The sequence below is a fragment of the Acyrthosiphon pisum genome, chromosome A3, assembly GCF_005508785.2.
Source record: "Acyrthosiphon pisum isolate AL4f chromosome A3, pea_aphid_22Mar2018_4r6ur, whole genome shotgun sequence".
NCBI lineage: Eukaryota > Metazoa > Arthropoda > Insecta > Hemiptera > Aphididae > Acyrthosiphon > Acyrthosiphon pisum.
Window position 1 is genome coordinate 26,835,506 of NC_042496.1, and position 144,179 is coordinate 26,979,684.

The 144,179-nt window shown below is 26.9% G+C and overlaps 2 protein-coding genes across 3 annotated transcripts in view; both read right to left on the bottom strand.

Moving 5' to 3' along the window:
* LOC100159731 overlaps positions 1–12,431 on the bottom strand; it is a 20,702-nt gene extending 8,271 nt beyond the window's left edge. The window contains exons 1-4 of the mRNA XM_001944692.5: positions 12,275–12,431; positions 292–359; positions 150–213; positions 1–61 (exon numbers count right to left, since the gene is read on the bottom strand). The exon at positions 1–61 is cut by the window's left edge and continues 50 nt beyond it. Of these exons, the coding sequence (XP_001944727.1) occupies positions 1–61; positions 150–213; positions 292–345 (179 nt within the window). The 5' untranslated portion in view covers positions 346–359; positions 12,275–12,431. The remainder of the gene's footprint in view (positions 62–149; positions 214–291; positions 360–12,274) is intronic.
* Positions 12,432–32,042: 19,611 nt separating this feature from the next.
* LOC100166470 (diuretic hormone receptor) lies at positions 32,043–86,260 on the bottom strand. Of its 2 annotated transcripts, XM_016804918.2 has the most exons (13): positions 86,062–86,260; positions 64,331–64,462; positions 53,253–53,358; positions 52,908–53,070; positions 49,114–49,312; positions 48,943–49,030; positions 47,595–47,688; positions 47,289–47,369; positions 36,705–36,769; positions 36,491–36,625; positions 36,158–36,346; positions 34,942–35,099; positions 32,043–33,456 (listed from the first exon to the last, which is right to left on the bottom strand). In XM_016804918.2, the coding sequence occupies exons 3-13, from the start codon at positions 53,289–53,291 to the stop codon at positions 33,264–33,266; spliced, it is 1,404 nt and encodes a 467-aa protein (XP_016660407.1). In that variant the 5' UTR covers positions 53,292–53,358; positions 64,331–64,462; positions 86,062–86,260; the 3' UTR covers positions 32,043–33,263. The 2 variants fall into 2 exon arrangements, with proteins under 2 accessions (XP_016660407.1, XP_001944842.2); XM_001944807.5 differs by lacking the exon at positions 64,331–64,462.
* Between the last annotated feature and the right edge of the window lie 57,919 nt (positions 86,261–144,179).

A 144,179-nucleotide genomic window follows, 5' to 3' on the forward strand; every position in this document is an offset into this window, starting at 1 on the left:
ATATGGTCTACCGTCTGATCCATAGAATTTGGAGCTATTTGGGCTACTTTCGTGTGTATCTCTGAAATGTGAACAAGTTAAATAAAATATATTAATAATGAACAGCACGTCGATCGCCGAAGGCTTCCTGCACTTTCCACTTTGTTTACCTCTTGCTTTTCTTATGTCATCGGATTTGACGAATAGAGCTCGATCGTATTCCCCGCCCCATGCCTGCAAGACAATTACGTTATATTATGGTAATCATGTTAGCTATTATTATTTTAAGTGGTGTCATTCGGTTTCTCTTACTGCGTTGAATATCTGTGCGATGATTAACAAGCTCGTCGCCCAATGACGGGTCATCGTGAGAGATCGATCTATAAGGATACATATATGTATGAATTAATGGTCCTTATGCATATTGCGTATAATACATTATAGAAATAGTTTCCAATAATATATAGATCGAAATTTTAGGCGGGTAGAGCGGGAACTCGAGTAACCGACGTTTTTATTCGAATTTGATGGATTATCTGTACTCCTTTCACCTGTTTTTTTTTTTTAAAAAAGAATTCGTTTTTCAAAGATTAATAGCCCACAAATTACGTGGTTCACTACTTTTTTTTAATGAAAAATATTTAAAACCAGTCTAACACCAATAATATCCCATTATAATATTGTAACAGTTGTAACAAGATTATTGTTAGAAAACAAATTGGAATTTGGAGGAAAGAGAATGGGATAAGAGCCCGTGAGAGCCGATGTATTGTAGACACCCAAGGAATAATAATTTCATGAATATTTACCATAAATACCACCGTACGAGATTTTACGTCGTTAATTATAGATAAGTATGAAAGTTTCTGAAGTATTTGATTTTTTTCACATCGAACAAAGAAAGTGAGGTATTTACAATACATTTTTAGTACATCCACATAGGAAAACTTGTACCGATTTAAACTCGACTATTGTTTATCAACTAACCAGTCAAATATTACAATTGAAACCACATTTATCGGGTATAAAATATAATTTGCATAACTACCATTTTTTTCACAATTTATATAAGCTGTTAATGTGGTATTAAAAAACTAAACTCTAAATACCTAAACAAACATGCATTTTTAAGAATATTGTATAAGTATACATCTTTAATTTTGTTTAGCATGTCGTTTTCAATGACACAATTAAAATATTATAGTGTTATACTTTTATAAGTTATACTATTAATTTTGTGAGAGATTCTAGCAGTATAGTTTGATATTGATTTGTTGGTAATAATATTTTTAGATACTTACAGATTTTTCTGGTTACTAAATCATGTTTAAATATATTTTTTATTCAATCTTATAAGTTTTGATTCAAGTTACAAGTAATTTTTTTTTTTAATACGAAAAAAACCAAACCGAATTTATAGTTAAAAGTAATTTAATTTTTATTGGATATTACGTAACTAATACAATATAATTTAATTTATATTTTGTCATTTTGTCATTTTATTTGATGAAACTCTCTATTATTATTCGCTAGAATCGATGTTAGAGCATTGTCATTCGTTATGAAATATTTTCATATTTATTAAGGCTGGAGGATAAATGCGAAAGCTTAGCAAACAAGTCAATATGTATACTACCTTCTATAAAGTTTTATTTTTATTTTTTCTAAAAGTCTGGTGCATGAAAAAGTATTTGAAAACTAGTGATGAAATTTAAAATCTGGTATTTTTTTTCCTTTAAGAGATTCGTGATACCTTTAGGCTATAAATCACTTATATAATATTAGTCTTATTTTTAAATATTCAATAAGAAGTTTAAAATGTATTCGAAATACACAATTTTCTTTGAATATAAAAGAATTATTTTCTAGATCAACTAATTATTATTAATTTTAATTTTATTAATATTTTCTACTATGTGATAAATTATTATCTTGCAATTAAGACAACTAAATAAATATTGATTTATATAATTTTATGTAATTTTGTAAATTATTCAAAATAATAAATTGAACACATTTTATATTAAATTATGAAATGTTTAGGAAAAAATATTATATTTATGCTTATATATAAAATACTAAATATATTATTGTTTAATATGGCGAAAATGCGAAATACTGAGTTGTTTTGGTAAAATATTTGATTTAATTTGATTACATCAATTATTAAACGTAGTTTCATAATATACTACCACAATAACCTCTAAAATTAAAAACTCAGACATCCCGAGGAGATTATTACTATTTGATTATTTGATGACGGATTTCGGTACAAAAATGAAACGAACATAGAAAGGAATGATAAAAAAATCCTTGCACGTGATTACAGATCATTATCAGAAGGAGACTTATTACATACATCGTTTATTTTTTTCCTAAGATGAGGATTATTCTTTTGCGTTTGGGATGATCACTGTAGTACGAATAACCACCGTTGTTGATGGCGCTCGTTCTCCGTCGTGAGGTCATTCATTAGCATTTCAACTTAATTTTATTACTACTAGGTTTATATTACTACATATTATGTATACCTACATAATATATATACATCTACATTTCGGCTTGTTATTTCTCTCGGGAGATATCAATGCAAATTTTACCAACGCAGTTATGCCGATAAAAAAAAAACGCACCTTACTTGACCTCTGCATGCCGCCAGCCCCGAAAAATAACCCTAAAAGCCCATTCCATTCTCACAGTATTTTTTTTTAATTTGATGAACGTTATATAGTAGCCCACGTGTGATGTGTGTAAAATGAGTCCATTTTACCTGTGTGGCTGTATAAATGGTATTCGTTTTAAAATGTATTTCCAATAATATTATATAATTATATATATAGCTAGGTATAATACATAACTTTTCAACTTTGTTTATTTTAAACATATATAATATATGTTTAGTTAACCAATACAAGACAGTACACACGAACTCTATTTATCGAAATTTGTACGTCAAGAAATAAATACTTATTTATGCATAAATATGCATAATGATATAATGATGTGCACTTATATTATTATGTAATTTTTTTTTTCTAATATTTATAAACATTTGTTTTTACCATTTCTTTATAATTGTTTCTTTAATATTATTTAGTTATTTATTAATTTACCTTAGGTCCTATAGTCCTATTACACCTTTGTATACCTTAACGAATAACGATGTTAGGTACTAATAGTAGGAACACAATGAATAATAATCAGAAAAATATACCTACATTCAATATATTTTATATTTTTAAAAATAATTGGACATTATACAATAAAAGGAAATTTATACATGAATGTAAATTATTTAAATTAGTGTATTATAACACTATATAGTATTGTAGTTATTAGGTACTTATATATTCGGTATATTCTCTAATGTGTAATAACCTACCGATTCAAGGTTTATAAACTTTATTTCTAGACGCATATAATGACATTAATATATATCATTATTATATTATAATTGTTGAAGAATATTAAAATTTCAAAAGACAATATTTTGTTCATAAATCATCATAAAAGAATCCACAAGAGGAGTACAGAATAAATAAAACATTAGCGAATCTAAATAAATGATTAATGTCATAAAATAATATTTTTGGCATCATTGTAAAAAATCATAAAATGCATTATTATAATTTAAAGTTTTAAAATTTTTATTATATTATCTTCATAGCTATAAGTGTATGACTTTATAGTTTAAATTTTTTCGTATCTGTATAAAAATAAAAGGAAGTCACATAAATATTATAAGTTATTTCGTCGGCTCACAATGTTACATTTATCATGTTTGACGAACTTATAATGATACTTATACATTTTACGTGGTAGATATTTACCATTCACACGTACATTGTGTATAATAATAGTAATAATAATAATAATAATAATAATAATAATAACGTAGGTACTGTGTACCTACTACAGTTGAAATAATTTATGTGGGTGTAAATGTGTAATCATAATGTATATAGATGTGATATAATTTACTCATTATATCACTTGCATTTTCGTAGGATCACTATAATTTATAATTAAACAAGACACTGCAGTATACATATATTATACTACAATAGTACCTACCTATTTTTCATTCAACTATAATGCCACCGCGTAACGTAATGTATAACAAACATAGTAAGAAAAGAGCGGGGAAAAACCGTGAGACTTATATTTTGCGTACGGTGTAAATCCATTTAATTATACTGGATACTCTGGTTTATTGTTATTTAATAAACCTATTTTTTTTTAAACCTATTCTTGCATTTTTGTCTTGCGTTTTTCTTATTTGAAATATTTTCCGAACAACAATGGCAATCAGACGTGTAACACGTTATTTAACTGCTTCCACGCTGCACGCACCCACACATCCATTACAGTTGCACAACGCGGAATACTTACACATTTTAATATGCCGAATATGCATCGCGACGTGACGAAATGTAAACTACCATTCGAGCTTAGAGTACCTACCTACGTTATATTGTATTTACCGAACAAATAAACGCGGGGCTGATCTTGACCGGATAAATTAGTTTTCATCACGTGCATGCTTTTTGCGATTTTTGTTGTGAGAAATAAGCTGAGTGGTCAGAAAACCCAAATGCGTTTCCTAATGGTTTTTTTTTTATTGTTATTTCGATCGTAATATACGTCCTTATACCGTGATAAAAAATGCCGATGAATTAGAGTAATATTTTTTCATTTTTCCAAATAGCACGTGCAACTGTGCAAGACAGTCAGGGATTATAAATAATAATAATTCCTACCTACGTGGGTACGTGGCTACGTATAATAAAAACCGTATGTATAGTAGTTGGTAATTTTACAAATATCCTCGTAACACCCGTAGATATCAAGAAAAACAAGTGTCACATTCTCACTGAACAATAAACGTTATAATAAAGTTTAAGCAGATTTTTTCATCGTCATAAGAACCTAGAAGCCCAAATACATATTATGTTTACTTTCATTTTTCTCATTCGAACATTTCTATCTCCAAATTCTCGGTAAGTATCTATGTCAAAAATAACCACCATGGAACCATCAAATTATCGGTGCGCAAATATGTTTTGTTTATCCAGACGAATTCTCAATAATTGCATTTCTCTCAAAGTTCGGAGTTACCTTGAATCGTTTTTATTGATGTGGATTTTTTTGAGAGCCTTGAGTTTTGATATATACAGATTTTATTTTTTTTAAATAAGGATTAAAGATAATTTGAAAGTTCTATAAAATGAAAAAAAAACGATTCCAGACAAAAATACCTAGGTGCATGTAAAAAAATAAACGCATTCAAGAGAGCATTTATTTAGTAGTGCACGTTCAAAATATTCAATATTGACATAGGTAGGTGCGTTCTCATTTAATATAACTTTAAAAAACATTTTAATTGATTTACAGTAGAAAATTATTTATATATTATAAGTTAGGCGCGGATTTAAAAGAAAATCGTAATTTTTTCCGAATGTCCTAAGACATTGCTTTCCAAGTACAAGATTCGTTTCATACATCAAAGAGCTTCAAAATGAACCTCTATTTTGCATTTTTTTCGCATATTTTATTAAAATGAAAACGGTTTGATGGAAAATTAGCATATTTAAGCTATCCCACTAAAAACATTTAATAGCTATTATTTATTTTGGTTTATGTGATTATTTTTATTACGTATATTTTTAACTATATACCAGACATAAACGGCGGTGGTTACACGATGGTCTAACACTCTGACAAACGACATTTTGGTCATTTGTAGGCCAGGCAGATAGTTTAACTGAATAGGCATAATATATAGATAGGTAGTTTTATTAACTACTTGCTTCAATCGCGATATCGCTAAATTACGTCATTTAAATAATACAAATAGATTTTTGTTTTATCGATTTGTATAAAACATTATTTTTAAAAAAATTTAAGTGATTTTTTTTAGTTTTGCAATACTATTAGTGCATTATAAATCGTATTTTTTTAAGGCATTTGTCTTGTTTCCAGTACATTTAAATCCACGCCCTAATTATTAGCTATTAGATTATTTTTTTATATTAATAAATTATAGCGTTAAAATATTCTTTTAAGATTATCTCGTACATAAATTAATGATATTAAAGTGATTATTATTTAAAATACTTTCAAAAAGATTAAACATTATTTAGATGTTACATTATATAAAAATATGTAAATCATTTTTAAACAGATTTTTAATAATTTTATGTGAAAAAATTGAATTTGTTTGTTATACCTAGTAATGTTGTTTCTATATCATCGTGCATAAATAAACAGTATATAGGTAGGATTTTATGCAACTTTATATTATATTTATTTTTTGTAAATTCTAATAAGTGCAAAATTACGTTTGCAATAATATTATAGTTTATTTTTAAATGCGTTTATGAAATGTTTAAAACCATTCGACTTACTCATCATGTTTACTATAATCTCAAAATTATATTTTTGTTTGTAGGTCATCTAAATAATAAAATGCAACACGTTTCATAATTTTCTTTTCATTATTCGTCTGTGAGAATTATACCGACATTTCCCCCGTAAGAATATATTTACACCGCCATACTAATAAGAAATACTCCAATTACGAGATGCTATATTATTATATACTTAATAAATATTATGTAAATTAATGAGATGTTTTGGAAATATGTGCGTGCATAACTATACTACACTGCAAGAACAGTATATAAATAAATAATAGCTCTGCCTATATACCTACTTATATAGAACACTAATGGATAATGTACCCGATCGTAAATTTGATTCGTTTACCCCAGTCAGCAAAAATGCTAAACCGCAAAATCACTTTAAAAATAAGAAATGTTCGCAAAAATAAAAAATAAATTCTTACAATAATGATTATACATCGTGGGGTATACGACTACGTGTGAATAATTTGTATAATATTATTATTTTATCGGTTTGTTCTAATGATTGGTTACTTTGAAAAAAAAGATGTGCTAGGTATTTAGTAAAAAAATTAGATAAGTGTATGGAAGCATATACTACAGCCTATGCGATCGTATTGTATAAATGTTTAATATTATTTAACTTTGATTTTATTATTTAAAAAAAAAAACGTGTCAATAACGAACACTGCGTCAGTAATCAAATAACCGTATGGAATCTGCACTTTTACATTGACAGTATCGATTTGAATAATAATAATTGTTCACACACACACACACACACACACACACACACACATACACATACAGTAATACGTTGAATATTATAATGTACAATCGCGTTTAATCGAAAACTGTAACTAAACGATAGTGCATCAACAATTTTTACGTTTCAGACGAATTTTGCATATTATTTAAATAATACACCGACGAAATTATCCGTTTCTATTATTATGCAAATATTATTAAATCGTAATCTCGCGTAGAAACAATACAACTGTATATGCGTGTGTATAATACATTATAATGTACATACGTACATATATACATAATAAATTATAAAAATAAACTTCACATTACTATTCTGCCGTATATGTACAATGTACATGGTATCATGTGCAGCGGCGGCGCGTTTGTTTTGATGCACGCGAGGAGGTATGGGCCAAAGGAAAAAGTGAAAATGCATAAGTCACTTGACCCGCTCCCATCCCCCCCCCCGGGCAAAGGTCATTCGTCGTCGTCGTTCCGTGAAAGCGTCTTCGGATATTATTATCACGATCCGCCGGGACCAATTATTACGCCGCATTGATGGTATTTCGTAACGTTTTGATTTCCGGCCGGCTGACGACGGTAAAGAACTTCACACTCAAGTAGCTTTATATTATATGAGGTAAGTGTGTGTAGGTATGCGTTATAATATTATTATATTATACATAATATTATTATTCATGTGGCGGCTGCGCAGTGTGCGGGCACGCGGTGTGCGAATGTTATAGTCATATTTCTCCTTTTTGATTTGTCATCAGCTCGGAGTGTTTAATTGTCGAGTGATCGTGATCCGGCCATTTTTGTCCGATTTGCATACGAATAGATGAGCGATGAGCGACGCGTTTTTCGGAAAATTCGCCGACAATGTTTGCTCGGGGCAAACACGCGAAACCATTCGGGCCAATAATAACTATTGTAATGCGCTCTATAAAACCGCCTTACACATTGAGTCATATTGTAAATTATTAATATTATTATATAAAGACCGTACGAGATCGATGAGTCTGTGTTTTCAACGGTTAGGCCGCGCGCACATCAAGGTCTACGACCACGACTCGTAATAAGACTTGTGGATATAGAATATGCGGGACGATATATATATAATATTAGTACTCGACGAAATATGATTTACCGGCGTATCCACCTGTGTGTATTGCTACAGTAGTTGTAGTACTCGAGTATAATAATACCTAATATAGGAAAACCGATCAATCGATGATTCGGCTATTAAATGCAACGCGGAATTAAATAATCCGATGGCACGGCTGCAGCAGGTGGTCGTGCGCGGGCGTGGACGGTCCCGCGGCGATTTCGACGGGCTAATTTTTCTGATGTCGTCGCTTCGTTCCTTTGAAACGCACGTCGAACTTTTACGCCGACCTCTCGTCTGGGGGAAAGTCTACTACCGCACTTCTACTACCAATGCTGCGCACGACCCGATGATAAGTGAGCGGCGATGTTCTTCGCGTGCTGTGGGGCGCAGCTGCATTATTGCCACGGAAGTTGTCAAAAACTCTGCGATTTTCTCCCATCGATCGGCGTTAAATCGTCAGCCGCGCTCGTTGTAAGCGATATTAATATTAAATAATAATAATATCACGCACCGACGCACCGTACATATTTTATTATGATATCTTACTCGATATCGTGGTCTCAGCTGCAGTCTCCTCCTCACCCAGAAAACAATGGGGGGAAAAAAAAAATATTAAAACCGATAATCGAGAACGGTTCTGTTCACGGCGGTAAAAGTAAGTGTCTGACGTTATCAAAGTCAAATACACAAGCGCCAAACTGCGCATACATATTATATAATATTATTTTGGCGTTTTAGAAGGCGTGTGATTTCTTATCGCAAACCGTAACGAGCTTCTAGGCATCAAACGTATAGTTATTTTACTAATATTATGATAAAATAATATTCATATTTTTACGTAACGAGCTGTTTTATTTTAAATACAATATTATGGTTAATCGTTTTTGTACGATGTCTTAAAATTAGTAGGTAACCTATTCCAGTCGGAGATTGGAATCATATTATATAGGTACTATATAGGTAGGTATAATTTATAATTCGCGACGAAAATATTTTACGATCTTGTTATTTCTGCATTAATTATTTGTGTATTATTTTTATTAGTATATAATGATCGTATATTATTTCTTTGAGAAATAATAAAAACAACAGAATTGTATACTGATTATCAACAATTGGTCAGTTTATCAGAATATTAATTATATGGGAATATAGTTTTTGAGTGAATCGATATGAAGCTAAATCGAACCCTCCAGGTAAAGATACAAAGCAAACCATTAAAAGGAATTTTCATTTACAATAGACGTAGACCGTAAGAAAAACCATTATATTCGTTCTGAAAAGATAATAATTATAGATATGAAAACAAATAAAAATCCTATATAGAACATTTTTCCCACATTTTTCCCACACATTCTGTAGGTCTATATTGAGAGGAAGTATTATAACTAACTATATTGTATTAAATTATGGTGAAGCTTTTATTTAGTTTCTAGTTAACACACTATGTGCTGTTAAATACTATTATGTATATTCCTACTAAAGTATTATTATTTATACTGATGGTATTGTATGGATATTTAGAAAAATTGTTTTTAATAAATACCAGAATTTTAGAACATTTAATTGTTTTTGAATTATGCCTTGTTGTATAATCAAACATTTAATGGATCAATACTGAACACTTTTATATGATTTAGTGGCTCATGATTGGTCCATTAAATTTTAATGAACTATTAAATTAATCATTTTTTCATGAGACTTGGCATTACTTTATCCTAATACACAATTTAACAAAATGAATACCTAACGACATTTCAAAATTATTTATTATTAAATAATAATATTACTTTTATACAAAGCTGAATTCGTCTTATTTTATTATTATTATTTTCATTCATTAGTTATCCAACGAGTCTTCGTAATTTAAAAATACAATCAAGGTTGAATAAAAAATAATGTCTATGGATTTAGAAAATTATGATTATAGTTTTTTATCTCTAAAATACTAAAACCTAATTTTATTATATAAAAAAATAGATAAGAACATTAAATTGCCTAGTTTTATGAAATAAAAGTATACAAGAAAAACATGATAATAACTTTAATTGAATATAATTATTTTTGATTCAAAAGCAAGACAATATAATATATTATAACTTGCTAAATTATGTGTTTTATAATAAAAATTATGAACTGAATAAGCCACAGAATGATTGTTACTATACTTACTATACATACATAATATGATATTATGTATACATACATAATATGATATTATGCAATTATTAATGGTTAAATATGTTAATTTATTCATAATTCATAATAACTGAAATAATAGATATTAATAAATATATCCAGATTTGTTGGTACAGTTATTTGTATGTGTGCAGTGTGTTTAATATGTTTCAATTAAATAGGTTTTTGAACACTAAAACTTTAATTAATAACAAATAAAAACACTTTTTGAAAAAATGCTTGAATATATTATAATATAGATACATTTATAAAATTGGGTCAATCAAAATTCAAATTAGTTCAAATAATATGAATATTTTTAGTTTTGATTAATTAGAAAGATTTTAAATGAATGTTGCCGAGAAATGTTGGGTTAAAAATTATAATCACCATATTAAAAAAGTATTTGTGTAAAACCTAACCTTCGTTCTTAAACTCATGAACTAAACATCGGTTAATAATAATCCTGTGCATTTGAAATATGTTAATTACAATGTTAATATTTAGCACTATTTTGTTAAAATTATTATTGGTACCTATATTTTTTACTTAAATTAGCTTAAATTATTAATAGATTTTATGACATTTAATTATTGGACTCTATTACAATTGTATGCCAAAAATTTATCTTAAGTGTAATTATTTGTTTTAACAAAGTTTAAAGTGTTTAAGCTGCTTAAAGTTTAATAGTATAACATGATATAACTTTATATTTTTCAATTTTAATGTGACAATAATTATTGTATTTGAAATCTAATTTTCTAGTTTATCCAAAAATAGTTAAGTTAATACTGTTTTATTTTTATTTTGTTTATATATTTCGTTAATTTTTCAAATAATTTCGGGTATATGTTAAAAAATAATATTATAAGAGTACAATATTCACGTTCAATTAGGTATATTACGCTGGAACAATACGGAACTTTTTTTAGTTTTTGATGACCACAAAATAAAAACACTTAGGGATTGTAGAACTAAAGGCTCTCTCAGAATTTAAACGAATCTACCAAGTTCAAAGGAGAAGTTAATTTTAAAATAATATATTGCTTAAACATAAAAAATTTGACGATGACAAAGAAAAATTTTTTAAACTAATTACAATATAAAATTATTATACGTATAACATGGAACTCTAGAAACTGCTCGCAGAATACTAATGAAATCAAAATTAAAATTAGCTTTATTGAAAGTAATTTAAAATGTACGTGTCTAATAATTAATACAAACGTGTGTTATAATTTATATTTTCAGAAATATTCAACGTTAGAAGAAGAGACTATTTCAAACAATTGCAAAGTTTTTTTTTGCTAAGCAAAGGAAATACTTTCCAAGTTATATATTCTATGATAGTACGACGTAAGTCTAAGCTGTAGTGAAATATATAGGTGTTATTATAATAGATTATGTTTCGTTCTGCACGAACTTAATATAATATAAAATATCGGATTTCTATCGACTATCTTAAATATCTACCTACATAGTTGTGTAAAAAATGCTTTGAATGGCTAGAAACTTGTAGCACGTTATAGCCAAGTAATAATTTGTTTACTTTTAAGCTGGTTGTTATTAAATTGTGCAAGACGAATCATCCCTTTAATATGATTATTTTTTATCTAATATTCAGGGTGTTTTTTTCTAAGTCAATATTACGTATATTCTATATGTATTCACCTCGAAATTATTATTTGAGAGTGTGGTATTCAAAGTCTGAGCTCGAAGCGACAATAATAATTATATGATGATGATTTGTGTAAAATATTCAGTTAACAAATGATTTTTATTAATTTATCGCTACGCGAGAGATACGTTTTAGTAAAATATTGATTAAGTTTTTGTTTAATTTCTTACTTACCTTTTTTTCAGAAACTGTTAGAAGCAAGTGATTCTGACGAGCACAAACACTATTTCAAAAAGTAAATTTAAATATAACTCACAAAATATTATATTATTGTTGAAAACAATGTTCTCCTTTGCATTCACCTTCACAATTGGTAGGATCCAATTCGCAGGCATCTGTTTTTATATAGCCATCTCTTAAGAGAGGTTTTTAGTGGAGTGGTAAGGACTTTCATTTTTCAAGTATTTCTCTATAATATAATATATGAAAAGCAAACAGTTGTTAAACCTTTTATCCACTGTCATTGGTAGGTACAGTAGGTATAATCGCGTGGGTTTTACAACCAGTTAAACAAATAACAATACATAACAATAATTAACATTTTTTTGAAATTTAACTTTAATGTTAATAGTTTATTATGAACAGTAGATTCTTATGCAGGGACAAGCAACTCAAGTACAATTTATCGCGGTTTGTCGTCAGCTATAGAGTAGAATAATATAAACAGGCCCCATCGAGTTCCAGGGCTGATTTTTGTCCCAAAGAACTATCGATTTTCGTAAAAAAAAAATAAACTATATACCTACGGGCTATGAGTGTTTGTATATTATTCTCATAAAAATGTAGGTAGGTACTTATTAAATACTGTAGATTTTGATATGTAGTATTAAGTAGGTATAATACGTATTACGAGAGCAAAATATAATAAAAGATCTGAACCATAATGCTCAAATTGAAATTAGGAATAATGTAAGTGAAAAAAGCGATTTATTAAAAAATCATACTAGGAACTATTCAAATATCATTCAGTAATTACGTTTTACTGAGTAGGTACCTAATACCTATAATATATATATTATATACGTTCAAAACATGAATAAATTGACATCGACTAGATGAATAGTCGGTGTCTTTTTCACATATTAATATATATTATATACCTATTACTGTTAACATAATTATTTTGGTATTTTTTTTTGTTTTAATTATATTTAGTTGACGTTTTTGAATAAGTGTATTTAAAAGTATTGCTTTGAATTCAAAATAATTATAATATGTACCTATGAGGCTATATAAATGAAGCGAAGATATAAATATCTGACAATGACAATATTATGAAAACGATTATACGAATATCAAAAGTGCAGACGAAATATTATATGCTTCGTTTATGATAATGGATTTTGGAGAAATACGACTGACAGCGTATATTGATTAAATTGAAACAATCACTGTCTTTAAAGTACCATTATTTTACGGAGTTTAGTTATACCAAATAATTATTATCGGATAATTGTCTTTTTTCACTATTTTGTTCTTTGCTTTATTCACCAAGGTAGCTACCCTTTAATAATTTATGTAAGATACTTATTTTAGTCGTAAGTTTTCATGACAAATTAAATCAGAATATATTATATTATAAACTATTATTATCTATTGAAATATTTTTTTCTGTTTATTGAAATCATATTGTATATTGAAAAATGTTATTATCAGTGTTATTATCCCTGATTTTATATTATATTAGGTATTTATATCGAGTTTTGAAGACAATTTTTGATTATAAATTATAATCATTTATTATATGATGTCCTAAATTAATTTTCGCACGTAAAAATATATAGATATGCACATTTCCATTTTTCCCCCTAAATGTTTAAACATATGTGTAATATTACAAAAATCTAGTTAAAACACGCATATACCTAACAAATACTTTATACTTCTGAAAACAAAATTATGAAATTCCATGTTGCAATGAAACTTCATAAATAAAATGAGACAACTGTGAGAAACTAGAGTTCGTAAAGATTATCCAATAGGAATAAACATTATAGTAATGAAATGAAAGTTATACTGAATGGACCCATTTTGACTTACAAAATTAATTATTATACAATTATAATAATATTACATATTATTTTTATAAAATAGTTTTTATTTCAAAACATATTTCAATCCAAACGTCAAAGTGACAGTATTTTTATAATACGATGGGTACACATCATAATATTATATAGATTACAGGATGTATAAGTCTTCTTATAATGTACGATGCATCTTATTCTTATATATCTAAATTGAATATTCTACAGGCTGAATTAGTTAAAAGCTCCAGTAATAATATAAGAAAAAAAAACTGCAAGGGAACTCACTTTTACTATAATGAACTAATTTTCACCAAAACCATTGCAGACCTATAACTTATAAAATTAATTAAAATATAAAACAATATATACATAACGTATAGAATGGCGTATGCTATTGAATAGATTCGTTGTATACAAATTAGTCCAAATATTTTAGGAATATCATTGTGTATATAAAAATATAATAAACATTATACATAAATACAATATGAAACCTAATTTTTTTTTTCCAAAAATAGGTAGGTATTGAGAATTTTCAATTCTTACCTCTTAAAAGTACCAACTATAGATTCAATTTACTATTAGAAACCACTTTCAATTTTGAAAATCAAATATTGTTTTCTACTACTTTTCATATACACAGAAATAAAACAATAAAAAAATAAATAAAAATCACATATAATTGTGAAATCAATATATTCATCGCTCTGCTCAGAATTTAGGACACGTATAATTGTATATCCAATGCATTCATCGATGCGATCAGTCTAAAATGTTTGTACGTTTTGTAACAATTTTTATCACTTATTATTTTTAACACCTTTTTGAATCCTAAAAAAATTTTTGTCAAATATTTTATCTCTGGTTAATCGATACAACTAGGAAATAATATTAAAGACTGTTTGGTTGGAAATATTTGAGTAGGTAGTAAATTCGTAGTTCTTCAAGTCGAAGTAAACCAACTAAAACTACAGTTTTACAATGTGAATATGGAATATCGAAGGGGAGTCATTCGAGTTTCGCGTTCAAACTTCTTCGAGTATGCACTGCGCTCGTATTGTATAATATCTACTTACAATTTTATAAACTATATATATTTATATTTTAACAGTTTTATTCCACTAAGTTCTAGAACAGCCAGTTGTTTTGCATATTTTTATTTCTGCCTCTAAAATTGCTATTTTATGGAAAAATGAGAAGAGAAAACTTAATTGGCTTAGTTGCAGGATACAATTGTGTTGTATTTGCCTGATTTTTTTTACAAAAGTTCAACAAAACTATGATTAATTATTCTATATAAATATATATATATATGGGTGTCAATATCGAATGTTTTAACAACAATCAGTATGACATAATAACTTAAATCCGGAACCTTTAAAAACTAGATTGAAATGTATTATACTATTTTTGGTGTATCACACGGTGTATTATTTTGTAAATATTTGATATACATAAATAAATTGCAGTAGGTACCTACGACTTATCTATACTAGCATGTTGAATTTTTTTTGAACAAAACATGTAATTAAAAATGTATTAAGTGCTTTTTAATAACTGCTTGGTATTAAGCTTGTTTCAGATTACGAGTGCACTAGTATTAATGATACTTTCTAGCTTCTAATTGTTTTTACAATTTAGTTATTGAATGTTCTCACCTAGAATATTCGTGCATTTCGTAATAAATTTTATACATCGTATTATATGGTTAAAATTAGTCAGCGTATTTTTAAAAATATTAATGAATTTGAATTTTATTTGATTATCTGAACGTCTTTTGAAATTTCTTCCAAGAATATTTTATTTTTCAAAGCTGATTTATATGAGACCATTCAAAAACAATTAAACTTAAAACAAATTTGAATTGTCTTTTATTTAACTAAGATTTCGTGTATTTAGATTTCATATGTCTAACTATTATAATTTATACTGTATTGTATTCAGATACTAAATAGTGAAAAATTCTCATGAAAAATGTATTGAATTATTTTAAATTAAAAGTATTAAATAAAACATATTTATGTTAATGTAGAACCGAATTATGGTAACAATACAAATTGTACGAATATTTTGCATCATGTTGACAATCTGTATGGGCGTATTGACTATTACCAATATTTACATATTAAATAGAAAGCGATTGTTATCGCGTTCGAAATATGTTTTAAACGGACAACTGAAGATCGTTTTAGCAGCCTTTTGAAGAATATTTAAATGTTGTCACTTCAAAATCAAATGCAAATTTAGGTACTTGAATTGTGTAATAAATGTACAGGACGTATTTTATTAGTATTAATGTATTACATCGAAGAAGTTTTTATACCTTAAACGGATTAAACAGTGTATCCTTAAACGCTTATTTTTAAATCGTTTAATATTTGCGTCTTTATTGATATGTACTTAATTTAAATGAAATTGCAGTTCATAAAAGTTGCTTAAGTCTATAAAATATAGTAACAAATATCTTTTTTTATTCTATGAAAAAAAAATGTACTTACTTAATACACATTTAAAGTAAGTATACATATTAAAAAGTTTTAAACAAACAGACATTTTTTCAGTTTAGGTAATACGTAAAAAATTGTTATGATGAATAGCAATCAATTACAATTATTAAGTTTTCGTTTTTATCAAATCTACCCAATACAAGTGGAAACAGAATAGTTTTCTAACTTTATCTAAACCGCTTAAAGTTGAGATCTTTTAATTAACTTAACGTACACTTGGAAACATAAGTATTTAGGGACTAAAATATAGAGAGCCCAGGTCTCTCATTGTTTAGCAAACAACCAAACACAGTTAATTCAATACAGTTTTATAAACAAAATTGAATCATTTCGGCTTTATTTAGACACACAATAACTTAATGGATGTAATTCTCTATCGTATTAACTTATACATTGTTAGACTCTAAAGACAGATCAGTTGTATAATAAATCTATGTTTTTTAAATTATGAGCGGAGTGATGATTATATTGATTTCTAAATAAAGTATGTTTTTTTGTGACAAAATACAAGATATTATACAGAAGAAAAAATAAATCAATCTTCAACTTTGAGAATGGTTTTTGAAAAGAAATTGAATTTAATTGGTTGGTGTTAATATTTTTTATTAATTATGAATCATAACTTATGATCATACCCAAATTCTGCAATAATTTGCAATAAGGAAATTTGTTCATACTCAAGTAATACTATTGATTACTAATGTAATAATGTGTTCATTACCTTTGATAATTTAACATTAAATAAATTAATATCTACAGTAGTTTCGATATTTAATGCATAATTTGCACTGATTAAAAATGATATATATCATTAATTATAATGTATTAAAATAACTATAAATGGAATTTTGGGTAGGCCGTGGGCAGAAACCATTGGCTTTATGTATAGGGGGGGATTTAGGGCTACCCCTATGGTATTGATAAGATTGTAATCATTTTACCATGATTCTTATATTAAAAAAAAAGGTGGGTAAGTGGATGTCGCTCTGCTGTACAGTAGGTTACAAGTGGGTCACTGTATAATGGATAGTATTAAATTTGAATTCAATGATATAATATCACTGTATAAGAAAAACGATTCTGAGCGGAGACAGTTTGTCAGTCTGGATATTAGACATACCTATTATAGGTATACTTATCTATAGTATAAATTCCAAATTAATCATATCACAATATCCATTAGGTACTTATAACGCGTTATACAATATGTAATTTTGTCTAAATTTGAACTTAAAATTACTATAAAAATAAACTGTGCTTATGTATTTCTTAGAATTTTTGATAACAGAATTAAATATTTACGTGGAATCTTGTTTTAAATTTTCAATCCTTAGATATAAAAGTTGAACATTTTATACATTTTTAACTACAAAATAATTATTCAAATTAAAATTTGATACATTTTGTAAAAATTTCAACTTCAAATGCTTATAAAAAATAATTTTGCCTATGTATTTTTAATATTTTTCAACTGCTATTGTAACAATGTATCAGGAGCCTTGTATTAATTTTTTACACTTTTTGGCCCAACAGATAAAACTTTATTGATATTTATAGAAAAAAAAACTAAAAAAAATTAAAACTTACAATGTCCGTAAACAGCTCAAAAAGAGTCAAATTATTTTCAAAATTTTATCGTATATAGAAAATTCTAATATAAACATTCAGTGAAATTTTCAAGTTTCTACAGTCTCTTGTTTTTTAATTACAACAAAATAAGAAAATCGTTACGTAAGAATCGAGTGAATATCAAATGTTGTAAAAATATGAATTTCAAACGCCCATAAAAATTTAATTTGAGTTTCTTATAGACATTTTTTTTTTTTTTGGTAAAGGTAGATTATCCTATAAGGAATCTTGTATTACATTTTAAAATCTTAGATTTAAAAAGAAAAATTTTTACGAATTATTAACTCAAAATAATTTGCTAATTTTCGTGATTTTTACATATTGTGTCAATTTTTGAACTTTAAATGCTAATAAAAAAAAACTGTGACTAAGGATTTTTAATATTTTTTAAATCTCATTGTAACAATATAGTAGGAGCCTTGTATTACATTTTCAAGTATTTTTACTCAACAAATAAAGTTTTATTGACATTCATAGAAAAAAAACTAATACAATTGGAAACTGTAAATGTCTCTAAACAGTTCAAGACAAATAAAAATATTTTGAAAATGTTATCGTGTATAGAAAATGGAAATATAAACAACCATTGAAAATTTCATGTATCTACGGTCATTTTTTTTAAAGTTACACCAAAAACTAAATTCAATTTTGTGAAAAATCGATTTTGTGTAAAAATTCCCGTTTTTCCTTAATTTTTCTTTTGTTTTTCACGGTGCTTTTGAAAATTACTGGGAATTTTAAATTTTGACCTCCCCAATGCACCAACGATATTCACTTTCCAATCGAACAAGATACTGAAGTTGATAATCGAAGCATTATTTCGACTACTTATCGTGTACACAGACACAAAAATAAAAAGTAAAAAAATTAAAAAATTAAAAAAACAACACACATCATTGTAAAATCAATACATTCATCGTTCCACTCAGAATCTAAAATACATACAAAATTGTGAGCCCTCATAACATTTTTAAGCCTGATGCATACCCGGGGTAATACTACTGAGTGCTTTCCTAAATTGTATTTCGTTATTTATTTATATAATCGAAGGAACTTACCAATTATAATTTTTTTTAATATAGGTTAGGTACCTACCTATTATTTTTAAAAATAAAAAATAAAAAAAATTAGATGACTATAAATGAAGAAGGTATCTTAAAACTATAAAACTATAAGAAAATATGAATGTGTGATTGTGTGAATATACTTTTAACTACTTTTAGAATTATTTTGATCATGGTAGGAATTAACCTATGAGTTATGACCCATGTGCCATTGAGTGATAAGAGCAAGTTTCTAAGTTTCCAAAAAAATATTTTATAAACTCAAATTTTGCTTATATGTATACATACACTTTGTGAGTAAATAACAATAACAAGTCATTAAATTAGATTACACTCAGCTGCAGAAAGGTTTGCCATCCTTGACTTGTGGTGTTTTTGATAAATAAATACTGTTATAAGATTAAAGCTATAATTAAAAATGTATATTGTATAGTTGTTTAACTTATTTATTATAATACAACCTATATAACATATTGTGGTCTACAGTCTCAATTACTTGTTTTTCTAACAATGAAATAATGCAAATTTCCAAATCCACCCATGAAGTATTGCACAGAGATTCTTTTCTTTTAAGTTTTTAAAAGTGGTAAAAAGAGCGCCTGTAGGACTAAAAGCCCGCATTTCTTTTTTTACAGTAGTATAATACATACATACGTATAATATACTATATAAATAATATCAACTGTTTACAATTTCATTATTAATTATTACAATCATAATCCAATACTTAGTTAAACACCCCCTATCACCCCCGTAGTTAGGCCACTATTGTATACAACTATTTATAATTTTCACTTTTTCTCAAACAAAATTTAATAAAAATTAATAATAATAAATAATTAACATAGTAATAACTGTGTACATTTATGAAATATTTGTTGAATCATACTTACGTGTTAAATGTCCTGACTTTACATTTAAGTCGAAATCTTTTACAGCATATAAAGAAATTTATGAATTATGAAATAGTAATGACTAAATTCTTAATGTGCCTACTATTATCCAAAATTTAGTTGTATTTAAATAATTTAAATGGTTGTAGTTAATATTGTAAATAGAACTTAAATTTGTTTTGTAAGATTTATATAATGCTTGATTTTGATGTTAACAGCATAACACGTCACCTGCAGGTAATGCTAGAGAGTAGGGAGTATACTAGAGAATACTGTTAAATATTAGTTTAAAAAACCATTTTCAATAATACCTTTTGGTTTAGAACTTGTGAACTACCAACATCATTTACATAAAAGGTACACTTTTATTTTGATTGACGCAGTTGAACTTCTTAAAGGAATCGTTTAAAACACATACCTAGCTATAGCCGGTTAGGTATCAAATATCAATATTTATAAAGTAGATTTTAAAAAGTTAATCACAAAAAAAGAAACAACAGAACGTCGAACTAATTTTAGAAATTAATTTGATTAATAAATTGTAATTACATATTTAAAATAGAAGTTGGCGTTTGTGACGAGTTATATTATAATTTTATAATTAACAAAATATTAAAATACTTTAAGGTATGGTAAATGTAAAATAATTATAGTGCGTTTCAAATTTTCACAACAAATTCCACTTTATCCTAACGCGCCGGGTGGCAGATTTTGTTAATGTTTTAGTAAAGTTGGTGTTGATATCGTATATAGGGTGAGAAACTCAAAAATAAAATACGCTTCTTATCGTACATCTGTAGGTACAAATTTGTTATACTGAACATTTAAAAATATTGATAAGAACAAAAGTTATTTCATCTATTAGGTCTTGTTACATTCTGTATAAAATATTTATTTTTATATAGATTTCGATGAAAAATTGTTCACTGTAAAAAAGCATGACAATTTAATACTCATAAGTTAATATTATAATATCAACCTAAAAATATTAAAGATACAAAGACACAATTTTTTTTGTAAACATTTGAAATGCAAATTTTGAAAAATTTTGTTAAAATTAAGAAATGGTGAGAATTAATTCGTTGTAAAAAATCTTTAAAATGTTCAATTTTCATATGTTAGACTTGATTATTTAACTCATAAATAGTTCACACTAAAAACAAAAAAATTAAAAATATATAGGTGAGCACTTTTTTGTATTGAAATTTGAAACTTTTAACGGTTATTATTATATTTTATACCTACACACAATGAGATTTGAAAATGCAATGATTTATGAAAAATTTAATTCAACCTACCGTATGACTATAAGTAAAATAATGTACATAGCAATATACATATATCATAAAATATATTTAGTAATATATAGGTTGACAGACCACAAACCGCTTTCGTTCAGTAGTTTTTCATATGGAATATTGCAATAATTTATCATTGAATTCAAATTTAACACAGCGGCTTACTGAATGCGAGGTACCTACACTCGACGCCTACAGCTACTGTACAGCAGAGTGATTACTTACTTCCTCATTCGTTTGTCTTGTGTCCAATAACAATATAATGTCCTATATAAATAAATCCACCTGCAAGGCATCTGCAGGTTATATTATTTATAAATCAAAATCAATATTTTGTAATTTGTAGATAGCTAAATATTGTTAATTAGTTTTGACATGCAGGCCAATTTAACAGTTGTACGTTATTCATTTTTGTGATAAAACGAGAATCCACATTCGCTTGTACATAACAATTTGAGTATTTAAGTTCAAATTTAAGTCTTGCTAATTATGCAGCTATCACCTATCTGGTAGGTACCTAATAATCAACTATAACCAAAAATACTAAACGAGTGTTAAAAAAACGGTGAGATTGTTATATTAAATTGTAAATTATAATACCTAATATTATATATTATATCTATCTTCACTAAGGAAAGTTTTTAATGTATACACCACTGTCATCACTGCCCTACACCCTGCATGTGGACGAAGCGAGACGAGTACCTACGCGGGCGTTATAACTTTACATTTTCAGGTTTGACTTACGTTATTTTTATTAAAAATGTCATGTTCTCGTTTTGTTATACATAACTAAAGTTTTATACAACTATTATCTATTGTTACAACCACAAAATAATAATTGCCGGTCGTAATTCTGTCACCCGGACGTTCGGATGAAAGTACTTTCAAACAGAAAATACATAGTTACTCCATATTATGCTAAAATAATTGTAACTGTGAATGTTAATTTGACTAAAATTGCTACTTGTGTACTTTTTATCCGTGGTCTGAAAAGGAATATTGCGTTTTCCCCTATTCAGCTTCCTGAATAATGTCCGTTTAATAGTATTCGATTGATCAGTATAAGTTTATGTCCTTTCAAAATTCAAATTTATACTCATCCATCATACTTCTTCAGAAATGCCAATGTTAATGTAAAATACTGTTGTTACGATTTGTCATAATGTAATGGTTTCAAATACATTATGAACGAATATAATGATCTATAGGTATTTAGCAGTTTTTTTTGTACCCAATCATGTATTCCGGTTTGTTTCATACCAATATTTTAGTGTAAAGGTATGTATAGTACAGAACACCTACCTACTTAATTGTATACAATAATAATACCAATATAAAATATTTTAAAAAAACCGCTGAAGCCACTCTGCTTTATTGTAGATTTAAAGAGTAACTACCTACCTCGGCATTGAATAGGTCGACTCGTCACTGCAATGTATTAAATAATAATGAATAAATAATAAACCATCACATATGAAAAATAATTCAGAGTGGAAATGGTTTGTCAATTTCTATAATTTCTAAGGATATTTTGATTTATTTATATTATTATTAGTAATTTAACTATTTTCTATTAGCAATACGTGTGTTGAGCTATTTTTGTCAAAAGCATCGAATAGGTAGATATTATATAATAATATAATAATATAATAATATAACATTATATAATAATAATTATTATAATATTATACCATCATAATAATATACTACTGTTATAATATTATTATATCATATACCTATTATAATGTCGCTAACTTATAATTTATACGTAAATACCGTACCAAGGCTTGATGTGAAAAGGTCAAGAAGGTGATTATCAAATATCTTAAAGTTAGTCAACATATTTTGGAAATTTAATCAGTGAGTATAGAGAATAATAATTCAAGTAATGGTGAAAAGTTTCAAGTCCCTAAGAGGCTAAGAATAATGTATTTTAAATTACAACAAAGTAACTAAAATCTTTAGAGAAATAGTTTTTATTTTTCGTTTAAATAGGTATCAAAAATAGGTCTTCAAAACAGACCTTCAAATGCATATAATACAAATTCTTACTTAAAGTATATCAACTAAATCAAAACATTTGTTAGCAGGAATTATCCTCTAAGTGGTTATAAGCAAAAACATTTTTTTTTTTTTTATATACATATTGTTTTATAGCTAATATATTTCTCCCTCAACTGTAAACACAGTGTTCTGTGTATTATAAAATTTGTGCAAATTGTATACGACATTGCCAATATTTATTTGCATAACATAGGAATATTAGCAAAAATAAAATAATATAATTGTATTGGCCAGAGAAACAGCTTATACATTTTAAAATAATAATCATTTGGCAGTACTCACTACTGATGTACCTAAGTATTTCGTATAGGTAAACTGGATAGTCAAATATTTTTTTTTTAAATTAAAATATAAATATCTTACAGGTTAAATTTTAGAAAGTGGAACTTGAAAATGTATAAATAATTAAAATTTAAAAAAGTATATTATACGTTTTGAGAATATATAATGCTTATTATATAAAACTCTTAATGTCACTATTTTTGTTTTTCAATTTTTAAGACTATAAAACTAAAAACTGTAACTTTAAATTTAATTAGGTAGGTGCTTTATATATTTTATATCATTATTTTTGATGAAAACAAATAATAATTATGCGAGTATTATTCAACTTTACACAAGTATCTATTTGTATATCTTTCTCAAATCAATATGCTAACCTCCTTGCAATTATTTTCAATTTCCGTACGAAAGGTACTATAATGTATTATCATTTAGAGAGAGAAATACATTTAATTATTAACTATCTACTATTAAATTTGTGATTACATATTTTATAATTATGTAGGTATCTGGTACCTATACTATAAACACATCATTTTCTTTTATTATCGAGTTAAATTTTTAATTATAGACTAAAACTATAAAAGCCAAAAGGTAATCAGAGAAGAAATTGGAAAAAATTATGATCAGTTAAAAAAATATTATAATGAATATAATTTTTTATTTTTAAGAGCTTTCTGCTAATAATCAATTATACCCTGACACTTCTATCTAAATGTAATAAAGAATATTTTCATACTAGTTATTATTTTAAATACTACGAATAAGGCAACATTATAATAAGGCGTTTGGGTAACGAGGACCCCACTTAATTATTTTACTGAATTTTAATATTATATCGTAGTAATTTGTTTTTGTACCATTATGTTATTTTGTATTTTATATGTAGTTTATTTTATATTGTAATCTCTATTGTAATTATCATATTTTCTATGTCCTATTGTTAATTATTATTTATTATATCGTGCGAGAGTTATTGTATTATTGGCCTCCACCCGTTATATACATATCAAATAAATAAATAAGTCAAATATATTTTTAAAATTACATATTCACGATTTTTACTTGTAGGTTTACAGATTAATCAAGTGATACGTTTTGAAATCAGATAATACATTTGAATTCTTCACTTTCCTAATTTGCTTAGTATTTCACGACTTAAGAAAAAAAATAAAAATCACAAGTAAACTTAATTTCTGAAGAATTCATTTCTGAAGTCTTCTCTTTGAAGTACTACATTTCAAAAGAAAAAATTTTAAGAAAAAATACATGCCTAAGAATTTAAATAAAATCTTTATTAAATAATACGTTTTATTTTCTAAAATATTATTATTATTTTATTATTATATTATATACACAATCTGTACCAATAGGCACAAAAAGAGTATTAGGTATATAAAAAAGAAAACATGAATAATTTGACTGAAGAAGCCATCTAACCCGTTGATGACATTTTCGTCTTTTATTTATTTATTTTTTAATTAATTAATGTTTTTTTGTTAAGGATTGTTATCTAGCGGGTCTCTGCACCATTTGCGCTTAAGGCGACGAGGAGGGTTTCCTGGTATGGTTAATATAGCTAAGTTTTTAATAAGTGGATTTACATGAGTGTTAAGGAGTAGGTGGAACCGTTTATAGTAACTCTTGGCTTCTTTATGTAGGGTGTGATTAGATACATGCGGCGGGGAATTGGTAATATTTCTCAGTGTAATATTTTGGAACCTCTGTATTTTATTTTGATTGGAGATTTTTGCATTGCCCCATAACTGTCTCGGCCGTAGGTCCAAATTGGCTTTAGGAGAGATTTATAGAGGAGTAATTTAATATTTAATTTTGAGTGTTTGTCGTTGACGATCAGGTTTTTAGCATTCCGTAAACGGGAGTTTAATTGTAGTCTTTAATTTGTCTTTGATATGGTGATCCCAGGTAAGATGGCGGTCGAGAGTCAACCCAAGATATTTTATAGTAGGGAATGGAGGGATTTAAGTATCATAAAGGGTCACTACTGGACAAGATGCTAGTTCAACTGATTTAGTTTGATTTATTTTAAAATGTCATATTTTGTACCAGTCTTCCATTAAGGAAAGATGGGTTATCTGTATATATATGTTCTTTTAATAATATTTATATGGGTAAGTATTTAACTTTGAAGTTACTTGGATTAATAATCATTACACTTTTATATATATATTTTTTTAATATTAATTCTACATTCAAAAGTTGAAGAATTCTCATAAAGAATTTTAAAACTATATTATGAAATAAGTCTTAGCACATTCTGAGAATATCATTTTGGACTATTACAATGTTATTGTTCAAAAGTGGATGTAATGATAATTTGATATGCAACATTATGATTTGGATAAAGTATAAGACAAGTATATACTATATACTATAGTATATCTTTAAGAACGATATAAAACAATATAGACAATAAAATACAATTATATACGAATCTATTTAATTGTTTTTGAGCTTGACCACAAATTTTAAGAATAGGTCAGTCGATAAATTAATTTTGAACGTTTAAATATAAATAAAGGTTGGATCTTGATAAAGTATTTACATTTATGTGGGTACACAATGCATAGGGTTCATTGCAGTGTAAATACTACAAATAAACACTAAATAAATAATACGAAACGAAATAATTCAGGTCCAAACTTGCTGAAAGCAGTGGTGTTTGGGGGTGGGGGGGGGGAATGAAAGGATCTTCAACTCCCCAAGGGGAGTTGAGAATTTGGTTTTTTTTATGATTTATATTACCTATATATTAAGTAATAAAATAAATTGTCATAATATATTGACGTAGAATAAAATAATAAATGAAAATGACTGTTAAAAAAAAAACGATGAAATCGTTGGGCGTCAAGGGGAGCCCTTCGTATCAAGAGCTGCATTAAAACATTTTTATCGCTTCCCTCCAACCTGGTTGAGCTTCCAATGCACCACTGGCCGATAGGGTACTTACAAATTAGAGACTCGAATATAGTATTATAGGCGAGTGTCATATTCATCATTTTTACCAGCCCTCTTTCTTCTGGATACTCGACAAAGTAGTGAATAATGCCATATGCCTATATACACTTGTTATTACAATTTAATGTATACGAACAATATTATCACAACAATAACAATAGCAATGTATCAAATCGTATAGTTAAAGTACCTATACCTTATATTATTATATTATATTCAAAATATTCTTTGATCTTGCCAGTATCAATATATTGATTGATGATGGTTGTTTATTTTGTTTCAGTTAAATTAATTAATTCGTCCTATTAGTATCGTTTGACGAAACTGAGAATTTCAATTTTAAATACCTATTCTTCGCAAAACTCATTACGGACTTTATGATGAACAGAATGAATATATTACGCTGTAATGCTGTATGATCACTATGATCACTATTATAATAGACTGCAGGATGACAAACAAACATTATTGATACACAAAACGTATAATATTATTATTATAACTATTATTTATGGAGAGGTATAAACATAAAACCATATTTACAGGCGAGTATTATACGGATATAATATTAGCATTGTTTGCGCTCTCTTAGTACCTACCTATGTTTTTCTCTTTTATAATAAATATTGTAAATTATCAGTTGTACATTAATTTATTATTATGAAAACATTGTGCTTTTGTTGGCTATAGGGAATAAATTATAATGTAATTACAGTACTTGTTATAAAAATATAGTTCTGTTGTTACATTAAAGCGTTTCTTTCCGTTAGTAATACTAAGACTGATAATAATAATTATTTGAAATGTTGGATGAACTAGATTTTTTTTTTTAATTATTTAAGTTAAGTTTGTCGAATTAGATTCGATAAAGAGAAAACTAAGATACTCAGCCCTTTTTGAAGAAAAAATGACGTTAGCTAAAGGTTTTAATTATGTACAATAAAGCAATAGTATTAAAACTCAGAAAATAATTTAAATAATATTATATTTATGTTATTTAATATAACATAGTATAAGAATTGAAACCTACGGTAAAAAAAATATTATTTACAATCAATCAAGTCAAATGATGAAAAAAAACCCCTTGAATTAGTTAACTGTTAAATGACATGTTTCTTGTAAGGCATAAAAAAGACAATATCGTGAATTCTAGTATCAAGGAATGTTTTCTTAATAACATAAAAACTTATTTGTGCAACTTAAATATTACATAACAAGCACATGACCTAATATAGTTACTTATAAAGTTATATTAGGTATCTACATTATTATCTAGTATTCAGGTTTTTAAAAAGTCACATATAAACGAAAACAAAAACAAAAACCAACATTGTAAAATGTTAATATATCATAGTATACGTCATATAATTGTGAGCTGTAGACATTTGAAATATGAATCCTTATTATTATAGTCCTTAAAATATTAATAACAATACGAATGCATACCGAACCCAGCTCGAACACGGAAAAATAACGATTTTCGGCTACCCGGGCGACTCGCTATTTTGCTATGCATTATATTCTTATAATATTATTATAAGTACTCGAATAGTTAGTCAACGGCGGTCAAAAAATCTATTAATTTTTTTAAACACTTAAATTTATTAATTATTTGTACACGACTATTTGCCTTAGACGCGATCACAGCAGTTTGGGAATAATAATAACAATAATAATATTATGTATATTATACGTACACAGACGGCGCCGTGTGTACATTATAATAATAATAATAATATAATAATATGATAATGAACGACCGCAACAAACCCGTGCGGTCGCCGTGCACGTAATGGAGCGTACTGCGCGAAATACAAGGCGCTCAAACTGTGTACAAAATAATAATAATAATATATTATTATTGCGATAATATCATTTTAATCCTGTCGTGGAAACGGACACCACCGCGAATTTTATAGTCTGCTGAACAACAATAAAGCTCCGGTGGCGATTATTATTATGTACGCAAGCACGCCGGACAAACGATATAATAATAATAATAATAATAATAATAATAATTATATAAATGCGTTGTACGAGACCCGTCGCGGACGACGACACGCTGTCGTGTTATTATTACGACCATAGTATAATATATTTTTATAATAATAATGTAAAATTGTGTCGTTCAAAGTTTATCGGTTGGTTTTTTTTCTCCTATATTTACCAAACTCCACTCGCGACCCTTTACGTGATAATATAATTAACGTAATCATTTAACAACGTACACACACCGCGCGCGCTAGAAATCGATTTCCACCGTTCAGAACGATTTAAATCAATAACACACATAATATCTATTTTGTTAATACTGTTATCATCCGTGTAATATATTAATGCGAAAAATGAACTTTATTAATATATTGTTTACGATGCCGTTTTATTATGCGTGCGGTTGATAGGTTAAGCCCGAAACACCACGCATAATTATATTTACCACTCTTGTTTTTGAGCCGTTTGATATTGATATTATGTTATATTTAATAATGGATGAAAAAAAAAAAAATGATTCTCTTTCTAAACGCTCACGCTGGAGCTCGCGTTGTAATTACAATATGAATATAAATGCTGCAGCCAAGTGTTTTCGGTTTCAGTGTTCGTTAATAATTTACTTAATGCATGTTTTCTTAGTAATCGTGAGAAATTTAACAAGATATACAAATTAATTCATAAAAGATCATATGCCCTTTATAATATCAAAATATAATGTGTTTAAAAGTTTAAACATATAGTTAAGAGAATATAACTCATTGATATTATGAATTTTATATAATAAAATAAAGTATTAGTAGGTATGTTTGTATAACTTTTGAGTTGAAAACAATTTTAAAAATCTTATAAAAAGATTTATTTTAGCATTTTAATAAAAATATTTAGATATTGAAAAGAATCAAACGGCATCAATAGGTAGTACCTACCTATAAAAAAAAATCACAAATAGGTATACTATAGGAGGTATATTATTACCATTCCATCAGATTGATGAGTAGTGACTGTAGTTTCACTTGACAATGAATAGGATGGCGTTCTGCTGAGGGTTACTATTGTATTCTCAGAAACTTTTTCTGAGCCAATATTATTGTTTCTCAAATTTTTACGATTGTTTGATTAAAAAATATAATTAGATATAATAAAAAAATATTTGACTTGTTAATCTTATTCATAGAACTGCCAAGTAGATGAGAGTTGATTTAACCATAATTCTCTACTAATGTTTGGAATACCATAGAAAAAATTAGGGTAGGTACCTACTAACTCTTATTTTCATGCAATTCTCCAGTTAATTAAAACGAACAATATTACGTTTAGAAAATTTTATTTTTTAAATTGTCTATAAACTAAAATTATATTAATACAGCATTATTGTAATTCAAGCTCGTGAGAAATCAAACATATGTTAAACAAATTACAGTTTATAACACAGCTTAAAACGATGTATTAAAATCACCGATGTCAATTCAATATTATTATTTGTACCTAAATCGATTCCTAAAATATATGAGATAATCAACCATCAATTTCCTACTATTTCGCCCAAGATTGCGTATTCGAAAAGGAGCTCCTAATATAATATTCAGTTATATTATAAATTAATAACTTTATAGTTTAATATTGAAAATGTTAGCCACTATAGCTATTATACTGACTATATTATTTTACAAAAGATAATAGCCATAGGCGTTTTCAAACTTTGGTGGCTGAAGGGGCACAACAAATTTTTAAATTAGTGACCTATTTTTTTTTTTGAAACATGAAGAAACATTCATTTTTTATGTTACAAAATTCACAATGGTAGGAATATTTTTTAATTATGATCAAAAAGTACAACCATTGTCAAAACAATAAAAATACTTCTTTTCCATCCATTATACCAGGTAAACAACATACAAATTGTAAAACTGTTAACTAATCAGTAATAAATAATTTGAGTTTCTGACAAAATTTAAATAATTTTAACAAGTCGTAAAATATCTGAACACATTTTTGAAATGATAATCGGTAATATTGGATATTTTCAGCTGATAAAACAATATTATCACTGGTTACATAAAATTGTATTTAATCTGTGATATCACAGCGCAAGACGTGGCAAATGGGCACAACAGTACCATTGCATGTTATGTACTCGTAGTTATAAAGAATTGATGAACATAATATTATAATGATCATATAATCAGTATAAATCACTAATTAATAAATGCGAAACTAAAAAAATTACAATTAATCAAAATATATAGGTACTGCAGGGTACACACAACTTTTTTTTTATCCTGGCATGATTTTGTTGGAGGCACAGTCTGCCGGGGGGGGGGGGCAGTGCCCACCCAGCCCCTCCCGTAAACACGCCTATGAGAATAGCTATGTTGAAGTATTTCAATTTGCCTGTTTCATTTAAAGTAAACATTTTTACATCATTAGTTTAACCACACACTTAAAATAAAACATTTAAATAAAAAAACTTAAAAAGTAGGTAACAACTCTGCTGTACAGTAGGAGCCGAGTATATATCGTCATTGAGTATGGCATACGAAAAATAATCAATTGTAATTGGAGACGATCTAGCAGCCCATATTGTAAAAATATATTTCTATTAATTATTATTATTGTAGTAATTAATTTTATTATTTATAGCAATACGTTATAATAACTATAAATAGGCAATGGCATGCAATTAATCTAAATGTTTTGAAAATTTCGTTATGTACTTGTGAGTATAAAATACACTACCTCTAAGCTCTAAGAAACGTTTTAAGTTTCAATTACTCACGATTTTTTAAATTTCAACAAAATAACTAAAATCAATATTCTTCATTTAAATACCTAATTTTATCCTAATTTTAATTTAAAATATCAATAAAAAAAACTATTTTCGTATATTTTATAGATTTTTTCGTTCCATATAACCTATTTATGAGAAACCTTGAATTAAATTATCAAGCATTAGCAATTTAACAGTACTATAGATTTATAACTATAAAATAGCTTGCAAATTTTTGTGAATTTGACTAAGTTTGTCATAAATTTAACTTCAAATGCTTATAAAAAAAATTGAGCTTATGTATCTTTAATATATTTAAATGGATATATCTACGTGTAAGTCTAACGTCTATCTAAAGTTTAGATTCTAAACAGTATCAAGTCGAAAACTGGTTTTGCGTAAAAATTCTCGTTATCCTATTTTGTTTGGATGTATTGATTGTTTAGAAAAACACTGGGAGTTTTCAATTTGAATTGCTCAAAATTAAAAATAAACTGGTCTAGAGACCTCTTAATATAGAAAAAAAAAATTTTCTGAGGTTCTGATAATGAATGGCCTCCTCTTCACATGATTCATGTTTGTATATACTTGTCTATGTAATCCTTATTACTTCTTGTTTTTATTTTGCAAACAGATTGAATACATTTAAATAATAATAAAATGCCAACAAGATCCAAATTTCTATCAGAATTCATCATGCAAGTTGATGATCGAAAAATGTTTCTACTATATATTATATTATGTGTATACAGACAAAAAACAAAGCATACACAATTGTAAAATCAATACATCAATACATTTATCGCTGCATTCCGTTACTTTGTCACAAAATAAATAATAATATAAATGTATAATGAAATACAAATACATAATACTATATAGTGTTAAGATGATTCAATATGTTACATTAGGTACAGTTTTTATTGTTGTTGGTGGACACTCTTACATAAGACCATTGGCACACATCGTCATCGACAGTTGTGAGCGTTATTACTTATTAAATATTAGGTACTTAAAGTACAAAAAAATATAACATTATATAGGCGTTTTCAATAAATATTGTTATACTCGTATATACTCGTACATTCCATTGATAAGTTAACGCGATATATGTTTTTATACAAAAATGATTATGCAACTATAGAATTTTTTAATTAATTAAAAATTACTATGAAAATATGTACGTAAGTACTTATCAAGAACAGAGGACCATATGGAAATGCATGGTGTATTAATAAATTATTATCGTTACAAAAATAATAAAAATGTTTCAAAAACACAGTATTAACATGATAGTAATAAAATTAGTATTTTACGTTTCACAGAAATAGGATATCGACATTTTATTGAAACAAAATAGCAGTCAAAATCAAAAAATATCGAATAAAATACCGTGTTGAATATTATAATTTTTCTGGCGGGTAAAAAAAAAATACATTATTGATATATATTATATTTCACTATATAGCAATAATAATAATAATAATAATAATAATAATAATAATAATAAAAGCTCACTACAACAATATATTTTACGTATTATAATCACATATCATATTATGTTGTGAATATTATACGTATAATATTGATGTATTCTATGCGTTTATTATGTTATATAATTAAACCCTATATAACGACTATAATATTATTATGGTTCACGGTTTGGCTCCGACATATTTTGAATCCTCAAGTGGTTGTTGTTCTGGTGGTATTTCTATAGTCGTGTCCGGGGGCAGTCTCATGTTTGACAACGCAGAGGTAGTCGTTCCGTTGCTGACGCAAGAAGACGATCTAACGTTGTTTGCTGGTATCCATGGCATAAGTTCTTTTGGGTCCAGCTGATGATCACTGTGTATTAAATTCAATTTGATTACTACACAAATTATTATTTAGGTAATTAGGTTTGGTTTTCAATAGATATTCTGCTCGAAACCAGAAGTTTCATCACATACGCCGTAGCTTTATTACATAACATTGTATAATTTATCATTTTATAGGATAGGTTAACTTTTCGATTTTTTTTATTTAAAGTTCATACTACTATTAAGTATATAGGTACAATGAGTAAATTTGGTAAAAAAAATATATAAGGTTCACTTGCTTGGAGAAAATATTATCCATCGATATCATTAGGTAGGTAGCCTTGTAAATATTTTTTGCATAAATTGAACTTTTTTAAAAACGACATTTTTGAAAATAATATTATTTTTAAGTTTTTGAAACATAGCAAACATTTTATTCCAAAGAAGCAGAATATTTGTCTAAAAATGTTCATATATAAACTTCAAATTTTGAATTTTGAACGTATTTATCAAATATATTTAAAATAAAAATGATCGAAGCAAGTACCTAATATATTGAAATTTTTCTGTACACCTCTATGTCACTCTACACCCTTATTAAAATATTAAATATCTACTTAGGTACCTACTTACAAGTTATGACTTATAACTATAACTACTAATCGTTTAAAATTTGATTTTATTTATATTTGAATTTTCATGAAAATATTCTTCTTTAGAATATGAAAATAAAAATATAGGTACGTAATTCAAAAAGTAAAAAAAAACCATTAATATAGATCTTAATAGCTTATACATATCGTTTTTTTTTTTTTTAAGTCAGTATTTGAATAAATCTTGGTCCTTAGTGGATCAGTAGATCTATCAGATCAACTTACTCTAAATTTAGATTATTGTACACTATCATACCTACATGTTAGTTTACGGTTTTGTTGTTTAATAGTATTACGTTGGTAATTTGGTATCATAGCACAAAAATTGTGGCACAAGGAGTGAAATTTTGGTAAATATAAAAACAACTTTTCAACCATAAAATATATAACCATATGTGACTACCGCTATAATATATTATTCTAATTAAATATTATTTTTTTCATATGTTTAAAACTTTTTACTGTAGAATCTTTATGCATTTAGAATTATTACTGGAACATTGTTTTAATTAAAATAACATCTCCCTTCTACTCGTAGGTAATATGATTTGTTGCCTCTTGTTATGTTAAAGGTAATTCGTTGACTAGTAAAGATTAATAGCAATGAAAATGGTACTTATATATTACTATGATGTAGTATAAGGTTTTAAATTTAAATAAGTACTAAAAAAAAATATTCTTATAGTTTTCAGTTAATGCTAGAAATATTGTTATGGTATTACAAATAATATATATTTAATTAAGCTGTCTAGTGTAAGACTAGTAAGGTATCTACATGTGATTATATCGACAATACATAAAAATCTTGTTATTATATAGCTATAAAAAAGGTATATGACAGATATTTATTTAGTTAAATAATGTATTAATGTCCGTACCATATTATATTGTTTTGTTTTACCGACAACCAGGACCGGCCATATTTTTTTCTCGAAGCAAGGAATTTCCGCTTTGTCTGCCATCTAGTAATGTGGTATTTCAATGTGTTTTGAACTTCATTGTTAAAAAAACAATACAGTAACGAGACGGTGAACCCCTAACAGATAAATTGATAATACACAATAATAAATAAGTTGTACAGTGATATTCAAATATGATTATTATAATTGTGTAAGTATAGTAACAGATTCAAACATGATGTTTGTATTAGGGTAAAATGCGATCACGTACGGTATAAGCGGGCATTCAATTGAATTCTTGAAGGGGCTATCATTATACAAAGTAAAGTGGCTATTACCTACTATTTACATGGATATGCACACAATTTGAGGTGTTATTGAAGTTTCTGGGTCATTAACCTCTAGAAGCCAATGTCCGTAGTTATTAAAGAATGGACAGGTCATGGCTATATTAATAAAGTTGAAGAAAATGTTCTTGAATGGGGAAGAGAGAAACACTGATTTGTATCATTGGCACTCAGAATTCTGGTAGAGATCTTATCATAAATTATATGTACCTAATAATCGTATAATATTATAGAAATATTAACAAATAAATTGTTATTAATATGTCTATGTATAATATACAGTGTTAAGACCTCTATGACCTCAAAATATTTTCATGTTCGTTCCCGTATGATAAGCACAAGTGGCCCATTCATTATTTAATATCTATGACGGTGAATGTGCTTACCTATGGGTGAAACTTATTGCATAACACATATCCGTACGTTAAGTTAATTATATTTTAGTTCAATGTGCCCAAATTTTGAAGGGATTACTTTGATATTCGACCTATAGAGTATTGGCATCCATCCTTCCCCCCCCCCCCAAAAAAAAAATCATTCTCATCTGACTCTTGATCAAAATATCTTTTATTATTACTATTTAGACATATCATTGCATACAAAAATCCGAAAATATTGTGTCCGAATCACATTTTAGCCGAAAAACCCCTTGCCATATTATGCGTGATAATATAAAGTAGGTAAGCGCAAAATACTATGAGTAAAAAAAAGTCCAGGGGACTCGTGTCTTCATTTTCCATCCCTCTCCCGTGCGTTTTCTTGTCCAATATTGTATTATATAAAATATATTATACGTAGGTATTGCAGATGTATGATTATAATTTATAATAGTAGTGACTTGTGCTTACTTGCGTACTGATAATTACAACTTTGCTGAATTTGTAAATATTAACCAGTAGTCCCGTGGAACTCGGATTGATCATATCCAAACAAAAAGTAATGCCCAGTAGTGGTATCAACACTAAAAGAGCTTTGGTGGCTTTTTTGTAGTTGTGCGTTTCTGCGGATTTGGTAGACCTTATCTTTGTTATCAGCACCTTACGAAAATAGGTGATAAAAATGAACGTCATAATAATTAATATTTGACTATTGCATATAGACTATACTATTATAACTTATAAGTATAAGGTCTATATACTACTCTATAGACTAAAACTGTTGTTTTCAGCGAAATTACTTACCCGCATAATTTTTACAAGGAATATGGAGTTGATCAGCAAAACGATAACTATCGGTGACTGGTATATCCAATCGTCTACGTATGAGGCCATTAAGGGACAGTATCTTTCGTATGTGATCTGGTTGTACAAATCTAACTAGATAAAAAATTAGCATAAATTATTATTTTTATTATTATTATCTGTTCTACGTGCGAGGAATCCAATGATTACTTACGTCGTTTTTAGTCGGCACCAAAAGTCTTGTGACGCACCAAGTGGGAATAATGATTAACGGTATTCCTAAAATGTAAATTCATTAATATTAGGTATATATTAAGATATCAAGACTATACACAGTGATAAATGTCTATCGACAGTATCATCTTCTGAAGCTGCGTAGCTGATTGAGGATTTAGCTCAATAATTATTAATTTCAAATTCGACATACTTATTAGTTATTATTAGGTATTCATTATTAAAACGGACAAATTTCAATGTATTTATGTATATATATATGCATGTATGTATGTATGTATGTATGTATGTATGTATGTATGTAATGTAAAAAGGTAGGTACCACTGTACCGTACTGTAGGTGTTGTGTGGCCGTGTGGGTCACTATAATAGATGTGTTAAATAATTTGTATCAATTATATAAAATCATTGTATATAAAAAACGATTCTTACCAAAAATGGTCTGTCCATCCTATATTATTATAATATTTTTAAATTACAAAAAAAAATCATTATTCTCCTTTTAAATATCTAATTGCGTTCAAATTTTAAGTTAAAATATGTAGCCACCCCCCAGCAAAAAATAATAACCCTCTAGTTACCTCTATTGCTACGATATATATTTTAGTAGCTTAACTCAATTCTCACTATAGTGTCTGCGTACAGTCATGGCTTAAATATACAAAGTTATTCCAATGGTACCCCAATTATATCATTTTATCACGGTAAAGAATTAAAATGGCAGCGTAAGGTGACGTCCTATACTGGCTATACTATTATATTATATAACAGGGGTGGCCAGCGAGAAGAAACTCGCTAGCCACCAAATATATTAATAAAAATTGAAGAGCCAAGATGTAAAAAAAAAAAAAGTTCATATTATTATAAAGGTATTATATGACCTTTTTTTTTTACATCTTGGCTCTTACATTAATTTACGTCTAATATTACGTTAAAATGCGAGCCGCAAAAGTCTATGACGCGAACCGTGGTTTGGCCACCCCTGTTATATAACTATGATATCATATCATTGATATGGACCGTACCCTTACGCTGCCATTTTATTTTTGTTTGATAACATGCGTACAGTAATGCGTTGCGTGTCATAAGCCACCGTAATTCAGGTAGCGATAAATCGACTGCAGAGAGTAAATTTCTACGCAAGCAGATGTCATGCACCGACAACGGTCCGCGCTTCGGGACCCATTAATGAGTGTTCAAACAATATTACAATATATCAGGAGAAGCCAAACGGTTGTTCGTTGATGATTTAAAAGTTGAATATCCCTTTTGAATACCCCTTTCAAAAATGTATTATTATAAATTTAGTTTACGAGTCACAATTATATTAGGTAAGTACCTACCAACGTATAAATATTTTTATGTAAGTCGATTCCGAATGGAAAAATATATTCTCTGTAAGTATTTCGATCTATATTAAAAAAAAATTGACCACTCCTAACTTATTTACAACAAGGTAAATAAATATCTTCGGAAACCCGGAAGTAGACACGCACGGACATTTGCAAAAGGTTTTCGCGTTTTATCATTTTTTTTTTTTTTTTAAACATTTTATTTGCATCGTATATTACATCCTCTGTAGGTTATTATATTAAAAGGTGAAATAACCGATCGAGTACGCTATCGCTATTTCGCTGAATATAACATTACGCATGTTACTCTGTTAAGACAGTGTCCTATACACCGTCATGGGCACTGTTAGCGAATGTTTTGTCGACGGAAATTTTATTCTATTTTTTATAAGTATAGGACCATATACGAGTTAACGAAATCATCGCAAATAGATGTATTGTGAAATCTGATAAGGACAATAACATTATATTATATTATGTATAAATGTATAATACATCGACGAAAATAGCGAGTCAGTACGTGTTGTTATTACAGCTTGAAAATTTGATGGCTCAAGTATGATAACCATTTAATATTGCATATGGGCACTGGAAACGGAGAAAAATTTATAAACCAAAGTATTATACAATATAGAACGACAAATATTATTTATTACATATTAGTTACATGGACGCGTTTAACTTTACAATACGTTTTTATCATATCATATTATAATAATATATGCATGTTCGTGATCTGTATTATAAAAAAGAAAAATGTTTGAGTATTGTGTGTGTTAGCGATTCAAAGTCAATAGTCAATCGCACTATTATAGTTTTGAAATTTGGTATATAGGTCATTAAATACCCGCGAGGGTGTGCACATTGAAGCCAATTTTAAAATTTAGCATTTTGAAGAGAGTAATTTGATGGCTCACAAAAAAACGAATATTTGTTTAATTGTATAGTATAATGGTTGCCATTGGTTAAACAAAATAAAATAGATATTATGAATATTTATGATTGTATATAATTATAGATCTGTATTTTATATTTGGTCAAAACCGTCCAAATTACTTGGTTAAAAACATGTGTAGTTTATATTTAATATTTTAACGGAGTTATGACAGGATAAATCCACTGGTATTATTGTATTATTTAATTTGTCACGGGCAACGCCATCCTGCAGGATCAGCTAGCATTTTATAAAAATAAATTGCACCAAATTGTTTCTATAAGATATTAATATTTAATTAAACACTTAAAAATATCCTGCGAGCTACAATAACACGATGACTCACCCAAACCACTACAAGTGATTTTTATATAAAAAACAATATTGTTATTTATTGTTATTAATTTACCATCGTGTCTTACTCTTACAAGTCACAGGTGTATAACAATAAATTAATTATACTTATACAAGTTGTTTTACATTTTATGATTGGATCACTAATTAAATTTTGGTTTTACAATATAAAAAGTATCTAATAAAATATGCAAGCTTTATACGAACCAACAAATATTTATTTTACTAATAGGTAGGTAATTTGTTGTCATTAATTACATACAAATTGAATATTAATTTTAAAGTCTAATGGATTTAATAATCCTACGACAAATATCAATATTCATTATACAACCATCACCCACGCACAGAAAATAAGTTCTTTTTTTAAATAATATTAAATGTAGGTACTTATTTATATAATATTAATTTCATTGTTCTCACAAAACCAGCTGTAAAACATTTTAAACCCCAATGGTCTTTGACGCCACGGGTCACAATAAAAAATAAAATAATAAGAAGTCTCTCGAGAGAAATAAAATACAATATGGTTTTTTTTAATAACCCCTTTATATTTTCGAATATTAATTAAGTAGAAAGAAATTGTTTATTCTTAGGACTACAATTAAATTAAAATATATATTATAATATATAAAAAAATATAATATGAATTAATTAAGTGGATTAGTTTTACCATGTATATTAGGACAATTTCAAATAATGTTATTAAATTCTTATTATACATTATATATTAAATATTGTACTATGGACAAACTACTATAAATAGAAAATGTTAAAGTTTTTCTTCATTTTACATACACATAATCTATCTGTATATATATACATGTATAAAGTGTAACCGCTGGATTACTTATTTTTTCGTGTAACTCATGTCATGTTTATCTTAGTACATAATATTCGTATTGTAAATAAAGTTTTACAGATTGTATAATAGATTACAAAAAAAAAAAAAAATAATAGTAGGTACCATTTATAATGTTTATCAGTTGCTTACCAAAACTTAAATGCTGGTGTAGATTTTAAATCTAAAATAGGGTGATAAAACTGACCAAATGAAATTCCACGATCGAAAATAGGGGAAAAATTCAAGAGGGGGATAACCGAAAACGTTAGAATGCCCAAGGGATTAAGTGGGGGTCAGTGATGAACATGCGGAGGGGTGAATGGGGCATTAACAAAGTACCACAAAATCAATTTTTATTCAAAAATCCTTTATTTTTGCCTGTGAATCAAAAGCTAAAATATGTAAAGAACGATTTAGCCCAGAGATAATATAATATCTTATAGATATAGTTTGAAAAAATCTTGGAATAATAAAATTAGGTATTAATAAAAATATATCAGATTGATTATTGAAATTTAATTGTTATTTATATATTCTGAAAAATATTGTTTTTCAAATACAGTTGCTTTCATATTAACAAATTGTAACCATGCTTATAAACATAAAAATATGTTATAACCTAAAATTTTTTTAAATTTTCTCAACTACGTTGATTTTTATCAGATCTATACTAGGTAGAATTGGTACATGTATTGTTTTTATATGAGTAAAAAAAATAGCTAACGAATATGTAACAATCTCTGAAGGCTGCAAAATACAAATGCCACATTAAAAATAAGACAAAAATATTATACTTTTATAAGTTTTAAAAGTATATAAAATAGTGAAATATTAAGAAAACACACCTTAACTATTGCCTTTAGAAGCGATTCTCAAACTTTTTAGTTCCCGAAGCACTTAAGTTTTTTTAAAAAAATATGGAGCCCCAAAAACTAGGAATATCAATTTAAAGCCAAAAATTATAAATTATGATTTAATTCGGATGTTTTTGTGTATCTCTAGGGTTTTGAAAATCATTGGTCAATAGTATAATAATACATACATTTTTAAATCAATATTTTCGATAATAACTATATTTTAAAACTATTAACTATGATTTTCGTCCATATTTAAAACACTTAATAGGTAGCGTATTTAGTTTGTTTAGTACAATTTAAATATCTTAAGTTAAACACGATTAATTCACTGTTCCACAAAGATCTATTAGTGTGTAAATACTATAACTGTATTCTATTACTTAATTATTTAGAAAAATCCAATTTTCCAAGAAAAAACAAAATCTACTGCTACCTTTTAGTTTTTACTATTCAAATACAAATAAAGATTTTAGCCTTAGAAGAAAGAGCAATTTCAATTATAATATCGTTTTGTCATTGTATGAAATAATGATATATAAATGGTTTTAAAGAGATTTTTGTGGAAAATTTGCGATAGTGAAAGACATTGCAGAATGATGAACATTTGTCTACCTTTATATAACTGACAATAAACAACGGGACAAATGGACAATGCATTTAGAGGGTCATGAGAATATTTGGCATAAAATATTGAGTAGCATATTATTGGTGCAAAATCAAACTACCTTTAGCTTTATGTTTTGTTCAATCTCTTAAATCCACAGAGCCTATAAGTAATAGTTATGTAGCATTATAATTGATAAAACGTGATATTTTAGTCTTCAGATTGCTTTAAAATAAAAAATTAATTATTTACCTATACCTACTATATACTAATAATGTTGTTGTTTCAATTCAATATTAAGCACATCGTATAAATGCAATCAAATAAGTATTTTATTTTAAATTGTGGACCGCACAACGATTAACCTTTTCATATTATGAAATGGTAAAATAAATACATTGAAAACATATTAAAATTAAATTATTAAATAATATATTAAGTTTTACTTCGATCATTTAATGTAGTTATAAATAACTAAATTAAAATGTCACTGACGATCACTTAGAGTATAAGCGATTTTTCATAAAAGGTTAGGTAATATTAACACATTATATTTATATTTTATATAAGAAGTGATTGTGGCTAATTGTATTCAGCTTAAAGTATTAATAGAGTATTTATTGTTAACTAAAAATAAACACAATTATTATTCATTAATATTGAATAATTAATTAAATTCAGATTCCAGGGGTATAAGCCAGACAAGGTATAATATTAGTTAAATTAACCATTTCAGGCAGTTTTTTTTATAAAATACTTACCTTAGGTAATTTTTAAAGTTATAAATAATAATCCAGTATCAGCATATTATTTAATAATTTTACCAATAATTTCTGTAGTATGTACAAAATATTTTTGAGTGAAATGAATACAATTTATTATTATAGCTGATAAGCTTAATTCTTAAGGCTTATATGTTTACTTTAATTATATCGATAGGTAGTAAATAAAATAATGTTTTGATTATTCAATTATGTAAATTCGGTATACATCCGCTTGATAGCAATTACCTAAATGTCACATAGAAATTAACATATTTAATGAAAATAATTTTGTATTTGTTTTTTATTTTAATGTAGATTAATGTATCTGTACAGAATGTAAAATTTTCTCATAATTTGATCTACTAATGCCCAACATAGTAACACGCGATTGGTTTTAAAACATCCGCGAATAATGTTGAAGTGGTTACGCCTTACGCATTAAAACTTTACTAACAAGACTATCATTTTTCTCTTCATACATTTCCATAAAGCATCATTTTATCGCTTCATAATACCACACATAGATATTTTATTAATTTATTATTAAGATTTTTTTCCATAGAGGCAATTTGAGTAATTTTAGTTTCTGAGCAGGTCGATGAATGTAAACATTTTGAATTGAAGTGTGTTTTGTTATTTATCATCTGTTTACACGTTTTATAGTTAGAAAATTAGTTCGACCTCTAACTTTTAAAGTGGATTCTGGTAGTAAATTGGATCTAGTTGATACATTTTGGGATGTAAAAATTACCAACACCTTTAAAATAATCAGTTGAAAAACCACAATTGTTATAGAAAAATAGTTTCTGACAAAATCAATTTTGATTTTTTTTTGTAGCTCAAAAATTTATAACTGTTAAAAACTTTAAATATTTATATAAGGATTTACTAAATGAAATATAATTTTTTAAACATTGGTATTTTTTTTTTATTTGTGAAGGTATGTTAAAATATTTGTTTTAAAGTAAAAAAAGTTTGAGAATATAATACAAAGTACTTCATTAGTTTTCTTTTTCATACCTACTATATTAATAATAATAATATAGAAAATAAATTCCTGCTTACAATTTTTTTTACAAGCGTTTAGAAAGTTCAAATTATTTTATAGATAAAAATACATAAAAATGTTATAGCAATAATTCAAATTTAACACACCCATTACAGTAACCTACTCAATGATGAAGCCCAATTGCCACTGCACAGTACCTTCCACGGGTTTTTATTTCCAGTTTAAAAAGAAATTTAATTTTAGTTTTACAATTCTATTAATAACATTGGCTACTAAGAGTAACAAAGACTTTTCTGAATCCTTATACATAATACCTACTAAACTTATTGAGAGTACATAGATCTTCCAGTATCACTAACGTTAAGTTTCCAATGTCTCACAACAATTTTTTGTAGGTTTGTTTGAAATTTAGAAATATGCTACACATTTCTTTTAACGTTTAACATGTCAAGTCACTGTGTGAATGTTATTGTTATCATTTTTAATTTAATACAATCGATAGTCCTAAATATAAAACAGTAATTAAAATCATAAAATGCAAAAATATACCTATGTAATAAACACATACATGTGGTTCCTTTTCATTATCAATATTTTCTATTAGATGATATGTTTGTTTGTGTTAATTGGCAATGCAAAATAATGAATTCACATTAAACAAAAGAAAATATTTTAATAAGTTATTCTAACTAATTGATCATTACGATTTTTTTCTCGACAATTTGGAAAATAAAAATGTATAGTAAAATACATGATTTGGTTTGGTATGTATATAAAAAAAAAACCACATGTAAATAATTATAATAATAATAATTTTCTCTCGTATAAAAATTAAAAACTCCATGGTGAGATTAATTGACAAGTTACAACTAACAAAAACCATGATGAAACACAATATAATATTGATTGATTTATATAGTAATCATACACTTAAGTTAATGTAACTCTGGATAAAATGCAAGGTACCTAAATGCTTTAGTAAATTGCTATCTTTGGTTTCTCGCGTTTCAAAACATATTGATATTTTTTCTCCCAATCGGTTAATAGTTCATCAAATAATCGAATCCTATAATAATTAAAACTAACGATTACAGTTAATATATTTAATGATCGTGTTTCGATTCACTTGGTAATATCATATCTTAACTCTTAGTACCCATAATTATTATTTTATTTCCATATTATGAACAATGAAAAAAAAAAATCGTGATGCAGAAAATTTGGCCTACCAGTTATATTATATATTGGTTACAGTTTATAAGATGGCGTTAAAAATACTTAAATCATGCATTAGGTATTTGGTTTTTTTTCAAGTTAATATTTTTAACATTTCCCTATCTATATATATTATTTTTTAACAAATAATATTAGTAGGTATACCTACACCTAATAATATAGTTGAACTTAAACTTAAATTCAACTTTTAAACCGACTTACTAGGGTTTTGCACCCGAATTAATTAGAACTCTTAATACCCATAGTAACCCCAACAGTCTCGAGTGACACACTAACATAAACAGCAACAAACCTAAATCAAATACCATGGTCAACGCAAACTTGAAAATATTAGTACTTATCTAATAGTCTCTGAAACTCTTGGCAGCGTTGTACATCATCATACTTTGATATTATTTTGATATATTATAGTTTTTGCAAAATATACCATCTACTTCGATTAGTCAGAACATTTTTAAATGCACCCAAAACATAAAAACCATTATTGAATTCGTAATGATACGTTTTACATAATGGGTAGTTTTTCAGTTTTTAATAATATTTTGTTGCATAAAATGCCATAATAGAGATATTTCGACAGAAATTGGCGTATATTAATTATAATTAATATATTGGCCAAAAAGTTCACATTTACGTCTTATATAACGTCTTATATAGTGTGTGTTGGGCGCAGTGGCGTCGAAGTTTTTAAAATGTGGTCGGGAAATTTCAAAACTTTGCGGCCTCAACATCATAATTATTTAATATAGTGGCACCCTAATATACATTTACTTACAATCATGGCTTGAATATACTCATGCTTATAATAAAGTTATTTTCAAAAAACAAGTTGGGCCATGACCACTGACGCCATACATAATGTTATATTTACGATTTATTAGTGTACATTAGGTAATCTCAAAATAATTTTATCATTTATCGTTAGTGTTTTAAATCAGCAAACATGTTAAAAAATGGTCTAGAATCTATTTAGCTAATTTTGTTTTTAATCGAAAAAAACATTATATAATAACAAATAATTGACACTATTGTGAGTTAAATCGATACAATATATAATATATATACAAAATAATATATCAAACATAAGTCATTAATAGTAAATAGCAAAACAAAAAGGTTAGCTGATATATTATAAAACAATTTAGGTACTATCTGTAAGTTTTCAATAGATATTCGCTGGATATTATATTATATACGTATGTAGTTGTCTGAGCCCACTCTGAGGTACCTAAGTGAATTTATTCCGAGTGCATAATTTTAAGGAGTCCGTAAAGTAATAAAATCAATAAAAACATATTTTTAATAAATTTAGTTGAAGTACTGGGGAATATAATTTGAGTGGCACAGGTAGAATGTGGTATGAAACTGTAGTCTGCGAAAACACAAATTTAAAAAATATTGTACCAAAAATAATTTCCTGTTTTCCCCGTTAATAAAAATCTATATCGAAACTTACGATATATTGTATAAAATCGATGAGCGACCATTACCGGTGTTGTTACATCGACAGAATTAACTGATTTATGTGAATATGAATATTATTGTAAGCATAAAAGGTTAAATATGAATAAGTTAAAAAGTTGCTTTTATCGTGCTGGTTGAAATTTGTAATGAGGTATATGGTAGACGTTAAAATATTGTAAAATATCATAAAAAAATGCATGACAAAAAACGTAGCTAAAGTTGACGGTAAGAAATGTATATAAAATTGTATCGCTGAGAAAAATGGTCGAGATAATCAAGTAAACAATTTGATTTTATAGTGTCTGGTAATATTTATGTACAATTTTCCATAATTTGTTTGCTCAAATAAAATAACTGTGTCAGACATGTAAATCATGGGGAATTATAAATACCTAGCTGGTTGTTCTAAGCGCAGAAAAAAGGTAATGAATTGGTTATGGGATTTCACTACCTGTTGCAATTTATAAGAATCAAGGACCCCACATACATTTTCATAGTAAAAAATCAGTTTTATATAACGTTAACATTATAAAAAATGTATAAAGTGAATCAAATCCAAGTTGTGTAATCGTTTGTATTTAAGTATTAAAATATATTATAAAGAATACAATGATTTATTAGTATGTGTTTTGAGCTTATGCATAAGAATTAATTTTTATTTACTATTACCAATCGTATCATACTTAGTGTCATTCCATCATTCATGTAACTTGTTGGTTTTATGAATATAAAAATATTAAATCTAAAAACTAATCTTTATAAGTTACTTATGGTATCGTTATATCAATTAGGTAGTCAATTTGTTTTGAACATTTAATGCATACATTATTGTCAAGAAGAAGTCATCGTCCTCAAATATTTGATTTAATATTTTAAACAGTAGGTAGGTATATATTACCCATTGTTTTGTGCATATAGGTATATTTTATAGTAAGTTAACTATGCCTTTTTATTTGAATATAGTTACTCTGAACAGTGATCAGCGTAAACACATTTAAGCGATATTTGACAGAACTCATTAAATAATAACAACAATTTATATTTTTTGGATTATTAATTGTATGACCTTCAACTTGTACTAAATTATGATAAGGCATTTTAATCTTATTTAATAATGATTAACGGCACATAAAATACAAAACTTACCCCATCCGATAGCCATATATGTTCGCAATCGCACTCTGTCTGTAAAAAATGTATCTACGACCAATATAAATAAATACATCCCTGAAAACCGATTCATTAGGTATTAAAATCGTGTAAATATTTTATGCATACATTTAATTTATGAGTTTTGAAGTTAATTTTGACCACGGTAGTCATTTAATCAACAAAAACAAAATGCACACATAAATAAATAAAACAAATAATAATACACGGTTGTGTCTCTTGAGTGTACGTGTGTTATTTTAGGATTAGTGATAATAATTTAATTTATATTACGATATTTACCTTCGATAAACGCCCAAAAATAATTTGTCATGGTGAAATAGTAAAGTGGTAACACCAACAAAGCACATTTAAATGTCCCCGTGTCGGTCAAATTCTGTAAAATAAACATTTTTCTGATTAAAACAATTAAAGTATTAACATTTTTTATATAGAGGTATATAAATATTTACTCTAATTAAAATTATTTCGTAATTTTATTTGATTTTATCAAATATATTATATATGATGGTCATATAATATATTATAGTTATTACTTATAAACTTATAATTATAATATATAGAATGATACAATTTTAATCTTAGCGCAGAAATGAGATTTATCTATTATTAGCATTCCAGAATATCAATAGGTATTAAAAAATAATCTTTAACCTTCAAAATTAACAGTACTCAGTTATCAATATTATAGATTTTTTTTTAAATATACCTATATAATAATAATAGAAGTGTTTATATAATGTGTAAATTGGCCCGCTCAGTACAAACGATTTGACCACTTTGCATTATATGATGTACCAGAACGATTATATTTTCGATAATACTAATTTCTGTAGGTGTTAATACATTATATTGTGATAGGTAGTTTTCATTGGATAAAAATATAAAATATAATTTTTTTCCCATGATACGGTACTTTAAATTAGTATAATATTATAATCAAGTTTAAGTCTATAGGTATGTAATATGTATATATCATATACCAACATTAACTTAGTGCAGCGACAAACAAAGTGGTATTCGGAGTCCAGACATATCATAATATATTACGACCGGTTGTTCTTACTATTATCATGAATTTTTATTATTTTAATTATGGTAATGTTCAAGAAATGCTTATAATTTTATTCATATCGATATAGGCTCTAATCAGATATTCATATCATAGTTTTTATTATCATGCAAATTTATTTATTATTTTTAAAATAGGTATTATAAATTACATCTGTTTGATCATTGCAATTTTTTAAAATTGTTAAACATTTAGGTAGGTATAACCTTTATTATCATAATGACTTATTATTGTACAAAATAGTTTTTATTTCGAATACTATTAGTATTAATACTAATATTTGAAATATATATTTTAATTTTAATTATACACATTGAGCTTAATACAATAGATATAATAATTTATCATAAACCTTGAAAATGTATTTTCTTCAATAAGCAAAATTTGTTTGAAAAGTTATTATTAAATTTTTAATACATTTTCGTTTCACGACATTATCAAATTAAAGTGTAATTATTTTAAACAACTTTACGAACGCATTACGAGTATTTTGGACTTTGATTTAGAAAATTAAATAGGTTATATCACAAAATACAGATTAATTAATTGTATACATACAGTGTAGTTAAGTATCCACATGATGCCTGCTAATAAGTACGATGCCATCAAATTCGAGTGGATTTTGTTACGCAAACATTTAAGTTCTCTATGGAATAATAATATACAAAAGACACAGGATTATAAATATTATTGTTCGATAAAGTAGCTCGTTTGTATTGTACTTCTCACTTAAATCGGCAGAATACAAAAATGGCCAGTGATGTCATTATCAATGACAAACAATGACCAGCTATATACAAATAAATGATTGTATCAACAGTGCCTTCTTCATCGTATGTCACTGCTTTTGGTTCACCAAGAATCGTGCAGTCGTTAAAATCGGTTAGGCCCCAAGTATTGTTCTCGTAGCATATCCGACTTGCATTTTCTAAATAATAATTAAAAATAAAAATAATAATTATATAATATTGTTCCACAGTATTTTTCCACATTTATAGCTATAGTTAGTTTATATTGACTATCTTTATTAGTTAAAAATTACTTTGAATTTTCATACAAAAAATATAAAATCCTCTCTGCATGCTAAACATTTTTAATTGTGTTTGTTGGCCAACACTAAGAACCCACTTTACAACGTAAAAGTCGTAACTCAAATTGCCAGAAAAGACAGTCGTCAAGGGTATTAAATATTAACAGAAAATTAAGACTCTCTAAGTTATTAGCAAAACTAAAATCTGACTAAACTGAAAATCAATCCAAAAATGAAATATATTAAAAATTCCGGAGAAAATAGCATAAATTATATATTACCATAACTACCTTATGTATTTACAAGGAACCAACAGATGAATCTTAAGATGAATACCAGAACAAAGGTTCTCCCATAGATAGGAAGGTTTTAACTTATATCATATTCAAAAATAGAAAAGGTATGATGGATCCATAAAACATTCGTAACATCGTCCAAGAAAAATATTATTTTAGTTTGAATAGATTATATAGATCAGATATCGAGTATAAAATATGGTATTTTGAATTTCAAAAAAAAATTTCACAATTTAATCAATTCCTCTAATCTATACCAAGTATAAAACACCTGTCGGTTCAATTAGAAAATAATTTTAGGAATATAAAATTGATGTTACTTTCTAAATATAATATCATAAGCCACTACTGTCTGAGTGAAGTAAGACGAATGATTTACATGATAATATCTTGTTTCGTTTATATTATTACTCTCAACAGTTTACTAAAAATCGTGTCCAAACTAAGTACATATTTGTCGGAAAAATACGTTTCTAATTTGCCCTCACGAGCAGTAACATAATCAAATGAATCCTGGTCAGAACGTGGTCTTAGAAATTTGTTGCAAATTGATAATACAATTAAATTTCTGAATACCTAGACATTATTTATTCAAAAAAAAAATCGCGTCTAAAATAGTTTTTGTGGGAAATAAATGGGATAACTATGTTATTATAAAATATAATTTAAATGGATGTATAATTTTGTACGTAACTGTTTTAGAATTTGTGCCAAATAGTATATAATTTCGACGTATACCAGAAACAATTCCCTTTTATTGTGTAATAATAATTAAATCCTTTTATTAAACATTTTTTATGTTACCCATAAAATCTAAATGCTCTTTTCCATAGTTTTAAAAGTGTCTGAAGCGCTGGTACATAATATGAAACTTTCATAAAGAGTTCTGAGAATAGGTATCCATTTATACTGTATAATTGTAACCTACGTTGTCACTGTTTAATAGACGTATCTAAGTTTTGTTGCCTTGATTTTTCTATTTTTTACATTACACTTTTTAGAAATGTGTTCAATTTATAAAAAAAAGTTGAATCTACTCCACAAATAGATACGTGCCGTATGTTTTGCTAATTGCCAATTGGTATTCTAAATCAATGAATTAATCAATGAGAGATAGATACAATTAATAATAGTTGTAATATTTTTGAAAGAGTATAGGTTAACAGACATACGAAATATTCATATTGTACACATATAATATTATAATGGTGTGTATAATTTGTTGAACTAATTTATATTTATTATTTCAGCTACTCAAAGACATCATTATTTTTTATGGTGACTATATTTATGATCATGAATACGTACGAAATTATTTTGACAAACACACAGCATTTTTAATTACCGTATCCGGTTTATTCGTCTCAATGTCAGAAGTAGGAATACCGAATAGGTACTGAATACGTAGCATACAAATACAAATATCACGACGTCACATAGTTGGATAATGTATAACAACATCATAAAAGCAGTTTTCGAACAACAACAAAAAAAACTCACTCATGACGCTGAATAAAATCTTACATACAATTTTATTAATATATAGGTAATATATAGTAAAATATAACGTGGTTTGGTGTACCGCGGTGGTTGCATTCAATCACGAAACGTGTTCTGAGTGCCAGCACCAGTCGGTGTCACTATTTCATGGGTGACCACCCGAATTTTTGGTGGCAAATCCTTGCCCCCTACAAAAATCTAATGACCATAATTGCCCGGCTTAATATCAATACAAAAAAAAAAATAGTATGCTATTAATATTTTTAGTAGTCTCAAATAAGCCTTTATGGTTAAATAGCCTAATAATAGGTATTTAAAGATTATATAAAAGTATTATTTTATAGGACAATCAAAATTAAATAAAACAAAAATACTCCACAAATTGTTCAGTATAATCAGACTATTATATATTGTTTTAATATTATTAATACCTATAAACGTAAATACTTGGAAACAAATTGTAAAATGTTGAGCAAATAATTTTAAAAAAATGATCCTAGACAAGATATTACAGTTTAATTTCTGTTATTTTCAAATATTATTTGTTTTTGAGTCCATCAATAATAACCGTTTATTAGTGCATACCAAGAAATATATTTATTGCTTTTTAACATAAATATTATTATGAGTGTGACGTGCTTATTTTTAATATACTGGTTCCGTGAGAAATAATTTATACAACGATATACTTTATTGCATTTATGAGCAGGGGCGTAATTATGAGGGGGATTAGGGGGATAGATCCCCCAAAACTTTTTTTTTACTACTAACATTTTGATCAAAGTATTGGTAATGAATATTAATGTTTGCTAAAAACGTATATCCCCCAAACCAAATTCCTAATTACGCCACTGTAATTATGAGGTATATACTATGTATCGTGAATCAAAATACAATAAAAGTACCGGGGGACGGAGTGGCCGAGCAGACTAAGGCATCGGTTGCGATGCGCACCGACGCCGGTTCGAAACAGGCCACGGGCGGCATTATTCTTGGGGCAGTCACGGTGTCCGGAGAGAGATGCCGCCAGCCCCTACCCGGGCATTGCAGAAACCTACGGGTGCCCAACTTGAAATTCTGCCAAACCTAAAAACGTGTTTCAACCAACCGTTATCCAACCATCCCCCCCATACAAAAACATCAAAACAGTTAATGACCATAGTTGCCGGGATTAAGTTCAATAAAAAGAAATATAAGTACCTAGTACTTACCCAATATAGCATAACATCACTTACATGTATTAAGTTATAAATATTCCTTACCTACTGCCTTACCTTCAAATATTTAATGATAAAATGTGAAAATTTCACAGCGGAAATATTTTAGTTAAATAAAAACCTGTCAACATGTATGTTAGGTACAATTTATAAGTATAAACCAGTAAAAAAATTTAAGTTATTTTTGAACAGAAAAAAATTAATACTAAAACCGATGTTTGCTAAACAAAATTGAAGACATGAATACCTAGTTTTTTTGGTTTTCATATTTTTTTGCACGTTGGTGATTGGTGAAAGTTAATTATTGTATTCTTTTATTTTGAGGAATAAATCTTTTTAACATGATTAATTGAGTAATCTGTATTTGTATGATATTCTAAGTTTATCGGGTCCAGCGAAAATATTTTAGCGGTTATAATATAATAATATGTTAATAAATATTTAATTAATATTATTTTACCAGGTTCGTTATTTACTTACTAGTTGTATCATATAAAATTCCTCTGAGCTCTTGAAAACATGGCTGATATACGATTACACCAGCCGGTGTAGGAGGCCAACATATCAGTGAATCTGATGATGCATTACACCCGTTTATCCAACGATCATCCCATTCGTACCAAGACCTGCATTTCAGAGCAGCCTAAAAAGTAGGTATTCATCAATAGAAATTATTACATTTTATATTGAATTATCATAATATAATCACCTTACTATCTAGAATTTGTAGGATAAAGTGGACATTTTATTAAATGTCAGCCACCCACTTATAATAAACCTATTATCGTTTAATTTTTGGATAATGGAAAATATAAAAATTCTTACTTCTTCGTTCGGTGACCAAGTTTCATTGAAATAATCCATACTGATTTCTCATGCTGAAATTGATTATGGATATCAAAAATAAATATTATCTTTGCGTTTTAATTTTCTGAAAAAAAAAACCCATTTATTCTGTTAAATTAATTGTAGTTTGACAAGGATGTTACAATGTATACAAAACGTCGAAACCCGATTATTAATGGAAGGTATATAAATATTTTTTTTCAAATCTACTATAATATATAAATCCAATGTATTATACATACGTATATTGAATACATAAAATATACCATAATAAGTATACTAAATATTTAAGAGGCAAACCGTTTAATCAACAAAGATAATCCACAGTGACTTTATCACGGTGCACCTGAAAAACTAAATGTACAGAAGGCAGTGAATCCTTCTCATAAATCAACGTCATAAATATAATTTACTTATCGCTCAGCCATAATAATATTATTTCTAAGGTTTTGATTTTACTCATATGGCCTAACTTACAGCTGGTGTCATAGCTTAACTTATTTAATATTTTAATTATAATTTCATTAAGTCATAGTGTTTATAAATATATAAAGACAAATTAAATTACAATATTAATACAAATACATTATAATATTATACATACTTCCAATATGAATATACTTTGGTAATTAAAAGTTTGAATTTAGTTAGGTAAGTATAAAATACTACTTTACAAGATATTCATAAGATGTAAACATGATAATAAATAATTCATATAGCAACTGAATATATAGTACAAGCTCGTTGACAATATACCTATAGGCTATTTTATACTAGTTGAATGTACCTATATTATAATGTGTGTCTTGGCAAAGCACATAAACATGAAAATAACATATAATACTATGATTCGTAACAGGTAACTTATAAGTTTAATAACAATATACCTACCTAGTAATTATACTGACTTCGAGATGATGAAAATAATATAACGATTTAATTTGTACCTTACACTAAATTATATAATGATCTCGTTCATAACTTTAAAAGAAAATTATCTACAGCCAATATAAATTTTTTTTATATTTAAAGATACAGATATTGAAGAGAAAAATGCATATTGTATAAATGCATCTCTCGCCAATGAGCATATCTAACCATAATAGAATAACAATAGAACTCGCAATGTCACATTTCTGATGGTTAAACTACACTGTTATGAGAGAAAAACAATATTATAACATGTCATTTTTAAAGTAAATTTTAATATTGTTAAAAATGTATCTATTTTTATACCGTTAATTGGATAGTAACACAAAACTGTCTATTACCTAAAAAATATCACTGAAGTTTTAGTTGTTACGAGGGGCGTATTTAGAAATGTCTTATGGGGTGGGGGGAGGGAAACAAAAGCAAAAACTTAAAATTATACATAGTTATAACTCATATTTTCTATCTGAAAATAATGCAATAAAAAAGTATGAAATTCTGTGAATGGGTGGGGTATGGGCCCCATGTACTCCCTTTAAATATGATTTTTACGTTACCTATAAGGAACTATAACAGATTTTATACATGTAATAAATTATACTGTATAATATTTTGAAGTAAGTGCTAGTAGCGATAATTTACTGCCTGTAACTAATTTAGTTTATGAGTTTATGACAAAAGCTAATTAAATACGTAGAACAAAGACATAGTAAGGTTGGAAATTTGTAATATAAAAATGATAGGGATGTGATATTAATGCAAATCCAAGTGCAACATGAGCCAAGTTTCTAGTTGCAACTCAATTTTTTTTTAAATTGTATCTAGAAAATGTATTGCTGAAGTCGCTAAATCATTTTTGAAGATGTTATAGATACTAAAAACATACAACAGTATAGTTACCAAATAGATAGAAAATAATAGTAAATCTATTTTCAAGTTAACAAAACAAAATTTAAATTTTGACGCAATTTGAACTGTAACTAGAAATGTAGTTACTTGAAGTGCAACTAGAAACGTAACTGAAAGGCGCAACTAGAATCGCCATTCAAAGTGCAACCAAAAACGCAGCTCGTGTTGCATCTTGAAGTGTCAAATGGCAACTTATAATAAATTTATTGGCTCATTTTTGAAACATAATTTTAGCATTTGGTGGTGGTCTATTAGCATTTCCGACGTCATTATAGATATAGCGGTATTTACACTCAACTTTTTTTTTTTATTTACACTTTTAACAACCTATGGTTTATGAGGGACCTTGTATTACATGTTCTAGTTTTATGACCAAGCGTAAAATTATTTATCAATGATGATTTTTAAAAAAAACTTAAAAAATCATAAATTTATCATCCCTATAAACGGCTTAGAAAGAATCAAACTTGGCATGAGAAATGGTCTTATTACAACATTAAATGAAAATGTAAAGTATCGTTATTCGTCTTAGAGTAACTAAAAAAATAAAATTTGCGTAAAAATGTCTATTTTAATTTTTTTCTTATTTTTTTTTTGTTTTTCCCTCCGTTTTTGAATAGTACTAAATAGTAATTAGTACTTTTAAGCTATTGATAAGTGATATTGTGCGAAATAGTAACCGGAATAAATTTAGCATAAGTTACCACCAATTGTTGTTTCTTGGTTAAAGTAACAAAAAAATTATTAACATCAAATCTAACAATAATTGAAAATCTTGCGATAGTGGGAAATGCAGCAAACAAATTAAACGAAGTTAAGGAGAATTCGGAGCTATAAGAAAAAATAAATTAAGCTACACACTCGATAAAAACATTGCTTTATAAAAAATTAAAACTATTAAAGATATTCTTCTGAATAAAAATGAAAATACGTCTGTAGGTATTGAATTAAGAACATATAATCAAGTATGAAATATGCCCAATTATCCTCGGTCGACGCTCCTTCAGCCACTACAAGTCAATTTTGTGACCTAACCGTCGAACATTCATAATTTAAAATCTCCATAATATAATATGTTTGTTGTATCTAATTGTTTCCAAGAAGACAACAATGAAGATGATTAGATGAATAATTATTAATTAACAAATACAATTTCATAAAAATGTATGTAATACACCTATAATATGGCTATATCTACAATAGTTACCTTTTGCCTTTTGTTCATGATCAAAAAATTAAATTAACTAATCGATTTTTTTGTAAGATATTTCATTTTTTTTTAATAAGTAGGTACAAATTTTGGCAAAAATAAGAACATACATATTTACACAATTTGACTTTTTTATTGCATAAAAATCCGCGCCCTGTTGATAAACAAGTAGGTACATGCAGTTCAGAATACCTGGGTGGGCAATGACCCCTTTTGCCTCCCCTGCGGGCGCCCATGCGTTTGGCGGAACCACATATCTGTATTTCATAGTATCAAACATTGCCCATTTGTGCCAAAAAAAATTAATTTGTATTGGGTATAGTCCTTCTGTGGCTGAGCAGAAAAAGTTATGTATATTATATATTAACAGCAGTTTTACATAAAATTTACTTCCATGTAAAATTTGCAGTAATAATTGTTTGATAATATTAACAATGTTGGGATATTATTACGTATGTACCTACTATAAAGTAAAAATGAATTACTTATAAAGATTAAATCTTTCAATCAAATATATAATTATTAAATAATAGGGAATTCAATTTTACACGATATTAATAAATAATTATTTTTTTTATTTTATATCTATAAAATAGTTATAGTATACTTTCCCCCCCCCCCCCATTATTATAGTTAATAACACACTTATATTTTATGTGTATCGGAATCATGAAATAAATTAACACTGAAAGTACCTAATTAAAAATTGGAGCATTTCGTTCACAGTAAATGTATATAGAAACAGGTTGTATTCATTAAACTTTAGTAATTGACTACTCAGAATCTCACAGTACATTAAATGTTAATTCTCAGGAGATCTACTACAGACGTACACTCGAAGTTGATTTTTCACTTGATGTAGTAAGTGTATAGGTATTGTTCAAAAGTAAGCAATGTAGTGAATTATAGTGAATTTATAAAGCAAATGTATTCGATGGAATGATTTTGAGAATATTTACGTACAAGCATTTAGCAACGATGAAATGTTAGGACTTAAGAAGGACTTAATGGTTAAAATGGAACGGAAAATGACAAACAAGTTGAGACCGTCATCACGATTTGTCAAAAGTTGAATCTAAAAAGTAATGGTTTGCTGGCAATCGTTTACGCAACAAGTTATTTTTATGTTATGGGCTGGTAGTTATGTCTAATGGTTATCATAAAAACCCTTAAATTAATTATTTTATTTATTACTATAAATTAAACCCGTGTTTATTTTTAACAAAGCTTATTTTCAACAGAATAGTTTATTCATATTTTGTGTTTGGTTGTTTAGTATAAATTAAATATCAATCTTTACCCGCATCTGCTCGCTGCATGCTTTAACGCATTCACATATAATAAAATATAATTGTATTATTTGCGCACCCAAAATTATATTATATTGCTTAAGTTAATTTTGCTAATGTGAAAAACAAACAATTTTATAATTTTAAACAACAAATATTATTATTTTAATATAATATGTATTAAAAAACAAATTCATAAATATCAAAACATTTAATTTATCATATATGTTATGTCTAGGGAAAGTACCAATATAGTATCATAGTCCATAATAATATAATATTGGTCCATATAGAGAAGTGAGGCCCCAAGGAAATTTATTTTATTTGATTAGAACTGAGGAATTGACACGTGTCGTCTTAAAGCTGTTAAAGGTTATTCTATTTTGTGTGCATCAGAAGTTAACGTTAATTTAATAAATCACTACGGCCTAAAGCGTTGAATGTAGTCACAGCAAGAATATACAGAGGTTATGTGAAAATGCGGCTTTGTGCTTGTTTTAAGATAATGGGATTATGGCACATGTGAGATAATAATGAATATAATTTATAATATAATACCATAATTATGGCGGAATGTGTGAAAAGGCTGTTAGTTGAAAAATTCTTAAGAAAATAACACTTACAATGGGTAAATTAAATAGGCATTTAAGTATGTTTTTTTTTTTTTTTTTATTAAAACAATTATGAATTATGTTGATATTTTATTTTTTGAAATGTTTTATTAATATACATTATAATTTATCAATACTTATACTTTATGCCATAGAATGCTTCACCAAATAATTTAAATTGTAAAAGTTGTTAGATAGAATTGTACAGCTATCAAACAGATATTTTTCTGTTTAAATACAATTTAGCATTAAAAGGGTGATCATTTCTTTATTACCTAATTATATTAAGCCTGTAAATCATAAAATAATTTCATAACTCATACAATGCATATTTTCAGTATTAAATAAATTCGTTTAATCTTATTTTTTTGTAATGTTTAACAAAATAAAAACTTTGCAATTAAATACGAAATATCTCACACCTGTGATGCTTTATATTTTCATACGGCTATAGGTGACATTCAAATAAAATGAAAATAACAATGTTTATTTGAGGATATTTTTTCGTTAAAAATAAGGAATCACAACAATTTTTACCTAGGTATGTTATGGTATAAACACTAAACAGAGAATTTAATTAGTATACCTAGTCACATCAGTCATACAAATACAACATATAATATTAAATGAGTACCTACATGTTTCTTAAACATCAAAATCTTTGCTATGTAAAAATCAGTATTATAGTTTATTTAATGATTTACACATTTATACACAGCTCTATCACCTATCAAGGTTAAATTGTTAAAAACTGAAACTATAATTATATTATACCTAATATCATTTATATAACATCATAATGGTGGTTGATGGAGATTACAATGTATAATATAATATAGTACTTACATAAGCATAGAATTATAACTGTGGCCTGTGGGTGTGCTTATAAGAAAATAAAGGTATGTATGCACAAACACATAAAACACAATACATTTAGTTAACTTAGTGGAGAAGTCACGAGAGGTGGGGAATTTTAGTAACGAAGGTAGTGTAATGGTTAGGAAATACGGTTTAGTACTAGGTATATATTATGGAGCTAATCACGAAACCAAGTAAGGATGGTATACAACCACGCCATATTAAAAAATGAAGTGGAAGGGAGAAAATAAATGGAGCTGATGGAATTTTAGCTGAATAGTAATATTATACCTATTGGTGTGGCGTTAAGTTAAGCCAAAAACTTTCAGGTTTCTACCAACAGTGATATTAATATTATGATCAAAAGAATGAGGCATATAGACAAGATACTTGACGCGGGTACACGCTCGAGTGAAGAGCCAATAGCCATTAAGAGAAAACGTAATAGAGTTGAGCCGTAGAGTTGAACAACTCCAGCGACCAGCAGAAAGACATTACGTGACATTTCTCAAGATCAATCTACAGAAAAAGACAGTTAGTAGGGTAGCTGATTCTCATGTAGATTTTAGTATCGATGGAAAATAAAGAAACTATAGAATTATAAAAATATAAGGTAAAGATAGTTAACAAGATTAGACTACTGAGAGAATTGAGAAGAGGGTAATATGAGTGGACTTGATGGTCCACTTAAAGTATGCCTAAAGGTATGTTGGAGAGATTTGAAGTCGTTAAGGAATAATTAATGTTAGCTTATGTTTGTATATGAACATAATATGCCATGTAACTGTACTCATGTTTAGTTATAAGTAGTGGCTTAAAGATAAATAATTAAAATATACTCTTAAATTCAATATTTAAGAAAACTAATTTTAATGGGTATACTACACCTTTAATGTTTCCCATAGTTCGTTCTAAGTTAATATTTCTAATATTTTCTACGAACAAGGTGATAATAATCCACAGTATTCCATGTTTAAAATTTCGGATAAAATTGTTAAATATAATATAATAAAATATAATACAATTTACTTTTTAGACATTAAATATAAATAATTTTGTTTATTGAGTATTTAAAACCAATTTTCTTAATAAATATATTTTAAGATTATTATAGGCAGACATTCAAATTTAAAACAAATACATTATTAGTATATTTTATTTTTAAGCAAACAGAAATTGTATGTGTATCAAAACAATTTTATAAAGCGAAACATAAATAACAAAGTAACACTCATAAATTAATAAAATAATTGTTATAAATTATTATTATATTAAATCCGCGAACTGTTAAAATAAGTAGGAACTAGTGAATTCGCTTTGCTGTATAGTTCATTTCGAATGTTCCTAACATATAGGCGAAAATTAAGTTACATTTTTTTTTTTAAGCAAACCTGTGCTAATCTATGAACCCCACACTCGCCTTATTAGTTAAATCAAAGTTTTTTATTTTCATTTTAATATGTTGAAGATAATATGTTGGGTTTTTTTTAGACTAAATTGTCAAAATTTTAATTATGTACGATTCTTTTTTTTATCTCAATAATATAACAAAATTGATTTTGTTAAAAGCCGATGTTTCATAATTAATATTACGCAGCTCACTGTTTCTTGTTAGTTTCTACCAATTATTAAGAAATAAATATAAAATTATTTACTTTTTACTGCTTCAAAATAAAAACTTTTCTCCTCCACAAATCATTGATTGACAAAAAAAAACCACATTATTATAAAACTAATTTCTTAGGCCTTTTGCTTGGAATTTAATGTTTACTTCAAACTTTAAATAAAAATATTCCTCACAATATTGGAATTTTGAAGAGGGTAAATAGCAAAAGCCTATAATTATTCATATGGTACAAAAGTTAGAAAATTTTAATTTCAATTTACCACGTCTGTGGTACACATTTGAGGAATACGGACAGGTTGTTAAGTCTTAATCATAAATAAGCTGACTGTTTTTTAATATACATATTTTTATACAATTTGACTATCAATAGTGTCACGATAGTATGTACTTAAATTTAAAAATGTTAAAAGCATGGTTTTAATCGAGCTTCACTCAGAGCCAATTTTTTTTTAGTGCCATAATTTTTGTCATAATGAGCAAAATAAAACGAGATAGTTTTATAATAATCGTATAATATATGTTAACGAAATTCAAAATATTTCATGGAAAATAAACTGATTAATATTCGTATATCTTTCTTGTAATTGCATACTAAGTTGAAAAATTATAATCAGTTCATATTCGTATAATCATGTCGTTCGTTTATTGATCTAATAAATGAAATCACTAAGTTTGCCGTATTTTATAAATATTATATTGTAATATGTAATCATTGTTGAACAAAAATTAATAACATTTATGATGTTTCAGTTAATATTATAACATTCCACGCCATACATTGTTTGAATAAATTTGATATTCACATTTTACAAGAAAAGCATGTATTTTTATAGCCTTATAAATACCTGTATTATTATACATATGATATTTTGCTTTCGATGGAAGCTTAAAATAAAGGATAAAATATTTCAGTTCAACAACTTGGCTGCCAAGGTTTATTTTGAAAATTTCAATTGCCTGCCATGAGATTTTAGTTGAGATCTCAAACAATTACTAGTACTGAATATTGAGACTCCGTATGACATCTCACTGAAATCGATTTTAGTGAGATCTCCTACGGAGTCTCAATATTCGATACGTTTTCGTCGGATTTGAAAAGTACAGTGTTGCCACTTTCAGATGGTGTAACAAGCGTGCAGATATCATTATTAGTTTTTTTTTTATCAATTTTTGTTTGAATCGTCAAAACTGTTGCGAAGTAAACCTATGAAAAAACCCCGTGGCGGCAGGGAGTAAACTGGTGAGATCTCATGCAAAAGCTCATGGCGGTCAACGTGTTAAGGTTCAAGGGTTAAGAGATATATTGAAACAATAGTTATGGAACAAAAGTAATATGTATAATTCATGTTTAAGTTAACTTTGATATTGTAAATGACGAAGGCACTAAATATTGATAGATTCATATCGTTTTTTTTTTTCGTATGTTTAATTATTCATAATACCATTTAGCATTTTTATTTACTTTTATATACATACCAAAAATCACTATTTGACGTGCGATACGTTTTAATCCTATCTTGATAAACAAACTGTAAACGTAGGTACCTATACTTTTTTTATCGTAAAATATATCCAATTTCACTATGTTTACATTTCACATAGTATATTGTAAATTGTAATACTTAATTATTATTTTTCTTCACATTTCCGTACAATTGTGCACCTTCAAGTCATTGGCCTCGCATTAGACTAACCTGATCGAGAAAAAAAGTTGCATAATAGGTATTCGGTACTTATTAATCACGTATACACAAATGAAGATATACGTTCTATGTATCATAGACCTTACTGAAGAATGCGACGTGGCACGAAGTCAACCGATTACGAACGACAGAACTTCTCGATCCTAGTAATTAACAAGGTTGAGTAATCTTATACAATTGTCAATTATAATTCTATACATTATAGTTTATTTTATAAGTTTTTGAACACAAATACTATGCTTATTTAGTATATTATTATCTATATTAAAAAAATATATAATATATACTATGAAAAATATTATAAAAATTAATTTATCATCATAACATAAATGATGCAATCATTACTATACTATGCATCTTAAAATAATAGCCAATGGATAATTTTATGCATGAACATATATTAAAATTTACAACATTAATTATTGGTCTTATTATAATGTTATTATTTCTTTGGTTAAAACTATTGAGACAAATTGTTATTAAACAGTCATTTAAAGAAAACTTTTAAGCATAATTTTTTATAGTTATATTTCAGATAAGGTTTTCAACGAATTACAGAAAATGTAAAGGTTATTAAACTCTTGTTCCCTACTTTTTACTATTTTGTAGGAACAGCGTTCAGTTTTCTTCTCCAGAGGTCTAATCACATAACGATCTCGTCATATTTAATATTTTAGTAACTAGTTTCGGTAATCGGTAGTATTAAACTGGACGACCTTCATTAGCATATAGTAATTCAAGTTCGCGATACGTTGTCCTTTTATGATGTATTACCTGTTATAGAATATTAATAATTATTTATATTTGTGGTGTAGTTAACTGAAAGTTAAAAGTTGAAATGCAAATTTTTTTATTCAGTATCAACTATAAATTATAAATCATTTATAAAAAACTAATAATATTGTTCAAGATAATTTTAAATAAGACAAATTAATAATAATTTATTCAACTATTAAAATATGAACAACATTGCATTTATACACTTATAAAAATATTATAATTATTAATAATATTTTTCCACTTAAGATTAAAAAAATGTAACAGTAGCCCAGCGAAGGGGGTGAGTTATTTGTCACTTGTCCCGTCCCCCTTGGACTATGTCAAGCGTAAATTGTATCAAAAATCAAAATCAATGTTTTGATTTTTTCAACCACATTTTTTTTGATTTTGGATACTGTAGATATAATTTAGTTTTACACTATAATATATAAAATTGTTTTTTATATTATGATAATTATAGAACTTTAGTAATTGAACCTCCCCCATTATCCCTTCATTAAATTTTAGTAATAACATTGTGATATAATGATATGATAATGTATATAATAATTTATATTATCTACAATATACAATAAAGATAAATTTAATAAATATTGGCAAAATCATATAAATAATATTATTTTAATGATATATTATATGAATGAAGTTAAGTTCTATTGCATTTAAAAGTATACAATTTATATTTAATATAAATATTACATAAATATTGATAAAGTTTTTGTGATTATGAAATACATTTTTATGAATAAATAAATTCTTTGCGGTGGAAATAACCATTTATAAATTTTATACACAACGACCATTATATTAAAGTCCCGCTAATTCCCTATATTTTCTTTATACCTACATTGTAAAATGTTGGTTAATACTTTTTGAAATAAAACAACATACCGGCTTATCTAACAATATTTGATAAATTTTATTGATTTTAATGATAGTACTTTTGTCATATTATATATTATATTGTATTGGTTTTATAACAAACTTATAGAAAACTAGGGCTGTTGTTGTTTTAATTAAATTGAAAATAAAATTTAAGTATGCATTTTCAATAACCTGAACCACATAATGAAATTAACTAAATTTTGTAAATAATAATTTATAAAAATAACAAACTTTATTAATAAGTTAAACACTTACATACTTAGATTAATAATTTAAATCGATTAGGTATGTATTTTTAACAACTGCATTTTTCCTTCATTTAATTTGGTTAACATTATTATTTTTAATACACTCCAAGGTGATTGTAGCCCGTCTATAGTATTTTGTCTGTAATTAAATAAATTTAAAAAAATTACCATTAATTGTTATACTACGATATATATAAAAAAAAATTGGACGAGATACTTAATAACAGTCTCATTATTATAATCTGCAACTGAAATTAAAATGAAATAACTAATTCTATAACAATAATAATAAACAGGCCAGGTTTAGTGTGAAATATATACCGGTAGGTACTTTATTCGAATCAATAACAGCTGTAATCGGCGGTGTTAGAACGGCACTACGTGGGAAAAGCTCGCAGGTTTTTGTACGGATGGAGCTCCAACTATGTTAGGATCACGTTCGGGCCTAGCAACGTTGGCGAAACGAAAAAAACCGTTCAGTATTGTAATCCATATTATAGATTATACAAAAATAAATGAATACATATTAATTAATAATGGAATTTGAAATACGAGGTTGTATCAACATATTAAATATTATTTAATATAATATCCAAACTAAGTCGGTGGCAGTAGGTTTAAGTATCAAACATATTTTTGATACATAATTCACGTGATAACTATATTATTAATATCACTAACGTGTCAAAAATATTCATTGGATAAAATTGATTTTTAAAGTATAAATTATGAATTGTGAGCATTTTCCACGTACCTATATGGTATATACCTAGAGGCTAGTACTATGATATACATTATACACAATACACATACATACAATTTACATAATTTATTAATATCTGAAAGGTCTACATGTTACCTAACAGCTCATAATATTAATTCTAACTAAATTGTTTTGTTAGGAGGAAAACCAGAAGTAGTAGACATTAATTTTCATTATTTTTTTGATTCACCACTCACTAAAATAGTTATTTTTAACTTTTAAGCACCTAACTCAATGATAAGTTTTGTACATTTTTGGAGTACGGATTTGATATTCTACAAGACGTTTATTACATTTATTTGGAATGGAGCACTTAAAAGTCACATTGCGTATGCAAAAGTTTTAGGTATCTTTGTCGCGTATCATATAACAATAATTAAATAAATAGTTATTTTGTCCGAAATTCGTACCTAACGCATATTATGCATAGAAGCCGACACGCCATCGACCGATCGATGTTGACATTTAAAATATTCACTGAATGATGCAGTAGGTATACTACCTAGTATCTATACTCATTGTCTACACACTGTCCTACAATAATAGGTGCGAATTATCCATTCTTCATTTGAATGGAAATGGGTTGGGGAAGTTTATCAGAGTCAAAAACGTCTCTTGAGAACGTTTCATTAAATTTTATTTGTATCGCCGAAACCGGGAAACGATATACACGACAAATACAAAATTATAGAGAACCAGCACTTTCCGTCTTGTTCAGTTTTACAAGCGTGTAGTACACGTCATTGAGATTTGATATTATTATTATAATATTGTGCGGAAACTATATGTGTTTGATGATAAGAAAGGTAAACGCACATAATACTTATAAAATATTGTGGCCATGGCTTCGTCAATACCTATTATATTATAATGTCTACGCGCGTAGTACCTATACGTTCCATCAAATATACTTCAAATTGTACACGATGAATCGAACAATAACACTATTGTGAATTGTGATGATAATATTATTTAATAATGTGTTTACGACCGTATTATGAATTATGATCATACCGGCCGATGATTTGACGCATCATATCATACAATACTCATACACCGATTCAAATATACTAAAACTGGAGCCATTTTTTTTTTTTTTAATGGAAATAAAATGAATGAGTTTGTGAATTTTATATTTCGGCCATAATTATTATTAGTAAGTCTCTTTGTCGTTTAGTCCTGTGCATTTTGTTTACGATTACAATTTAGTAGGTAGGTAGGTTATACCTCCGTATAATATCACATTATTACTTTAGTGGTTAGTGCTTACGTTTAATGGGAGGTGCAATATAAGATATACCACTATAAAATACTGCGTGACTCGTGTGATACTTATTTTTAAAACTTTAACTAAATAATATCACATTTACTGCAAAGATAGAAATTAATCTGGTAGTATCTATTTTATTTTACTAGGTATAGTTACACATACCGCATAATTATTTATTATAAATTTCGATCACGGGTTGTTTTAAATTGTAGTAAAAATATAATATAGGTACCTACGTATTGAGCAATATTAAAAATAACCTTATTTGATATTGAGTTTTATTGATTCTTAGCATAACAGTGAAACTTCGTTTCCTACGTCTTATAATGTTTTAAAAAATATTCGGATTCTCTGCTGCCTATAGTAAATTATAGGATTACCGTTGACGATAGTGTTTAACTTTAATTACGTTATATGGATCATCCTAAATATAAATTTCATTGTCATCAATTGAACTAAATATTTAATTTTTACTATGGAATTCAAAATAATATATATATATAAACAATGGGTGCTGCAGCGATGCATTTTTATTAAATAATATTATTCGTATCATTATTCCTACTATCACACGCGTGTATTTACACTTTTCAAATTGTAATTGAATCGATGATAACTTCGGGTATAAAAGTTATCAGTTATTTTAATAAATCATCCTAAAATTATCCATTTCCTTGATAATCTTATGTTGTCCGACTAAAAAAAAAGTAATATCGCCTGTTAGTAAAACCAAGTCGTACAACTCTCAAACCAAATTCAATTGACCATGAAATCTAGGCATCAAATTATTGTTCCGGATATGGTTGGCGGTTGTAAGATTATATTATAATTCCATTCCAATATAATAGAAATAATAGGTATATATTGTATATGTATGCCATATATCCATGGCAATTTTCTTTTTTTCTCGTCTGGCATTCGTTTCTTGAAACTTGTTTTGGATTTTTTTACAAAAATATATTGTTATAACTTGAAGTAGTTATAATGTTTTAAAAAAATGTTTTGGTTTTTTTGGACTGTGAGTGGAACGATGAATGTGATGATTTTACAATGATGTGTGATTTTTTTTATGTCTGTGTACACGATAAGTGGTCGATTTTCAACTTCAGTATCTTGTTCGATAGGAATATGAATATTGTTGGTACAAAATTTAAAATTCCCTATAGTTTTTAAAAACAACAAGAAAAACAACATAAAAGTTAAGGAAGAACGGGAATTTTTACGCAAAATCGACTTTGATTTTTGGTGTAACTTTAAAACAAATGACCGTAGATAAATGAAATTTTGACTGAATGTTTACATTGGCATTTTCTATACACGATAACATTATCAAAATATTTCAATTAATTTTGAACTGTTTAGAATCATTTTCAGTTTCAAATTTTATTAGTTTTTTTTTCTATGAATGTCGATAAAACTTTATTTGTCGAGTGAAAATGTTTGAAAATTTAATACAAGGTTCCTACTATATTATTACAATGACATATTCAAAATATTAAAAATACTTAGTCACAGTTTTTTTTTATAAGCATTTAAAGTCCAAATCTTGACTAAATACGCAAAGTCACGAAAATAAACAAATTATTTTGAGTTGAGAATTCATAAAAATGTTTTTTTTTTAAATCTAAGATATGAAAATGAAATACAAAATTCTTCATAAGTTGGTCTACCTTTACCAAAAAAAAATTTCTACAAGCAAATCAAATTAAATTTTTATGAGCGTTTGAAGTTCATATTTTTACAACATTCGATTTCACTCGATTTCTCATGTAGCGATTTCTTATTTTGTTGTAATTCAAAAACGAATAACCGTAGACTCTTGAAATTCATATTATGTTTATTTTATCAATTCCTATACTTGATAAAATTTTCAAAATATTTTAACTTGTTTTGAGCTGTTTACAGGCAATTATAAATTTAAATTTTTTTAGTTTTTTTTTCTATGATAATATCAATAAAGTTTTATTTGTTGAGCCAAAAAGCGTCAAAATGTAATATAAGGCTCCTGATATAGTGTTTCAATAGCAGTTGAAGTTATATAGTTATAAGCAAATTATAATAGGAAGTGTCACCACTGAGTGACTTCTTCGAATAAGCAATTTTACTGTCTTATTCAATTATCAAATATTTTTTATACTGCATATTATTGTGCTCTTGCCTCTTGGGTACATATTATATAGGCACATAATTTTTGAAAAATAGTTATATTAGTTTTTTTTTATATCACACTACTATAATAGGTACTCTTATATTTTTAATTTCATGTTTTTGTGCTTTTAAATATTACAAAATATAATATTTGTCTAAACATTTTGATTAACGAATTTCGATTACTGAACAAATATTATCAAGTTTATTATTTAAAGTTTAAATAAAAGGTATAAAAATGCTGCAGATTCTCCGACCAGAGATATCCCAGGAATTTCCACTGCATTATTTTGCTCTCTCTTTCACACGAACACTCCGTCCTTTTTACTCGGCTTTCTCGTCTTGGTTATACCTCCCTTTTATACATATTTTTTAATTATTCACGTTCACCTTCACTGTCATATTAACTGGTACAATTAATTTAATCGCCGTAAACGCTAGCTTATTTATTTAATCTTTTAATAACATTTTGTATCTCTTCTCATTTCATAGTTTTTAAATTGTTTGAATAACTGTAGAGTTAATTTATCAATACCTAGAAGTGATATTTGTACAATATACATATACCTGTATAAAAAGGCTATAAATTACTTTTATTTTTAATCGAAACCTACATAAAGAGTTTCAGAATATTTTTCCTTTCCAGAGTTTGAAATTTAAAATATAAGTAGCTTTTGTATAAAAAAAATAAGTTTAAATCTGATAATAATTTACGAAAAATAATGTTTAGGTAGGTACCTCCGTAATTATATTTTTCTCTTATACAAGTAAAATGTATACACCTAGTGATTCATTTTAGTTTACACTTATTATTTCGAACACATTACATTTTTTTTTTGAAAATATTATCACATATTTTAATGCTATCGAAAAACAGAATTTTTTACAATTTTTATTTTTATTTTTTGAGTGATAAATACTTTTTAATTTCATGTTCTAAAACAGAATAAATTTATATTTTTTAAGTTTTTTGATACATAAAAATAAAAATGTCAAATGAATTTAGTTTATTAGTTATAACTTAATGAGTACATATTTAAATTTGAATGTATAGATGTGCGTATTAAATATTAATTGATTTAAGTATTTTTACCTAGGTCAAAGGTATATTTTGCTTGGTACCACAGTGCCACTTTATTACACTTATTTGATGTGTAAAAACCAATAATATAACTACTTGTTTAAAATTTGATATATTTAAAAATATTCTGCCTTGGAATATAAAATTAAAGATATATTATATCAATCAAAAAAGTAGTAAACTTAAAAAATGTTTACAAGTTGAAAACATATATCTGTATTCTGTATATATAAAAAATATATATCCTGACTAACTAATCAATGGACAGACAAAACTATGATACCTAAATTCTTGACATTTACATGGTACATGTATCACCATGTAAACCATGAGCGCTAATAAAAGATTCGAATTTTGAAGATAGCCTCAGGCATTGATTTGTTGGCTCACGAAAAACGTATATTTTCTTTATTTTGTAGGGTTGCCATTCGATACAAAAAAGAAAATAGTTATTATAATTGGTTTAAATTTTAAACCAGTATTTTATATTTGGTAAAAGCTGCCCAAATTAGTGTGTTAAAAATATGTGTAGTTTAGGTTTAATGGAGTTTAAGGTAGGGTAAAACCACTGTTATTATTTAATTTTTCACGGGCAACGCTACAAAATATCAGTTAGTTTGTACACATTTATTTCAAAAATACTGTATTGAAATTACATCAAATCATGTAAAAAATACTTTAAAAAGTTTGAACTTTCGAAATTATAAATGAAAATTTAAATAGGTAAATTATCACAGCTTGTATAGGTAAATTGTTGAACACACTCTTATGAGAAAAATCACAATATTATGCAATATTAATATTAATAATTACAGATAAATATCTTTGCAAGCCTAGCAGGCGTGCTTGTCCATCTTGGAAATTATTAGTTCATTCATTTTTGTTTATAAATTAAATGGTTCAATTATTTTGAATCGCGCTTGTCGCGTCAACATGAAATATGTGCCATATGAAAATAATAATAATATAACGACAACTACAATAATTGTAACATAGTACCATACATAAATAAGTTTACTATAGTATTGTACATATATTTACACAGTTAAACTCGATTATAGCGTGTAATTACGAGTTTATTCATGTAAACACCAAAATGTGGGCAAACAACTTGTCAACTATATAATATCATAATAATTAATAATTAATATACTTATTAAATTATTATTGATATACAAGTATTATCGTGTATCATTATGAATTGCAAAAGACAACAATATTTTTTATTCATTATTTAAAGTTTTTTTCCTGTTTGAAATAATAATTTGTTCAAACTTCAAACTGAGATGTCACTACGCATTAGAATTCTTAAATAAGTACTCATATCCCGTAAGTACAGTCATCATAATATTCTATAATAACATTAAAATCTACATGAAACACTAATATATTAGTCACAGCAAGGTTAGCGGTTCATGTCCGTCAGTGAGTTTCACGTGATGTGGTGCATATGATTATATGTTATAATAATTATATATCATATTATATATTTTATCCATACATATACACTGGTGGCGATTGGCAAACATACCAGAGGGTTCAGATATTCACTACGGCTAACGAAAAATGGGAGGCTCCACCAACTCCTACCCACGAGTTTACTTCATTAATAATTCTACATTTTCGAAAGACCCATCATTTGTCCGATAATTACAACAACGATTCACATTTCACAATATTATCAGTATACCACATTCAATAATAATTACTATAACGTTTTATGGATATAACGTAATATCATATAGTGCCATGATTTTTATCACACTCTTGTTCGAACATTTAAAATACAAATTAAAATAATAAATATATTAAAAATGAGAATAAAAATTTAAAAAACTAACATCGATAAATCAAAATAGCATTTCAGTATAGGAACACTCCTGATACATGATAGCCCTGAACAATTATTTTTTTTCTTTTGCCACTTAACACTTTGTTTTCTGGTGTTAGATACAAAAGTATCGTTCTGTTTGGCTTTTGAATCAACACTTTTTACGGCGCTAAAAAAGTTTCACGTGGCCACGCAAGAGTATATATAATATGCTATTGATCGGAAAATACAGCTATATGCCATAATATAAATGTCCATGTACAAATTGGAAAATTCTCATTATTTTCAAAGAAAAATAATGGAAACGGTAAAAACCCATTAGACCTACTCTTCAGAGTTCGACGATTAATAGCACTAAAAAAGACAACACACTCACTCAAATCTCCTAACCTCTATCAATTTTTCTACGAAACAAAACACTAAATTAATTGGAATGGAGCGAGGTGACTGAATGTGTTCCATACTCTCTGGTTCGATCTTCAATATTTGATCAAATCAAATACGTGACGTCTATTATAGAAATATAGTTTTTAAATTACACATTGAGGGCCAGCAATTTTATTATAAAATCATAAAACAATATTTACATTTGATAATTTAAATGTCAGTACAACTATTTCTAAATATAGATAAAATTATATATATTAGGTTTGAACAAAGTTAATATTTTATATAGACATATTTTGTCGAATTTTATTACCGTTGTTTCTTAGCTCTCACATCTGAATGAAGTGAATCAACGCAATGCCTAGCGTTTATACACGATGTCTTACCAGTTACCAAGTATATTATTTTTATACATTGAAATATTTTTATGGGAAAATGAATTTGGACCTTACTATATTTGGCCAAATGTTGAGTTTTTCAGTAACTCGTTGGAAATGAAATAAACAGTAATCTCTTTTCGGATTTTGTATTAAATTCCTTCAGAATTGTTCAAAAAAATATTTTATTGAATTGTATTTTTTTATTTTCAATTTGAAACACACAATAAATTGGACGGTGCGTGGGTAAAAGGGAATAAGTCAAAAACATTACTTTCGTGAAACTAAAAAACAATTCAGAACATACAAAAGTTAAAATATAGTGTTAACTATTATTTATTCATGCATTTATTCAGTAGTGCGCAACCTTTTTTGATCCACGACTCCCAAATATATTTGTTTCGATGAGATGACCTTACAGTGCTCTATATTATGATTCTTTAATCGAAAATGTATCTTAAATAATAAAAATTTAAATACATTCATACTTTTGGAATTGTCTGACTTATTTCGTTTGGGCTAAATTTAATTTTACTTATTTTCCTTTGAATATGAAAATATGTCATTATTATGGAGCTATACGTAAATGTATAAGTAAATGTTTTTTCTGGGTCACGATTTACTGATGAATTGGAGACTTGCAATTTACTGAATTGATCTTAATAATTGCCATAATATAATAAATCATAAAGGGCTATAATTGCACAAATTATTGTCATATAAATAATAGGTAGTCAAAAACTTTAATACTTTTCTTTTTTAAATAAGTAAATATACATTATTTGATAGTCTCATCAGTTATTTTATTTAATTGTGTATATATATTTTGAATACAAGAGGTAATATTTCGATAAAAATAATAAACATTAAATATAACAAAGTATTAATAATATAGTTCTGACAATAGGATAAAAATAGCATAATCAATATTACTATTTTTTCTCCAATGTAACTACATGATGAAATTCCAAATTTAAATAAATGTAGACCACTAAAATCTACTGGAATCTGTAAAAAAATAAAATCTCAATTTGTATTTAATCCCTTTTAGTGCACTCCATCCAAATGAAAAATTCGATTTAAAATTAATCAAAATAAAATAGTAATGTTTTACAACATCAAAATACAAACAGTAATTATTTTTAATTTATAATGTAAACAATTGTATTATTTTGGTATTCATCTAATATTCATAAAACGTGTTTGGGAGGATTTGAATTTATATGTTTCATTTCCAATGCTTTAAGATAGGAAAGTTTATCAAATGCGTATAATTGATTGTATCACACATCACACAAGTGCATTATTTCAAACCGCGGAATAAAATTATTCTTAATGAATTGATATAATTTTCAAGAAAACAAAATTAAAAATACATTCATCGTTCCACTCAGAATCTAAAACATATTATTTGAAAATTGAATTCAAAAACTTATTAATATAGTGATCCTATTTAATATTAACTACCTATTTGACTGTCAGAAATTGTATTTATAATATTGATTATCAAAAAGCTTTTTCTAATATTATTTTAGTCACCAATTGTAGTTCATAATACTTTTAAAAATTTAATGTATTCTTGATTTTACTGAAATTTAATTTTGGTCTGTTATTTTGACAAAAAAATAATTATTATGAAATCAACTTTCAGCAACAGAACAGCTAAACTTTTGAACGAACAAATTATGCAGAAAATGTTTGTTATGATAAACCGTAAAAAGTATCTATATTTAAAATAATAAACTGAAGTTTGCAGTTTGAGCCTATTTTATTTTCAACGCATAATACACAGTTATGCAATTCACACAATTAATTTTTCAGCATATTTAAAAATTGCTATTTGCAAGAAACTGACATTTATGATTTACGGAATGATAAATGATATATTTTGAAACAGTCATAGTCTTAAGAAATAAAAATTGATTTTATTTGCCTATATGTGATCAATTTAAGGCTTGGATCTTTGGGAATCATTAATCATTAAAATAATATGCTTTAAACAACTTTAAATTCGAGACTTTATGAAATATGCTCTTAAAACTAAAAAACCAACCTCAAACTATGTAAATATAATATTATACACTACCTACCTATAATACATTTTTAATATTTTTTCGGTAGTATCTTAAACCTAATTACTAGATTATTACTGAGCAATAAATCTTATAATCCACAAAAAATATGCAAATGCAACAATTGTCAAACCCTAGAATGGTCATCATTAGAGCTCAACAATTAAAAAATAAATAAAATAAAATAAAATAATTCGGTATGGTGTGGTAAAATAAAAAATTAGCTTTATCATATTATAGTGATTATACACTATATAATTTAATGAGGTTAATAAGTGATAAGAATTTAAAATTGAATTTAGATTAATTTAATATTTTACTAGGACTTTATTGATTATTATTTGTTTTCTAGTTTTATTTTTTCTAGTTAATATTTTTTAATTAGGTATCTCTATGTTTATGTATATTGTATGTTAAATAAGTTAGTGAAAATATATTTTTTGAACTTATTCCATAAATACAACCTTTTGTGTATGTGATTTCATTATTTGTTTGTACCTACGATTTAAACTATTTAAATGTTGCAATAGATTTTTACTTTAATAATAATAATATATTATCAAGGTTAAGGTTATTTGTCATCAGTCATTTTTTTTAAACATCATGAACTGGTCAGGAGTATATTTGTATGTTTGAATAGTATATTTTTTTATCATTATTATTTTTTTTTTAAATTAGATGTTAAGATTAAGTTTAACTCGTGCACAACATTTTCATTCTTAATTTTGAATTCGTGATAATTAAATACTACAACTCACATGTACCTACTTGTACATGTACCTACTTATACGTATGTTAAACCAGTTTTAAATATTATTTCAACGGTAGTATTATATATTATGTATGATTACAGGTAGTATTACTAAATTTAACATTATACTTATAATATAAAGTAGGTATATAAATCATACACGTGCTATTTAAAACTATTTGAAAATTCACGTAACTGTAAGATTTACGTATATACCTTTGAGTTTTGGTAAATATTCTTCTTTTGTAATTAAAAAAAAAATTATATTACAAGGTACATGAAATATTTTAAACTAAGCAACTAACTTATTTTAGAAAATAAATCACCAGTATGTATAGTGTGGTAGTTTAAAATGGTGATACATATACAAATCTGAATTACTACTAGAATACATCGATCTGAATCTTAGTAATTATTATTATTAATACTACCATTATTAACGAACAATTATTTTAATAATAATCCTATCATTATATCAAATAATCGTATTTTTTTTCATTAATCCTGATTATTTTGGAAATACTAAGAAATTTATACTTTAGAACCACCGAAGTACAAACTAGATCCAATTTTTTATCAGTAAACATCTTCAAAGTTAATGAATGGAGGAGCATTTTCTTTACTAAAAAAGTGTCTTCATACACACACAAAAAAACACATTATTGTAAATTGAAAATAGCCAGTTTAAAAATAATCATAATATTTTGGATATATTTTTTTATAATAATATCACACCTGAGTATGATTGTGTTGATATTATGGTATAAACAAAGTTATAAAAATAATAAAAAAAATTATCTGGGTACCTATTTAAAAATCAATAGTATCTCTGTAATATGATATCGGCCAATCAAATTATTATTTTTCTTAATATCATACTGCATCCGAATGATATTACATTAACAAAAAAAATTAATATATATATATATCAAAACTCTTAGCATATAAATTATGGTATATAGTATACAGCAACCATTATATTTCTGAAAACCAATTCTAATTTCTAATAGGTCAATATTACAGCCAGGATGTATAATAATACGGATGGTTCTAACTTTCAACGTAACTTAATTACGGAATATTCGTATACCTATACTTTTAGAACAAAATACATTGAATAATTTGATAACCATGGTTATTCTAACGGTTTTGTAAGCATGTTGTTCATTGTTCAATCTAATCAATAACTTGTTAAAAATATCGAAATAAAAAACAGGAAGCGTAAAACATCTTTCGTAATTTAAATAGCATAAGAATGTAGTGCCATCCCAATAAAATATTTTAATATTAGTAACGAACATCATTGCAATTACAAATGTACATATAAAAAATAAATATGAAAATACTAAGTTAACCAATTTGTTGTTGATGTTTTCATCCAAATTTTACATTTGTAGGCGCATTGAATTTAATTTTAGTATTTAAAAGCGTACTCATATTATATTCTGTCGTAGATTAAATATTAATATTATAACTACCTGTTGATATTCCTTAACATTTAATTTTATTCACGCACGCAACAATTATTGTTATTGAAACTATAGTAAATTTCTTCGTTGAGCTGACCGTTACACATTTTGATTGTAAATTTTTACTATTCAAAATACAGTAGCCAAGTAAGTCGCATTGCTATCGACTTGAAAATTATAATAATTGTTTGGCACCGTAATACGAACGTCAAGCTATATTTATGCGGAAATGGATGGAATGTGTTCCACAATTCCACGTTGATATCGAAATACCGATCGAATAATGTTAATGCTACTACCACGGTGGTTATAAAGTATTACTAAATGCCAATAGGAGGTGTACAATATCATTATACATTTATATTTTATACCAACATATTATGCAATGTCAACGAGAGAATTATATGGGGGTGTACACATTACACGCGTTTTACACATAGCCGAGAACTCGTTGTCGTTTTTTTTTCGAAGAATATTATTATGACGCTAAAATCAAATTTGAATTTAAGCGAGTATTATTGAAATTGAAACTTGAAAGTATACAATATTTATAGGTAGTTAATACTTAATTCCATTGGACACTCAATTTTTTTCGCAGTTCAAATGCTCGGAATCTGAACGACTTAATAGTTTAAAATATACATATTGTATTGTAATAATATATATACAATGTGCATATATTATAAGCAAATGTATACATCTAATTAGATAATTGTTTATTTAAAAACAATAGAACTCGTAACACGCGCATATTATTGGGGTTTGTTTTGTTGTAAACGAGTAGCGCAATAATATATGTGTATTATAAAACAAAACAAAGAACGCAGTGTGTACTCGTATTAAATAATCGCGAATCGTAATAAAAAAAAATGTATGTGTTTGGATGTTCTCATCGGTATACGCGCACAATATTATGTAGGTAAAGACATAGGTACAGCTAATACTGTATAAATCGCCGACGATAACTTACCCCTAAAAGTCCGTAAGAAGCACAGTGTTTCCGACCCTTTCATTTAATTCGTTAATGCCATATAATATATTATTATAATATGTTGCCGCACATACCTGCTCGCGCAATACGATTTGTTACGAGAGTTGATTTGTGTACGTACGACCGTTCCCAGCGCATCAGACTATAATAATATGATGCATATTATAGCGTGTCTCACCGTATTTATCCCCAACAAATGTTTTTTTTTTTTCACTCAATATTTTTGAAATATGATTTTGGAAAGTTATATTACCAAATAGAGATACAATACAATTGTATTATTAAAATATATAATATTATATTTTGGTTTACCAATCAGTACCATGGTTTCTGTAGAAAAAAAAATTAAAAATATCATGGTTTCGCTTTTCTGAAAAATTCATTAGAGATATTCAATTATGTGTATGAGGGTCAATTTACTTTTTTTCATTCTGAATATTGGTTTATAACAAATTAAATTACAACAAATTATGATTTTTCCATTAAATTTACCTGCTGTTTGCCATATCTTTGAACTCTTTATATAGAAAGTAACTCCCACGTTCTTCACGTCTGGCTGACTTACCTCGTTCAGGGTGTTCCTCTTGATCTTTTTCCCTTAAATATTTTTGATTTATTAAGCTGTATAATTCGTCACCATTTCTCAGTATGCTCAAAATCATTTTCCATCTCCTTTTATATAAAGGTTCTGTTAATATTCGGTTTTCTTTCTTGTTGCGATCAAGAAGAATTTTAATTTGTTCTTCGTCTTAGTCCTACTTAGTTTTTGCATCTTTCTCTCACACCACGGGTTTCTATATAAAAGGACATGATGGAGACCATCATCATCATCATCATGTCCTTTTATATTATTTTTATGTAAAGTTATTTATCCGTAAATAATTTTAAAAGTGAATAATCACTCATTTTCATTGAGTATATTTAAATAGTTATGCGTATGTCTTAAAGTTTAAGCTGCATGCAGCGGGTATAGTGGGTCGTGGGTGCCAGATGTGTATAAGAAGTTAAATGTCAACACAATACGGTTTAACATTGTGTATGTATTGTGTGCAATGTACATACGCGACAGACTTAATCGTCTCCACATCCCATGGCCTTTGCAACGTACCCTCAGCAATATATTATTATTGTTATTATATCAAGTGTATTTGTTTTTATATCCGGATTTGGAGTTTCATAGATTGTAGCAGATCGTAGGTCGTACAAATTAAATCCGTAGAACGCGGACTTAAATGGTGGTTCCGATTTAGTTACCGTTTGTTTGATATTTTTAAAATTTAAAATAATTTTTACCATAAAAAAATTATTATGACGAGGTTTTAGTCAACTTTCTCATGTCCGACACGTCATATATATTTGTAGGTTTGTAATTCTAATTTCAATTCTTAATTTGTTATTTTATTAATAATAAAAACAACTCGTTATAATTGTATCGTGATTATAATAATCATCATCATCATCATCATTACCATAATAATCCCCATCATCGTTCGAGGCTTTATAGTCGTTGCAGCATATTGAGAATTTTATGCGAACAGATGATTGTGAATTGGCGATTAGAATCATGGCTTCCCATAATTTCTGTGTATATCAGTATATGTTATATAATATGTATTATGCGCCAATATAATATACGTTAATTCAAAAGTCGAATGAGCTTTATTTGGTAAGTAATAATGAAGCACATTATATCTATATACATTAAGATCGTGAAACCATTACGGCGTTTGATTATAATTTACTGCCATTGAAAGGAATACGAAACACGAGAATTGATTTGGTTCGAGGTAGGTACACCTATACGATATTTATTATTTGCGACCAATTCCGAAATCGTGTCGGGAAAACGAATACCTATAAATTTGATTTCATCGAAACTCCATCATATAATACGATACGTTGTAGCACCTTTATGTTGATATAGATATCTATTATTTTCGTATCGTACTGGTTATATTTAATGGTGTTAATACTATATTATAACTTTCAACTTTATATTTGGTGGACAACGTGCAACGCCGAAAGCCATTATCATGGAATCGTGGTGTTTTGTGGTCTTTGGTATTTTTTATAAAATATTCTAAAAATATTAATCAGACTCTATGCAAATTTGTGTTTACTGTTTATCAACTATACATTTTATTACATTTTAATATTGAAGATGGATGCATCAGGAAATTAGTTATTTAAATATTTTATACATAATTATTAAAACCTAAAACATTATACGGTTAAACGAAAGTAGAAAATTTCAAAATGTGACCACTGTGCCGGATATCCGGGCATAAGTACAATAGGTGCATCGCACCGGAGACCCCGACACGTTTTATATCAATACTGTATGATATTGTTGAATATTGTCACACAAATATAGTACACTTATGACCAACACTTTATGATGTAATAGCAATTGTATCTACGCAGGTTTTACACGATAGATTGCAGGTTAGAAAATTATTCTTCGCAAGCAATAAGCATCAACATCTTGCTGCACTCAAAATTATATTAAATTCTTGAATGTTTTGTGTTTTTGGCGTAATATTTTATATAACAAAAGCCAAAATTATTCGGAAATTTATGTGCTTGACAATTTGCGTATTACCATTATATTATATAAAAAAGATTCATAAACTGCTTGTATCTGCAAATGTATAATTTAAAATTCGATAATCAATGAGTGTATCAATCATTATACTTACAACTCAGAAAATCCTATAGAGCTCGATTTTTTTTAAAGATCATCATGAATTAACTAAATATGTTAAAAACACTGTATACGATGATTGAAATAGTGAAATAAACGTTAGTGAAAAATCGATATGTAACAGATTATAGACAATTTGTATATTGATAAAACAACGAGAAATATTTTGTTCTATATTTATTTTTTTAGGTTGGTACTTGCCTACAAATATTAAAACCAGTTTTGTATCGATTAGAACATTGTTTGGTTTACCTATTGATCAATGTCAATTAATTTTTAGTGCTTATAATTATTTGATAATATATTAGAATGTGTATAGAAGAAAATATAAAGTTGTTTTAAGAACATAATTTTTAGCAAAGCCATCATGATTCAAAAATTAACCTTTATGGTTGGTTTCTAGCCCTACAGTACTAATCTGCAATGACCTAGTCACGATATTTTTAACCTTCTTAATTATTTTAAAGTTTTTTAATCATATTAATCATATTAAACCATATCATATTTAGAAGATTAATGACAACTTAATTAACAGTAAATTTTATAACTTCAGAGTAGATATGGTGTTTAAGAAAGTTATCCCTCTTAACATATTTTATATTGTTTATTTGTGTAATAGATAAGATGTTTGTCTAATTATGGTAAAATGAAAAAAAAAGCAGGTAAGTGGATGTCGCTCTGCTGTACAGTGGGTTACAAGTGGGTCATTGTATAATGGGTTGTATTAGACTTGAATTCAATGATAAAATATCATTGTATAAGAAAAACGATTCTGAGCGGAGACGGTTTGTCAGTCTGGATATTTTATATTGTTATTATTTATTTTATCGTGTAAAATATTATAATATTATTATAATTTTTTATTCGTTTCTATGGTGATAAACAAAGCGTTAGAAATTAAAATCCCATTTTTAGCGTTTTTTTGTAATTTTTCTGTGATTTTTCCCGTGGCATTAAATAGTTATTGAGAAAATCGGAAAATGACCTTTTTAAAGTACCATTTTGATCCAATTTGCTAAAAGATAAGGTACTATAATATAGTGTATATATAGTAACATATTATGTTGAAATCAAATTACTCCTTCTGGTAGAAATTTTGTATACAGGATGTAAAAATAAAAAAACAAAAAAAATATAAACACCATTGTAAAACCAATAGCTTACTTGCTCCGCTCAGAATCTAAAACAGTTGAAATGTGTACCTATTTATATCAAAGTAAGATACAGTTATATGGAATCCAGATTTATATCCTCGATGAGTTCACATAAATATCATGAATGAACGTGTGTGGTCAATAATATAAGTATAACTAACCTAACTAATAAAATTCGTCGAAAACCAAAATGGCACGTAACAGTCTAACACTAGCCAGTATAATCATCGATTGATAAATCGTAAATATCACAGAAGTCACAGAGATAACAATATACAAATAACAATTCCCAAATAGTGAAATACATGTTGGTGGTTATTTTAAAATACCATGACTTCAGGTGTCAAACGCTAAAATCCAATTATTAGCCTCATTCGTCATATTTTTTGACAGATTTGATTTAGAATCCAATAATGTAAACGACTTAGTGACATGATAAATACATGTAACGTATTACTTTACTTAAAATATTGTATTCAATTATGTATACATGGTGATTTACCAAGCATGATCACTCCATTTTTACCCTTCAATAAAACATTTATTCTAATTCAAATGTTTTACATTTTTATTATTCCTATAAAGACTATATTATAGTTTTTAAATATTGAACTATACCTTTCATACCATTTGAAGAGTATTTATTAGGAATATTTAACAACTTATTTCAATATGTAAGTCATCTATAATTAATATGCCGATTTATTTATGTCTATCGATGCGTGTACGCAAGTGAATGTAAATTTAATTTATATTACCAAGTGTTAAAAATCTCAATAACTATATTTATTCGTATGACATCTTTATAACAGCAAAATAATAAATACGTGCTTCGGTGCTTAAGACTAAAATGTTTAAACAATTACACTAAATCATGTTTGTATGATTAAATAATTATTAATCATATATAAACGATGGTAATTATCCTGGATTATTCACGACCTTGAATTAATTGGGCTACTAATGAATTTAAAATGTTTGGTAATTAAATCAAATACGACAGGTTATCAGCTGATGTATGTTTTAAAGTAATTATAAGTATATTAAATTGATTGATGACAGTAAAATATTCAAAACCAGTAGGTAGCCCAATGGCCAATACAATACACTATACAGTCATATATAATTCAGTATGTAATATGATAAACGTTGAAACATATTATTTACAACGAAAAATAAAATAATATCTATGGTTGAAAACAAGTTGTAATTTCATTACTTGTTAACATAAGTAAAATTATCTACTTTAAAACGATCACATAGCATAATAAATACCTCAAGAAGCAAATAATAAAAAAATTATATAATATATCATTATAGATTCTTAGCTGGGTGATGATTGAATAGATTTTATTGTGTGTGAAGTTATTTTTTGTGTACATGATGTTTAAAATATGATTTATAAGAGAAAAATGCTTTGATATTCAATTTTGATGATAATTTCAGATAAATAATTGGAATTAATTGATGCAAATTTGAGGTAAAAATTGAAAATTTCCAGTATCTACTTTTCAAAATAATCAGGAAAAAAAATTAGGGAAATCCTGAATTTTCAACGTTTTTTTAACATTTGGTTCTGTAATTTCTAGGGTTCATTTATTTACTATCAATTATTATGTCTACTATTGTAAATTACTATGTATGTATAAGTTAAATATAATATAACGTTAATATATTATACATGTGTTGACTACTAATTTATAAAATATTCCGATTTCTTAATTGTTATTATTTTAATCCAATAGTGGTTTTTGTTAAAATATTTTTGTAATGTTTGGCTGACTATTTTTTTGTAAACCTATGATGATAATATAATATAATATTTTATATATTTAATCTTTTGTCATAAACAATATTGTAGCTAATGTTATAGTAACCAATAAAGTTAAATTTAGTTATTGATAGTTGTAAATATGTATTCATTACTATATTAGTGTACTTATACTGCGTATCAGTATATGCATTTGCCTTAAAATAGTTAAAAGTGCGTAAACATGTTATTTATTTCTAAAAAAAAAATATTTATAACTTATAATAATAATATAAAATAAATAAGCATAACTCTAGAGTAGGGTTGATATTCTCCTCTTTACATTAGATATTTTTATAACCATCGTCAAGTTCACTCTAATATTAACTAAAACAAAACTGCAATACTACTAATTTGGTAAATAATTTAACTTTGTTACACATGTGTGAGATAAAGACCCGAAATATGAATATTTTGTCCTCTTAATGCGTGTGTGGTTATGGCTATAGATTCTGTTTTAGTTGTTGTGTATAAAACCGTTAAATACGCAAGCTATGAAACATTTCTTATTAATAATAACAGTCGTTACGGGAATAAGTAGAGTCGTTATGGCAACTTGTACACCGTCAAATTGATTTAGATTTTGTTTACTCGTGTCCTAACGCCTTGGTAGTAGGTATGAGATGAAAAACTCTATTAAGTACCTACGAGTAAGTATAGCCTGCAGTATATAATATAGGCACATAATAATTAAAGCACGTTTCATTCCTCCGAAGTCGTTGAGACTAGTTCTGCAATAATGAAGCTTTATTTACGTTAAGAATTCAATGTTTTTGTTGAATATTTTTTTATTTTTTCTTTGAGAAATTCACTGAGTATGCGAGCCAACCAAAATCTTAGTGGGGTAATACAACGTTTCTACTATACTGAATTTTACTCCTACCACTCGAACTTTAGCTCATAACATTTTAGATATACAATGCCTAGTGAATATCACGTTGTATAGGAATTTTATTCTGTGTAATTTTTTTACTCATTTCGCTAGGTACCTGTAAATATGTATATCTTCCTTCTATATACTTAGTATTTACTATAGTAATAGTAAAACCAGTTTCTAATATATTATTATACGCATTTCATCGCGCTTCTAAAGTTAATAAAATACATAATATTAAACGACAAATCATTGGCATCTCCCATTTATATTGAATTCAAATCTATAATTATTTTGAACACTGTTATGTGCATGTCGCATTATGATCAACTTATTATGTTTATTATTAAAATATAGTTTTATGTCTACAATAATAATATAATGTGAGATAAAACTTTAAGTCTCGTTTCGAATAATAATTAAAGAATGATAAATATAACATTACCTAGAAATTATATAGGGTGACTCATCAAGTATGCCCACTCCCCTTTATTTCTTCAATAATCTTAAAATCTGATTTTTGGAATTTTTTATTATACTTTAAGAACATATTTTCAAATTCTTTAGATTTTTTGTATTACTTAAGGAGCATCCTGTGGAAATACAAAGTTCTGTTTTTCGAATAAGAACACTCCTTTTCAACTGCAAATTATACAGCGGATAATTTTTCTAAAAATGTTGATGCATCCGAATTAAAATTTGTAAGAATAGTTTTTTGTGTTATTTAACTTTGTGTTCTAATGATAAAAGGTCCACGGTAATGTGTTTTTAAGATATGGGAGCTATGGTGATTTGATTTTTTTAGTCTTTAATATTAATCTATCAATATTAATTATGTGTAAAAATGAGCCATGTATAATAAATACTATATTATTATTCAATTTTACGACTATTTCATATTTTTGTAAAACAATTTTTAAGGACTATAAAATTATCCTTATAGTATAGCATTTTAATAACAAAGAAACTACTCAATCGAATTTTCAAAAAATATAAGTAATTTACAATAAAAAGGATGATTTTTCGTTTAAAAAACAAAATTTTGTATCGCCACAGGACACTCCTTAAGTAGAACAAAAAAATTGAAGAATTTTAAAATATGGTCTTTGTGTATATTTAAAAATACCAAAAATCAGAAATTGAATTAATTCATTGTTTAAGGGAAAAATGTGTGTGAGCATTCTTGGTGAATCGCCCTGAATACCCTATGCATAAAAAAAACAAACACTTGTATTTTAATGTACAATTGTATGTGTATTGTGTGTATGCCATGATATTAATATCATATTTTATTATTGTACCTATATTTTAGGTTTACCACTCATGCTTGAGGCTTTTTTTAATACAAAATATAAGTATTTTGTATTTAACATAGTTATAATATTAACGTGACACAATAATTATTTAGTCAGACCATTAATAAAAAAATATGAAATACCCATATTAACCCAAAGAATAAATAAATACAACTTAATAACCCAATCACGTCAGTGATTACTATTACAATGTAATATAATAATAAATTGTTAAGCTAGTTATTATAACTTATAAAGTCATAAACTTAATACCTATAATATGATATCCATCTACGTGTTCAGTGAAGTATTTCTAAGGGGTTGGTATAAGGAGTTCCCACTCACAGGTAATTTATTATAGTCCTACACATTTTCTTGAACTCTAATGGAATTAAAAAAATATATGCCTAAAATATTGATAATATAATTTTATTATCACGATGTAGAAAAAGTATATTATATCTACAAATTAAAAATTGTGATTTAGGTATCCGCATCATATTATTATTATAGTTTCAAAGTCTGTCATTTTTCATCTCTTTAGTATAAGTTATTGATTTTATTAGAGCGTAGTGTGATCAATTTTGTATTTATAATCAGGATGATCATAAGCTTATTTATCAACATTTTATGATGGGTTATAAAATTATTCCTCATAATTAAAATCCCTCCCCCACCCGAAAAATATTCGTCATTACACCACTATATTAGCGCTGGGATTTCATTTAAATAATAATAATAATATTAATCGCTCTACTTACACTGATTGTTGTATCGTTGTGTCTCGCATCCCCAACTTCAATAACACCACAGAGTCTTATTGGAAATATCTTTTGGATGGACTAAAGGTGCGGCGATATGACTACAAAACGCACTTGATGAAAAATAAACACCCACACGGAACCAATGCGAAACCGCCTAGCTCGTGTACACACGATACGACTGATCAACAATTCAAATTGAATTCAAAATTATTCTTTAACTTTAGACGAACGGCTCTCCCTCCTGCCACCATTCGCAATAAAAACGCTATTTACTGCTATAACGTACACTGTGACCGGTTTCACGTTCTCAAGTTCGACAGGATTCACGTTGTCGATTTGCCATTTTCCCGTATAATAAATCACTAAATATTAACGCCGTAGCTGGCCATTTCAAATTTGTGATATTTTTCACGAGTTCAACTATTATAATAAATTGATAACGTGGGAAAAAAACTATTATTAAACAGCAAATTTCGTGATATATCGTATTAAATGACAGACGTAACCTTATAATATTAGTATTAGTAGGCATAAATCTATATTTCCCATTGTGTTTGCATTTAGAATTTCAGTTTTTAATTATCGTTATTATTCATTAGTTACGTACCCATTACAAATTTATTTGGATGCATAATATTTGAATAATTTTACCGAGTACTGAAGTACCTATTATACCTATGTATACTTATACTATTATAGTTTAATATTTCTACGCTTAGTTTTTGTTTAATTTAAATGATATTAAACAGGAACTATATATTATTATTATTATTATTTATTATTACTATAATATTATATTATGTACGAGTATAATATTATATAATGTTATATTATAGAATATTTAAAACTCAAACTCTTAAAACATATCGTTAGATATTTTAAAAAGTTTTTTATAAAATAGTAATATCAAATCGGATGTAGGTACTATAATTGATAACGATTTAAATCATTTTAGTAAAACGAATAAGATTTCAAATTAAGGGGGAAAATTCAATGTCACTCGGTATCGTATGAAGTAGGTAATAACTAATAATACATCGTTGGATGCCAATGTAACAAATATATATGATCTATAAACAAAACGATATAATACTTGTTTTGATTCAACGAAATTATAATAATGACATCCGACTATAATTTAATTGTATTGTATCTATGGCCTATAGATAATATGGATGGATATAATTTTTATGTTGACCCACATTTAGTAAAATAATATATATTTTTATTATTGCCATGATACACTTTTGGACTATATCATTAAAATTACTAAAAGTAACCTCAACATATTCGATGTTGAACATCACAAAAAAAAAACTAAAGAACAATACAATTATAAAACTTTTTACTGTTGATGACGCTTTCTTTAATATTTAAAAAAGTAAACTGCGTACAGTTTAACTGTTAAGCTTAAATGTGTAATACCACGCAAAATACTTTTACAATATTTCTGAGATGTTGGTTGGCCACTGATTAAGAATTTAGATAGGTCAACTGAGTAGATTTTGCACATATATAAGACGAAGTTTATTAAATATAAACTATATATGAGTAGGTAATTTATTGTTATCTCTTTCAACGCGGTCCGTGTAGTTGTATTCTAATGTAAAGTGAGTAGATTTGAATGGAAAACGTGTCATATTTTGCGTGTTGATAAAATATAATATATTATACAGATAAATTGGTATGGATAAATATAAATTTTAAAACATTATGGCTTGTACAAATGTGAACTAAATAACATAATATATTCAATCAAAATAATTACCGTGGTATTTCATGTAATACTGATAAAAATAATATGTATAATAACAAATTATTTCATGTATTCTGATAAAGTTAATACAATTATACCTATATCGGATATCTATTAAACGTGTTACCAACTGCTGATAGCAAACTTTTTTTTATTATTTTTAAAGTTAAGTGTTGAAAAAATAAAAACACAGTCCCTATTAGTTAGTTTGAAAAAAATAAACAGAGAATTTCTCTTATTGTAAATTTAAACTAAAATCAAATAAATTATGCGCACAAATATAAAATATGCAAAAAACTTCTACGGTATTTCCACACTGCGTTTACGATTCTCGTAAAAAAAAGCTTAACCACTGTTTAATTATCGCTCAGTACATATTATATTATTTTTATATTATATTAAATATTATACTGTATTCGTATATAATAGGTATACACGTAACATACACTGCACAGACATTTATTAATCACTGTTTCGTCTGATGGGGGAAAATGGTGCAACGAGAGTTCGATCTCGGTTGTAATGCAACTAGAGCTTTATGTGACTGATAGGGGACAATGGTTAATTTGAACCTCTAGCCTGAAAGGGGTCAGGTTAAAAGCATCGTTAAATTTTTTTTCTTTATCTAAAATCAATATATATACCTATATATAGGTATATACGTTCCTGGTTAGGATTAAGCTTTATTTAACGGTCTGAACATATTTTTCATAAAAAAAAACTACAAATCAACCGTAAAATGTATTAAAATAATAGTTATTACATACTGATATTATGTAAGTATCGACGGGATGCGTCCGAAATACGGCAAATAAATTAATAAAACGATCTACGCACGATAACGTGCGACGCATAAACTACGAAACATGCAATGCCCAACGTGCGTTCTTCACAATATTATAAGGGTGCAGCGGATATTAATTTCGCATCCACCGTTTGCGCGTGCATGATTTATTGATAAGGAATGATGCAGTTATTATTTCCTGTTATTAAAATATGATGTATTGAAGATAGGACTTATGGTTGATATCGTGTATATAGTTATAATGTTTATATTTCATCGTATTCCATCGTAATTCATACATTTTAAATTTTAATTACCTATGTATATTATTACCTTGATTATAGTATGTTTTCACGATTTTTGTTTTTTAAGTGACTGCAGTAATGCAATAATGTCTTGAAAATCAACATTAGTTTTAAACAGTACCTAGTACATTCGCCTGTATCAACTTTAATCTATATGAACTGGTTATCATTTATCAAACAAATTTTATATTTTTCTTATATCTTTGACTTACACATGTCACGTATTCAGCTAGGTAAGTGATAGTTGTTACTTTGTTAGCAGATTCAAATTTCGACATTGGTGACTCGTAATACGTTTAGTGTACATTTTAGATTTATAGATGATGAATATTGATTAAAATTTGTAAGAAGTTTTATACATTCAGTTACTATAATTAGTAATGAATAATTTAGTACGTGGGTAGTTACTAAATAGAGCAAAAGAATAGCTGTTAAAATATTTTGTAAAAATTACCTCATTCCTCATATTTTATTTTTCATATTATTTTATAATATTTTGATTTAAGATATTTAAGTAAATCAATTAATATTCAAAACTTAAATATGTTTAAATTTATGTTACACTAGGTATATAACGACTAAATATACATGCATTAAAAGCTTTACAAAAACAAATTATTGTCTTCTTGTACACTATAATATTATGATAGAAATAGGTATAACGGTTAAACTATAGGAATAGATAAAATATGTTCCCCATTATGACATTTTCTATAAAAAAAAAAAAAACAAGTGCGAGTCGGACCCGCGCATGAAGGGTTCCGTACCATCATCAGCTATAAACACGTCGGCAACACTGCTTATATTATATATTCTAGGATGGATTTTTAGTATTTGTTGTTATAGCGGCAACAGAAATACATAATCTGTGATAATTTCAACTTTCTAACTGTCGTGGTTCATGAGATACAGCCTGGTGACAGGCGGTCGGACGGACGGACGGACAGCGGAGCCTTAGTAATAGGGTCCCGTTTTACCGTACGAATCCCTAAAAACTTTAAATTGAATAAATGTTTAATTAGGTTTTACATCACAAATTATATTTCTTTGATATATTATTTGCACCCATAAAATAATATACATATTAATAAAAGTAACCTATAGATTGCCATTGATTTTAAAATAATTACGCCATTGCTTATACAAGTATGTTACCTCGTATGTTACGCTCTTATTTCGTAATATATACCTATATATTTAAAATCAATGATGAACAACTAGGTACATACATATTTTTATTCGTCATTATTGTATAGAAAAGTTTATGATTTTCATTAAGTAAATTGATTTGAGTAATATTTATTTAAATTGAACATTTTAGAGTTATTTAAGTTGTTTGTTCTTATATTTCTTCGGAGTATAAAGTTTAAATACACATATTACTAATAATCAGAATAGTTTAAAAAAAAAAGTAAGACAATATGATAATATGATAATCTGAGTTAACAATGTATATTACAAGTGTTAAAAGCATTATTATATTTTTAATCTTTTATTTAGAATTATTTATAATTCAAAAAAAGGGAGATAAGTTTTATGTTTTTGCTAAAATTCCAACGGGAATAGAGATACGTTTTGGCATTACAACATTTTAGTTGAATTTACTAACGTTAAAAATAAAAATAAGACAATCAAAATCAATAACTACATATATATATAATATTTACATTGAAAACATTTCAAAACATAACCTTTATTTTGGGCATACAATTAGTTTAAGAAATCTCATTTCCAAATGTACCTATATTTAATATGCATTACCAGTAAAATAGAATTTGATATAAGATTTATTAGAGTACTGTATTATATATTATTATTTATCATAAATTTAAAACAAAACTAATTTGTGTCAGAGTAAATATTATTTTTTTAAAAATATGTGTAAAGAATAAACAAAATAGATTTTTTTTCTTAACCAAGACTATATAATATTAACTATATTTACGGACAGTGTGGCGGTGAAACGTCTTACCAAAAGGAATTTATAAGTTACAACAAATAAACAAACAGTATAGCTTACTATATAACTTTAAATATCTTATTTCTTTTATAGCAAATTAAAATCATTTAAAATGTTAGAGTTTTGACAGTTATAGAACAATATGATCCTAAAAATAATTTTTATTTACATACTGTTAATTTATTTTTAATATCAGACATAAAATTTTCCTAGTTATAATACCACTCGTACTATTCTACTATTATAGTATTCTATTTATAATATAATTTAGTTTGTTTTAGTAAGGAAAATTCATCCATCGTCATATACCTACCCATTGAATCAAATTAATCCTAACCTAAGAAATCACTAATTTTTGTAACACAATATTACTTTTATAACATATAGGTAATTGCCAATCTAATTAACTTATCGCCCCGTAACCAATATTGGCCTTGTATGCAATCATTACTCGCAATGCCATAATGGTACACTCGACCACATAAAAAAAACATGGTGGTAAAAATAGTAGGTATAACGTATTTGAGTCTAATAACAAAATATAATGTAATGCACTGGAGTTTATATCACGTAGGTAACTGCACTTAATTCAATCGCTTGTTAGTAGCTTATATCGAAACGTTTTTAAATTGTGGAATAGCTAGGTACATTAGTTAATTATAGAGGAAATGTTTCTAATGTTCGTATGTATAAATATATAATCATAATAATATTGTAACGATGGTATGTATGTATAAATGATAATATTGCGTCGTATATTATGCGAACAACTCTTGTAATGTTTGCAACTAAGTTTTAGCTCGTATATTTGACGATATAAATAAAGCCATAACCGTGTTGACATTCTAGATTTGGAAGAAAGCTTTTATAGTGAGTTATATACATTACAGGCTTTATTATAATATTATTTGGTTATTTTGTTTTGAAGGAGAGGGGGTATTTGATAATATGTTTTTCGAGCAATAAACAAATGCTTCAAACATTTTTTTGCTTCAGCATGGTAGGTACTGATTAATGATCGATCGAAAATCTGACACTCGTATTTTTAATCGAAGGCATAGCACCTAATAATATTGTGAGATTCTCATCAGACTTCGACTGAGTACCAAAAACGAAAAATATCAATTACACGCAATTCAAAACTCTTGAAGATTTCATCTCATATTTTATTGTCTAGAAGATATATGATTTGAGAAGGTAGTTTATTTAATATGATTTCGAACGTGTTTATAATAATGATTCGTCTGATGTACAGGAATCGGCAACTCATGGATAGCCTTTTAAATTCGATTAATTCATAAGTAGTCAATCAGAACGTTTGATGTGCCATTCAATGTACGAGAGTATTCGACGTTCTACACTGAAATAGTGAAATGTCAACGTGAATTTAATTTACTCGTCTTTGTCAACAGATAAGCATCCGAATCACGGAGAGAGTCCTTCCTGATATATATATATGCAGCAATGGCAGCACCTATATTTTATAATAAAGTCAAGTTAACAATTCGTGTTAAACGGAAAATATGAATAATTACAAAGCTTTGTCGTGAACATAATTATAATTCTCGAGAGTTTTAGATGGTAAATAATTATGAACAATACGCCGCGCCAGTGCCTCGTATTAAACACGATTTCGAACGCGGGAAGTGGATAGCGTTTTAAATACTACACCGGTGTGGTTCGATTTAATATTTTTTATATATTTTATTAACATATTGACAATTTTGCAGAAGTCTCAGTCACGTGGATTTAAAAATATAATTAAAGTAAAGTTACAGCGGTAACATACCGAGTCGATATCGGCTGTAATATGGGTCGTGGTCCGGAGATAAAAGTCGCTTAACCGATATCTCTCAGCGCTCAGCTTCATTAGTTAATAAAGAAATACTATCATTACTAAACATTCAGACATCAACAAAACGAAACGCGAAATTAATTACATTGAACAATTGAAACCTGACAATCTTTACCTAATACGATGAGAGTATAATGAGTACTATTATATAGGTATATAATATATATATATATGTATAATTTATAGATGTACTTAATATATATTTTATTTATGGGTTTTACATTAATTTACAACGTTGAAAATTGGCAGTGAAATCAGAAGTTATTGCTGGTAAACTCTTGATAAAAAAAAAAAGCCTTTTTAGCCAGCACGTGTACAGTATACGTGTATACCTACTGTATAGTATTCGTTATAATATATCGAAATTTCAACCTATAGGTCGTGACCCGTGAATCGTGACTAAATCTAGTATTGGGTCACTAAATACATTTAATTATTACTTTAAATTTTCATTTAAAAGTATTCTTTAGTAATTAGTTGTGCACTCTATGCTTTATAGTTTCACAGTCTAAATGTACTTAGGTATTATATTTCTTACTATATACATTTTACTATCCGAATGACGATAGAAAAATTTTTTTTTTGTTGCGCAACCATTTTAGTACCTACCTGAAAGTCAGTTATATATTATGAACTATAAAAGGTTGAAGACCATCGTTTCAACTGAAGTTTTGATCACAAAGAGATCAAAGCTAAACTTACAAAAGCTTAGTAGGTAATACATTAGCGCTTGTGGCAGTATATTAAGTTGAGTAATAATTCAAAATTATAAATGAATATCTTGGCTGCAAATGACATCTGAACATGTAAAAACAATATTATTTATATATTGCAGTAAAAAGTCTTGATAAATATTATTATAAATATAAATTAAATATATTTTCTATTTCCCTTATAGTAGTTGTACAGAACTCATAAATAATTGCATAGTTTTAAATCATTGTTAATATTTTTAAGTAAATACAAATTGAACCAGTAAAAAATAAAAATAAACCCAGCATAATCGGTTATAAAAATTGTAAAAAAAAATGTTATCATTATAACTATATTTTACATTATATTTCTTAATAATTATTTAGGTAATAGTTATATGTGAGTTTGATTAGAGGTTTATGAAATATTATATTTAATCAGTCCATCTGAATATATAATTCAAATTTTTTGATTTATAATAATATACTATAGTACTATACCTACTAAGCATTAGATGATCATAGTTATATACAGTCAAGTATACTTAACTTAAATCTATGATTATACTCGTTGTTTGTATGAAAAAAATCGAATATTTAAATTGTTTGATTTCACAAAAACATTAAAATTCTGTGTATTGCGACATAAAATACACTCCACAATCAAATAAACATTTATTTTCACATTTTAATGTTCTCATTTAATTTTATGGTTTTTTCATGATATTTAAAATCATTGAAATTGAAATGGATGTTGAAATCTGGGATAACTCAAACCACATTTTTATAAACTTCAAAGCTTGTTTAGCTCAAACAAAAAGTGTTTACATTTTAGGCATAACATTTAAAATAATATAAAATCAACTAGCTTTTAATATAATATAAACATGTTTATTTTAACATAGTTCATATTATAAAGTATAAAAATTTTATTATTTTGTTTACATTTTTTACAACGTCACGAAATTATTATTATGATTAAAAGATGATACTAAATTGCCTATCTATAGCGCCGTCATAAATGTTTTTATTATAATAATATACCTAGAAGTATCTTAATGATAGTAAAAAATAAAGACCAATCTAAGTTTTATGAAAAATTATTGTTTTAACTAGTTATATTCTGTAAAATAACGTTCTATCAACAAGCGTTGTATAGTATAAATAAAGTTTTTATATTCTAACTCCTTATAGAGTATATATAGTCCTTATAGAGTATATATACATACTCTTAAAGTTGTCCTTCATGATTAATTATTTTATAACAAAAAAAAAAATGTATACATAATACATATTACAATTACGTCAATAATATTCTGTAAAAAATTGAATTGTCAATTAATGTGGCATTTATTTCTTAACTTAAGGAAATACATACAATAACTGATGAGTGGACACAAAATAGAACCGTAAGATATTAGATAACCAATAGTTGCATTCAATTTCATAATATGTGTCTCATTCAATATTAACGTTCAATAATAGCTCTAACAATTACCATCATTGATTTTGAATATTTTTTTTTTCAGTTGTGATATTCAAGAATAAAATTTGATATTTTTGTATTTATATTATTCATTATGACACTAACAATAATTGGAATTTTCAAAAATCGCCTCGACCATTCCCTACTAAACTTGTTGATCAATCACAGAGTCGGACTGGCCAGGACCGCTAGTCCGCAATTTCGGACGGGGCCCCGGCTTCTTTATGGTGATTGGGGCCCCTAATTTTGTACCTATTATTATTATTATTATTTTTCGTTTAGAGTAAATAGAAATACGAAATAAACATTTTTTTTAATTTAGTAGCCAGTGTAGAGGCTACGCCCCAGTGGTGTAATTAGGGAGTTGGATACTTGGACAGGTGGGATATCCCCTGTCTGGTAATAAAAACAGTCCGATGGATCTCTTGTAGTAAGTTTACTTTGGGTATATAGAAAATGTCTTAGTATTTGAGAATATACTCAATATAAATTCTATATTAAAAATAAAGTAAAACCAGTTAATCGAATGATTGAATTTTAGTTAGGTACGTATTTTTTTCTGGGCTAAATAAAACATTTTCTATTTGCCTGTTGGGGGCCCTATTTTCCAAATCGCGGACTGATCTTTTTCGAGCCAGTCCGACACTGATCAATCATAATCCGTTTTAAAAATTAAAATCTGTCGAACCAAATTTTTCCAGTTTTGTCTAGCTTATTGGTCTAAAAGTCACTTTTTTTTCATTGACTGGAGCCCCCTCCAGCCCCCTTAAGGTTTATTTTATAATACGGAATTTAAATATATTGAAAAACATTATAACAAACAAAATTAATGTTTAGATTGGTCAAATCTACATTAGTTTTGATTTTTGACAAAACCTGCTGCAGCCCCCTTAAGTGCATTTATATGCCAATAATATTGCATTTAATAAATTTCATTGATATCTACTAGATAACTGCTATCTAATGTGACCACATAGACAGACTACATTTTATAAATTATGATATGATACACAAAGATTTCCGGTACTAAGATACAATATACAATATAGATATGAGTTGTGTCGGAATTTGCGGTTCCTAGCCAAAGGTCGTAAGCGATCGTTTTTTTTGAAACTGATATTTTTATTTTATGATGTAGACGCCAGAACGGATAATTTATTTATATGGCTGAACACACACACACACATCCCTGCCAACACCAACGAAAGATAGCGATATCCCTGTTATCGTCATGACGACGGTGTTCTATAATAATAACAATTTTATTTCAGCACACTCGGTTTATAATATAAATATAATATAATATTGTACATTATAAGTATTAATTATTCACTTTGCTTGAATATAATTTCCACTTATACTACATAGATTTATTTTTAAACATTTTTAATTACGGTTTCTAGTATATTCGACAGATTCATGATATTATTGTTAAGTACCTACTTAAAATGTATGGAAGTAAGCCAACAATAAACGCTAATATTAATTGTTATTGCGTGCATTGTCCTGTGACCTGTATTGTTACAATATTAAATTAATATTATAAATAATTATTTATTATAATAATATTACTACAATACATATTGTGTAATAAAAAATACTATTTTTGATAGGTACTGTAGAATTGTTTTGATTATTGATACTTTTGACAGATATGTAACAAATTTTTTTTCAGAAATGTAGGATACCAAGATCATTAAATTTAATTTAGACTATGAATCATTTAAAATTTCAAAATCACAAGTTTGGTGAAAATATATAAAATTATCTAAAATATACTATACGTAAACGACGTGATATTTTTCAAACTCAAACATTACTAGATTAACTAAGACAATTTACTGTAGTGCGGTCAACATAACAATATGGTCTGAATAGAATTTTTCGTTTCTAGACTCATCATCTACGGCAATAGCCAATAGACAGCGTGGTAAATGGTAACACACAGTCTTAGACTGGTACCATGTATAGATCGTAAGTCAGGATTAAAATAGCAACTTTCCGGAAGCTGGTGGTTTGGCACTGAACGAAAATGAATTTGTTTCCACCAGCAAGGGAAGCTTTGAACAAAGTTTAAACGGTTACTGGTATAGAAACTTCCTGTCGGGGCAGAACAGAGCCAGTGCATGCATTAAACTGTTAAAAAAATCTATAACCAATTGAAGTTCCAATATTATAAGATACATTTTATACCTACTTACATACATTGTAAAGCAGAAAATTGTTACTTATAGTTTAGAACTTAAAAAAAAATGATTCAATGCAGTTTAGAATGTTATAATGGAAATTTAATTATTTCGATTTTAATATATATAATGTATCAACAGTGAACATTACTGAACAGTAATATAATTTATATAATGTGATAAATTATGTTCTCGTTCTGAAATCACATTGTCTTTGATTTTCAATGTTTAAATCAATAGGATTTGTTAATATAACATTATTATATATACAGTTAGTATTAAAGCGTCAATATATTTTAAAAACAATAATGTTAGACATAAAATACGAGAATTGTAGTGTCACTGAGGCGAGTATATTTTAATTTGACAACAATGATATAAATCACAGCAGGGTTCGTGAAAACTATTGTGATTGTATCTTGGTGTGCTGAATGTTTTATGGAGGACCTTTTTTTTTTTTGTAAATTTAAGTGCTAATAGTTGATGAGTTTCTCGTTTTATTGAATATACAAACAAATATGATATTTTAATAATACATCGAGTATACATTATAGGTATTTGACAAACAGTTTGAATGAAAATATCAAGTATATAAATTAAATTATTTTAAAATTTGAATATTTTATAAAAAAAAACATAATGGTGATCGAGCTAAATACTATTATATTTTTATTATTTTCTGAATAATCACAAAATAATTGAATATGATTTTTTAAAATCGGCATTCCAATGCATGTTATATTATTCATAATTATGATAGTCACGTGTAAATTACGTAACTGACTTTAAATATCTATTAACTAAAATAATAAAAAACTTACAATACAAAAACACAGTGTTAAGTGCATACGCATGAATAAATAAATAATGTACAAAAAAAATTTACAAAATGTAACGTCATCTATACATATGAAATTCAATAATTTTTATAGCGTTAAAATAATGTATTATTGCAGCAGTTATATACGTATTATGGTGTAAGTCAGTCCTGATTACCCAACAAACAGATTTAAATAGATACAACTTATAACTTTATTACTTGTTAAACAATTTGTATAACATAATGTTGTGTATCACTGCTAATTGCAAGCGCAAATAATAATAATGTGTGATTAAGCATCCAACATAATATTATGTATACAAACATAACCCATATCAAGAACAAAACATAAACTATAACATTCCATGGAATAAATAAACATTACATATATGGTTGGTAAATAATAATTATTGATCACTATTAGTTTAGGTACCTACAAGAATTATGGCCGTTTAAAATATACAGATATTAAAAGCATAATTATTTCATATTATTATTTACTACCTATTTAATATCAATAAAATTATTTTTACACGTAATAAACTAATAATTGACGCATTTAATATGATTAACTCAAATTACTATACAAAATTTAATAAATGAAAAAAAACAGCTTATTGATTTACTATTCTGAAATACATTTTTCAAGTAAGCAATAATCTAATTAATTATTGTGCACTGACATCATACATTTTTAAAGTTAGGTAGGTCACTAAAAAAAAAAAACATAATGTCACTTCAATTTTTAATTTTATTTTAAAAGCAAATAATATATTATGAAATATTAATTATGTTACTAATTAAATATAAGTGGTCTTGCTTTTTTATAATCTATTTAAGCTATAAAAGCGAAAAATATACAAAATTATGAACCTACTGGTGGTTGCTAGTTGGTGAGAGTCACAACAGAGCTGGATGTTTTAAAAATTTAAAGAAACGGATAATCTTATTGATATTAATAATTAATCAAACTATAAATAAATAAAAATCTTTTTGACACCGATATTTAGCGAAAATTTATCCCAAAACATTCGATAGTTAAATAAAAATCATGGCTTAATTTACAGTTATTTATAATAATTGTTTTAACGCTTCGTAATAATATAAAATAATTTCGTTATAAGTACCTATCTATTATCTACCTGGTAGATTCTACCATATTTTGGTTTTAAGTTCTTGCGTTCAGAATTTTCGGCATGGGTTTTCGAAAAAAAACATCTTATTTAACTACCTACCTCCTTATAAGTAGGTACTTACCTAAAACCATTACGCACAAGATATCGTGCTAAAAAAGTATATTTTATTTATTAGTTCTTATCAAAATGTATTTTTTCATTATACTATTATGCTTACTTTTATGTTGAATTATTCATCTATAACCCAAATTGTACAAATTGCTGATATGAATATGTCTCCTGTTTCTTTTTTTCTATAAACATTTAATTTTCTTCATGTAGCAATTAATTTTATTCTAAATCGGTAGGATATCCTCTAAATAAATTTATAATAATTTATTGAGTAGGTATTACGACTTGATCAAAAATAATATATTGATTATTACATTTTTTTTTAGAAATCGTGATTAAAACGATACTATCTGTATAATAATCAAAATTCAATGCAGTAGGTACCTATTATGGAAGTAAAAAGGCATTATTGACTTTTTAAATATTTCTATAATATCACCTGTTGCGCTGTGTAAAACTAAGCCACCGGTCGCGTCGGCTGACTAAGTTATGATTTAATGTATATCAACATTTGGTTTGTAAAATAGCAAATCAATACAATATTGTTATATTATCTAACATATTATTATACATAAAAATATATTAGCATGAAACACGCTACTATGGGTAAATATCAAATGAATACATAAACGTGATTTATGAATATGTTCTGTAGGTCAAACCTGACTATAAATATTTGGATTCTTATTAATTTGTTTTTTACAAGGTTTGGTAGTATGTCATAGCCCATAGGTAGTAGAAATATAAATTATAATTACTATCGCATAATAGTACAGTACCTACTAAATTTATATTAAATTTGAATTTAAGCTTAAAACATTAATACTAATAATTTTTTTTTTTTTTGAAACTGAAGCAGACATTATTTTATTTGGATGTTTTACGCACCCATATTTATGATTTTATTGGTATGTAAAACATTATGATTTATAATTATTTAAGCTAGGTAATTATTTATTAAGGTTTATGTGAGACCTTTTTAATAAGTCCTTTTGGACTAACCATTACCTATACTGTAATGATATGCTCACATATCATTATAACAAAATATAAACTAAAATCTTACAGAATAATAAATAACGGCCAGACTGTCGTTTGTAGAAATCGGGCATCCCTAACAAAACTATTGTCACCGACACAAAGGTCTTTGCCGCTGAAGAGAAATCTAGTTCGGGGAAGTACAAAAACCTCTGACAAAACCGCCTATACCACTCTCTGGTAGACATATCCGTGTTGTCTCTTAAATCAATGCATGAGCACCAGCCACCGAGTGCATGAACACCAGCCACCGAGTGCATGAGCACCAGCCACCGAGTAATAACCTCTCAAAATATCAATACCGATTTCAACGAGCGACAACTGGACTTCTTATGTTAAGACAAAATCAGTGCGTTTTTATTTCGATTTGTATATTTGAAGTATTACCTTGTGTCGCCTAAAATCTAAAAACTCTTACAACATAATTCACGAACAACTGTGAATCAGGTAAGGCATTTAATATAATATTTTACATTGATTGCAGTATTAATTTATATGTGTTTTTTACATAAATTATATTGTACGGTGTATTTGATCTAATTCTCGAATACACGATCTCGAGAGCCCTCCGAACACCTGGAGGAAGGTAATAGCTTAATTTTATTATTTTAACATCCGAATAAAATATAACTATCGACAGGAGTCGTATTTATTTTTATTCATATTTTTAAGTTATTACACTACTTATTGTTATTTAATATTAAGCATATTCGTAACTTTATTTTTTTGTGTAATTTGTGATAATAACGTAAACTAGACTAAGAAACATTTCATAGATTTAAATATACAATTAGAAGCATATTATAATATTATGCGTAATTATAATTTTAAAATAATATATAATAACATTACAGTGAACCCGATCGATTTAAGTAAAATCAATTAAACATTATCTTACTGTTGTCCATTGCATTTTATCAATTATATTATAGAACTTAGGAGGACGATTGGTAGTCGAGTGGGATAAAACAGCAGTCCAGCAGTGATGCGATGTAAGAGCCTTATCCACATATATAAATATAATACAGATATCTGTGACCTTATCACCGTGACACCGTCACTGATTTAGATTCGGAACCTGCAGTTTCTTAGAAATAAAAAGGAAAACCAATTTCCCGACTAAGATAACGGTCCAATTAGTTATTCCAATTCCTGGTGATATCTAATGGTTGTAAAAAACACTATAAAATATAATACATAAATAATGCATATATAGAAATTATTAGAAAAATACAATTTTAATTTAATATATGAAATAATATAATGTATTTTTTCAGTGTTGTAGTGTTGAGTTGTAGATTATGCGTGGAGTAGTGAATATATTAAATGAAGCATACCAAAAAAATCATTAAACATTCAAACTAAAACTCTTATAATATTATATACATTCCAAATAAACGATTTTAAATTAAAGAAATCATACAATTTTTTTAATTTTATCAGTAAGCCTAAATAAATAAATAAAATATTTAATAAAATTTATTATATAAGTTAATTAAATCAATAATATTTAAAATGAAGCTATACAAAATAATATTATATACGAAATAAAAAAAAAAATTTGCATCGAACGTTAGTGGGTTAGAAACAAATAGCACTTACAAGTATTACGAACAGCAAATACAAAAATTAAACTATTGTACTATTGTGTTAGGAACAGCGACAGGGGATATCCCGATTGCGTCCCATTTTTAATTTTCACCCTTTTCATATAGCCCGACTGCGTCCGCGGTCTTATCGACAAATTATAATGAATAGCCCGAGAGCGTCCTCGGTCCATAGCTGCTATTAGGTACCTATTTAAGATAAACATACTAATCGAATAAAAACTTTTAAGATACCTACGTCCTACATGTTTGACGATTGAATATGGTGGATCAAATGTACAACTATAATATACTATCATTTGTACATTTATGACTGTAAAACACTGGAAACGGTGGGACTATTAATTTTAACCCCGATGTTATTGAAGATAATATTATGTCTATAATGCCGAAACATGAAAAACTCGACGAATTTATGGATTATTTAATAGAAAATTATATCGATTCTGGAGCAAAATTTTCTATTTCTATGTGGACTGAAATGAGTAGTAGTTCTGAAAGGACAACAAATGCTTGTGAAAGCATTCATTCCAAGTACAACTTATTAATTTATAAACATCACTCAGATATATATACATTTTTGGGAAATATTGAAAAAAATTCAAATCGACACTAAAATAGCAATTTGAACGGCCACACAAGCAACAAGAAAACCAAAAGGAAGTACGTGCAAGAAAATTACATACATACATAGAAGATAATATAAATCAATTTAAAAATAATAAAATATCCGGTTTAGATTTTGTCAAAAGAATGGCATTTAAACACAAGCCTGTATAAATATATTAATAATAGCAACATTTTTTTTTAATAAATTGTACGCTCACCCAAACTTAACAGTGTAAGCTAAAATAAATAATAATAATAATAATATTAATAATAAAAAAAAATAAATTTTTGGGGTGTAAGCCAGTTCACTTCCTCGTGGTTCACCCTGGGTAATTCTAAATGAGCTGGGACGCGTTCGGGTTATGTAAAATGTATGACCTTTTTTGCTTGGGACGCACTCGTTTGATATTTTATTCTGGACGCACTAAGAACATTAAAAAAGGGTCATTTCGGGACGCACTCGGGAAACTCCCCAACGACAATACACCTCATGCAACACCACAACCACTGTTAAACACCTGTTAACCGAATGCCTCCTGTTAAAATACTCCAGAGATAGACTGATGATTATCTATACAATCTATGCGAAATACTAGCACCCAACACAGACGACATCGATTCTTCTTCCTCTCCTCAAAGAAACGAACCTTATCCAGAGAATATGATATATACAACACAGAGATTATATCACATGTACCTAACTTAAATTTACATATAAGCATTTCATGTATCAATACATAATTTTTGTATTTTTGTATAAATTATAAAATGTTATTTAAAAAAAAAAAATACTAACTGAATTTTATTAAGAAATCAAAATATTTAGTTTGTGTAATAAGTAAAATATGTATAGTTTTATGGATTTTTATATTTTTATAAAAATTCAGAACTTATTTGTTATTTCTTTTACTTATATTTAAATTGTAAACCTACAGTTAGAAGTAATATTATTGGATTTTTCACAGTAAGTTAATAAAACTTATACTTATAATAATCATTGGTAATGGCTTTTAAGTCTATACTCTATATTATATATAGTATTTTCTTGGTAGGTATATACGTATTTTGTATAAATGAGGTGATCAATATTAAATAGAAATATTGAACCTGTGAAATTCTGATAATGCGGTTTGACTAATGGTGGATTCGAGTAGAACCACATATATTATACATACATACAGAGTGAATCACCCAGCGTGCTCATTCTTGTTTTTCTTTAACTATGTAAATATTTAAATTCTGACTTTTGTAATATTGTTAAGTACCTACACTGAAAGATCATGTTTTGTAATATATACTTAATTTTTTTGTACACCTTCTTTTTCAATGAGAATTATCCTTTTTTGTCCTCCTTTAACATGACGTTTTTATATTATATTTTTCATTATATAATATGTATTCATAATTCTTCATACTAACTCAAAGTGTTGTAAATGTATAGTGTAAGTTTTCTAAAATAAAATTAGTAATTTCACGTAATCTAATTTATAAAGGATATTAGTGATAATAGGTTTAAGAATATATGGAAGCCATGCTAATGATAATTATTACTTTATTAAATTTTCATAAGTTGGAAAACTGTCTGGGTATAATAATTAGTACTAAACTAAATATTTTATGGAAGACCATATTAGTAAGGAGTAAGAACAATTATTGTTTGAGTCAGGAACGAACAATAATGTTTTATATTCATTATTTGTTATCATTTACTTAATATTGATTGATCATTTTTCCAAATATGGAATTATAATATGTATAGTGTTATGAACTGATGTTTCTTATTAATCATTATTAATTATTATTAATAGTATGACCAGTTACTAAAAATGGGCAAATTAGCAAATGCTCAATATTGCAATGTATTTATAAAAATTACAAACAATAACGCCTTCATTTGGCTCCAACAAAAGTGAATAACTGATCAAGTTATTCATGAACTACAGCCATCAACATTTATAGATCATTCATCATCAATGTTTGCAATACGTTATCAGTTATCACTGCACTAATAAATTCTAATCGTCTGTACGTGTAAAATTGTTTAATAATTTAAAATTTAGAACACTAGCTGATTGAAAATAGATGTTTTATATTATTAATATTTTCTTAATCCACCTACTAGACTTCAAAATATTATAATAATACATATGCATATACATTATACACTTTATAATGATTAGTAACCATTATGTATCGTTACGATATAATAGTTACAATGAATTGTTCTTAATACCCATCGACGTTGACGCTAATTCATATATTATGATACACAACATAGCACATCAAAGTTACATAAGAAAAGTTAGTACTATTAACGTGATTTATTTATCTGGACAGTAGTGAACCTAACCATCCACTGTTTGGGATTTTGTCGAAATTAGTTATCAAATACATTACGCGTAATGTGTACGGCCGGGGTAAAAATAATAACTTGAGAGAACTTTGGGTCAACCCCCGTGTGACAATATGACAAAATAGATTATGGTGCAATAAAACATAATATTTGACACTAAACTTAACCGTAGGGCTTGTTGTCAACGACAGTATAGTTTATCACCATATACCACGAAGAACGAATTAACTTTTATTCCCGAGTATAATATATTATGATGGTGATTTTTATCTTGTATTTAATTTAATATGTTTTATGTTTATGCCGTAGAAAAATAATTTAACAATTAATAAAAACCATCAATTTAAAAAAAAAAAAAAACGGGAATATTCGGTTATATACAAAACGTGATTGATTTGACATATTATTGTACATAAAAACCTTTACTGCTTCCGGTCGGATATAACGCAACACCCACTAATACTGAAAGGATTTATACAAAAAATTAAAACTTTGGTAAATGTTATACAAGTATTTATAAAAAAATGTAAATAAAATAAAATAATTTCTTCTAAACATTTTGAAATATTTGTTACGTTTCTTGAAAGGTATATCGGTATAATCTTATTGAACCAGAAATCTTCAATACTAAATCTCCAACTGTACATAATAAAACATTTTATTCTTCCATTTCAAAAGGTACAATTTAAATAAATAAATAATATATCTGAAGGAATAATTCAGTGAATGTGTTTTTTGATATTATTTGTTTATAATTTTTAAAAAATACTACGAAAAACATGGTATTATAATCGAATGCATCAGAATCATATTTTCAAATTAAAATTAATTCATCATATTATTTTATGAATTATCCAACAGTTGTGGTATACAGGAATACATTTTGAAATCTTATACAATAATAAAGCTTGAACTTATAAAGTAAGTACCTACTTATAGAAAAGTTTGAAGATTGTAAAAACATAAATAATTAAATACTTAAATTAAGTTTAGTTGAGTTGAGTTTAATATTTAGCTATATTTAATTCCTGTAATATTATTATTGTTTTTAGTATATTATTTTTTATTGGATTATTATTAAAATTTCTTTAAAATAAAATAAAATGAATGAATAATTTCTTATCAATATATGTTTTGATAACTATAAGGTAAGGTCATATTAATACTAAGTAATACAATTCCCATTTCAATTTGAGCTTAAAATAAATTGTTATATAGTTTTGTTTAATAAATTTAATTAAATGACAAAAAAAGTTTAAGGTACAACACAAAAAGTATACCATTTTTTATTAATTATTAATTTATTCAACTTCATACTGTATCCTAAAATCCTAAGATCTCAACAGTCTCAAACCCAAACTATCCAAATTCATTCCAATACTCCATGTTTCACAATCATTAATCATACAATGGACTTAACAGTTATAAAATTGGTATGCAATTAATTAAAGCTTTTTTGAATAATATTTTTAAAAAACATTCTAAAAATATACAATATCAATTTTGAATATAAAATTCCATTTATAATTGGAGGGAAAGGAAAATATACGATTCAACGCAAATCGACTTGTACGGTAGATTATTTCGTGAGTCGTGAGCACTTAAAATTTTTATATGGGTAATTGTAATAAAGTAAATTTCTAGGTTTTCTTCTGTCTGTATAATTTTATGATTAAACTCCCGCCAAGTGCATTAAGTAAAATCCGTTGTACTGTTTTACATTTATAATATTTTGATAGATAAAAGCCTCATCGTAATCCCTAAAAAGAAACACCGTCCGAGATCAGTGATAACAGTCATAACTCGCAATCACGTCTGTGTCGTGTATTGTTTGAAGATAAAAATTAATCACTTTCCGTCACATTAATTCAGTAAAGCGGAATAGACCGAGCGCTCACGGAAAAGCAACAACTGTTCTGTAATGTTTCATTGTTTCGACTTATGAGTTTCGAGCATAATATTTTGGCCACTATCTGATGTCAGAATACCGTGACAGGATTAAAAGTTTAAGTTATATTTAAAAGCGAAGCGTTTAAATGAAAGAAAAATGCAGCCAGCGGTCGCTTCGAGTATCCAGTACGATTTCGTTTTGAAATTACAATAACGATGAGACGATGATACATTTTATTATTTTACTATATACACCGTATAGTGTACGTAGTACCTATATACGGTTAATACAAGAACGCGATGGTGAAATGGGTTGCTTATGATATTTATTACATAATTTATTAACGTATGTTGTCAAAATGTATTTTTTAGTTTTCTTTCTTTTCCACTTTGCAAAAAAAAAAAAGGAACATGAAATAAAACAAAGCATTCCCAATAGAGTAGTTGCATAATCTGAGCAAGTAAAAAATGGCTTATGGCTACATATATACCTATGTTGTGTATTATTTTATGAACAAATCTAAGAATACCAGTGATTTTATGTAGGTATATAATGCATACAACACGTGTTGTTTTTACTGTGACTTCCTTAAAAAAAAATATTTAATAAAATTGTTATGTTGAAACTTTTTTAAAGCCTAATGTAACTACATAGCTATATTTATAATTATTATTATCTTTAAATGCTTAACGTAAATATTGTTAAATAATATGTATCATGTTTAAATAGTTTACATCGTACCAATAAGTAATAAAATACATTAAATACCTATCTAACAATAAATCAAGTAATAATGATAATACGATTACGTTTAGTGAAGAATAAAAACGGAAACCAAAAACAAAACTGTTTGAAAAATTAAACTATCCTATGGTCTGTCCAGCGAGAGAATGTGCTGCGCACCGACCAAAACTGGTTCCCCCACCCAACATCCTGCCATAGGGGAACCAGTTTCAATAGAAAGGTGACGCGGGGAAATGCGCAGAATCGGCGCGTTCTCTCGCTGGACAGAGTATATGTAGGTACCTATCTAATGTTAATTATGAAAAAGGATAATGGAAAAAAATGCACTTTAAATGTGAAAAAATGGATTATTCAAAAAGAATGAGTGCATGAGAGGATTAGGATGGTACATTTATTCTACAACTTCCCACTTGGTTAATAATAATAATTCGGTATGAATATTTAATATTTACCATTTACACTGTGAGCACAAATGATTAAATGAATGTCAAATAAAATCAAGTTAGTCTGTTGTTATAGTTATAAATTATAATTGTTCAATGTGTGTAAATGTAAATGTGCACTGTACACTATACCTTTGTTAGAATTGGTTTTTTACTTTTTATAAGTAAATGCAACGTCGTTTGATGTCAAACATAATATGTCGTAAATTTCGTTTTCCTATCGATGAACACACACAATGTCATGTCCCAATAACTTTCAATACACGATTATGCCTCTACGAAGTCCAATTCCAATATGGCAATCGTTCGGTGTTGTCAACACATACACTTTTTAACATTTAACATTTGATGAATTTTTTTTATGGCATCCCGACAAAGTTTATTTAAATTGTATAGTTTCTAGGGTGTCTCAAGGAGTGGATAAAAATCCCGATTATTCTGTAAAAACAAAATCATACGATCGTACTTAAAACTTATGTAATATATAATAGCTTCCAATGTAAAATTCACTTATATTTAAAAGTTAAATTAAATTATATGAATATTTCGTTGTAAGCTCCAAAATTAAAATATGTATTCGTTGTACAATGAACATTGTACCTGCATACATAATGCAAAAGCTAAAATGACAAATATGTAATTTAGTTGCAATGGCATACCCAGCACTTTCTAATGCTGGTGGAGGGTAGACAGTAATAAGCTAATATTTCCCGAATAGTCGATATTGTCATGTCCGTCAAGTTGGCACCAGCACTTAGTGCTAGCAAATTCGTAGCAAATTATTGATGTATGGTTTGAGGTTGTAGCACTAAGTGCCTGTACAAACTTCACGGACGTGATATGTCTAGTAATAATCGAAACAAAAAATATATATAATATGTCGCTGTTGTTTATTTATTGTTTGGTACCCGACAAATAATTGGTTTATAGTCTCGGAAAAAAAATAATATATTTACTTTTTAAAGACAATCATATATTATCTTTAATGATGTCAAACAAAAAGTGAATAGTATAAGGTTATGGGGTTAACTGAAAATAAAAAATAAATACTTACTTATATCTTACATTTCGTAATATTAATTATTAAATGTTATCTCTTAAATGTTTTTTTTTCTAGAACTGTTCATGGTTCAGAGCATATTAAACTTGAAATAAAGTTTATTTCGTAAACTTGTTTATGATTTAATAGATAAATAGTTTACAGCGTGTTTCTAAAGTTTATTTCAAGACATTTATTCATATAAAATGTATACACTACACATATATATATATATATAGGAATTATTAGTATTTATTTTTATTCTTAAGCTTAGATAACTATCATATAATTTTGGTATCACCTTTACGATCAATGTCACAATATAGTTTTGACTTTTTTCTGTTATTTAAACTTTTCGTACACAACAAATTTTTAAAATTTTTAAAATAATGCCGGTGACGTCTTTTATTGGTTATCAAGTTTCCGAGAGCGGAATTTGATGATTTTAAGTTGACCGTAGTCGGAGCATGCGATGAATTTTTATGTTATTATAAATATTTAATTAACGAAAATACAGTGAACGAAAATATTGAACGGTTATTGAGTAACATATAAATATATTATTTTCTTGTCACAATTTATTTCGTAATGATTTTTTACATTATCGGTTCGGTAAGAACTTAATGGTTTTACATAATCAGAATTCCTAATTGTTTTTAATTAAAGCTCAAGAAAACGTTCTCTAACAAATCGATCATTTATTTACATATTTTCTTCAATTTTCTTAATCATTTGTGTACCAAAAGGTCATTTGGACCACAGTTCATACGTCTACTAAAAACTTGCCGGCCAGCATTCAACAGTACTCGACTGCGCTGCTACCCTCTTACATCATTTAATTTAGGTCTTATTTGAATAGAATAAATTGTGTATTAGTAGTAGCTACATCGACACAGTGGCGGCAGCTTGTCATAAATAGGTAGTGTTTCAACTGTGTGGCATTCACCTGGTAGTCTGGTAAGACATTTAATTTTGATAGCAAGATACACTGATATAATATACATTGCACACGGATGTTATTAAATCTACAAATTATATTTCTAAGGGTACCTACCTAACGTTACATATTTCGTTATTATTTTTGCCAATTGATGCTATAATATATCCATCATTTAATAATAAATATTATTATTATTATTATTATTATTATTAATAAGGGATGTTTTAAATATCTTTTCACCATATCGCAGATGTCAATCCGAACTTATTATATTGCATTAATTGATCAATCAATCGATGTATTTCAATAAATCACTGTTCAGTTGTGATCTGTTCAATCTTATCGATTACCTGTATGGGAGCTAAAACATTCGCATCATTGAATATAGTAATTTTCCATTGATATCTTGAACAATTTTAATTTCCTATGACGCCAAATTACTTTTGAATACTAGGCATACTAAACAAAATGATTTAAAGTCTAAATAAATAAAACATTTTTTTTTTTTTTAAAACGGCATACCCAAGAACTTGCAGTATTCAAATCGAGAATAATATTGGTGTGTTCCCATCTGTATGTGTGGCATATATTTTTTTAACTTGGACCCTGCAGTAATACATGTTTTCTAGGATACCAGAAAGATTTCTTGTTCGTTTGATCATATTATATCTGTGGTACTCCAATACTCGGTTACCACCAATGAAATCATTAAAATCGTCTATTTCGTTTGGACGATTTTTTCTTAACCATATTGGATTTTCAAGGTACAAATTTAAGATGGTTATCATGTGCTTATACCGTAAACATCCCTTTTGTCTTCCACATGGGTACACATATATTCTTATTGTACCATCATCCCCAAATTATTTCTACGATGCTTTAGTTCCTTTTGAATAACTTTCCATTGAATTAGTTTTAAGGTTTCTTTACTCTGTATAAACTTTCAAATTACTTTCAGTTGATTCAAATAATGTGTTTGATAAAATAACACTATAACTACAAAAATATTATTATTTATATTTACATTCATCCAAATAGGTATAGGTATGAGTATATATGAATTTTAGAAAAAATATCTTTCACATACCTCTTAATATGTTTAAAATTCGAATTGCTTTCTTTTATTTTTAAACATGCTATATAGGTAATTAGGTATATTAAATTATAATTACATATTATAAAACATAATATTATAGAACTTTATAGTAAGTACCTATAAGTAGACTATTTGGTAATACATTTATAATATAGACTTGTTGAATGTATATTCTGCCGGTATATTGTTAATAATAAATATTCGTTGTGAATATGCAACTATTAATATACTATTAATATTAAAATTTCCACGACCTCATCGAAACTACAAGTGAAATGTATTGCTTCCAATAATTAGTGAACTATTCTATTATGAGGTGCTACGAATCATTCAAACTTTACTAACCTATAAGGTTCAAATAAAAGTATTAGATTTTTTTGTTTAAAATTCATTAAAACTATGAAATGTAATTGGCTATTGTTATTTCATTATTATAAGTGACAACACATATAGCATTATATACGGTTAAAATGTAATGTTTTAGCAACATCGAAACATTTAGAATAATTATATTAATACATATTTTATAAAATTTAAAAATTATGTAATATTACAATATTTAGATAAACACCCACATTCGTACATATTATTGATAATGTTATATAATATTATAAAAAAAAAAAAAAACATTTATTAAATATGTAATATTATATAATTTTTAAAAATTAAAAATATAGCAGTTTTCATTGTCTGTGTGACTTATATTATATACTGTATACAATGCATTAGTTGTTAACACCATGGTGAAATAATAAATCTTAGCAACCTCGTAACGGAAATTTAACAAAGATTTCACAAGATTTTACATGGCCAAGAAGAGCGTTGAAGTTGGTGATAGAACGATGAGGCTACAAATTAAATTTAAAATAGTTAGTGTTCTTTGGGGATAATCGTGGTCATAAGTGCTCATATTAAGAACAACAGAGATTCTATTGTGGACACTGATTACAAACGAGAATTTCTACAATAAGACTGAATGTATCCCAGGATGTAAAATAGTTTTTTAATTGTTATCAATATTTTCTTTTATCTTATATATTATGTACATTGTAAATATTACAATATTATGTATGTTTTATTTAACTTTTAAGCTACATTACTACATAGAATAAATATAATTAGTGAAAAGCGATTTCAAATGAACGATTCTATTAATAAAAAATAACTATTGGATTAAGTAGGATTAAGAACAATTTGTATGTTTATACAATGTAACAAGTTATAACTTATTAAAGTATGTTCAACATATTCTAAATTTGCATGTATAGGTACTTATTACTAATACATTAGGTATAATATAATATTAATCTTCTAATTGCCGTCGAACATAATAATTGTTCATGCATTTCTAAGTGGCAGTTAGTATCGTAAAATATGTTCTACAAATTAAGGTCACCCAATGTTATGAGAATATATAAATAGTTTTTTAGGAGATCATCAACGTTTTTCTTCTTACCTAATCAGACTTATGACTGGCTATGAACAAGATTGGAAACTGAGGTTAAGGGTGACATTACAAAAAAAATATGTAAAAAATGAATTGAGTAAATAAAAAAAAAAAAATGTTAATTTAAATTATATGAGTAAAAATGTAATTTAATTTATGGTTTCAATTTTTTTTAATAAACTAACAGATATTGGGTGAAAGTGATACAAAAATCTGTTGAGTTTTGAGTGAAAACTTTATAGGTATTGGTCGTTACTGTATAAGTCCATAGGGATGCTGGATATTTATAATCTTCCCCTACATACAGTTCTAAATTGTATTAATTAAATATTTTCAATTTCACATTACCACGTGCAATAATATCACAAACAAAACGATCATAAACTTTGTTAGATTGCAGAAGAGTTGCCATCATTTTTTACTGTTATCAATATTATGCACCAAAATATACACAACACGAAGTGTAATTTATACCAATATTTTTGAAAAGTGTTTGTAATAATTGCATCAAATAGAGATAGTAAAGCATAAAATAAAATCTAATAGTAATAAGTAATGACTAATAACACTTAATTGTATTTTCTTATTTCACTAACATATTCTCACCGCTACCACCGGTGTACTTGGAATACGTCAGTATTAAATTTAAAGCTATCTAATAACAATAATAATAGTATATTTTATTATGAGAAACATATTATATGATATTATAATAATTAATAATAAAGGTATGAAAGGCATTGTTTATATCAAATATTAATTAATGTCATATGTAGGTACTGTGTAATAACGTGATTACGATGGATCAGACGTGAAACTTTGTAATGATTATCAGGTAAGGCCGTGGTGGATAGTTAGAAATCCCTAAAAAATATTTTTGTTATTTCTAGTCCGTCGAGACTCAACGTCAACGAGGGTGACGTCGAGATAATCGAATACACAGATATTCATTTTTGTGCAAATTACAAACTGCCAATTTTTTTAAGCTATCGTAAATTTCAATCAAATTCTTCTATTCCTTCGTATGAGATACATTTTAAGTTTTGAAAACCCTCATAACCCATCATGACTACAATTCGGGTAAACCTTTAGTTTAAATGCTATGACCGAAAATGTCTACACGTTATATATACCAATTTGACGATACCTACCCTTAATTACACTAATTGACAGTTTTCGATATTATCCCATAATTAAATTCCAATTAAATAAGTAAACCCTGTCATAACTCTGTTTATTAAACATACATGGTTGAATGAGAGATATCGTGAATGTTATTAACAATATTCAAGGGTATCGTTCGTTTAACAATCCGAGATTATAAACGTAATATTAATATATGTACGTACCAAGTACCTACCTATGATGTTGTACCACACACTGTTACATCGTATATATATATACTTTCGAAATAGATATACCAACGAACAGCGGTGTATTATAGTAATGGATATATTAAGTTCCTACATGAATAATGATTAGAGAATCATTTTTAAATTATCATAAGTTAACAGGTAACTGTTGTAGAAGATAACAATAGATCGAACCAAACGAAATGTCGTTATTGACGTAAACGTTATCAGCTAGTAGAATTACAGAAAAAGTGCATGGCACCGAATAACGACCATATTACTAATTATTAGACAGTTATAATGAAGTTTGCATTGTATTTGACACCAACAAAACAGCGTTGTGAGACTACAAAGAATGCATGGTAGGTATGTAACAGCACATATCTTAAAATCCTGATTATAATACAGGTTATAATGGTAGTAGGTAATCAATATTCAATCAATTTCTCGTTATTGTTTTACTGAAAAAAACATTTTGTTTTGTGACCAGAATCGCACAACATGGATAAAAGTTGACAAAAATTGGTTTTTGTAATATTAAAGAATGTGAATTATTGGTACTAAACAGCCAGATTACGGGGTTGAAAATTGTCAACATAAATTATTAAAAATATATACCATATATTTGGTTATGTGGGTATATGTTATAAAAAAATTATATTATATTTAACAATTTAGTTTAAAAAAATCAGTTCAAACACAACATTTAAATTATATTTAATTTATATTTATGCTTGTAGGTACTACAGTTGTACTTATTTCATTTTTTTTAAATCGTAAATAACTTCGTCGGGTTTTTATTTGAATATACTACATATAAGTCGAATTTAACTACTTTACTTTATTAAAAACTAAAAAGATTAATTTTCAACAACAAAAAGTTTGAAAATGTCGATGAATTTTGTCAAAATGTGAACTTTAAATTAAAACAAAATCAAAAGAAGGCAAGGATAACTAACAATGATATTGCAACATAAAAATTAATCACTAAGGTAAATCTAATTAATTGTAAATTTACTATAGCGTAACCATTTAATTAGTGATTTTGATGAGAACGACCATATTTTCGGGTCTTAACGTTTAAATTCGGTTACCAGATTATCAACTAGATTTCAAATTGAAAAAAAAAAATCACACAGGTTTCCTTCTTGTAATAATATAAAAAGCTTTGTCATATTTAATCTGTCCTATATAGAAAAACGTTATTAACTTATTATCAATGCTGTGAATTTAATATTAGTGTATTAAAGTTTAAAAAGTGACAAAGTGCTATGAAATATACATTATACGTGCACTTATAAACTAAAAATGTGTGTACTGCTTATCCACTGAAAATTCGAAATCATACTAAAGAAACTAAAACTAAACTAAACTTATACGCATTGTTACCATCCAGGAACCAACATATGTTGTGTAATTATTAAATTCATACTAATTAGGAAAGTGTAAAATTTGAATATTAACGTTTTACCACACAACTGTTGCAGTGTGGCCTCCTTCATAACTTTTAATCATTTTTTTTTTGTCAAGACTATATAACTTATTTTACTAAAAAATACATACACATACAGATCAATGTAATGATTGATGAAAATCACTGACATACAGGTAACAAGATGGGATGACAGTACTTAAGAGTAATAACTATTATATAGGTGTCTAATTAATTTTAAATGTATTTGTATCCTGTACCAAATATACTATTAACTTTACTCATACTGACAGAAATTGGTAAGTTATCTACCACTATATAATTTTAATCGCTCATTAAAAGGTTAGAAAAATCTTCTAAAATATACAATAATAAGTAGGTATCTATTTGAATGTGTCACTGTGTGTTAAATTTGAATGCCACCATAAATCATTAGATCATATAGGTACTAAATACTTACGATAAACTATTATGAGCGGTGATAAGTTCTTTATTGGGCTATTTGAAAAATCAGATGTAAAAGTGGATGTATAATTCCGAATGTATTTAATTTGTAAGTTGTAGCTACTTTGGAATTAAAGTTTTTTTTTGGCAACGGATATTTAAGTATGTACGGGTTTGACGAGTTGAGCAACATTTGTAATTATCTGGTTGACTGTATTATTATTGCGAGATCTGAGTATCCAACAATTTGAAACATAAATGCAAAGTTTGGTTTCAAAAACATGGTATTTGTTCCATTTCTCAGACACCAACAATCATGTACCTTGTCCATGTAGATAATGGATTATCACTTGTAATGAACGAACGGCTTTGGATAGTAGCCAAATAGCTTTCGATTTATAATCTAATTGGACTGAAATAAGTCACAAATGTGTCGCATTGTTCAAGAAAAGGCACACAGGCAATACAATTAGAACATTACCTAAATTAAAGGCATGACATTTGCTTGAATTTTTTTTTAAAAGATAAGGAGTCGTCTGCAAATATTCTACATGGTCTTGATTTCTTGAACCTCGGTTAAAATAATTAGCTTTATCCGTAATATCAAAACTTAAAACTAACTTTTTTGATGAACAAGTGATGTGATTACATCTAGTTTCTAGTCCTATAAATAGTATTTTGCAGTGACGACAAATTTTTCTTATATTTAATCAATGGAGTATGAATAGTAAAGACAGCGAGGATCGTAATAATTATTCTTCGATCATATGAGTCAGTATAAATAGGAAATAAATAGCCTTGATACACATTATGTTATATAATTTGTGTTAGAATGACTATTTTATATCATTATATAATTGTTATAGATTTTGTAAATTAAATGTGCATTGCAGCATTCAATAATAATCATTATGTATACGAAAAACGATTCTGAGCAGAGACTGCAGTATCTATTTCTAAAGATATCAAAAAGATCAATATTAATAAGCCAATTATACCTACGACTTATCGTAGAATGGTGTAAATAGACTCACGGTGTAAGAAGCTTAAAATTAGTCTACCTATTTAAATATATTTTGAAATTTGTCGAACGATCAGTTAGGTAATTGGTAGTTTTCTTGCCATTTGATTCACCGAATAATAAGTAGCATGTGACACACACTTTACATACCATGTAAATATATAAACACAATTGATTTTATCTTCGTTAGTGTATTAGTATGTACATGTCTAACCTAGGTAGTAGGTACACTATATACAATACAAACGGTATGCCGGATATGCCATGTAGTATTTCATTTGTTTAATTATAAAATATATTGTGTCATCTTCGTCCACTCACTACCGAGACCACCTTGTTTCATGACGAACCCATAAAATTACTATCCCAATGAAAGTAACAATTTATTGTTTTAATCTAATTGTTTCAGATTCAAAATGTTTATTTTCTCTACAATCAGAACTAATTAAGGCTTCAAACTGAAAGTTTTAAAAATAAAAAAAACAATATAACATGAGTTGATCGAACCGATACTTTTTAAAAATGTCTATAGGTAATCGAAGATTGATTAACTACAAAATGGTCAAGATTATGTGGAAAACCTTTTTTTTATAACATGCTATCGTGTCTTTCCAATTTATTGTTATTTTATCAAAACATGTATTGGGATATTTGAAAAATGTTCTCTCTAAAGTCTAAAGTATAATTTGTGTTCATTCCCAAGGTATAATACAATTCTATAAAACATTTACTGGTATTTTTATAACCCTGAGAATTTTTTTCAGAAAACAGCAAAATAATTGTAGAATCCAATATCTTCTTATAGCTTTGCTTATAATAATAGTACATCTACCTACCGAATATTAATACAAAAAATAATATGTTGAATTCAAAAAATAAGATTAATAATATATTTCAAGTTTTAACAAAGTTAAGCTTATTGTAGTCCTAATATAAATTATCATAACGACCATGTCATTTTAGCATGAGGATCGGATAAAATAGTGTACCGATGTAAGTATCTACTTTTATAAATAATATTTTTTTTCTACTATTATTTAATTTCATTATTTTTTTGTCAGTCAAATAAATTAAAAACCTGTCACAATTCTTAACAACAAATTTTGATCACTAATAAGTAAAAACACAATTTTCATTAATGTTACTTAGATTAAATACTACCGTGTCATTTTGTCCAATATTGTAAAAGTTTTATTCAAGTATTTTTTCATTTATTTACTACATGGCTTACATTTTGTTAACCAACTTAAGCTCGTAAAAAAGTTGAATAAAAAGATTTTAATATAATAAAATTAATTTTATAATATGATAAAAAAAAAACTATATCACAAAAAACTCAGTTTTTATTTATTATTTCTTTGAATGTTACGTACCTATAAACTATCGATGTTTGTAATAATATCTAAAATCGTAAAACTCATGTAGTCACGAATTAGAATTTTTTGGTCGTCAAATAACATTAGCTGTATTTTCTGTCAAAATCCGAGTGTGTTATATTAAGCTGGTCTTCCCTAGTTCCCTAGGATTATACATATTATACATATTATACTATACATATCTATACAGCTATACCCATAAAGGCTAAACGTATCATTTATAATTGAGTAAATTAATCTTAGTAATATTATTATTACAATGTTAATGATCGTAATTAGTAATTGTCTTAAGATAAATGAATAGGTTTATGCAAGCAACACAAAGCTAAAACTTGAATAATTTAATTTCATATACGACAGTAATACTCACGTATAATTTAGGTCCAATTGGGATAAAAATAATAATATATGATATGCATTATACAGCACATCGTTTATTTAAAAAAAAAACGTTTATAGAGCTGAATATCTGTAAGGAATAATTAAAAATTGCCGTAGCTCAGTCGTTGCATTGAAAATTGCTTCATATTTACAGATAAAGCTAATGTAATTTTAAAAATCGTAAAATATAATATTATATATATATATAACTTATTATTATTATATAACTTACAAATAAATATATTTAATACTTAACAATTCTCTAAGCACGCATTATTAACCAATCTATAAAAGTATAAAATCGATTCAAACTTAGAAATCACTAATTTAATAGATTTTACAATAAATAATAAATAGGTACCAAATATATTTTCTTGTATCGAAAAATGTGAGAACAAATACTTTTTAACTGTGATTTTTTATTGTTTAAAAACAATCCTGATCATTAAATTGTGTTTATTTCGATAGAAGAAAAACTTTCATAGAAATTAAGTTTTGAGCTAGGGTCAATGGGGAAATAGAAGTAATTTTTGTTTGAAAATTGCAATACTATAATAATATAGTATATGGCTATACAAAATCCAGTTAAAATTTTGGCTTCCATCTTGTTTAGAACTTCGTTCAGGATAAAACAATTATTAACTCTGAATACTACTGTAAAATAATAGAAATATATATGTATAAAAAACATAACAATATGTATATATTGCTATGCATCAGCATCACGGACTTATAATCAAATAGTACACATAACATAATAATAGTATGTATTACTTACTTTTTACCAGTATAATTATATCTACATTGGGAATAACTTTATTTCTGTGCAAATATTTCGAAACAAATACAATAGTATTATTTTACTAGAATAACAAGTCTGTTACCAATGGCATTACGTTTTTCACAGATTTCATTTAAAAGTATCAAACTTTAGATACTACTCACGTATCTTATGTCCCCTCTGGCGTACCCTATATGTTATTTCGTATTAATAAACGTCACCTCATACGATTTTTCTTTGTGCATATTGTTTGCGGTGCTCTTTGCAATAAACAATCTATTATTTTCCAGAATGCACTAATGCACATATTTTTTTCCATACGAATTCACGACGCACGACAACAATTATATAGATTTTAATACAGTGGCGCAACCAGAAAATAATTTCGGGGGAGGCGGATGTACATGTTGTTAAAATATTATATATTATAAATAAGATAAAATACTCAATAGTTTATCATATGATTATATAGTATTAATATATACACTGTATACACTGATATGATCAATATTTTGTACTGTTTATACTTTATTAACAAACATAGTTAATCGGGTGGCTGCAATCTGTCGTGTCAAAAGGAAATTAATATAGGTGACATATAATGACTTATATTTGTGTGTAAAGAAAACGCACATAAATGTGTGTGAGTCAAATATATAATCATTGTCGGTCAATATTTCCCATAATACCGTTCGTTATAGGTCGGTCGTTATTTATATTCACCGTCAATTAATTTACGTACACGCAGGCATTGACAATGGTATTAAATTAGATAAACTTTTTTCAATTTAAAAAAAATGGCTGTTAGACAAAAAATCCAGACAATACTCAAAAAGAATTTCTTTTGACAGATTTAAATTTTTAAAACTAATTTTAAGTGATTAACAAGTTTGCAAGGTTAATATCTGTTTTTTCAGCTGTGAATTGTGATATTAACAAATAAAAATAATATGATGTTTTTTTATTTATATTATTCATCATGACACTAACAATATTCAGAATATTATAAAAATCAACTCTATTCAAACCTATAGCTACTTAACTTGTTAATCAATCGCAATCCGTTTTTAAAATCCACCAAACAAAATTCTTTCAGTTTTGTCGGGCTTTTTAGTCTAAACGCCATTTTTTTTTCATCAACTGCAGCAGCTCCCTAAAATGGAATGTGTAATAATAAATAAATTATTCTTTTTTATATTATTATGAGTTATAAGAAAAAAAATTACTGTCACAATATAAAAAAAAACTATTAAAACAACTTAAAGACTAATATTGAGTTTTTCTTTTGAAGTGTTTACAGTTTCATCAATTATCATCATTGGATCATTATTAATATGCCGATGTATAATGATGATTGCAACCAAATCGTTTAGTCTCCATTGACCATAGTATTTCGAAGATAAGTTTTAACTCGACACAAAGTGGACAAAGACTTCTCCGTAGTTATTGTTGTGACTTTATATAATATGAACATGATACTTAACTGCCGTCTACAGTCGAAAATAATAGTTTCGAGCTAGCCGGTAGTTTTAACTATACGGTTTTATCACGTAATGAACGCATTTTACTGATATTTATGCACAAATATGAAAGCTGAAAATATTGGTATAAACCACATAATATGGTTTTAGATAGAGGTTACCTATTTTGATTTTCGGATTATCATTTTTAAACAGTGATAAGTTATCACTAATTTAACTAGGTAGGTATTTTAACATTTTCAATATTAATCATACATATTACTTTTATATTAACTATTAAGAGCAGTTCTTGAGAGGGGGGGGGGGTGGTTAACCACCCCCATCTACTGGTTGCACCACTGTTGTGATATGACGGACAACGGTATTCATTTGATATTTTCGTGCAGTATTATTTGTAAATTTAACATGAAAACAATATAAACACTACTTTCCTGCAGGCTGCAACAAAGAAATCGCGTTTTTTCTATTCATTTTAACGTTTTATTTTGCACGTCACTCACTCACAGAATATAATAATTGTGCATCGTCTTAGCAAGCTGTCACGTTTCGTTCGCGAGACGTGTATAACGGATGATGTTTCGTGTCACGTTGGCAGCGTATGCAGATTTTTGTCCACGCAGAATATTTCACTATAGTCGGATTAAAAAACGTACGAGTGGATGTAGTCAGGATACCACTGTGCGGGGTATCAACAAATTAAATATGTGCCATTGAATGAAAAGTGGTTGATGATGTTGTACAACCACTGAACCACCTGACTCTTGCAGAAACCTAATGCTGTAGGTACACGATACTATAACACGGTAGGTACTTATACTCTGTCTAGATTCATTTAAATATTGACAATATTTAGTTATCGGTCTGTGTTTGATGTCAGAATTTATTTGCAATTATCACGGGACTTTACACTAATAAACGCGTTGAAAGTACCTAGTAATCCATGCTAGTGTGGATACTTTGAATATCATTTTAGTCGTAATATTATACACATTACATAGTTCGTCACGTAGGTATACCTCTGATGCAATGGCATACCAATAATGTGAGGACCCAGACCATATTAACTCAAGGTTCTTATTAGGTATATGACTTGTTATCAAACTTTCATAATACGTTGACATCAATCGGGGTCTAACCACCCAAACTTTAGCCTTGTCAACGGGTAGAGTGACTAGACCAACACTACGACTTCCTCTATAGGAACGCGATTCCAATCGACTTATCCACCTACACTTGTATGGCATCTGCAGTTTGACAAGTATTCGGCATTCTGAAATTAGAACTACGTTAAAGATCAAAGCTTTTTATTCGTAACTAACCCTTTTCCCGATTAATTGTATTTTTAATATGTTGTTTTTTGTATTCGATTGGAATATACTAAGCAATTATTTAACGGTACATAATTTATTTTATTAACTATAATAAATTAATAACGAATAACAAATTAACATTTTACAAACTAAAATAATATTTATACGAGTCAACGAGTTAACCAAAATTATCTATTTATAAGATTATAGAAATTAAACATTATTATTCTAAATGTTAACAATAATAAATTATAGGTACTTCAAATGATTCTTAAAAACCTTACACTAAATGTAGTCGTTTTTCATAACTCTTCTAGAACTATTAAATATTATTACATTTTAAAGTTTAGCAAACTCTAACTTCTATAAGTTTATTTCATGTTATATGTGATAAATTGAAATGTTTGATAATATGCATTATCAACCCTTGAATATTGTATTTGGTAGAAAAATACCAAACATTATGAAACTTTCACATCGGCGAAGAATGTAAAATATAAAATAAAATGAAACAAAATACTAATAATTACCTTCGTATATATTAATATTATGATGCCATTTGAAAAAATAAAATAAATACTTGTACAAAATGTTAATATAAATGCATTCCATATTAAATATCGAAATAAAATAATACCTACCTAACTAACAGCAATCAACATAAATGTACAAAATTATATTAACATGACCAAATAACTTATTATATCGGCATTATTTTAGTAGGTGATGTCATAATTATTTTGTACATTTATATTTTTTTGTTAGTTAATAATTATTATTTTAATTTGATATTCAATAAAGTATTTTTACATTTTGTAAAACTATTTAATTTAATATAAATGAAATTAAAATGTAATAGGTATTATTACCAATGCAATCACTAATCAATATGAATTATAATTATATTAACTCAAGAGATAACTAAAAAAAATTGGGTAAGGCAATCGTGAATAAAGACACATTGATTTTATAAATTTGAATATTAAAATGACGGTATAATATTTTAAGAACAGCAGGAACGGACTGAAAATAATTCAAAGTATACTGTATAACAATATAATTATGAAATACTTTATAGTTCACAACAACTCCAAATTAAACAGTCTCAGTGTTCTGATTCATTTAGAAATAAATATCCGTCTAAAACATTTATAACTTATAATTATATCAATCATTAAAATCTTCAGTAATAAATTTGAATATACCAATATATATATTATTTGCCATTGAATTAAATTTTATCAAACGTCAACTGTATCTTTGCGTAATCTTTGCTATTATTTCTTTCAGTTCAGTCGATTTTTCAAATATTAGGATCATAGGTGTGTTTGTACTTTTTTGTGTACGGATAAAAAGTTTTTTAATTATTTAAATGTATTTATTATTATCATATTAATGCATACTATGTAGAATATCAGAATATCAATGTAACAGTGAGATCAACATACCTCATGTCCTCATATAAAATTAGGATACCCGGGGCATATTCTTTGAAATTAGTTTTATAATGTTTGTTACTTTTTCGTTTTCGTCAAAGGGAGTAAACATAAAAAGTTATGTTATTTTAAATCACAGAAAAAAATTATGTGAGAGCTACAGTTTTATTTCATAGCAGCGTAGAGACTACAAAGTGAATGTTGAAACAATACGATTGGATGATTCTTAAGTTTATTACTTTTTTGAACGAAAGCATACATTTTCAATCTCATATTCCCGAACTGAATCTTTTTATGTGTAATTGAATTTGTAACCAGTAGTTAAATAGTTTTAATTTATTTATGACACTTTGTTGGGTAAAATAAAATAAATTTACGATTACTTTAGGTATTATGCATAATATAATGTAATATGGTGCCGTGTTCCTATATTATTATTCAAAACCTAATATTACATAGAAAATAAAAATGTTAATATCAATGAAGACGTTCGATAATTATCATACAATACAATTACTAAATTATCAGACCTATATTTTAGCTAACGGACATTTTTTTCTCAATATCAAGTGGCCTCAATTCTGACATAAATTAATAAAATTGTTAATTTAAATACATTTTTACAATCTTAATAATAATTTTATTTAATATTAATATATTATATTTAGTTTATTCATAAATAAGAATGATTACCTGTTCTCACAGGATTCTTACGATTTGGAACTTAACAGGTACTTTCGTTTGTATTTAAATTATATTGAAAGAACATACGACCAACTGGGTTAGATTTCGTTCTTGGCATTTTGCAAATCGATATTGACGTATAAAAACTAAAACCACTCACACTCGCGAGTAGTGAAACAGTAAGTATGAAATAATCCAAAACGACAAAACGTTAAAAATTTAAATCACGCACAACTTTGCGCGTCGGAATCAATAAAATATTGTAGATACTATTCAATAGATAATAGATTTATCAATAAATAAAAATAACGTCGCCCCACGTGGAATAACATGGGGTATTTTAATATTTTACTCATAATTTTAGTAAGTTGTTAATACTATTTTTGTTCTATGAATTATAATCTTAACTATTATTCCGATTAATTCCTCAAATATACCAACACGACAACACAATATAATCATCTGTATTGTATACATTCCAAACCTGAAATATTGGTGTATATTTATAAACGCTCAAATACTTGTTTTAGTGAATACCCCAACTCATGCGGGGACGTAGAAGTGTGTGACGTAGTTACTCTTAAGAGGTTTAAATATAATGTTTATATAATTATATATTTTCATACACAATTCACAGCATTAAAATTCTGGTCTAGAACAAAAGTCAAGACCACGGGGTTCACATTCACCCAGTTAATTGAAATCTATTGTAATAACTTGTAAAACATTTATGTTTTTTTATTTTCTTTGACATAATAAAAGAAACAACGTAATAACAAACACACGTTATAACCAATATAGATAGTTAGATTATTTCACGAGGCAGCGCATTCTTAACTATTGTAATCATCAATTTGGAATATAATATTTTCACTATTTATAGTCATTTATGAACATTAAAATAAGAAAATATCATATTTTATGAATATAATATTTTATTCGACTAAAATTAATTGCAAATAGTAATTAGTATTTTGTATATTTTATTAAACATGATAGGTATTTTTGATTTATAAAATTATATTTTTTTTTTTATTATTATTATTAAAAGAACAATTAAAAGCTATACATAATTTATACAGTAAATAATTTTGTTGAGTGAAATAGCGGCGAATATAACAGAGGGGAATAATACATTTAAATTTGTTTTTATGAATAATGTTTAGTGTAAATAGATAACACAATGAGTAAAAGTTAGGTACAAGCCTTGATTTACACGGTTGAATAACGTGTACATTCAATATTGACACCACTTCACGGTCCAAACATTTTTTCGAAATATCTTTGAATAAATACAAATGTTTACAACTTAATCAATTCTTGTTATTACCTATAACTTTTTTAAATTTCGTAGAATGTTTAACAGTATAATAAATGTAATATATTTTTATTGACGTTAAATTAAATAAACTTCGAAATGAAATAACCCAACGAAATAAACTCTATGAGCACTTAGCTTCGATTAATTTAAAAACGTACAGAATTTTGTTAATAAATCTTCATGTTACACTTCAAATGAATTTACAAAAATTGTTGGTAAAGTTATTAAATTAACTAAATTAATTGAATAAAAAATGAATCGATTAAAACGGTTAGCTTATTAGACATTTGTTTTTTGTCTTTTACAAAGGCCTCTAAAGAAATATAAATTGTTTCATGGTTTTATTAGAATGTCGATCTTTTGACAAATGAGAATATAAATAAAATTATTTTAAAATACATTTGCACGACGTGTTTTCTTATTTTAATAAATGTTTTAAACCTTAATCAATAATAAATCTAAAAACTTGCTTTTATAAGAAGCATGGATGCACCTGTTTTTCGGTTTTCCTATATTTTATCTCATTGTTGACATCCCAAATTGATTTTTAAAATATATTATTAAGACAGTTTAGAAAACAAATCGTGTTGTGAAAAGTTGTCATTGCACAATGCCATTTATGCTCAGTGAAAAGTTATAAATTAACGCACAAACGTAAAAACCAACACAATTACAGTACGAAATGACAAAATATGTTCAGAACAATATTAAATATGATGGAACACAATTGTAGTTTATTATTCATACATCATCATGAAAACATACTTTCAAATATTAAATATGAGATAACTATAATTGTTTTACATATAGCCATATAGGTATGCAAAGTACACACAAATTTATAATGATTTAATTCCTCCATTTTAATAGGCACGCTGCTTTTGAACATTAAGAACGCTATTCATCGGTATAAAATCAAACATAAAGTTTCTCAATTCATATATCATACTAAAGAATAAAATTTAAAAGTATTTTTTTCCATAAAAATACCGAATATAAATAATTTAGCACATTGTTCCATTCATAAATATCATTATTTTATTTACATTTGGCCTTTAAATTTTCAAATAGATGCTTTTAAGTTTTTACTCGTTTCGTTGTTATTCTTGTCAGATGTCAATATTATTTATTTATTTTATTTTTCCTTTATTTATTTATAATTTATGACGACTTCACTTTATTTATTTCATGCCACACCGACCAATCTTTAAATCGATAAACTCGTTAAAAGTTGTATACACAGAAACCTATAGTAAACTTTTCTGATCGATTATTACGAGTAGGTATTTAAAACGTCGACACGCAGAAGAATAATGTGTTTGGTGTGACAACTTTGATTTAAAACTAAATAATAATAATATGCACTGTGATGTCGCGGTTGTACGAAATGGCATTCTCCTTCCCTCCGTATAAATATAGTATAGTATAATATTATGTATTAATATAATATGCGATATTCTACATACTATTATTATATTATTTACCATACCTAAGTCATAATAATATACTATGTTGTGTAATTAAAATGGAATATTCATGAGAAATCGACATCGCTGAAGGTTTCAATGGATTAATAATATATAAGGGCAATGAATCCCACGTATTAATACGCTCTGCCGGGTATACGGTAATAAGCGTATTAGACACATAGGTATAGCGCGTTACAACAGTGTTAGGTATAACCCCTATATATTTATGGCTTTCGAACCCACCGTGCTGTGTACAAGTTTTAAAGGACCCGAACTGGCCGGACAACGTAACAGAATATTTGGCAAACTAGAAATGATAATAATAGTAACAACTACACAGCACGCCGTGTTCATTGTAATCAGTAAATTATAATATTTCATACTTAAATGATTTGCAATACACAGGCTAACTTCCTGCAATAATATTGTTAGCGTGATCCTTGCCGAGTATAACATAAGAAGAAATGCGTGCAGTAATACGCTGGTAATGGTATGCTTATCCGGTTGCTCAACTTGTTTGATCCTGGTGAATCAACACGTAATAATATAATTAAGCCACACATTCACTGGATTTTTTCAAACAAATATTGTACTTTATATACTCCCAGATTGTTAATGTAAAAGGTGGGTACCACTATATTATTATGTAAGAAGTTTTTTTTTCATCATAAAACACTTTGACCTGAATCTCAGTAGTGACACAAATTAGAATTATTCTCAGTGCTTAAGCTCACTGTATACTTTGTTTATAATAAATAATATAACCTTCCACGATTTTAATAGTCTTTTTCCGTTTAAATAATTGTTATAAATTGAATAAATTATTCGATTAGGACAATTCTATCAAAGATGACACGGCGTCTTGAATAGGCAAATTAGGTACACCACTACCGTGAGTTCGTTTTCCAGTAGGTACCTAACTCATAATAAAAAATATATTATATATTACTATAACTTACATTTGTTGTAATAGGAAATTCTACATGTAGATAGTAATTTGTTATTATTTTGTTTTATTAACTCACAATTCACATCAATATTATTATACACACAATATTATATTTTCTTACAATTGGACAACCACACAAAATATTACATTTACAAAAACCAGACAATTACAATTGTGAATACACTTAAATTATTACACTGATTATGTCATTAATACGTTCACTTAAAACTGTGTTAGTTACATTTTGATACATTAAAATTAACAACTATTGCATATGCCGTTATCATACGATAATCGATTGCTTAATAGTTAAGATAAGGAAAAGTTAAAAAAATAAATACCTAAACCATGAATCATGATAGTTATAACTTATAAGTTATAAATTTAAATAAATTAGAAATACTAATGTTGGTGAACTTTGTAAGGTGATTGTCTAAATTGTGTTATAGTTTGGTATGATGAGTACGACATAGTACCTTAGAGTTTAAGTTTCAAATTATATAATATATTATATTATTATGTTACTTTTAGGGAATAATTTAATATTTGCTTTATTTACAATTCCTTCGTGTAATAATATTGTATTATTATAGCTTTATGTATCCACGAATAGTTAAAATAATAAACCATTTATTCAACAATGGATGAGCATTTGTTATTTTTTCGTAACATGAATGTCTTTATTTTTAATCAAAATTAATTCAATATCGTATATTTTTGAATTAAAATAAAACTACATTTTCAGCTTACTTTCACCAGGTAGAATAATAATGTCCTACTTAATACTCACTTATTTTGGTAACAATATTAAGATTTTCACAAATATTTGTAAATTTTTTATATTTTTAGATTATTTTTAAAGTATTGAAAACGTCTAATATTGACTCCATAAAAGTACCAACTAGATCCAATGTTCTAACAGAAATCTCCATCAAAGAGAATGATCATAGGAGATCGGTCCACTCATTAGAATCTATTACACGCATTTGTTAAAACCGTAAAACAATTATTTGGTGCCTTATATTTTAAATCATTATTTAAAATAATTATCATTTTAAAATGTTTCTATGGTATTTACATACCTACCTAATTTTATATACCTAGATGGAAAACCACAAAACATAGTTTAAGGATCTTTTGAACCATAATGTACATCAGTACTCACCACAACTTTGGGTAAACAAAAGTCAGACTATAGTCTTCAGTATACTGAACGAAACCAAATTATTATTAATTTATTTTACATAATATTATAACATTAATGTTGTGATCTAGAGAGTTATTAAGTTCTAGATTTTAAATTCAAAATAATAAAAATTATAATAATAATACTTTTATTTTTTTATTTAGTCTCAACAGTTTATGAAAACCAGAGCTGCCACGAGCAGTCTTTTTTAAAACATATGATAAATAAATAATAAATGAGTTTCCAAATGGATAACTCGTATTGCATACATTACGAATATTATACGATTTAAATTCCAAAGTATAATAGTATTTTAATAGATGCTCATGCATGCCTGTTAAAAACACACAGAACGTGCGTCGCGTGTTTTGTGGCCATGAAGTTTTCATCAACTTTCAGCCGGAGTCCAAACATATAAGTAGTTGTTCTTGATTCATATCCCTTTTTCCCTAAGCGTGTAGAAGTCGAAATATTGTTTACGTGAAAAGTTACGCAATTCTACTTTGCAGCTGATTTGCGTCACTCGGAAAACAGTTCTACATGAATATTGCAATAATATATTATTATTATAGTTTCAAAATTCAAATTAAATATAATATTCAAAAGGAATATTAGTAAAATTATTACTATTATAATAATTAGATTTCGATTTAAATTACATAGAAAAAATAAATTTACAAACTATTTTTTTGTTTGGATTAAAAGTTTTACATTTATTTTATCGGGTAAAAGGAAACTCTGTTTTATGAATGATCAAACATTTATGTTCCAGTGATGGTATACCTAAATACGTGTTTATTTCTATCTAAAATGTCTGTATACCTAAAGTATACGAATATTAAAAAAATAACTATACATTTTTAAATTGTTTTTATACCATTATTATTATATTATGTACAATTACAACGAAAATAGTATTGATTACGTATAGTAAAAGCATTGATAAAAAAATAAAATAAACTCCTGTAGGACTAGCCTTTATGTACCGGAAGGTGCAAACTTTTTGGACCGGGAACAAATGGTAAGAACCGGATGTGAAACCCTTGAAGGCCATGAATCATTAATATCTCGTGGGATCCATTAGCATCACCGGATATTTAAGGACAATTTTGTTGTTTAATAAGAGTAAAAGACTCTACATTTTATAAATTTTTCAAAGGATATAATTCAATTTTACTTCTCATTCCCCACTATTGTTTTAGCATAGTGTGGTGTAAAAGCTTTCGGTAAAAATTAGCTTATATTATGTGTGATACGTTTTTTATGACTTACTACTAAATTGTAATTTTTTTTAACCTCGCCTAACCTATATTTTAAATACAATTTCCCATATTCAGTTATTACAGTTTTATTTTTATCTAAAGTACTCATAATGTGGGAATCACTTATCCATGGTCCTTTAAGTTTATAAATAGCCCAAATACTTCAATGATCATACTAGTCTTGTTACTGTTGTAGCACAACAGCATAAAATATATAAAATCAATGATGAAGATAATGATGATTGTGATACAATATATTTTATATACCGTGATTTATATATATTACAAATACTTTGCAGTTTAAAGCAATATTTTTTTCTACATTATTACTTAAATCTAAACAATTTAAGCGAGATTTAAAAAAAAAAAAAACATTTAAAATACTTAAAATAAATGTTTACAATTACCTAAGTCAAATAAAATAAAATAATTTTACTCTCACTTTATCCATATTTTTCTCTATTAAGTTTCTACCCGAACAAACTAATTTGAGGTTTTTACACCTAGATCGACGGATTCAAACAATATTTTTATTGACAAAAAATTGTTTTCTAAAATATTCAGTCGAATAATAATCGAATAGTTGTATACTAATATCCTATAACATAAAATCTTAAACATTATATTTGGCACCGAAATATTACTTATAAGAATAACGATTTCGTTACTTTCTCGTTTGCCTTGCACCACTTGCCAAAGTGAAGTAGGTGCCTATCTAGATCACGTGATATACGTAGTTATTGCGTGCGTGTTATATAACTTATATATATATATACATTTATATAAGAGAGCGTTTATACTATATTGTATATATATATATATATTTCTGCGTGTAGAAATGTTTACACATACACAGTTACACTGCAGCATCGCACTGTAATATAAGCAGTTTATTTTGAACTGCTTTTAACATAACTTCAAGAAAACATCGACTGAGTACCTTCATGTGCGTACAGCGCAGTGATCAACAACAAACCCCACTCGAGTTTGAACCAGGAACAGTGAACAGTGGGTTTGAGTGGGCTTTAAGGGGAGTTTCCGAACAAAAATATTCAAAAAAAATTGCCTCGGATAATTACGTTTATGATAGGTATAGGCGTTATAGCTTATTAGTTGTTAATAACCTGTAACCTGTTCTAATTGGAAATTAACGTAGAATTTAAAACACATATTATACCGAACCGGTAAATATACATCCAGTGTGAACGCTTACCTGGTTATGGTCTTTCGAATATCACGTTCTATTATGCTATGTTTGAAAACTTGCAAAACACCCACTATAATTAACAAGTATGTCTCATTCTCAGGCCCAGTGGCGTATTTAGGTTTTTTCTTGGAGTGTGGGGAGGGGGTGTAAGGACTTATAAAGTAAAGATTCATAAAACTTTTGCATATTATATACAGCCTCGAACAAAATCTGAAAACTTATAAAAAATTATATAGCACTTTTACAACCCTAAAATGTGTTCACTAAACATATAAAACGAACAATTTTCTTACTTCACTCAGTAGGTAGATTTCGTATTGAAAATAATGAACACTGCGAATTTTATTTTTGTTTTAATGTTAATTTTTAAAAAATATTTTGTATCATTAACCTAAGTATTATTTAATAGTTCACTAAAGAAAAAAATTTAATCAATGAACTGCATATAATTTGAAATATATGCCTGTTTATGATCATATTTTACTATTTAAAAAAAAGTTTATGTTCTTCAAGGAGACTCATTATTTTCTTGAAGAATAAATAAAAGTAAAATATATATTTTAACAAAACCTAAATTATGTTTATTAAAAAGTATTTATTTACTGACAATATCATAAGCTAGTAAAATAACTGCTTACTTAATAGATTGACCCTTATAATATGTACCAATGTACGAAATATTAGAGAGCGTGATTCTTACTAATTATTGATTTGTAACTTTCGACTTTTGACTTACTTTTGTCTTTTTGAGTAAATAGGAATATAACATATTTTAATCTAAACCGTTTTTATTTTGTATATTTTGGCAATAAACAATAGGTACACGTATTAGTAAATATTTAAACTGCTCCTAAGGGATAACTATAACAGTTATAAAACTGATTCGCAATCATAATATTTATTGAGAGATGCATTTGTTATACGACAAGTATACGCTATCATATTCTAAAAAATAAATTGTATACAATCGGGTTATTTCTCAGGAATCAGAAAACATCCATCGCGACTGAGAGTGATACAATTATTTACCAAAAAAACGTGGTTCCACCGCCAATAAATAATTATATTCAATAATATTTTATTATATTCAAATTTTATCTAAATATAACTTATCGGGAATAAAATTCTGAATTTGCTATTTTTAAATATTCATATTGTATCATGCATAATATCATTTCTATGGCTATGGCTATGGCCACAAATCAATTTCTCCGATCGGCCTTTGGTGGTAATAAATTGATATTGATTAATTGCACCGATCGATATAATATAGAATAAGATTGAATATTGATCTTATACGGATAACATATTTTATATCATTATAATATGACGTTTGTACGTTATTGAAACATTATTTTTATTAGTATATATTATACAGGATGATTCACCCTCAACCATGATCAACCCCATTTTTCCAGTATACGTAGGTATATATTATATTCAAATTCTTATTTTTGAAATTTTTAAGTAAACCATAATATTTTCAAATACTTAAGTTTTGTAAGATAGTTAAGGAGTACATGTGACAGTACAAACCTATTTTTTTCAAATGAGAATATTGTCCTTTTTAACTGTATATTGTTGAGCATTCAAATTTTTAAAAACTTTGGTATATATGGGTTGAAATTGTAATGATTAGTTTCTCAGGACTCAGAGTTAATAAACTTTATTTACTAAGATTAATAGTCTATAATAATAAGTTTAGTATATATAGGGTCTACGATAGTTTGAAAATTATGGTAGTACCTAATTAATAGTAATCTATATAGTATCATAATATTGATCATTAATATTGTATAAGTTGAATAACTATTATAATTTATAACATACATTTTATTTTTAATCGATAAATTATTCATTGAGGACTATTATCCTGTACGTACACAAAAATACAAAACGTGATAGCTCAAGTAGGTGCTACTGATTCAAATGTGTTTTTTTTTCTTTGCGGGAAATTGATACATATACCTTTCTTAAATCATTTATATAACTCTTTATTGAGTTTATTAGTTTACTGAATAAAAATATGTGTATAGTATTGGATTTCTGGTAGTCTACAATATTCAGTATTCCAGTTCAACTGAAGTTCAGCTGTGGTGACTAACAGCTATAATATATTATATATTAAATATATATTTTATTGACCAGCGACGATTAACTCGTTTTTCTTTGTATACAGTATACACTATACGTCTATATTCAATATTAGTTTTGTATTATTTTGTTATTGGATTAGAGGAATAATATTATGTACAAAAAAATAATAAAACTAAAATAATATAAAATATTATATACAGTGTTTCTACTTTATTTAAATAGCGTAGGTATCAATGTTCCGTTGATACGTTTTTCTAACTTATTAAAACTGTTTACAACACACATTTTATTATTAAATTCCTAAAAAACAATTCATTATTATGAAACATGTTATGAATAATTTTACTATTATTATGTACAACAAAATATACATAATTTTATTCAATTTATGTTTAACTATTGTTTTTTTTTTTTTGAATCTAACAAAAACTATGCTTTCAACTTTCCTAGAACTAAAATATTCATTACATGATACAAGGATAAAATATTATCATGGTATTTAATGAATAAACAAATATACTATCTTGAAGGATTTCCAACTAAAACATCGATTAAAGTACCAAAAAAAAATTAATTTACATGGAATCGATCGATATAATATGTAATATATTGGTTAGGTTTTTATGTATGTAAAATGCAATTATTGCACTTTTATGTTGATCTTGTCAAAAAATATTATACTACATATTTTTCATTTTAATGAGTCAGTGTATAAAATTGTGATTTATTGTTATTAAGTAGGTATACTGAAGTACCTAGCTGTGTTTAAAAGTAATTTTTATCACAGTAGATGTTAATCCATGTTTTGTTGACAGACGTAAAATAAAGATAAAGCCGATGATAAGTTAGCATCCCCTAACAAACGAGTTTCCACTTTATCAACTACAAAAATGTTAAAAAATATTGAGGTATTTTCGTTACCTATACAATACAGCGGTGTTATGATGATAACCATGCAGTTTTGAACTCGATAAAACTTTCGTAAACGACCTCATTTTAATGTATAAATATTTTAAACGAATTCTAAAAGTTCTAAAATGCAAATCATCACGTCCACGTAAATAAATTATAATTGTAAAACAATACACCTTTGACATCATATCTATATAATATTATATGGCGTGCAATAAGGTGCACATTATTATAATAAAACTGGTGTAAGATATACGACACATACCTACAACACACATTATTATAATGCATATTTATTGCATATTGATCTGTTCTCGGAGCAGCGAAGAGAGAACGCGTAGGCATTGCTTAATTTCCTAGTTAAATCGTATTCATAAAGTTATAGTTCCGATTTCCATATTACGGTTCGACGTACGTTTATACAATTTTACCATTGTCGGGTTTACTGGTGGTAACAAACGGGCGCCCGGTCGCAAATCGTAATTCGGTGACAGTGCGCGTCATCACACGAGTTTCCAACTTCGGCAGCTGTAAATCGTATGACCGTATTAAAATGGTACATTATTATAATGTAGGAATACACACAAATTATCAATATTACGCAATAGAATATTGTAAGAGTTAGTATTTTTCATATTACACACATTATGAATTTGTGGAATCGTATATTTTAACCGAAAAACCAATGAAAGTCGTATCTATTTTGTGTCACTCTTCAGAAAACATAATATTGTTGAACGATTTATTTAGTACTGATACGGGTTCGTTACAGTTTTCACACAAATACACTGAGGTATTTTGGATCCTGACTCGTCTGGTAGAATTGAGTTGAAAAAGCACGTCCCGTTCGTAAATATAACCGTTCGTAGTTTTCCTTCTCTGACAGTCCACCGGGTTATCCTATTTTTAATTTCTCCGAGTTTGTCGGAAATGCATGTCTTAACCCAAGATTGGCACAACCGGAGTGGCCCAGCCTTCCAGGTCTACCCCGCCTACTTTAACTGAATTTGAATATTATATTTATACCAAGTGGTAAATTGTGTTCAATATTAATGCAAACTAAAATACCAATATTCAACAACAATAATATTGTTATATAGAATATTTACGAAAAATATACATATTTTATGAATCCCCTACCGGGAAATTGTTGGTTGCGCTACGACTGATGAAGGAGGAGTGATCGCTCCAATGATTTTGGCGTTGATCTATTATTTTTATTAGTTGTTCAGACATTTTTTTTTCCACGTATACGCTAAATATTTATTTTTAGGTCGATCAACTCGGGAAACGCGCGATTACGTTTTTAGATGATACTCGGCGATATTTTTGTTTGTACTGGTGGCGCTGTAGCTATTCACTACCAATCTCCCGTCCCGAGTATTACACTCGTACACGGTACACGTATAGTATTATTTGCCGTACAGATATTATATCATGGGCCACTGACATCGTTTCCAAAAACCTTGACATCCTATTTTTATCTGGCAGAAAAAATAATACCATCACAGCATAACATAATACCGGCGCACATCGGTAGCCGCAGAGATGCAGTTTATCGTACAGGGCTCTTCGGCGCTATTACATTTTATATTTAATTGAAATGTCGTATCGCGTGACGATCCCGTAATATCATAACGTTATATTGTTATACCTATATATTATTACCTGTAGGTACGTGTGTGTGGTTTTTTTATTTGTTTGTGTTAGTCAAAAAGTCGGTGAAAATACAATCTTTTTTTTAAATCTTACAACTACCAACCTGTTTTTTGCATGCCACGTAATCATACTTAGGGATGTAAGTAAATTTCCGATGGCGAAAAAAGGATTACTTCTTCTTTTTGGACAGACGCATAGCTTGTCTCTCTTGGGCATAAATATAGGTTCCTTTCAGAGCAGTAACGTTTGAACAGATCTTTTTTCGTCGTCGTCACCGTAAGTTCAAAATGGAAAAAATATATAAAGGTACCTGTAATATTCGTTTGAGCTACCGTTTTATAAATGGGAATTGTGAATCGGGATAAATAATAACACCGTAATAAATTAATCCCAGAAAATAATTGTTGTATAAGAATTATAAAATGTTATATTATATGGTCAGCAAACTATCAAATTTTTACGAGAATTTAATACCGTTTAGAAAGTAATAACATTTCGTGTATATACATATATATATAGACGAACGTTTAAACTTCAATGGCCATTATATTGTGAATTATTACCTAGTTATTTTATGGTAAGTACAGACGATTGGACTGTCATGTTTTGTTTTTAATATTCTTGAAGATCAATCGACATTGTAAAACTTTTACGTCTTTAAAAATGTACTTACATTATATGTTACTTCTGATCTAATGATAAACATGTCATTGTTAAGTAATTGGATTCAATGTTATCAATTATTATTATGAAAAAAAGAGGGTATTTTACTGTAAAATCAATAGTATACTTTACTTCAGAATAATTTTAAATTGTCTTCTTTTCTCAAAAAACATATTTATATATACATTACAATCAATAAACTGAAAATTACACTCATCAAAAATTACATTTTAATACAACGTGGTTAATGATGGTGAATTAAAGAACTTGGAAAATAGTTATTTTATAGTGTACCTATGTTTCTAGTTTATATTACATTTAGTTAATACAAACTCCATACCTTAAATAGTTAAATCAACCAGAGCTTAAAGAAGTTGATGATTGTTTTAATTATTAATAGAAACTTTTTTGCTTATACATTTTAGCAATTTAGTGTCTATGTACGTACTGATTTGACTAAACAAAAAAGATACACACGAGTTTTTAATAATTATATTATAAAATGTTTTTTTAGTAAAATATTAGGTAAAAAAAAAATTGTCACCTGAAATCTTCACTCAACCCATTAAATGTATTCATTTATATAACATATAACACACACAAAACCGTAGATAGGACATTAAAAAATGCACTATATAAAAATAGTGTGCATAATAATAGTTAACCATCTTGCCGATGCAAATCAAATTACACGATAACAAGTGGTTGTTGCCAAATAGCCATTGCCCACAAATTATACATTTTAATTATAAGGTAATACACTACACTAATTATAAAATTAAGAATTATTAACGCAACAACATGGTTTACGTAAGACGATAATATAATTAATGTTATTATATTTCTATAATTATAATACACGAAAGTGATTATGGTAATTAATAATATATAATTAAACAAACAAATAAAATTGTTTTTAAAACAATTTTTACTTACATTTATTTAAAAACATATACATATTTGAATAGCATGTTTTAAAAATATTCAGTAAAAATATTATCAAGACTCGAATAAAACTTAATTTGGTAAAGTGAAAAATCTATAGTAAGTTACAATCATTACAGATTATAATGAAAAATATATTTAAAAAAAACTACTGCAAATCGAGTCATTGAAATAAAAATATACTCGTAAATAAAATACAAAAAAAAAAAAATTGTATAGATCAGAGTAGAATATTTTCTTGGTACTATTCACCTTTAGACTTTGGCACTGCACATTCCTTAAGAACGCCCACTTGTGTGACACAGCAATGTTGTGTAAATCTTATCAGATCAGTGAGTAGGTATGTCGTGCATAGTCGGATCACTGGCTTTACATGTTTTTCTTTTTATTTCCCGATACAATATTTAACTATAAGTAAAATATACATTTTCTTCTCAGCTGATTTTGATTTATTTTCATAATCCTTTATTTTATTCAAACTGCACATGAGAAACAAACGTTCGAATATATTATTTTTAAGGCATGCAGAGTTTTCGTAAAATAAAACTATTATAACGATCACGAATCAAATGTTAAAAACTTAGGCAAGTCATACAGGCTTTGCTGTAAAATAGGTGTCGAGTGTACCTCGTTATTATAAGTCACTATAATATTATATACCTATGTGTTAAATTTAAATTCAATGATTATACTGCATACAAAAACAATTCTGAGCGAAGACGGTAGTTAGCCTGTATTACTAATTATTTTGTATGCTATTATTGCTATTGAACTATTAAAGTAATTAATTTTTCTATAACAGTAGGTTGAATTCATTTTTACTGAATACATAGCCTTTCAAAATTGCATTACCTATTTACCTATGTGAATACAATATAATAATAAACTTTAAAATATTCAAGTAAGTATACCCACGAACAATATTTTTAAATTAAAACAACACAACTGACGATAATGATCAGTAGAGTTCGTCGGCTTCTTGAAGAATACAAAAATAAATAAATAAAATAAAATACAAAATAACTAAAATTATTATTTTTAGTTTAAACTTTAAATATCTAATTTTGTCCAAACTCGAACTTGTTTCTAAAAAAAACTGTGATTGTTAATTTTTTTTTTGTTTATAATTTGGACTAGTTATAAGAAACTTGTTTTAAATGTCAGCCCTTTGAATACCTTATACATTTTCGACTTCAAATGATAAGCACATTTTTGAGATTTTAACGGAAAAAATAGACTATTACTGTAACAGACCAATAAATCTTATAAATATATGTAAAAATACTTAATAATAATTTGCAATAACCAAAATATATATGTATAGACAAAATGTGTTTTATTTATAATGATCAGATTTTAAAATAATTGTACATAAACTGTAAACAGACAACATCTTCTAAATCTTGTAAAATAAAGAAGGTCGATGTGTATTCCAAGTTGTAACTAATAATAACAACGTTGTAACGGTTATATAATTGCATTGTTCTAAAAATCTGCGCCATTATAAATTTGTTTCAATTATTTAATTGAATCATTTTATGTAACTTGCTTTAAATAGGTTACTAAAATGTAAATTATTCCTTTATGATAGAGTTATATTTTCAATATTATAGAGCGGAAAGAAAACAATTGAAAAATAACCTAAAACATTTTTATTAAATCTATAGTGTGACCTGGTTTTAGCGCGGTAGTTGGTCTCAGTCACTAATGTGTTCTGAGGTCAAGCATCAGCCGGTGTCACTAGTTCTCGGATGGGTGACCTCCCAGGTTTTAGTGACAAATCCTTGCCACATATGCACGTGTTCCGAACCAATAATCGTACCCCTATACAGTAAAACAGGCTAGTAAGTAGTTACCATGTAGTTGATGCCTTAAAAATATATATTCTTCACCAAAAAAGTGTATAGAAGTTGACGTTTATTCTTAAGTTGATGCAGTTTTCCGTTCTTAAAATAAAGTAAAAGGATATTAATATAATTAAAATACCTATGCTATTTATGATTAATGCCTTAACTGCTTCTACTTTTCAGTAACTATTATATTATATCAATATCATCCATAGTACAGTTGTGTAAATAATAAAAAAAAATATATTTTAATCTTTCCTTGTAAAATACAAGCACAGAGTACAATTATTATTATCATTGAAAAATATTAAACTTGTATATGCACTAATGAATTATATAAAAAAACGTAATAATATGTTAATACCACGATATCATGATGTTTTTACTTGTATAATAATTAAAAGACGAACCTATAAAATGTCCAGATAAATAACATTCTTTTCATCTATATTTTTAGAGATTCGTATCCTTGCTTTTGCATAAATAACCACATATTATTAAGTCCTCTTCATTATACATCACCCATATTTAACTATGGATTTCATGAAATACAGAGCATAGTAAATATTATACTAATGTTATGGTAATATGACGTCAATGAGAACGGGAAAAACATTCAAAAGTATCAGACTAATAGTGGATTGCGTTATATATATGAACACAAATACTTGAAATCCTGCAGTAACCGTATTCTAAATGTCATTTAGAACTCGAGAGCCCTTTTTATGTATACTTTCGAGTGCAAGGGGAATGCATACATATCTGTCTATAAAGCAGATCGCCAGTGTTAAATCGTCCAAAACATGTCTTTTTTTTTTTCTCGTATCACGTCCTTTAGTAATCTCTCTCATGTCCTATTTATCTTGGAGAATAAAGCTGCGCGTTTCAATGGCTCAGTGTCACAGTACACTCTGAAAACTGACCTTAATATAATCACTCGTAATATACTGTCAAACACTTTTCATTAGAGATGTAACAGTTTTATTATGTAATTAAACCCATGTTGTTATATGTGTAAGAGCTGTAATGTTCGCATTGTGAATATAATAAACAAGCTGATGATAAATGTACACTAAAATACGTGTAATGTCAATAAACTTCCAGTTCTCAATGAACGAGATTCTATTTTGGCAGTAGTAACCGAAGAGAGTCTCCAACAACATAGTTGGTTGAATCGTTGTTTGGCCATTTAATTAGATGGTGAATATAAAAACTAAAAAGGTAAACATTTTTATTTCTAAAGAACAGACTCTTTAAAATATAACGACTTCCTCGAAAATGTGAGCAATAATAAACTCCTGGACTGTTAAATAGAATTGAAGCGGAAAACTATTTAATGGCATACTGGAATGCGTACATTTTATTAATTTAAACTCTCTGTCGCGTTAAGCTGGGAAATCATCACAAACTAATACTTTTTTTTATTTATATTTAAAAATAGTAAGTGTGTCTAGTACCTATATAATATTTTAACCAACCTTTGAGAATAATCATAATTACTTCCAAACGTTTATATTACGTGCTCGTTAAATCTGCGCTCTCAAGCCACAAAAACCACACGATGAAATAATGTCCAATAATCGCAATGTGAATAAATATATTTAAATACCTAGGTACCTATTATTATTCCGCTCTGATTTGTGGATGCACCACAAATACTTAATCTGTGGTTGATTATACGATTTTAATTTTCCTACCACAGGATTAACATTAATAAAGTCCAATAATGGAACACACTCCGCAGTGTCGCAGTGAGAGTAATAAGTACACGACGAGTATTTTACATGCATATTATTACAATAATTATTATTACGTTAAAGTAACACGTTTGATAGAAAATAATTGCTGTCTACTTTCTATATTTAATTAGTATTCACTCTTCACTATACGTATTTTATTATAATATAGGTACATTATACAGTTTATATATTATAGAGTTTACAACAGGTCATGTAATTTCAGTGCATTCCAAAATGATCTCTTATTATAAACGGATATATTTCACTATGTTATATTTTAGTTTTTCTTATCATGTATTCTTTGTTTGCAATTTATCATTACGTAGGTACAGTCCACTGGCGGCGAATAGCTATAAGGGGTAGGTAGATAAGTGGTACATGTATTGTGTATACTGTGAAGTTTCGGTAGGCCACTTATTACTAGAACTTAGAAATGTGGTGTTATTTTAAATTCAAAACTACCGATATTCTGTTCCGCTAACATTTTTCGTAAATATGGATGTAATTATAAAATTCTGTGTCTTGGGTCACACTTTTTTCTATGATTCAGCCAATATGTTCTCTATAGTAAATATAATACGGGTAAATTAAATAATTAGGTAATTATACATTTTGTATTTATTAATGAACACAACCATTATTAACAGAATAATAATCCAATTTACAATTCTATCACTTAACTCTTATCATACTATTTCAATATTTCATAACCAATAATTGGTTTACTCCATTTATTCATAATAACTAATATCCCACTAGCAACAGTCACTATCATAGCTAGTATCAGTTATCGTGAGCAGCATATGGAAAAATAATATTTAACCTGTGAAAGTGAGCCCTATAGTTTCCATAAATATTCTTGAAAATGTACAAAAAAAAACATCATTTTTTTAAAAAATTTTTTCCGTTCGAATGTATACAGGTTAATAAATTATTTATGATAGGCCATTTATGTTAAGGCCATTTTTTACATATGTCGGTACTTTATATGATAATCTACCTCCATCGTCACGAAAATTATGTCTGACATAAACACAAATACACATAGTAAAATAACCTAATAATCATATGTTTATGTTCAATAATAAGTATAATATATAATTTATTATAATATAACAAATATATACAAACTAATAAAATTAAAATATTACTGTAAAAGTTTATCGATGACATTTGTTACAAACTATAAAACAGTCACCTTCACATTATTCGTTATAATGATACCTATACCCAAAGCTTTCCGGGTTTAACAATAATCAGAGGCAAGTACGTCTTATGAATCGTAACATATTATAAAAACGAAAATTAATTTGTTATTTATATTCATATAAGTATATTTTCATATCAATAATTACGGACTTTTTTATATATATATTAAGTAGGTACATATACGCATATATTATATTTTATATGTTATGCTCATAATATTAGGAAAAACTAAGACATCATAAAAAATCAGACATTAGTAATAAATATAAAAACGTAAATCATTATTTTAATAATCATAAAATATTTAATGATTATATTATAATAAATACAAAAGATTAAAAAAAAATAATAATTAAATTGTAGTAGTAAGTTAGTATAATATGCACGATATACACTTTTATATTAAATGTATGTTTAATAATAATGCTACAAATTAGATTATTAAATATGTATGAATTTCATTGTACAATTCAACATTTGTCGTTATCGTATTTATGAGAAGTTTTAAAAGTATTTAAAGAGGGTTAAATTATGGAATTATTTAAAACTAATATGTATCCAGTTTATTGGTATTCAAAATATATAATTTAAGACTTCCTTGCTTTAATCCTGGTATTCATTAATTTTTATTTTCAACTTTTCAAGTAGTTTCTGAGACTGGAATTAACCTTATTTAACTAGTCCCTTCTGTTTTATTATTATAATTAGTCAAATGAGTAGGTTTAGGTATATCATATTATTGTTAACATTTATCATAGATTGTGTAGGTCAGCCTTTATTTAAATATGACTTAATTTACCTATATATATTAATAATAATTTGGTCTTAAAAATTTAGTGTTCTTTTAAGTAATGATATAATTAGTAGGTGGTGATATCCCAGGTGATGATATCAGTTTATTTGCATTATTTTTTTTTTATGATCGGTAGGTGTAATGGAACGGAACTATTAGAAAATTGCGTATGAATTAAAAATATACAATATTATCATCGACAAAAGTAATTTTTTTTTTAATGATTTTAAAAATAATGATATTTTAATATAATAATCACCAAAAGATAATATTGTCGAACTAGAAACAAAAATAGAAAAACGGTTTGTTACTGTATATTTTATAGAACAAAAATGGATGCGTATCATATTACCTTGTTGTACCGTGTTTCTATAATTTCTAGTATCAAGCAGGTCATCGCAGACAGAGTTGGTGAGAAAATGGCCACTGGCTTCTCATATTTAGGTTTTGGGGCTGGTACATAATATGGTCATGCTATTAATTATGTATTTATCTATTTATTTTGTCTAACATTAAATAAAATATTAATTATAAGTCACACAAGTACTCATTGTATTGACATTAAATAATTTGCTGATTTAATTATATGCATTTTATGTGATAAGTCAAATGTGTATAAAATTATTTCAAATGATTATGAGGACATTACATCTGCATATTTTATTGTACCAGATTTGTATTTAGTAGAATCAATCGAGTGTTGTAAGTTCAATAATATAACTTGCGTGGGAAAATTTTTTTAACACCTATAATACTATTTTAATACTTAAAAGCCTCGCACGCTGTATATAGTAAGTTCGCTATTATAATTTTTTTTTTTTTAAAACTGCCAATCTCATAATAATAATGTATATTTTCCAC

Bases quoted from the DNA above. Each gene is read 5' to 3' on its own strand.
- LOC100166470 (XM_001944807.5), bottom strand. From the start codon at position 53,291: ATGGATTATTTCAATGAAACTTGGTCACCGAACGAAGAA. The intron at 53,071-53,252 runs GTAAGAATTTTT...CCTACTTTTTAG, and splicing joins CTTGGTCACCGAACGAAGAA to GCTGCTCTGAAATGCAGGTC. The intron at 49,031-49,113 runs GTGAGAAGTACA...ATTATTCCATAG, and splicing joins TTTGTATTCTGCCGATTTAA to AGAACTTAAATGTTTGCGTA.